A 142,845-nucleotide genomic window follows, 5' to 3' on the forward strand; every position below is an offset into this window, starting at 1 on the left:
CCTCTTCTTCTTCTTCTTCTTCTTCTTCTTCTTCTTCTTCTTCTTCTTCTTCTTCTTCTTCCTTTTTGAGACAGGCTCTCACATACCCCATGCTGGCCTTCATCTCACTGGGCAGCCAGGTATAATATTGATTATCTTTCCTTCACCCACCTTCCAAATACTTGACTGACATAGTCTGATTTCTTTAAAGTAAAATTTACATAAAGCAGATGTAATGCACAAATGCTAAGTGTAGATTTGCTGAGACAAAAGTATAGGTTGGTGTATCCTTGACTTTCATTCTTGTCTCCCCCTCCCCCCATGCTGTGTACTGAACCTAAGATGTGCTTAGTAAGCACACCATCCTGAAATATTTTCCAACGCCATGTCTATGTTTTTAAAAGTATTTCTTTTAGAGGTTGGAATGATGGCTTACTAGTTAAGCGCACTGGCTATTCTTCCAGAAGTCCTGGGTTCAATTCTCAGGACCAATATGAAAGCTCACAAGTGCTGTATCTCCAGTTCCAGGGAATCCAATACCCTCACTTAGATACAACTGCAATGCACAGGGGAAAAACATTAAAAAAACCAATCTCTTTTATTGTTTAATTATTGGCATGCACGGCGTCTGTGTATGAGTAAGTGCGTATGAGTGCCAGAGCTCATGGACATCAGCATTGGCTCCCCTGGAGCTGGAGTTACAGACAATTTCAAGCTTGCTGGCATGGGTGCTGGGAACCAAGCTTAGCTTTTCTGCAAGAGCGTCTGCATTTTAAACTGCCAAGTCATTTCTCCAGCTTCATGTGCATGCTTTCGGACAGCGAGTCAATACATCCTGGTACTCCTGAGAGTGAGCTACTTTATGTCCATCGTCTAGTTTAATTATCGACAACACATTTTTTTTTTTTGGTTCTTTTTTTCGGAGCTGGGGACCGAACCCAGGGCCTTGCGCTTCCTAGGTAAGCGCTCTACCACTGAGCTAAATCCCCAGCCCCTCGACAACACATTTTAATCTCAAAAGTGTTCCGATTTAGATCTCCAGTTAAACATCAACATGTTCACATGGGAGATGCTTTGAAGGGCAGCTAGCTGAGAAAGGGCAGAGATCACTCTGTCCAGGACAGTCCTGCCAGATGCCTGGCATAGGACTTGGAATGTTTAGTTGCACAATAAATAGGTCAAACAATAACAAAAGCAAACTACTCAATCCGTAAACTGGGTGATGAAATAAGCAAACCGTGCTAAAAGGCTGGAATATAAATGGTCAATAAACATGATAAAATAATATTCGACCTCACTTGTCGTCAGGAAAATCCAAATCAAAATGACATTGAGGATCTGAACAGATGGCTCAGCTATTAAGAGTACATACTGCTTTTCAACCCAAGATGATTCTTAGTACCCACCCTGGGCAACTCACAACAACTACTTGTAACTCTAGCTCGTAAATATTTTTTTAAAAAAAACAAAGACCCTACACCTTACATCAGTCAGAAAGGCAGTCATTAAAACAAAACAAAACAAACAAACAAACAAACAGAAACCAATCTGGCCTAGTGTGGCACCGTATGCCTTTAATTCTACCACTTGGGAAGCAGAGGCAGGTGAATCTCTGTGAGTTCAATGCTAGCCTGGTCCACATAGTAAGTTCTAGGACAGCCAGTCAAGGATACATAGGGAGATCCAAGAACCAAACCAAACCAAAAAACAAATAACCTGATACCTGACATACATGGTAAGTTCCTGACCAGCTAGGGCTACACAGCCAAACCTTGTTTAAAAAAGACAAAAGAAAGAAAACCGTAAAGACAGAAGAGAATCCATATACAGGGCTGGTGGGAATGTAAACTTGTCTAACCAGTATGGAAGTCATCATGAAAATTTCTCAAAATACTAAAAGTAGGGCTTGAGAAATGGGTCAGCGATTGGAATGCTTGCTATTCTTGCAGAGGACCCATGTTAGATGCTCTTTTACTTGGTGAGCCCTCTCATCAACCTCAAATGTGTTTTTGTGATATAGAACAATGTCCCTCCTCTTCCCTCATACCCTTCCGGTATGGTAAAAAATGTCAAGAATTTACTGAAAACCTTGTGTTAGTGTTTGCTACCAATCTGCTCCTGAGTATGTCAGTCACTGGCCAGTGGCTCGTGTGCAGTAAGTCTGTGTGTCATGGCTGGTCCAAACTGAGAAGTGCCAGATGCAGATAACACACACAAGCACCAGAATAACTTAGAAGAAATTAAACAATAGCATAGGAAAGGTGGGTCTAGCCTGTCACCGAAGTAGTCAGGAAGTGGAGGCAAGAGGATCAAGGCAAGCCTCAGCTACATACCGAGTTGGAAGCCAGCTTAGGCTATTGGAAACCTTGTCTCAAAATGCAAAAACTCTGTGAAATATTGATCACATGATGGAATAAGAATATTTTGAGATAATGGAGTCAATGAAAGGTGTATGAGTGTGTGTGTGAATGTGTGTGTGTGTGAGAGTGTGTGTGGTGTGTGTGTGTGTGTGTGTGTGTGTGTGTGTGTGTGTGTGTGTTTTGCTGGGGAATCAAATGCCTGGCCTCATACAGGCTAGGAATACACTGTACCACTTGTTCAGCTCCAAGTAAGAAATGGTTTTGTGGCACTGGAAAGATGGTCTAACAGATGAGGAAGGCTGTTGCCAAGTCTGGATTCCTGAGATACACATGAAGGATTGACTCCTGCAAGTTGTCCTCTGAACTTTGTACAAGCATCAAGGCAGAAGTTTGCCTGCACATACAAGCAAGCAAACAAACAATTTTTAAAAAGTTTTGTTTTTCCTAAGACAAGGTCTTACTATAATAGCCCAGGTTGGACTCAAACTCATGGTGATCCTGGTTCCCCTGCCTCAGCTTCCCTAGTGCTGAAATTACACGTATGGATTATGACATCAGGTTTAGAGATTTCTAAAATTAATTTCAACCCATCTTGCTTTTCTCTCTTCTTTTTCTTTGCTGTAGCCCAGGTTACCTCAGCTTCTAATCCTCATGCCTCCACCTCTCAAATAGAAGCATAACAGTATTATCTAGCACTATGCTTACTTACGCAGTGGTGCTGGGAAAGGAACCCAGGGTCTGTGTATGTCAGGTACGACCAACTGAGCTCCATCTGCAGCACCCCTCCCTGTTCCTGACACAGGGTCTTACTGTGTTGCCTAGCCTGGCTTAGAACTTGTAACGCTCCTGTCTCCACCTCCCAGGTGCTGGAGATATGCACGCACCACCCCTGGTGCTGATCAGAAAGACGTTTAATTGTCTCTATTACTTGCTTCCCTAATGACTGAGTCACATGAGTTATCAGATTTTTAACTTTTAAGAATTAAAAAAAAAACCCACCTAATTATTGTGTATATGATATCTTTTGAGTGACAGCCCAAGTGCCATGGCTTGTGTGTGGTGGTCAAAGAGCCACTTTGTGGAACCTCTTTTGTCCTTTCATCTTTATGTAAGTTTGGGTGCTTGAATTCAGGCATCAGGCTTAGACAGCAAGTGTCTTGAATCACTAAGGCACTTCCCTAGCTCTGTTTAAAAAAAAAATATTTACTTTTCTCTGCGCTTGCCTAAACATGTGCATGTGTATCACATACGTATAGGAGCCTGTGGAGGTCAGAGGAGGCACTGGGTCCCCTAGAACTAGGGTCACTAGAGGTAGAGGCTCTTGTTACCTGCTATGTGAAGGTTGGGAGCCAAACCCAGGCCCTCTGTAAGGAGGACAAGTGTCCCTAATCACTGAGCCATCTCTCCCGACCTGCTTGGAGATTTTGAAATAAAAACAAGAGAGGCTCTCAGCATGAAATACAAAAAGAAGGAAGCTGAAATCACTGGGAAGGAAGAGCCAATGAGTCCTGTCCTTAACAGGTCTGGGAATACAGTCTCCACCCGAGGAACATGTTTACTCCAACTTTGAAACTATTCACTTTGAAAGATCAAACGAGACAACAGAGAACAAAATGTTCTGAGGTTGTTTTTATTGTAAGAATGTTGTGAGCTGTGCCTTGGAACCACAGTTGGCACCTGTTCATCCACAGCACCCACAAGAGCACCATTGAGTGTATCCAGGGCTCCTGGGAACCCTATCTCCAGTCGGTCAATATGACCGAGTCCGCCATTAAGGGCCCAGCTAGTTGGACTGAAATGGTCCCTCTGCATCTCCAACTTCTCTGGTAGGCGAGAAGTGAGAGTCAATGCCCCTTGAGCCCACGTTTTCTGGGTCTGGGCCATTTGTTTCCTGTTGCTCTGACTGTTTCAGACAACAGTGCTTGCAGACCCCAACACGGAAAAGGGGTCCTCCAGTCACTCCAGTTATGGGCTTCTTCTCTGTCCACGAGACTCCAGATAGCCCTACTTAGAGCTCCTGCTCTCAGCAGAAAACAGCCATATCTTAAGGTCACAACCAAAGTCACTGTCTTCTTAGGCCTGGAACCAGGCTCCAGTGAGGAGGCTAGGAGGCTGCTGTAGCCTCCATGGGCTGGATCAACAGGGTGGTAGCCTGTAGTGGATAGTAGCGGCCCTTCCATGTTTTCCAGAAGATCCCCTTTTTACGCTGCTGCCGTTGCCGTGGAATAGAGTGGAAGTATTGTCCATTTAGATTGGAATGGCTGCAGGTGCCAAACCACCAGCCACCTACAGGGTTAGAGAACAGAAGACACGGTCAAGGTCTTGGGTTTCCATACTGAGAGCACAGCTGGAGACAAGGTGAACTTTGGATTTTACACCTTTAGAATTTATTGCGTTTATTTATTTTGTGTTCACGTGTATACGTGTGTGGGGTGTGAAGGTCAGAGGACAACCTGTGGGAGTCGGTGATCTCTTTCTACTATGTGGGTCTTGGAGATCAAACTTAGGTCTTCAGGCTTGTAGGCAATTACCTTTACCTGATGGCTGAGCCATCTCACAAGTCCTATTTTTGTTTTGTGACAGAGTCTCTTATCGGGCTGGCCTCAAACTCTCTATGTGGCCAAAGACAATTTTAAACTTCTGCTTTACCTGCCTCCACTTTCTGAGTGCTACGGTTAACATTGTACCACCGTGCTTGGTTTCTATTGTATGGCTAATGGAACCTAAGTCTTCACTCATGTTAGGTAGGTTCTCTGCAAAATGAGCTACACTATGAAGCAGAGCTTGTGGGTACAAACTTGTGGAAGTTTGAAGTCAGCCTGCTCTACATGGTTTGATCCTGTCTGAACGAATGAAGCAGGAAGGCTAGTACTGTAGCTCATTTGTTACAGTGCTTGCCTACCATGCATGGAATTGTGGGATTGATCCGCAGGAGCATAATGACACATGCCTGTTACGCCAGCACTCAGAGGTTAGAGGCTGACCCTTTAAGGTTATCTTAAACCTCATATAACAAGCTCAAGGCCAGCTGGAGCTATATGAGACCCTGTGTCAAACAGACAACAAAAACAAAAACACTGGGGGGTCAGGGTCTAGCAGAATGTTTGGCTAACAGGCACAAGACCCTATACCTCAGAATTGAAAAGAACAAGACAAGGGGTTGTCTTGGCTTTGCCCCATGCCAGCTACCCACGTACCACTGAAAGATAGGAAAACTGAAAACAGGAGAGATTAACTTAATAATTGGCCCATAGCACAAAGCAAGCAAGGAGAAAAGGGGGCAGGGCATGGATGCACACTTTAAGACTGAATGTAGGGTACAGTGAGAATAAAACCTGCTTACCAGAGAGGCTCTTGGCACAGTTAAGGTCCCCTCGGAGGTCGTGGTCTTGGTCCCAGGTAGAGAAGGGCAGGGAAAGGCCATTGGGGGAAACATTGGTGGCACCCAGCTCATTGGCCGTGGGCTCGGTGAGCTGCAGGCTGTAGGCTGTGTCCTCACCCCCCAAATGGATAGGAAATTGGAGCAATTTGGCATTGCCATCCCAGTCCTGGAGCTGCACAGCCAACTGGCTTCCTCGGTCCCCTGTGATGCTGTGCATCTTCTCTAGGCCCAGCCAGAACTCGCCTGAATCAAGAGAAATCATCCGTGAGGCGGGCTCAGCTCTTGTGCCCTTTGCTTCTTCCATGACTCTGGCCTCCTGAGAAACACCTACCTTGGGGATCTCCGAAGCCATCTTTGTAGGCTTCCCAAGACTGATTGAAGTCCACAGAGCCGTTCAGGCGTCTCTGAATCACCGTCCAGCCTCCATCTACCCAGAAAGACAAAAAGTCACTAGAAGTCCCTTCTCATAGGCCCTACCTAATTCCAAGCCTGATATCATATTCCCATGCAGTCCCAAGAAGGACAACACACTCATCATTCCTCTCAGCACTTGGGAGCAGAATAGACTTCTATCCCAAGAGCCTGCAGGAACCAACGGTTGATGTGTTATTTGAAACAGAGTCTCTACCTTCGACTGGCTTAGAACATGCTTTTGTAGCCAAGGATGACCTCAAATTTTTCCTATAGCCCTAGTTGTCCTTCAGTGTAACTGTGGATGACCTCAAACTCCTAATCATCCTGCTACCAGCTCCAGAGTTTTGGGATAGCAGACTTGCACCATCATACCCATTGTATGCAGTGTTGGAGATGGAACGCAGGGCTTCAAACATTCTAGGGAAGCACTTTACCAATTGAGCTTTATTTCCAGTCCATGAAGACTCTGCGTTCATTTATCTGAGATAAGGCTGGCCTTGCACTTCCAACAATCATCTTGTCTCAACCTCTCAAGTATTGGAAGTATAAATATAGGCACAAGTCACCATATCCAGCCGTGGTTCTATGTATTGAATTTTGCATCTTGTACATTGTAGGCAGGCACCCTCCCATTAAGGTATGCCCCCAGTTCACTTATATTTTGTTATTGTGTGACAGGGTTATACTAAGTTACCCAGGTTGGCCTTGAGCTTACTCTGCAGATGACTAGGCCTGGATCACCTTAACCACAGAAACCTATCACTGAATTTGAGATCCTGTCAATGGAGAAAAAGAGTATATATATGTGTGTGTGTATATATATCACTGTATCACTGAGCTATACATGGCATTATTTTATGACACCAGGGCTGTGTACATGGCAAGGAGGCTCCTTGGGAGGTCAATACATCCTACCTGAAGTCATCTCACAGTTGACCAAAAATGGTGGAGATCCCAGAGGCTGGATCTGGAAAAGTCCACTGTGCCGCTCCCCTTCTTGAAAGAGTTCCTGGCAGTCCCGGGGAGGCCCTGAAAATAGACAAAGGGAGAGAGTGAAGCAGGAGAGAAGCTCCCCAGTGATTTCAGGAGACCAGTGTGTGTGTGAGGGGTGGGTGGTAGAAGATTAGTTCCAGGGCCATTTGCCTAAACTTGTTCCTGGCTCATTATAACATTCTCCTACTGGTCCACAAGGCACACTGAGGACCAGCCCCTTGACCAATCTTCGCTCTTCCCACTCTGCTTGTCTACCCTCTCTGGTCACAAAGGCTTCTTTCCCTGAACCTTTCTTCCGTGTATCACACCTTCCTGCTATTGGGAATCAGCACTTGGTCCTGATGCCAGAGATTCCATTTTCCCATTCCTTTCCCCGGGCCCCAGCTTCTTCTAATAGGATGCCGTTCTACTCTCTGAAACCCTGTTAGACTTCCAAAAGTGAACAGAGGTCTCGTCCCTGATGAGAAGTCATCTGGAGGCGTGCCCCCACTCCTCCCCTTGAGTAGAGGCTTCTAAAGCCCAGGGACAAGGAGGAACTTGGTCCACAGTAGGGACCTGTATCCACCTAAAGCCTACCCCACAGCCAGTGTTTCAGTGAAGACTTAAAACAACAGACAGGGGTGGATCTGGGGTAAGACAAGGGCTAAGCTGACTGGGCAAAGGGGTACTCTGATTTAGTAGAAGATGCTGAGAGTGGGACAGGGGGAGACTAAGGCTGTGGGTGTGGATGGGATATGGCTGTCTCTGCTACCAGAAGAAGGGCGACAGGAAGAGAGAGAGTTGAAAAAGAGGAGAGGAGGAGAGAAGGAACTTGGCCTTGACAAGTCCTCTAAATTCAGGAAGAACCGCCCCCAGCCCAGCCAGGGAAAGTAGGAGAAAGGTCACTGGGGGAGGAGCATGCAGGGACTTTCTGCCAGCCAGCTCAGTCCACACTGCCAGGAGTGGGGGCAGACCCAGAAAGATGGGAAGTCTACTTTCCAATCCCTTGGGCAGCTCCCTTTCCCCTACTTTCCTCTCATCCAATCGGGACAGGCACACTGCCAAGCCACCCATGTGGTTTTCATTAGGGCCAGCTGTTTGTCTCCCCAGCTCTGAACTTTCCTCTACTTGGCTAGGCTGAGTCTGGGAGTCCCAAACCCACAAAACCACCCCCTCAGCTCTTCTCTTCCACCACATCACCTATCCAGAAGCTATGCCTGCCAACCCTGAGAAAGCTCATCCGTGACCCTCGACATGCCTAGGTACTTGCCTAGGTTAAAGCCAGGGGACGGATTAAGTCTAAAGACAATTGGGCTGACAGCCAGCAACCAGCCTTAGGGTGTGAAGGGGGATATCCAACCTTTCACCTAGTTGGCTGTGGGTAGCCACAGATGTCAAGCAGGGTGAGAGAATAGGCATGAACTCAGAGTTGGAACTGGGAGTCGTCTCTGTCTCTGTCTCTACCGCCCCCACCACACACACACACACACACACACACACACACACACTTCAATGAAAGAAAGTATTGGGGTTGGGCACCTACAATATAGGACCTGAAAACTGTAATCACAGTAACTGTTAGGTATATATGTGTATGTGACTGGACGGAGGCTTTCAGGACAAAGGATCTGTATTTATAAGACATAAGAGTATGTATCTAGTTTAGGAGCTGGGGTGGGGGTGTTCTTCTCTGGTTTTCCCTCTTATACCTATATAAAGAGACGTTGGAGGGTTCCAAACCTCAGGAACACACACACACACACACACACACACACACACACACACACACACACCCCTGAAACTTCAGCTCCTTATGGTCTGTCTTCCTCTACTTGCTCTGGTTAATGGCTAAGCAGATTTTGGGGGCGATTCTTGCTGGGAAAGTACAGTGGGGTGGTCTGGCCAAGCAGGATTATAAGTGAAGAGGGGCTATATGTAAAAAGCCCTTGACTTGAGCCTAGTGAGTGTACAGGAACCCAAGGCTAGAGTCTCTTTCTTTATTATTATGGTGGACCTGACAAAAGGAGTATTGGAATGGCAGGTGGAGGGGTTGGGGAGTTGTCAGATGACAGCAAAGACCAGAGATACTCACTGTGTAAGCGGGTGGCGTTGGGAGTCAAGCCAATGAGCTGGGCCATCTTGGGAAGCCTCTTTCCCCTCGAAGTCTTGTCTACCCCATTGTCTAGGTGTGTGGGGGTCAAGAGGTCAATCTGAGACAGGGCAGGAAAACGGTGGTTAGATCTCTTGCCTCATGCCAGAACAACTGCTTAGCCACATTTCACCCCTACTGGTTCCCCGTTTTGTGTTTCCTCTTTCGGACGTGGGTCAATTCCTGGGGTAATTACCTGGCTCTGAAGATTCTGTATTCTCAGATTCTGCTTTGATAGGTATCTCTGCTGCTGGGCTACCTTCTGGAACAGTTGCTGGATCTTGCTGTTCTGAGCCTTGAGTTGAGTCTGAAGATAGGAAAGAGTGGTGAAGACCTGTCTTTAAGTCTGCAACCACTTCTTATTCACCCTCCCTTCCACCCTCTCACAGTCGGCTCTTTGAGGCCCTTCGTTCGGTTTCTGGGGGGACACAAAAGGAGTCTAAATAGAGTCAAAGCCCTAGTAGATGCGCCTACCTGTAAACTCTGCAGAGTCTCAGGAGCCTGGCCTTCGGGGACTCTATCCTTCGGGTCTGTCCCCTTGGGCCCCTGGCAAGCGTTACCGCAGGCAGCCATGCGGCGTTCCAGCGCGCCCAGCTGTCCACGGGTGCGCTCCACGTGTTCCCGCAGCCCGTGACCGAGCTGCAGCAGCCCGTGAGCCAGCAAGTTCATTTCATCCCAGGATGCGAAGCGCGGCGGCTCCGGCTGTGCAGGGCGCCCTTGCGCGCTCAGCAGCCCCGCAGTAGCTGCGCATAGCACTAGAGCAGCGCCTGCGGTCGGAGCGCAGCGCATGATTCCGGGGATGGCCTTGGGTGCAGCAACGCTAGGACTTCGGGACGCAGGAGTTCAAGACCCAGTAGCTGGAGTTCTGGGGAAGCCGGCTCAGACTTAGACTTGCTCTGGTGCAGAAGAAAGCCTGTAGATCGCAGCTGATCAGCGTTTCACGGTTGTACCTAAGGCCCCATTTTATAAAGCCGGTGTGGGAGTGGGAGGGAGCGCCTCGGAGGCGGGGCACGGGGGCGGAGCGAGCGGTCAAGTTTTAGGGTGCAATGCCACAGGCCTCCTCGTGTTTTACGAGGGGGCATGTGTGTGTGTGGTTGTGTGTGTGAAGAGTCCTTGGGGATGCCTGCTTGGCCTTCCTCGCGACCCCATGAGCGACGTGACTGTCTCTGCACTGCATGGTTCACTCTAAGCCCGGAAATTCCCAGCCGTAGCCAGCATCCCGCTCCCAGGACGGTTCAATGGAGGAAAGGGCGTATAAGTCAATCAGGACGCGGATGCCTTCATGGCTGACCCCTTCTCAAGTCAGAAGCAAAGTAGGGCAGAGTTACATGGTGGAAAAGTTCTCTCCCTGGTCGGCTGAGTTCAAATGGCAAGTGGGAGATTACAGAACCTTGCTCCCTGCCTCTTGGGGGCTTCCTGAGATCTGCAAACCTCAGACTGAGCAGGAACCCCTGCCCCCACCGAGACCTTTCTGGCTCCCACGCTCTTTCCGGCTCAAGCATTCGTCACTGCAGATGTGTTTGTGAGGGTCACTAACGCCCTTGTTCAATTAGTCGCCTCTTCCTGGCCAAATAGTCAATAGCTGGGATTTCTGCCTGCCTGCCTTGTACAGTTTGGGACTCTAGGCCTCCTCCTGTTGCCTGTCCTCCAGAACCACGTCCTCACGTCCTGGAATTTACCTGCATTAAAGGAGAGTCCAAGTCAGAGGACAGGCCTCTCATCCCAGCTATGGGGCATGGAGCAGAAGAGTGTGGAACTCATCTTGAGCTACACAAGTGAGTTTAAGTGAGCCTGGGCTACTCTGAACCGGGTCTCCAAACAGCAACAACAGCAACAACAAAATTGGTGGCACCCACCTGTAAACCCAACAGGCAGGACACAGTCAGGAGAACAGTACAGACTACAAGCTAGCCTCCTCTACATAGTAAATTTCCGACCAGTCCAAGCTGAAAGGGCAGAACCTTGTTTCAAAAAAGCAAAACAAAAACAAGTCATAGTGGTACATACCTTTAATCTCAGCACCCCAGAGCCAGAAGCAATTGGAGGGAGCCCCAATGTTCCAGGCCATCCAGGAAGGAGACCTTGTCACAAAACAACAACAACAAACAAAACAAACAAAACAAAACACCCCAAGAAAACCAGGAGGAGCTTGCTAGGCAAGCGCTTTACCACTGAGCTAAATCCCCAACCCCTGACACTTTTCCTTTTTTATGCTGCATGGCTAAGCTTTTATTCAACAAGTTTGCATAGGTTTTACTTTTTCTGCCATTTCCCCTGTAGCCTGCTAGGAAGAGCAACTTGGCACAGAAAACCTGCCTGACAAGAAGACCCTTAGGGCAGATTGACTGAAAAACCCCTACGTTGAGTCAGCATGGCTAGGAGCCAGCAGCAAACCTCTGGAATCTGAAACTGCATGCCCCAAGGCTGACGTGCAGGCCACTGCTTGTACACTTGACCAGCTGGGCTTTTTGCCAGACTGATCCCAGCAGCAGTGACAGGCAGACAGGAAGAACAGGCGGGAAACCCTCAGCTAGGAATGAAATCATACACCCACTCTCTGTCCACCGTCCACCCCAAACATCAGCCTTTGGGCACAGGACATAGCCATTCCATGCTAGCCCATATGCCATCTCCTCTTCCAAATCTTCTTGCTGTCATAGAAAAACCACCAAGATGGGTGTGGTGGTGCATGCCTGTCATCTTAGCACTTAGAGCATGGTAGCAAGAAGGTCCACTTGGGCTATGAAAGAGAACATGTCTCAAGAAACAAAATTAGAGCTGCTCATAGGACTCAGTGGGGAAAGATGCTTGCTTTCAAGTCTGATGATCTGAGTTCAGTCCCTGAGCCCATATGTTGGAAGGAGAGAAAGGACTTCCAAAAGTTATCCTCTGACCTCAACAGTTTTCTGTGGCATGGGCATAAACCACATAAATAAATAGATGGAGGAGGGAGAGAGAAACAGGGATCAGAAAGATGCTTAGTGACTAAGAGCATTTATTGCCCTAACAAATGAGTTTGCTTCCCAGCACCCATCTGGGCTCATAACTGTCTGAGTCTTCAGCTTTGAAAGACCCAGTGCCTTCTTGGCCTTCTCAGGCACCTGCACACATGTACGCGCGCGCGCGCACACACACACACACACACACACACACACACACACACACACACACACACGCACGCACACATCTGTTTGGATCTGAGAACCCATGTGCAACTCCAGTTCTAGGTGATCCAGTTCTCTTCCAGGAGCTCCAGAGGGGAATACATAATACAAAATAAAATAAGTCTTAAAATTTTTTAAATAAAAATTTAAAAAATAGGGCTGGAGAGATGGCTCAGTGGTTAAGAGCACTGACTGCTCTTCCAGAGGTCCTGAGTTCAAATCCCAGCAACCACATGGTGGCTCACAACCATCTGTAAAGAGATCTGATGCCCTCTTCTGCTGTGTCTGAAGACATCGACAGTGTACTTATGTATAATAAATAAATAAATCTTTAAAAAAATTTAAAAATAAAGGAAACCACCAAGTACTTTGCCAACATGACAAGGATTTGTGTGTGTGTGTGTGTGTGATATGTATGTGTGTGCGTTTTAACATGTGTATAGGCAGGTGAGCAAGCTCTTATGTGTGCATGTGTATGGAAAAGTGAAGTGTCTTTTCTTTTTTTTTTTTTTTTTTTTTTTTGGTTCTTTTTTTCGGAGCTGGGGACCGAACCCAGGGCCTTGCGCTTCCTAGGTAAGCGCTCTACCACTGAGCTAAATCCCCAGCCCCGTGAAGTGTCTTTTCTGTTACTCTCTATTGATTGAGGCAGGGTATCTTCTTGGACCTGAAGCTCACCAGCTTGCCCTGGGGGCCCCCCATTATTGTTCTTGGAATACTGCGATTACAGGAAGTTACTATGCCTGTCCAGCTTTTTTGTGGGGTCTGGGAATCAGACCCTTTCATTCCTTGCCCTTGTGAGTCAAGGATTTTATCCACTGGGCTCCAGCCCCAAATCCCACACAGTCTTTTCTCCACATACTTTTCATGGACTTCTTCGGTGCCGTGCTTCAGAGAGTACAGAACAATCTGAAGATTCTTAGAGGCACCTGCTGGGTACAACCATTACAAAAGACTCCTGTCAGCTTGGGACCTGGAACTTGGCTCTGGCTTTTATCCTAAGAATTGCTTTCTGGAATGTGCCCTTTCACCCAGCTGTTGCAATAACTCTGGTAAGCACCTATTATGTGCTGGCATTATGCTTAGGACCATACCGTGTCTATGTTTGGTCTTTATACACTCCCAGCTTTGGTACAAAGTTTTGATCTGAGGATACAGCTCACTGTTAGAGCTCTTACCTAGCATGTGTGAGACCTGAAATAATGATCCTAGCACTGGAAAAAAGACACGGCACTATATATGGATTGGGAATTTAGCTTAGTGTTATAGCTTAGTGTGTACGAGACCCTAGGTTTACCTATATAGAACTGCAACCAACCAATCAGTCGCTATAGAAAGGTTGGCACGGGTTAGCTGTGATGGTTAGGATCAATTGTCAACTTGACAAAAGTTAGAATTACCTGTGAGGTGGTGGGTGTCATTATCTTGATCATGTTAAGTTACTCACTATGGGTGGCACCTATCCTTGACTGGGTAAGAGTGCGGAATGAGATTGAGGCTGGAGAGATGGCTCAGCAGGTAAGAAAATTTGTTGTTCTTGCAGAGGAACAGAGTTTGGTTCTTGGCGACAGCATGGCAGCTCACGACCATTTGTAATTCCAATTATAGGGGATCTGATGCCCTTTTCTGATTTCCCTGGGCACCGGGCACGCATAGGATGTATATACGTACATGGAAGCCAAACACTCATACATAAATAAAATGAAAACAAAACCAAACGAATAAAAGAGTGGAAAAGTAGGGTCATCCCTAGCATGTTTCATTTCTTGCTCTCTGCTTCTTTGATGAGGATGTGGTATGACTAGCTGCCTGGTATTGTGACTTCCCCAAAGATGATGTACCGTGAGCTGGGATAATCTCCCCCATTTAAATTTCTTTTGTCAGAAAAGAAACAATGACATCTGTAATCCCAGGATTTAGGAGGTTTAAGCAAGAGATTCAAAAATTCAAGGCTGGCCTCAATTACATTGGTTACATAGTAATTACATTGGTTACATAGTAGTTAAGGCCAATTTGGTTGAGATGTGACTTTAAAAAGAAAAGTCAGGCATCGAGGAGATGAGTCAGTGGGGCATGAATGAACTTGTTGCCCAAGTCTGAGGGTCAAAATTTGGAACCCCAGGACCCATGTAAACGCAGAGCTGATGTGGTGACCTGGCTGTCATGAGGTAGAGACAGAGGATTCCCAGAGCAAGCTAACTAGTTAGACTAACCTAATTGACTGACTCTGGGTTCAACTGAGAGACCCTGCCTCAGTATACAGAGTGACGAGTGATCTAGAAAGACATGCAATAACTTCCTTTGGCCTTAACAAGCATAAACTTACTCCTTACAAACACATGCAGTGACATACACGCAAACTTGTACACACAAAATCCAAACTGGGTGTGGTAGTGCAAACACAGCACTCGGAAGATGGAAGCAGGAAGATGAGGAATTCAAGGTTAGGCTGGTGAAAGTGCTTGCCTCACAGGTCTGGCAACCTGATTTTGATCCCCACTGTAGCCCATGTAAAGCTAAAAAGTGATAATTTATTTCACAAAATTATTTTCTTGCCTACACACATGGTTAGTGGCATGCAAACTCCCTACCCCCTATCACCACACACACACACACACACACACACACACACACACACACACACACTGGAGGTGGGGGAAGTGCGTTAGCTGAAGATGGAGCTCAGTTGGTAGAATGGTTGCTTAACATGCATGAATCTCTGAATTCCATTTCCTGTACTACATAAACTTGACATGCTAATGCATACCTGTCATCCTGACACTTGGGTTATGCAAACATGAGTATCAGGAGTTCAAAGTCATCTGTGGCCAGTTTGAGACCAATTTGGGTTATGTGAGACTCTGTCTCAAAACAAAAGCTGGGAATATAGTTCAAAGATATAACACTATTCTGACATGCACAAGACTCTAGATTTTATTTCCAACACTAACAGAATAGAAGGAAGGAAGGAAGGAAAGAAGGAAGAAAGGAAGGAAGGAACGAAGGAATGGAAAGCAAGCCCAGACTGGATTCTGTCATCAGGAAAGGAAGCAGACAGGGAAGTGTCTTGTTAGAATATAGCAGCAGGGGGTTGGGGATTTAGCTCAGTGGTAGAGCGCTTGCCTAGCAAGCGCAAGGTCCTGGGTTCGGTCCCCAGCTCCGAAAAAAAGAAAAGGAAAAAAAAAAAGAATATAGCAGCAGAATGAAGGAGAATAATTCCTCCCTTCAAAAGATGTCAGCTCAGGGAAGAACATGGTGTCACGAATTCGTTTTTTCCATTTCTGATCATGGAGACTTCTGGAGGATGGGTTAGGAAGAAAGAAACTGGTCTTCTGGTGCAAGAGATGCTTATAATAAACACAGCAGCCAAAACCTGCTGTGTACTTCATAGACTCAAGTGATTATATTGTCATTTTATCCTAGCAACGGCTCCATGGGAGGCAGCTGTTGTAATTATTCTACTTTACCAATGACATCAGGATGAAAGAGAGGTTGTGAATCTTTCCAACTTCACACAATTGTCTAGACAGAGCTGGGATTTGAAATCTGGCTGTCTGATCCACAGCTGTGTTGATAGTAGCCACCATAAGTTTCAAACTCTCCAGCCCCTATTATGCACAACACACACACACACACACACACACACACACACACACACACACACACACACAGAGGCAGAGAGAGAGAGAGAGAGAGAGAGAGAGAATAAAAATGGGGGTGGGGGAAATAGATTGGTTGAAGATGGATCTCAATTGGTAGAATATTTGCTTAGCATGCATGAAGCTCAAAGATACATATTTAAAGTTGGGATGGAGCTCAGGGGTAAGGTACTTGCCTAACACATGCAAGACCTAGGCTTTCATCTCTACCACTGCAAATTTAACAATTATAAAAAAATAAGTCTCGTTTCCTGATATTTATATCTTTATTGAATCCTTTCTACAGGATAAGCAATAGGACATTTCTGAAATGATAAGGTGTGTGGCTTTCTGAAGTTAATTTTCATTGTCAACTTGAAATAATCTAGAAACATCTGGGAAGATTTTCTAGATGTAGATCAGGTTGGTCTGTGAGCATGTCTATAGGAGATTGTCTTGATTATTTTAATTGCAGTGGGAAGAAACAGTCCACTATGGGTGGCATCAATCCCTAGGCAGGTAATCCAGGGCTATATAAGAGTAGAGAAAGTGAAGTAGGTTATAGTGCTGCTTGCTTTTAATCCCAGTATTTTGGAGGTAGAGGCAGGCAGATCTCAATGAGTTCAGGACCAGCCTGGTCTACATAGAGAGTTCCAGGCCAGTCAAGAATATACTGTAAGATTCTGTCTTAAAACAACAGAAATAATACAGTAGTGTGGAGGAAAAAAGTGACTGACTACTTTAAATCCCTATATTGATTTCCTCACAGCAATGAATCTGAATAAGACCTTTCTCCCTTAAAACTGATTTTGTTAGGGTATTTTTTCCACAGCCATCAGAAACAAAATGAGGAGTTGGTTATATGGTGAGCTGGAAATCTATCTTGATTGGTAGAATGCTTGTCCAAGCATACACAAAAAGATGTGTTCAATACATAGCACATCATAAAAAAGAAAACAAAAACAACTGGCTTTGGTGATGTATTCCTGGAATCCCAACACTCAAGAAGTAGAGGCTGGAGGACCAGGAGTTAAAGGTCATCCTTAGGTACATAGAGAATTTAGACTAACCAGGTCCCGTCTCAAACCCCTTACCCATTTTCACACATGAAATATTTTTTAGGGAATTATTTTTATTTTCATGCATATGAGTGTTTGCCTCTATAGATGTATGTACACCATGTGCTTGTCCAGTGTTTCCTTGAGAGCTTGTTTGGAGGTTCTAGCAGGGGAGCGCAGCTACTCGTATACCCTTGACCGAAGACCGGTCCTCCTCTATTCGGGGAAGGTCGTCCTCTTCGACCGAGCGTGCAGCTTCGGGAGAGATGCACATGGAGCGGTGAGGGAGGAAGGGGACACCCGCCTAGCCAGCCAGATCAGCCGAATCAACCCTGGTGATCAATGGGGTGACAGATGTCGCAGCCAGATCGCCCGCACATCCTGTCCAGTGTTTCCTGAGACCAGAAGAGAGTGTTATATCCTCTGGAACTAGAGCCACAAACAGTTGTGAGCTGCCATGTGAGTGCTGGGAACCAAACCCAGGTCCTCTGTAAGAACAGCCAATGATCTTAACCAATGGTTATCTCTTTTGCTCTCACAATGAACTCATAAGAGGCAAACAAGAAGTGATGGTTTAGGGTTTCTCTTCGGAGTTTTTTAAAAAATTGCACAACTAGTGAATGTATTTACTGTTGCTTAATTGTATACTAATGGTCTTCGGTTTATAATGGTCCAACTTAAAGGGTATTAAATTTTACTTTTACTTTTTGATGGATTTATTGGGACTATTACATTCATTTTGAGAATTTTATTGGTTTATTTTATGTATATGAGCGTTCAGCCTGCAGATGTCTGTACACATGCACATGGTGCCCTTGGGGGCCAGAAGAGAGCAACGAATCCCCTGAAATTGGAATTACAGGCTGTCTTGTGGACGTTGCGAAGTGAACTCGAGACATCTTGAAGAGTAGCCAGTGCTCATTATCTCTGAGCATTTCTCCAAACCTTTAACTGTATCTTTAAAAGATGTTATCATCCAAAAGCAAACTACGGATTCAATACAATCCCCATCAACATTCCAGCACAATTCTTCATATATATGGAAAGAGCAATTCTCAACTTCATATGGAAAAACGAAAAAACCCAGGATATCGAAAACAATTCTCAGTAATAAAAGAACTCCTGGGGACATCACCATCCATGACCTCTGGTTGTATTACAGAGCAATTGTGATAAAAACCGCATGGTATTGGTACAGAGACAGACAGATTGATCAATGGAATAGAATTGAGACCCAGAAACAAACCCACGTACCTATGGATACTTGATCTTTGACAAAGAAGCCAAAACCATGCAGTGGAAAAAGGAAAGCATCTTCAACAAATGGTACTGATCTAACTGGTGGTCTGCATGTTGAAGAATGCAAATTGGTCAATATTTATCACCTTGTACAAAGCTCAAGTCCAAGTAGATCAAGAATCTTAACATAAAGCCAGATACTAACCTGTCTAGTGCCTAATCTTGTAAAGACTTGATGCCTGAGGGAAGGAGGATGCTGGGGGTGGGGTGGGGTGGAGCACCCTCTCAAAGGCAAAGGGGATGGGGGATGGGATGAACAACTCTGGGAGGGAAGCCCTGGAAGGAGAGCAACATATGGAATGTAAATAAACAAATTTAATAATTTAAAAAAAGAAATGGGGGTGGTGGTGGTGGTGGTGGAGATGTTATCATGTAGTCTAGGCTGACCTTTGACCTGATTTATAGCCAAGGATGACCTTCAACTCCTGATCTTCCTGCCTGTACCTCTAGAGTGCAGGGATCACTAGCATATTATACTACACCTGGTTTTATGCAGTGCTGGCTTGCTAAGCATACATTCTGGTAATGCAGCCAAATCAGAAGACTCTTAGATTTCTAAAAGAATTTCATGTTTACTTACACTGTGAGTGGTGGCAATATTCGTGTACTTTGTTCTAAGAGTGGAGGTCAGAGAACAATATGTTGGTTCTCTGACCATGTAGGTCCCAGGATGGAATTCAGGTCTTGAGGCTTGGTGGAAATTACTTTTACCTGCTAAGTTATATTGAAACCCCCTCAGTGCATTTTTAAAAAAGTTATGTTTGATTCAATTTCTAGCACCCATGTGATGACTCACAACCCAACCACTTTGCTACAAACCCAGGGTGTCTAATGCCCTCTTCTGGCCTTTCAGGGGATCAGGTATATGGTGCACAGACATACACGCAGGTGGATCATCCGTACACATAAAATGAAAACATTACATTCATTCATTCATTCATTCATTCATTCGTTTGTTTTTGTGTGTGTGCCCTGTGAAGATTAGAATACCACCTATGGGAGTTGTTTTCCTCCATCTACTGTGTGGATCTTGGGGATCAAACTCAGGCTTGGTGCCAAACACCTTACCCACAGAGCTTTCCTTGCAGTCTTTCAGGTTCTGCTTAACTTCTTTTTTGGTTAATGATATATACATTTTACACTGCCATAAATTATGTGGGAGGCTGTATTTTTGTCTTTCATAAAGAAATTAAATCTACTTTTACCTGGGGAGTCTGATGCACAATGGAGGGCATATGTCTGACCTTGCCTGCCTCAAGGTATTGCAGAAGAGAATGGTGGCATGCATGGGAATACATATCCCTTGGTCTTACTTCTTCTCAGTCACAAGTCTCCAGCCTGGAGAAATTTACCTGATGGCTTTATCTAATCCTTTATCTAATCCCAATAGAGGCCTCATCTCTCAGGGTTGAAGTTGGATTATGTGTCTTATGGTCTGACACTCACCTACCTGCCCCACCCCTGCCAGAATTTTATTCCATGCCTGTAAGCTATCTATATCGTTGCTTTAACATGCCTGCCAGTCACTGACACAGAAAAATAACTTGACCCATGTTGATCACACACCATGCTCTGTTCTGTTCTGTACGTCCTGGGGTTTGTTCATCTTTTTTTTTTTTTTCTTTTTTTGGGAGCTGGGGACCGAACCCAGGGCCTTGCACTTGCTAGTCAAGCGCTCTACCGCTGAGCTAAATCCCCAACCCCGGGTTTGTTCATCTTAAGGAATTGCACAAAGCTTTGCATGGGGCCTGTCAAGTTAAAGGTCAGTATGAACTGTTATGTCTAAAACAATTATCTTGCTGTCTGTGGTTGTGCTTACTGTCTCTTTCTAAGAATCAAGGGGCTGGGGTCATGAGATGCTGATTCATGGGATAATCAGAAGAGAACCTGGGGTAAAGGTTAAATTGATATGTAAAATACATGACTGGGCTTTTGGTCTGCAAGAGTTGAGCTATTTAGAGAGATTTTAGAGTATCAAGAGAAAGCTGTCTCGAGCAGAACATAGAGAGAGTATCCTGGAAAGCTGTCTGGAGAAGAACACAGGCAGCCAGCTTGTAACTCACTCACAATTTGACACTGAGTCATTTGTTTCACTGCGTCCAGACACTTCTTTCCTCAGCAACACTTTTCCAAGCCAAGGCTTATCCTTTGCAGAAACACCAACACATTCAGGATGTGTGTATTGTTTTCATGTACTCCAGAGTGGCCTCCAGCTCTCTATGTAGCACAGAATGGCTCTGAACCCTTGATCCTCTTGCTTCTACCTTATACGTGTGTATTTACACATATATATGTAAAATATAATATATGCCAAGACACACATATATACAAATGCATATGCATGTACTATTCACATATATGTAGAGATATTGATATACATAGAGAAATCTGCACATAATACATACACATATGCATATAGAAAGAACCGCATTTAATCAACTGTGTGACCAAATGGTTAAGGTGATTGATTAGAAAGAACCACATACACAAAGGCATATATACATATGTAAATATGTAATATGCACACAGATACATAGGTATGGATAAAATAGAGCTGTGGATGCAGCTCAGTGGGTAGAGTTTAATCACCAGCCCTGCATAAACTGGGTACTTGCAACAGCACTCTGGAGGTAGAGGCATGAGGATCAGAAACTCAAGGTCATCATCCCTGTCTACACAACGATTTTGAGTCCAGTTTGTATCACATGAGACACTGAAGGGATGGCCGAGAGGTATGAATATGCACTGTTCTTGCAGAGAACCTGGTTCAATTTGCAGCACCCACATCAGTTGGCTCCTAACTGCTTGTAACTCCAACTCCAGGGGATCCCATTGCCTTTTTCTATCTTCTGAAGGCACCTGCACATACCTTCAATGGATACATACTCATAACTAAAAATAAGTCTTAAAGCCAGGTGCGGTAGTGCATGTCTTTAATCCCAGCATTTGGGAAGCGGAGGCAAGCAGATGTCTCTGAGTTTGAAGCCACTCTAATCTACATAGTTCCAAGAAGACCACAACTATGTAGTGATATTCTGCCTAATATGAAACAAAACAAAACACAAACAGAAATCTTAAAACAAATTACAAAACCAAACAATAAAATACTTAAATATACATATAAAAAACCTCTAATGTTCCTCTACATACATACATAGAGATACCTCTCTATAAATATAGATATATTACACATATACCCATATGTATAATGCATACATATTTATATAGGAAGAGCTATAGGTACAGAGAAATGCACATCATAGGCTGTACAAGTTTATATATGTACACACACAAAATACAAAGAGATATGAATACGGGCTGGGTGGTGTATGCTTTCCTAAACACAGGGCTTTATGTTCAATTCCTGTCCCCACCCTCTCAGACACACAGATAGACCACACAGGTGAAGACAATCAAAGTGCATTTTCACACATGCACATTCTATCCTGGAGGGCAGCTATGCTCATCATGATCCCATCGATGCGCCATTCACATTTTGTTCTAGACCCCTTGAAGTCGTGTTACACAGGGAATGCTTGCTTTCCACCCTTCGGCCTTTGCTAAGAACAGCATGGCTCTTGATATAATTGTCCTACTGTCAGCAGCTGCAGGAAATGTAACCCTGACCTAGTCCTGTTATCTAATCTACAGTCCATATTCCATTTTCACCCATCGGCCAGTCATATCCTTTGTAACTGTATGCTTCATCCCACGGGGAGCCCATCCCACAGAGCACACACTGAACTTTGCGTTCATGCCCTTTGCTCCCCTGTGGTCCTTTTAGTGTTGACAGTTTTGGCAGATACAGACCAGTTAGTTATTTGGAGAACATCTGTCATTGCACCTATTTTTGATGTTTTTTTCCCTTGCAGTTTTCTGTGATTAATCTTTGGAAGTTATATCATATCCTTCTAACGTGGCTGACGTTAGGACATGTATGATGGCCCTTTGCTGCTTATGGGCCCCGTTAATGGTGAGTCTTATTTTTAATATAAAATCTTTATGTCAGGGTTGGGGATTTAGCTCAGTGGCCTAGCAAGCGCAAGGCCCTGGGTTCGGTCTCCAGCTCCAAAGAAAAAGTAAAACAAAACAAACAAAAAAAATCTTTATGTCGCGCCTCTCTCTCTCTCTCTCTCTCTCTCTCTCTCTCTCTCTCTCTCTCTCTCTCTGTTACCTTGTGTTCCCACCTGTCTCTATCCCCCTTTCTGTCCTTCTCTGTGCCCCATCCTCTTCTCTACCCTCGTGGCTCTGCTCTGGGCTGTCTGCCTGTCTACATGTCTGTTCATCTGACTCTACCCCTTCTCCAGGCCCTCAAAAAAAAAAAAAACAAAAAACCAACTTTATGTCTTCGCTCATTTTGTGTATGAATGGGTACGTGTGTGTTTGTGTGTGTGTGTGTGTGTGTGTGTGTGTGTGTGTGTGTGTGTCTGCAATGTGGAGGCCACAGGTCAGCCTTGGGTGTTGCTTCCAGGAACTCTCTACCTTACTTTTTGAGACAGGGTCTCTCATTCAGTACTGGAGCTCACACTGATTTGGAACCTGGCCAGCTAGCCCCAGGGATCCTCTTGTTTCTGCTTCCCCAGCTCAGGTGGATGCCTGGGATTAGAACTCAGGACCTTATGCCTGTGTACCAAGTACTTTACTCCCTGGTCCCAACTAAGATTTTTTTCTAAGCACATAAATTGAATCCCAGATGAATAGGAACATCACAGAAGAAGTACACTAGAAAAAAGCAAGCCCCGCAGTGGCAGAACATGCATTTAATACCAGGACTCGAAAGGGAGAAGAGGGCCTATCTCTTGAGTTTGATGCCATCGTGGTGTCCAGGACAGCCAGGGCTACACAGACAGGGCAACACTGACTTGAAAAACAAACAAACAAACAAACAAACAAACCAACCAAGGAGGGGTGGGGGATCCACCCTACCAAGTAAGGTTTTCCAAAGAAGAGACCTCCAAGTCTGGGCACTCACTCCTGAGAGATTCCCAGAGGAAAGAACTAAGGAAAACAGATGAATCAGATGTTGTATAGTTACTTGCCATGAACTGAAAAAATCCCCTCTTGGAAAGAATCTTTCTAAAAATTCGCAAAGTAACCTAGTGTGATGGCTATTCCTGGTTGTCAATTTGACTCCATCTGTAATGAACTACAATCCAGAAATGGAGGGCCCAGCTATGATCCCGATCTAGAGGCTGGAAGATACAGGTTTCTGACCTGGATCTTGACATGGAGATCTTGAGGCATAGTGGCCATGAAAAAGCTTAGGCCCAGGCAAGGTAATACACACCTTTAATCCCAGGAGACCGAGCCAAGCAGATCTCTGAGTTCAAGGTCAACCTGGGACAAGGCAAATTCCAGATTCAGGTATTGTGGTACACACCTTTATTTTGGGCCACATCTTCTGCTGGAGGCCTACATAAGGACGTTGGAAGAAGGAAGACTCACGCTTCTTCACCTGCTTGCACTTACACATCTGTTGGGACCTACTTCTACAGAAGGCCAGCTGAAACAACTAGCCTTGTGGGACTGAGCAACTATTAGATTCTTGGACTTCTCACTCACAACTGCCCATTGTTGGGTTAGTTGGACTGCAGGCTTTGAGTCATTACAATAAATTTCCTTCATATATAGAGACATTCCATAATTTCTGTGCTAGAGAACCCTGACTAATACTACAAAGCTGTACCTGACAATATAAGGGGCTGAATTTAAAGAGATTCGTGATCATTTTGAAGCTGTTTTATTTCACGCGTATGGGTGATTCGATTTTTAATTTTTAAGATAGGGTCCCATTATGTAGCCCTGGCCCACCTGCAGCTTGCTATGTGGCCCCGGCTGGCCTCGAGTTCACAGAGATCTGCTGACTCTACCTCTGGAGTGCTGGGAATAAAATCATGCTTCATCATGACTGTTTTGTATGGGTGTTTTGGCATGTATATGGATCATGTTTATACCTTGTGCCACAGAATTGAGAATGAAAGACCCCAGCTTAACAGCAGTAACGCCATTTTGCAAGGCTGTACTTAAGATGACTGGTTCAGGGAAAGGTTAGAACACTGAGTACACAGCGGCTGCCAAGCAAGATATGTTTGGTTGAAGGCCTGGCAACAGGACGACTTCGGTTGAGCACCTGACAATGAAAAAAAGCCCCAGGAGAGGTCCCACACCCTGGTGGGGGGCCGAGTCAGTCGTTATGTTCCAAGAAGGTAGCTAAGAAACTTGCCCCCGGGCTGAACCCTTGGGGGGCCGAGTCAGCCGTTATGTTTCAGGAAGGTAGCTAGGAAACTTGCCCCCGGGCTAAACCCTTGCCATATTAGAATCCACCAATTATATCCCTGTAACCATGCATCTGCTTCTGTATGCTTGCTTCTGCTCCCCAAAATCCTATAAAAGCCCATCCTTGGTTCTGTGGGGCGCGCCAGTCCCCCGAGTGACTGAAGCGCCCGCAGGTGCCTGTGCCTGTGTATCCCGACAATAAACCAAATCCTCTTGCTGATTACATCCTGTGGTGTCTCCGTCTGGTCTTTGGAGTTAGAGGATCTCCATCCCGAGGGAAAGTTCTCCCTGAGAGCTTTTCATTTGGTGCATTGGCCGGGAAAGGAGATCCTCCACCCAGGGACCACCGACCACCCACTGGGAGGTAAGCCGGCCGGCGTCTGTCTGTCTGTCTGATTTTGTCTCGTTCTGCCTTATTCTGTCTGTTCTGTGAGCGCTCAGCCAGGTTCTGTGAGCGCTCAGCTAGGTCTGTTCTGTGAGCGCTCAGCCAGGTCTGTTCTGTGAGTGCTCAGCCAGGTCTGTTCTGTGAGCGCTCAGCCAGGCTGTTTGGAATTTGGGCGGGACGAAGAAGGAGCTGACGAGCTCGGACTTCTCGCCCCGCAGCCCTGGAAGACGTTCCAAGGGTGTTAGGGGCCCGACTTTTCGGGGCCCAATCTGGGAGAGGAGAAAGATCCGGACTAACGGCACTTCTGTCTGTAGTTTTGGCTTTCAGAGGGCCCCGGACCTTTGCCACCTCCATCTGACTTTTTGCTTTCAGTTTGGTACCAAAGCCGTGCAGCACGCCTGTCTGTTGTTTGTTTGACTGTTGGTGTTGTTTGTTTTCTCTGTGTTCTAATCTTCCTTAGAACTAACATGGGACAGTCCCTAACAATGCCCCTAAGTCTCACTCTTGATCATTGGGAAGACGTCCACGACCAGGCACACAACCAGTCCGTCGAGGTTAAAAAAAAAAGGAAAATGGCAGACTATCTGCACATCTGAGTGGCCCACTTTCGGAGCGGGATGGCCAGTGAATGACACATTTAATAAGATCATTATTTTACAGGTTAAAGATCGGGCCGTCCACGGACATCCTGACCAGGTTTCTTATATTATCACTTGAGAGAGTCTCGCCTTAAACCCCCCCCCGGGCGGAACCCTTCGTGGACCCGAATTGGCCTCCCCTCAACCCCCAGCCTGTCCCCTCGGCCCCGCCCGGTCCGCCGGCCACGTCTTTCTCTCTCTACTTTTGTGAACTAAGAAACCTGTCCTCCCGGCAGACCCAAACTCCCCTCTCATAAATCTTCTCTCTGACAGGCCCGGCTAAAACGGAGGAGGCAGAGCCGCCGGCCAGATCAGTTGCCGGGCCACAGTCTGATAAGGGTTTTTCCCATCGCAGGGAGATTGCACAATAAGCGCGAGGTGATGCCAGATTCAACCTCCCAGGCTTTAACCGGTGGCCAGACCCAATACTGGCCGTTTTCAGCAGCTGACATTTACAATTGGAAACAACACAACCCTTCTTTCTCCAAAGATCCGGTGACACTCACCGACCTAATAGAATCTGTTTTACTTACCCACCAGCCTACTTGGGATGACTGCCAACAGCTCTTACAGGCCCTCTTAACCTCAGAAAAAAAAAAAAAAAACAAAGAGTGTTCCTAGAGGCCAGAAAGCATGTTCTGGGAGATGATGGGCGTCCCACCCAGCTGCCTGAGGACCAAACTGGGATTTTAATACAGCTGAAGGTAAGGGACACCTACGCCTTTATCGCCAGTTGCTTCTAGCGGGTCTCTGAGGGGCTATACGATGCCCTACTAATTTGGCTCAGGTAAAACAGGTATTACAGGAAGCAGGGGAAACTCCCTCCGCCTTTCTAGAGAGACTTAAGGAGGCCTACCGAATGTACACTCCCTATGACCCAGATGACCCAGGACAAATGACGAGTGTCTCTATGTCCTTCATCTGGCAGGCTGCTCCAGATATCAGGACTAAGTTACAGAGGTTAGAAAATTTGCAGGGCTATACATTATAGGATTTACTTAAAGAAGCTAAAAAGATTTTTAATAAGAGAGAGAATTGAGTCAAATCTTGGCCGCCGTAGTTCAGGGCCAAGAAAGGAAGGGAGATAGGGGGGAGCTCGAAAGGGGCTGAAGCTGGATAAAGATCAATGTGCCTATTACAAAGAGAAAGGGCACTGGGCCAGAGAGTGCCCCAAGAAGCCTGGCGGACCCCGAAAGCCTCGACCACGAACCTCCCTCTTGGCTCTAGATAAAGATTAGGGAGGTCAGGGCCAGGAGCCCCCCCCTGAGCCCAGGGTAACGCTTAAAGTTGGGGGACAGCCGGTTACTTTCCTGGTAGACACAGGAGCCCAGCATTCAGTCCTCACCCAAGCTTCAGGACAACTCAGCGACCGGACGGCCTGGGTACAAAGAGCTACTGGTGAGAAACAATACCGATGGACTACGGACCGCCGGGTTCAGCTGGCTACTGGTAAGGTGACCCATTCCTTCTTACATGTTCCGGACTGCCCGTACCCTCTGCTGGGCCGTGACCTGCTCACCAAACTAAAAGCACAAATTCATTTTGAGGAAGGAGGGGCCCGAATAACTGGCCCCCACGGAACTCCCCTTCAAGTTCTATGAATATAGACTATATAAACTGGGACAGGACAAGCCATAATCCCTAGAAATAGACACTTGGGTCACGAATTTTCCACTGGCTTGGGCAGAGACTGGTGGGTTGGGGTTGGCGCTCCAACAGCCCCCCTTAATTATACAGTTAAAGGCCATTACAACTCCAGTCTCCATAAAACAATACCCCCTGTCACATAAAGCTTATCAAGGTATAAGGCCTCACATTACGAGGCTTCTGGATCAAGGCATCCCCTGCCGGTCGCCTTAGAATACGCCTCTTCTGCCTGTTAAGAAACCCGACACTGGAGATTATAGGCCAATACAAGACTTGAGAGAGGTCAACAAGAGGATAAAAGATATTCATCCGACTGTTCCAAACCCTTACAATTTGCTCAGTAACTGTTCATCGATGAGAAACAGGGGTATGCTAAAGGGGTCCTAACACAAAGGTTGGGACCCTGAAAACGCCCTGTGGCCTACCTGTCTAAGAAATTGGACCCTGTGGCCTCTGGCTGGCCACCGTGCCTAAAGATGGTGGCTGCTATTGCTGTCCTGATCAAGGATGCTGGAAAATTGACTTTGGGACAGCCACTCACCATCCTAGCACCCCATGCAGTGGAGGCCTTGGTAAAGCAGCCCCCAGACCGCTGGCTCTCTAATTCTCGCACCAAGCCTTGTTACTGGATGCAGAACGGGTTCAGTTTGGGCCCGTAGTCGCCCTCAATCCTGCCACCTTGCTTCCTCTACCAGAGGAGGCAGAACAGCATGACTGCCTAAGTACATGGAACCAGGCCGGACCTATCGGACCAGCCTCTTCAGAATGCTGACCACACATGGTACACGGATGACAACAGCTTCTTGGCAGAGGGAGAGCGAAAGGCTAGAGCTGCGGTCACTACGGAGGACAAAGTGATTTGAGCGAAAGCCCTGCCTGTTAGTACCTCCGCACAACGGGCTGAACTCATCGCCTTGACTCAGGCGCTCAAGATGACAAAAGGTAAGAGGCTAAATATATATATACAGACAGCCGTTATGCCTTTGCCACGGCACACATCCACGGGGAGATCTACCGGAGGCGGGGGCTGCTCACATCTGAGGGTAAAGATATGGCTAAAATTCTGGCCCTCTTAGAAGCCCTATTCTTGCCCAAAAGACTGAGTATTATACATTGTCCAGGACACCAGAAAGGGCACAACCCAGAGGCACGAAAAAACCGGCTGGCCGATGCCACGGCGCGAAAAGCGGCCATGAACAAACAAATCTTGCCCTTAAATAGCCCAGACCAACCCACGCCCCCACCAGTGGGACAAACCAGTTGGGTTTATGCCCATGAGGACATAGAGCTCCTAAAAAAAAATGGGGGCCATCTACCACCCTCAACTAAAACAGTGGGTCTACAAAGGACTTTTGAATTGATCTCCTTTTTACATAAATTAACCCATTTGGGGTTTAAGAAGATAAAAACCTTACTAGATCGGGAAGAGATAAATCTGTGGTTTTTTTTGAATTGGGACAAAGCGATACAAAAGGTGACTGAGAGTTACAAAGCTTGCGCTCAGGTTAACCCGGAAAGGACCATGATTGGACAAGGAGTTCGTCCTAGGGGACACCGTCCTGACATCCATTGAGAAATTGATTTTACTAAAATTAAACCAGATATATATGGATACAAGTATCTCCTAGTGTTTGTAGACACCTTCTCAGGATGGGTCAAAGCCTTCCCCACAAAACACGAGACTACAAAAATGGTCACCAAGAAGCTCCTCGAGGAAATCTTTCCCAGGTATGGCATGCCTCAAGCGTTGGGGTCGGACAACGGGCCCGCTTTCGTCTCCCAAGTAAGTCAGTTGGTGGCCAAATTGCTGGGGATTGATTGGAAATTACATTGTGCCTATAGACCCCAGAGTTCAGGTCAGGTAGAACACATAAATAGAACAATTAAGGAGACTTTATCCAAACTTACGCTTGCAACTGGCTCAAAGGATTGGGTGGCCCTCCTTCCCCTAGTTCTATATCGGGCCCAGAATACCCCGGGCCCCCATGGTCTAACTCCTTTTGAAATAATATATGAAGCACCACCCCCATTTGTCCATTTCTTTGATTCAAACATTGCTGATTTTGCTGACAGCCCTTCTCTGAGGGCCCATTTACAGGCCCTACAGATTGTGCAGAGAGACGTCTGGAGACCTTTGGCCGCTGCTTACCAGGACAAGCTTGAGCATCCGGTGGTGCCACACCCGTTCCAGATTGGAGACACCGTGTGGGTGCACAGACACCAGACCAAGAATCTCGAGCCACGGTGAAAAGGACCCTACACCGTCCTCCTGACTACCCCGACCGCCCTAAAGGTAGACGGAGTCTCGGCTTAGATCCACACACCACACGTCAAGGCAGTCCGGTCTGAGGAATTGACTAATCACAACACTACACCCCAGACATGGAGAGTTCAGCGCACTCCAAACCCCTTAAAGTTAAAACTCCTACGTGGCTCCTCCTAGCCCTTTTGTGGCCTAGAGTCAGTGAGGGAATAAGCCCCCACCAGACAGAAATTTCTTGACCAAGTCGAGTGAAAGATTTCACTCAAAGTTAGCAAAAAAAAATGGGGGAATGAAAGACCCCAGCTTAACAGCAGTAACGCCATTTTGCAAGGCTGTACTTAAGATGACTGGTTCAGGGAAAGGTTAGAACACTGAGTACACAGCGGCTGCCAAGCAAGATATGTTTGGTTGAAGGCCTGGCAACAGGACGACTTCGGTTGAGCACCTGACAATGAAAAAAAGCCCCAGGAGAGGTCCCACACCCTGGTGGGGGGCCGAGTCAGTCGTTATGTTCCAAGAAGGTAGCTAAGAAACTTGCCCCCGGGCTGAACCCTTGGGGGGCCGAGTCAGCCGTTATGTTTCAGGAAGGTAGCTAGGAAACTTGCCCCCGGGCTAAACCCTTGCCATATTAGAATCCACCAATTATATCCCTGTAACCATGCATCTGCTTCTGTATGCTTGCTTCTGCTCCCCAAAATCCTATAAAAGCCCATCCTTGGTTCTGTGGGGCGCGCCAGTCCCCCGAGTGACTGAAGCGCCTGCAGGTGCCTGTGCCTGTGTATCCCGACAATAAACCAAATCCTCTTGCTGATTACATCCTGTGGTGTCTCCGTCTGGTCTTTGGAGTTAGAGGATCTCCATCCCGAGGGAAAGTTCTCCCTGAGAGCTTTTCAAGAAGACAGGGTCAGATCCCCTGATCCGGAATTATAAATGGTTGTGAGCAGCCATGTATGTGATGAGAACTGAACCCAGTTCCCCTGGAAGGGCAGCTAGTGTTCTTAACCACCAACCATCCCTCCAGAGCCTGCTTCAAAATATTATTTATGTGTAAACATGTTCATTTTACAGATAGGGAGAAAATTTTCTGGACGACTTTATTGAAGCATAATGTACATGCTATAACTTGTAGGTATTTCTAAGTTAGAACTTAATAAGCATTGACACGCGTATTCCTTGTGAACTTATTGTCATAATTAACGGATAAATCAACCACACCCAAAAGTTTATTCTTGTTGCTTAGGAACCTCTGCCACTGACTCCTCCCTCCCTGTACTTCAAACGACTGTATGCTCTCTATCTCTTTTGATTGGTTTGCATTCTCTAGAATGTTCTAGAAATAAAAGCACACATATTCAGGATATATTCTGTTTTTGACTGATTTCTTTCACTCAGCATAATTACTCTGTAGTTCATTCTGTTTTTGGTTTTTCCAGACAAGATTTCTCTGTGTAGCCCTTGCTGTTCTGGAACTTACTCTGTAAACCAGATTGGCCTCAGACTCAGACATTTGCCTGCCTCTGCCTCTTGAATTCTGGAATTAAAGGCTTGTGCCCCCGCTGCCTAGGGAAAACCAGTTTCTTAGTCTATTTCTATGTTGAAGGACATTTAGATTACCAGTTGTCTTTGGCTTTTACAAATAAAGTAGCATTGTACATATATCTTAAAAATGTTTTACATTATTCCTTAACAACTTCATAATAAATATAATGTATTTTGTCCATATTCACTCCTCTCCCCTCCCCTGTTACTCTCTTTTATCTCTCCTCTGCCCCTTTGCATCTTTCTCCCAAATCCCTCTTACATTTTTGGGTTTTTTTTTTCATTTGTTCTGTGACCCACACTAAGTTTAATTAGGGTTGCTTGAATGAGCATGGGTAAGGTGAGTGAGGGGGTTATTTATAAGAGTGTGGGCAGCTGACCACTGGAGAAAATGACTCCCTCTCCTCTAGCATCCATTAACTGACAGTAACTCCTTAGGCTAGGGCTGGGGCCCCATGAGCCTGTCCCCCTCTTCTGCTTATTCTTGTGCAAGTCTTTGGATAACTTCTTATATTTCTTGGAGGGGAGATTTTTTGTTTTTGTTTTCGTTTTTTGAGATAGCCCACAATGGCCTTAGACTCACCATGGTTCTTCTGTTTTATTATTCTGAGTTCTGGGATTACAGTGTGAGATAGTGCACACTGCTTTTTTAATGGAGGAGAAAGACTGAAAATTAAGCTAAGTTAAAACTAATCTAAACGCCACACAGTGTTGATGCACGCCTTTAATCCCAGCACTCAGGCAGACAGAGGCAGATGGATCTCTGTGAGTTCGAGGCTACCCTGGTTGACAGAGTGAGGTCCAGGAAAGCCAATATTACATGTGGCACTGGTGTTAGAGTCAAGAATAGGAGTTACTGGGACGGTTGATGTTAGTCAGCTGGAGTTAAGATATTGGCAGTGATTAAGAAGAGACCGGCATCACTGAGGTGAAATCTTCCAGGAAGTGTTTCTTTAGAATACAAAAAAAAAAAGCTGTATTCCAGAGATCACCAAGGTTGTCCAGCCTTATGCTGCAGCTGGACCTGGTAATGTATAATTATCACGAGGCAGTACTGGTTTTGAAGGCATGAAAGGGTCATGGAGAGCAACTAAGGGTTGGCACAGTGAGAGGCCAGGAAAGGTTACTGGTAAGTGCAGCCTTAGTTGCAGTTGACATCTCAGGACTAAAAAGGTCAGGCAAAAATGTTGAACCTTAGCACATGAAGGGAACCGATGAGAGGTTATTGGTGAAGCTGCACTGAAAAACCACAGCACATTGAGAACAGCAGCAGCAGAGGAATGGAGTCATCCAAACACTGGAGTGCTGCAGAGGGCAGAGTTGGAGATGTGACCCAAGCCCTTTGGAGGAGCCCAGAAGATCATGTGTGGATCCCAGACATTGGAACAAGAAGCAGTAATGTGGACGTTGCCTTGGAGACACCAAGGTGTTCTAGATGCCAGAGCCATGGGACTACTGAGGAGGAAAGCTGTTAGCAGGTAGTGGAATCAGCCCAAGAGAAAGAATTGTGTGGCAGTCAGCAAATCTGAAAGAAGTTGGACATCATACATGGAGATGCAGAGTTTGGAGTTTGCCCAGCTGGCTTTTGGTCTTGCTTTGATGTGGTATTTCCTCACTATGATGTTTTGGAATGGTAACATTTATCCTTTGCTTTTGGGAGTATATGATCTGCTTTTTGATTTTGATTTTATAGGGAGTTATAATTAAGAGATTGCAAGAATCTCAGAAGAGATTTTGGACTTTTAAACCTTCTTAAGACTGCGATAGATTATGAGGACTTTTCAAGTTAGACTGTATTCTGCATTATGCTATGGCTAGGTATGGCCATCATAAACTTAGGTGTTTGAACAAGCCTATGAGGGCCAGGGAATGTGGTGATTTGAATATGCTTGGCTCATGGGAAGTGTGGCATATTAGGAGGTACAACATTGTTGGAGTAGGTGTAGCCTTGTTCGAGGAAGTGCATCACTGTGGGGGTGGGCTTTGAAGTTCCACCCAGTGCAGAAAAGACAGTCTCTCCTGGCTGTCTTCTGATCAAGATGTAGAACTCTCAGCTCCTTCTCTAACACCATGCCTGCCTGGATGCTGCTATGCTTTCTGCCATGATGATAATGGACTGAACCTCTGAACCTGTAAGCCAGCCCCAATTAAATGTTATCCTTATAAGGGTTGCCTTGGTCATGGTGTCTGCTCACAGCAGTGGAAAGCCTAAATATGACAGTAAACTAAGATTCCCTCTGAACCATCTTGCTGGCCACAATTTTCATTTTGTTTTTTTGATACATACTCTCACTATGTAGTCTAGGCTAACCTCAAATTCCAGCTCTACCTGCCTCTGACTCCCATATGCTGCAATCTTAAGCAAAGAATGAATAATTTTTCAGGTTATTAACTTGTACATATACAATTATACCTATTCTCCCTGTAGGGAAAATTCTTCAAGCTTGAAAACTGGGTCAAAGGGCACGCATGCTTATGGCTCGGGGAGATGTTACCACATCATCATCCATGGGAACTAGGCTATCATATACCAACATTGTATAACTGTTCACTTTTCCCCCTTGCTATTGTCCACAAATTATTTCATTAACTTTTTGGTCATTTGCCAATCTGATAGGCAGAAAATGACATCTCACACAGTTTTCATTTTCATCTGAGTGCAAAGTATCTTTCCAATTATTTAATAGCTGTTTGAATGTCTTTCATACAGTTTCTTCCGTACCCCCAAAAATAAGGTTAATGGGACTGGCAAGATAGCTCAGTAGATAAAGGCTCTTGCTGCCAAGTGTGATAAGCTGAATTTGATAATGTGATTCACGGGGTTGGGGATTTAGCTCAGTGGCACAGCGCTTGCCTAGGAAGCGCAAGGCCCTGGGTTCGGTCCCCAGCTCCAAAAAAAAAAAAAGAACCAAAAAAAAAAGAACCAAAAAAAAAAGAACCAAAAAAAAAAAAAAAAGTTAAAAATATTACTGGCTAAGCCAGGCATGGTGGCTCACGCCTTTGTCCCAGCACTCTGAAGGCAGAGGCAGGAGGATCTCTAAGAGTTCGAGGTCAGCCTGGTCTATGGAGTACATTCCAGGCCAGCCAGGGCTATAGGTTATACAGAGAAACCCTGTGTTGAAAAACAAAAACAAAAAACAAACAAAAATGATCACTAGCTCTATGACATTATGGCTAGCATGTTGAACATCTATACAAAAACTACTTAATAGTAGTCACTTGGAAAATATAAATAATACAGAAAGTCAAATAATTGTCCACACTTTTTTTTTTTTTTTTTTTTTTTTTGGAGCTGGGGACCGAACCCAGGGCCTTGCGTTTGCTCGGCAAGCGCTCTACCACTGAGCTAAATCCCCAACCCCGCGTTAGCATTTCTTGATCCTCTGTGTTATTTCAGAAGTCCAGAAATTGTTTTTATGTCAGGAAGACTGAGCTGCTGCCAGACATTTTTGTTGTGTTTCTCCTAGGAGGAAAAACAGCTTCCTTCAGATGTTAAGCGGGTCTAAGTCTCTCGAGGTTGTAACGCAGGTTCTAGCGCCCCCTGTTGGCTTACCAGTGAGCAGCCTTTACATATGCCAGGAGGAAGGACTGCCAAGCTGTCCTGGGCAGTCAATGATGCCCAATGTAGCCTGGGCAAGATGCATGATTAACCTGTCCCTAGAACCTGTCAAATAGTCAAGGGGTGTATGTAAGTGATGAACAATAAGTTTTCCCTCCCTTTCCTTTTTTCCCCTTTCTGCAGTATTTCATTGATTAACAAATTGTGTATGCACATGTGTGAGGTGTATGTGTAGTTGGAGGACAATTGGTGGTGAGTCAGTTCCCACTTCTTACCTCGTGAGCCCTGTGGATTGAACTCAGTGCCTTTACCCACTGAGCCCTCTCACCAGTTCCCACCTTGTTTCACTATTAATACATCAAACACCTGCTCTGAGCTACATTTTGTTCCCATCCGTTGGGTCAAAAATCTTTTTTTTTTTCTCAAAGATCTTTAATATAGCAACCATCATAATGACTGTTCAGGAAAGACATAATCAGCAAGGCAAGTTAGAAGAAGAGAAAGTTTACAGATCTAGGGAGGAAAAGTAAGCAAAGAAGAACAGACAGAATGTGGGAGGGATGTCACCAATTTTAAATGGAGTGGCCAGAAATGGACTCGGTGAGAAAAGCAGGGAAGTTAGGAAGTGAAAGAGCTGGCCAAGTGGATCATCTGGTGTAATAATATTCCAGAAGGAGGAAGTCACCAGTGCAAAGGTCCTGGGGCAGACGTGATTACATACGATCACCGAGTAAACAGGAAGGTGGGCCATGTACTTGGAGCAGAGGAGTGAACGGTGCAGAGAGAAAAAGTCACTGGCCAGGCTGGCTCACTGGGTAAAGGCACTTACCACCGAGCCTGTGGACCTGAGTTTAATCCTTGGGACCTGCATGATGGAGGGAGAGAACTGACTTTTGTTAATTCTCCGTCTTCCATTCCTGTTATAGCACTTGAATCCACATGCATGCACCCCCCCCCACACACACACACACTAAAGAAATAAAATAAGTAACTTTTTAAAAATAGGGGTGGGGGAAAGTCAAGGCAGGAAGACACAAGGGCAGATCCTTAAAGGTACTAGGAAAGGACTTGATATTTTTGTTTTTTTGTTTTTTCCAAACAGGGTTTCTGTGTGTAGAGCTTCTTCTGGAACTTCGTAGACCAGGATGGCCTCAAACTCCTTGCCTCTGACTCCCAAGTGCTGGGATTAAAGGTGTTTGCCACCACACCGGGCTATAGGACTTCATCTTTTGTTAATATGTAAGTCAAGTATAGTCTAAGCAAAGAGTGGACAAGACTTAGACGTTAAGAGCTGCCCTCTAGCTGGTTTGTGGGCTAACACATAGAATGGTGAGAGGAAAGGGTGACTTCCTTAGCCCAGGCTGGACAAGGAAGGAACCACATGGTGGTGAGATATGGCTGGATACTGGATAGATTTTCAGAAAATGAAGGACTTGCTGATCCTTCGAATATGGATTAGGGCTCTAACTCAGTTGATAGGGCACTTGCTTAGCATACATGGAGCCCATGGTTCCATCTCCAGCACCAAATATATAAACACACACACACACACACACACACACACACACACACACACACACAAACACGCATCTTTGGCTCCACAGAATGTTCCAGGCTAGTTTGGGATACATAAAACCTTCTCTCAAAACCCAACATCTTTGGAAGGGTGAGAAGAGAGAAAGAGACGACTCCTAGTGATCTTGATGCTGATGGAATGGATATCAAAGATGACAGGGTTATCATTAATTGAGACACTGCCAGTTTTAATATTTTATTTATTTTGAGATAGGGGGTCTCTCTATATAGCCCTGCCAATCCTGGATCACGCTGGTTTTGAAAACAGAGAGCTCTGCCTACCAATGCCTCCTGAGTGCTAGGTCTAAAGGCAAGCACCACTATGCCTGCCAGCTGCTTTAATATTTTATAAGTTGCAAAGCAACAGGTTCTCTGTCCCTTAAAGCATTATAATTATTTTTTTCTAGCTGGATGTAGTGAAACACACCTTTAATCCTTAATTGAAGTACCAGGGAGGAATAGGCAGGCAAATCTCTGTGAGTTCAAGGCTAGCACGGTCTCCATAGTATGTTCCAGGACTGTTAGAGCTACATATTGAGACTCTGGTTCAATCCAGGGTCATTTATGACATTTTTATGGGCTAACCCTCAGTCTCTTTAGTTCAGAACATTCTTTCTTCCTCCAATTCCTCTCCTTCCTCCTCTATGAAGAGTAGAACCTAGAGTCTGACACACACTTGGTGAACACTCTACCACTGACCTGTACCTCCTGCTGTCTTTATCTTTTAGCACACAGACATGTTTTTTCTTACTTTTTATTATATTAGTTAACTGTGTATGTGTGTGATGGTTTGAATAAGTTTGGCACTGTTAGAAGGTGTGGCCTTGTTGGAGGAAGTGTGTCACTGTGGGAGTGGGCTTGGAGACCCTCCTCCTAGCTACCTGAGGATGCCCAGTCTATTCCTGGCTTCTTTAGGATGAAGATGTAGAACTCTCTGCTCCTCCTGCACCATGCTGCCATGCTCCCACCTTGGTGATAATGGACCGAACCTCTGAACCTGTAAGCCAACCCCAATTAAATGTTGTTCTTTATAAGAGTTGCCTTGGTCATGGTGTCTGTTCATAGCAGTAAAACTGTAACTAAGACAGAAGTTAGCAATTTGTTACCAATTCCTGCACAAACATTATGACCAAGAAGCAAGTTGGGGAGGAAAGGGTTTGTTCAGCTTACACATTCACATTGCTGTTCATCACCAAAGGAAGTCAGGACTGGAGTTCAAGCAGGCCAGGAAGCAGGAGCTGATGCAGAGGCCATGGAGGAATGTGACTTACTGGCTTGCTTCCTCTGGCATGCTCAGTTTGCTCTCTTATAAAACCCAAGACCACCAGCCCAGGGATGGCACCACCCACAGTCGACTGGGCCCTCCTCCCTTGATCACTAATTGAGAAAATGCCTTACAGCTTGATCTCATGGAGGCATTTCCTCAACTGAGGCACCTTTCTCTGTAATAATTCCAGCTTGTGTCAAATTGACACACAAAACCAGCCAGTACAATTGACCCCTTGTCAACTTGACACACAAACATATCACTATTAAGCTTCAACCCTTACTTTCTTATTCATCCCTAAGGTCTAAAAGTTTAAAAATCCCACAGTCTTTACAAATTCTTATATATTCTTTCAATCCCTTTAAAATAGCCAATCGCTTTTTAAAATTCAAAGTCTTTTTTCAATTCAAAGTCTCTTAACTGTGGGTTTCATTAAAAATACTTTCTTCCTGCAAGAGGGAAAAGTATCAGGGCATAGTCACAATCAAAATCAAAATCAAACTCTTAACTGTCCAATGTCTGGGGTCCACCCATGATCTTCTGGGCTCCTCCAAGAGCTTGGATCACTTCTTCAACTCTTCACACACCTTGTCTTCTAGACTCCAGCTGCCTCTACTTCACTGCTGCTGCTGCTCTTGGTGGTCATCTCATGGTACTGGCATCTCCAAAACGCTGCTGTCTTCTGCTGCAACTAGGCTTGCCCAATAGCCTCTCACAGGCTCTCTTCATGGTGCCAAACCTCAACTCCTTTGCATAACCCCTTCAGTCCTGGGTCATCAGTTGCAACTGAGGCTGCACCTTCACCAGTGCACCTTCCACGGCTTCTCACAGTGCCGAGCTTCAGCTGCTTTCATGACCCCTTCATGCTTCAAAATCAGTACCTCCCAGGTGATTCTTACACACTAGCAAGTTCAGCCACAGCACGAGATACAACCTTGGCTATCTCTGGAACACAGCCTCTTTGTTTCCTCAGAAAACACTTCCTAGAAGATTTCAACTCAGTGATGCTGGTCTCTTCTTAATCACCACTAATTTCTTAGCTGCAGCTGAGCAGCATCAATAGTCACAGCAATGCAAAGGTTTTGCTTTAGTAGCTCTGGTATTTTGTTAATCACAGCCGATTCTTCAGTTCCAGCTAACCAAACCACAGAATCGTCACAATCAAAATAGCAATGGCCCTGATAAGAGTCTGTAATCTTCACAAGCCAGGCCTCCATCTTCTGCACTGTTCTCAACATTATCTTCCAAGCCTCTACAGAACATCCCACGAAGCTCTTAACATCCCAATGGCTCAAAGTTCCAAAGTCCTTCTACAGTCCTCCCCAAAACATGGTCAGGTTGTCACAGGAATGCCCCACTATGCCGGTACCAATTTCTGCCTTAGTTCTGGTTTTACTGCTGTGAACAAACACTATGACCAAGGCAACTCTTATAACGAACAACATTTAATTGGGACAGGCTTACAGGTTCAGAGGTTCCGTCTAGTATCATCAAGGTGGGTGGGAGCGTGGCAGCATTCAGGCAGGCATAGTGCAGGAGGAGCTGAGAGCTCTACATCACCTGAAGGAAGCCAGGAACAGACTGGGCATCCCCAGGCAGCTAGAGGAGGGTCTCCAAGCCCACCCCAGAGATGTCAGAGAACATCCTTCTAGATTAGGCTCTCTCCTTCCATCATGTGGGCCCTAGAAATCTAGGTCTTTAGGTTTGCGCAGGAAGCCTCTGTGCACTTGCCTGTGCTCACCGAGTCACAGTTGCTGGCTTCTTTCATTTTTGAGAGAGGATATCCTACAGCCCAGGCTGACCTCAAAGCTCGATACGTAACTGAGCATGACATCGAACTGATCCATTTTTTAAAAATTACATTTTACTGTGGCTGGAGAAATGGCTCAGCAGTTAGGAGAACTGGCCACTTTTCAGAAGATGTGTGTTTAGTTCCCAGCGTCCACATGGTGGCTCGCAACCATCTTTAACTCCAGTTTGAGGGGATCCTTTTCTGGCATGCTTGGGTAGTATGTACACACTTGCATGGTACATGTATACATGCAGGCAGAATCTGTACTCATGAGAAATTTTTATATTACATATATATTGATTTGGGGGGGGGGGCGTATGTGCGTGCAAGTGTTTGAGTGTGGGCCTGCCTCTGCATGCCACAGTGTGAGAACCACTTGTGGAAGTTGTTTTTTTTTCCCTCTCTTTGACTCCTGGAGTTTGAACTCAGCCTGCTTCTCCTTGGTGAGGCATTTCTCCAGCCCTTCCCCTGTCCCTAATCCCCAACTCCCTAACTCTAGAGCCTGAAGTTTAAGTGAAATTTTAAATAAGGAACTCTCACCACCTAGTGGTCATATGGGGAATAGCCTCCCTCTCTCTCTCTCTCTCTCTCTCTCTCTCTCTCTCTCTCTCTCTCTCTCTCTCTCTCTTTCTCTCTCTCTCTCTCTTACCTCCTTACCCCACTGCCCCCTAGACAGGGTCAAACTTATTATGTAACGGGGGAGGCTGTGACTTCTGGACCTCTGACTCCATCAGTCAAGTGCTGTTGGGATGAGGAATGATAGGGTGTGGACTACCAGAAGCGCATATATTTGAAAGTAGTAGGTTTTTTAATTTGTGATTAGGAGCATGTGATATTTCTTCACAAATACCATAATAGTGTGGTTAGTGTTTTTTTTAAACCCCTTAAATACCCCAATGAGTATTGATGTTTTGCCTGCATGTATGTGTACCATATGCTTGCACAGTGCCCAAGCAGTCTGGAAAAGGGCACTGGGTCCCTTGGATCTAGCAATACAATTATGATCCACCACATGGGTGTTGGGAAGTGAATCCTGGTCCCTTGGTAGAGCACCCAGTACCACTGAGCTAGCTCTCTAGCTCTCCAGCCCTACTATAACCACTTGGTGAAAGGAGACTTCTATGAAAGGAGTACGGTGGCAGCTGTTCTCTTTTGTAATTACTGTCTATCTTTAAGGGCACATACATAGAAGCCATATTACTGTTCCATTTCTTCAGGAACTTTCATCCGCTTGCTTCACTATGGAGCCTTACCTGAATCAATTACTTAACTGGCTTTGTTGGTTGGTTGATTGGTTGGTTGATAGCTAAAGAGAATCTTTTACTCCAAAACCCCTCAATGGTTTGGAGCTCACTATGTAACCCAGGCTTGCTTCAAACTCCCGGAGATCCTTCTGCCTCAGCATCCTAACTACTGGACTTACAGGCACAAACAACTGCACTGGCTGATTGGTTGCCTTTAATAGTTTGCTCATTTCTTTATTTTTCTTATTTTGTGTGTATGTGTGTGTTTACATAGGCACAGGTGTGTTGTGCATGTATATGTATGTGGAGGTCAGAGGACAACCTTGGGCATTGTTACTCAAACTCCTGCCTGAGCCCATCCTGTTGTATGTGAATGCCATTTTTTGGATTCATGAAACAAAACACTGGCTGTCACCAACTCAGTGAAAATTTTGTGTGACCGTGAAAGTTCACCATCCTAACTCTGATTTAAAGCCCATCTGGGGCTAGGAAGCTTCTATCAAACTCAAGGGTATCCCACTTTTCCAAATCATTAAGCTGTGAGAAACCTTTCTGTCCTAGTTTGGGTCTTATGGCTGTGAACAGACACCATGACCAAGGCAATTCTTATAAAGGACAACATTTAATTGGGGATGATTAACAGGTTCTGAGGTTCAGTCTGTTGTCACCATGGGGGGGAAGCATGGCAGCATTCAGGCAGGCATGGTGCTGGAAGAGCTGAGAGGTCTACATCTTCATCCAAAGGAAGCCAGGAGCAGATTGTGTCCCAAGTGGCTAGAAGTGTCTCAAAGCCCATCCCCACAGTGACAGACTTCCTCCACAAGGCAACACCTGATAGTGCCAAGCACATTCAAATTACCGCATCTTCTGTGCGCTAACCAAACTTGCTCAAAGCTAGGGAAGGTAACAGGAGGGCAGTGGGAATGATGCGTTCCTTTATTCCCACAGGTAGGAGAGGGATAAATTCCAGAACTCTCTGGAGAGGGAGACAATTGGATGTGGGCACCTTCTTTGCCCAGGGAGATGAGGGGGTACAGGTTAACCTGGAAGCCGAATTGGTGGTCTGTGTCCTTTGAAAGCCCCATCTGTGTCCTCAGCCCAGATGCTGGGAGATCTGAGTATTGAGAGCCAACCACAGCCTCCTTGGGGTAGCTGCATTCCAGACAGGGGTGGAGGGTAGTCTGGCATATATATATGAGGTCCTTGAATTGGTGAAAGAGCCCAAAGTGCTTCCAAGGGCTTCATGTACTTTCTGGAGTGGCTGACGTTGGCTTCTCCCTCCCACTTCCCTCTGGAGACTCCAGAGAAAAGGGTCCCCCCCCCTTTTTTTATGATGACCACGAAGGGTGTGAGCAATGCTGTGTGTGAGAGGGGTCATTAATGAGCTCTAAGATTACTGCAGCTTTCTAACAGGCTTCTTTTTTTCAAAAATTTTCAAGAATAATTTATTCATTTTATGTATATGAATACACTGTATTTGTCTTCAGACACAACACAAGAGGGTACCAGATCCCATTACAGACGGCTGTGAGGCACCATGTGGTTACTGGGAATTGAACTCAGGACCTCTGGAAGAGCAGCCAGTGCTCTTAACCGCTGAGCCATCTCTCGAGCCCTTCTTTTAATTTTTTAAATTAGACTTACTCATTTTATTTTATATAATTTTTACGCATGTATGCACGGGCAGCACCTGCATGTTTGGTAGCTGAAGAGGTCAGAAGAGGGTATGGGATCCCCTGGAACTGGAGTTACAGATGGTAATGAACTATCATGTGGGTACTGGGAATGGGAACTCAGTCCTCTACAAGAGCAGCAAGTGCTTTTAACTGTGGCACCATCTCTCTTGCCCCCTTCTTTTTTTTTTTTTTTATTAACTTGAGTATTTCTTATTTACATTTTGAGTGTTATTCCCTTTCCCGGTTTCCGGGCAAACATCCCCCTAATCCCTCCCCCTCTCCTCCTTTATGGGTGTTCCCCTCCCCACCCTCCCCCCATTGCCACCCTCCCCCCCAACAATCTAGTTCACTGGGGGTTCAGTCTTAGCAGGACCCAGGGCTTCCCCTTCCACTGGTGCTCTTACTAGGATATTCATTGCTACTTATGAGGTCAGAGTCCAGGGTCAGTCCTTGTATAGTCTTTGGGTAGTGGCTTAGTCCCTGGAAGCTCTGGTTGCTTGGCATTGTTGTACATATAGGGTCTTGAGCCCCTTCAAGCTCTTCCAGTTCTTTCTCTGATTCCTTCAACGGGGGTCCTAATCTCAGTTCAGTGGTTTGCTGCTGGCATTCGCCTCTGTATTTGCTGTATTCTGGCTGTGTCTTTCAGGAGCGATCTACATTCGGCTCCTGTCGGCCTACACTTCTTTGCTTCATCCATCTTGTCTAATTGGATGGCTGTATATGTATGGGCCACATGTGGGGCAGGCTCTGAATGGGTGTTCCTTCTGTCTCTGTTTTAATCTTTGCCTCTCTATTCCCTGCCAAGGGTATTCTTGTTCCCCTTTTAAAGAAGGAGTGAAACATTCACATTTTGATCATCTGTCTTGAGTTTCATTTGTTCTAGGCATCTAGGGTAATTCAAGCATTTGGGTTAATAGCCACTTATCAATGAGTGCATACCATGTGTGTTTTTCTGTGATTGGGTTAGCTCACTCAGGATAATATTTTCCAGTTCCAACCATTTGCCTACGAATTTCATAAAGTCATTGTTTTTGATAGCTGAGTAATATTCCATTGTGTAGATGTACCACATTTTCTGTATCCATTCCTCTGTTGAAGGGCATCTGGGTTCTTTCCAGCTTCTGGCTATTATAAATAAGGCTGTGACGAACATAGTGGAGCACGTGTCTTTTTTATATGTTGGGGCATCTTTTGGGTATATGCCCAAGAGAGGTATAGCTGGATCCTCAGGCAGTTCAATGTCCAATTTTCTGAGGAACCTCCAGACTGATTTCCAGAATGGTTGTACCAGTCTGCAATCCCACCAACAATGGAGGAGTGTTCCTCTTTCTCCACATCCTCGCCAGCATCTGCTGTCACCTGAGTTTTTGATCTTAGCCATTCTCACTGGTGTGAGGTGAAATCTCAGGGTTGTTTTGATTTGCATTTCCCTTATGACTAAAGATGTTGAACATTTCTTTAGGTGCTTCTCAGCCATTCGGCATTCCTCAGCTGTGAATTCTTTGTTTAGCTCTGAACCCCACTTTTAATAGGGTTATTTGTCTCCCTGCGGTCTAACTTCTTGAGTTCTTTGTATATTTTGGATATAAGGCCTCTATCTGTTGTAGGATTGGTAAAGATCTTTTCCCAATCTGTTGGATGCCGTTTTGTCCTAACCACAGTGTCCTTTGCCTTACAGAAGCTTTGCAGTTTTATGAGATCCCATTTGTCGATTCTTGATCTTAGAGCATAAGCCATTAGTGTTTTGTTCAGGAAATTTTTTTCCAGTGCCCATGTGTTCCAGATTCTTGCCCCCTTCTTTATCTTATTTTTATTTAAGTTTTTTTTTTTTTTTGGTTCTTTTTTTTTGAGCTGGGTTTGCTGGGCTTTCCAATCACATTCTTCCCCTCCCCCGTCTCTCTCCTGCCTGTGGATATGAATACAAAGCTCTCAGCTTCTGTTCTAGCACCATGCCTATCTGCTTTCCACCATGACAATCACTGACTAGCCCTCTAAAACAGTAAGCAAGCCCCCAAATTAAGTGCTTTTTAAAAATAAGAGTTGCCTTGGTCATGGTCTAAGTGACTAAGACATATACTCTTCCCCAAGTCACAACAATTAAAGACGCTTCTAGGAAGCCAGGCTTGGGCTACACAGAGAAACCCTGTCTTGAGAAATAAAAATGAAAACAAAACCAAAAAGACTCTTAGGCAGGAGAATCGCACATTTTAAATCATCCTGTACTGCACAATGAGGCTGTGTCTCTAAAACAACCACAAATTGCTTATTGGACTGGGTATTGGCTCAGTGATCTACTATTTGTTTTTCCTTCCTACCACAGAAAGAAGTAAAAGTTCTGCTGAGCGGGGGTGGTTTAATTCCAGCACTAGGAGGCAGAGACAGGTGGATCTCTCTGAGTTTGAGGCCAGCCTGCTTTACAGAATGAATTTTAGGACAAAAGCTTCAGAGAAACTTGTCTTGAAAAACAAAACAAAACAAAAGTCTTTAGATATTTTAAAGTGTTCCTGTTTGGCTTAGGACTTCCAGACAAGGGGCTGAGGTGCATATTTTACCTACCAAAGCAGACCTGGCCCCCAGGTTCTTCCAGCATCCCTCAGTCCTTACTTGGCATACTCTGCCCCCAACCCTTAACTCCATCCCAGGGCTGCCCTCCCCCCCACCCAGAGGCTCTTCCCTATGTACTCCAGATATCTCCTTATACTTGCTTTCTCTCTCTTTCTTCCTCCCTCTCTGTCTGCCTCCCCTTCCCTCTTTCTCTTTCTTTGTCTCCCTACTCCCTCCTTCTGTTCTCTTTCTGTGTGTGCACACCCTTTCTCTCTTTCTCTTCCTCCTCTCCCTGTCCCAAGGTGACTTCCCTAGCCTCAGTCCTTGGGGCCAGTGAACTTGCCTGAGAGCAGCTTTCCAATAAACCTGCCTTTTTATATGTTCAAATCTGGCTTTAATTGTCTCATTTCACCCAGTGGTGGAGAAATAACCTATCAGTTTCTAAGTAGCAAATTGTTAAAACCTCCTCCTTAGTTATACATTTATCTTCCTGATCTAGTTCTCTCTCTCCCTCTCACTCTCCTTCCCCTCCCTCTTTCTCTCCCCCTCCCTTTCCCTCTCCCCCTCCCACTCTCTCCTTCCCTCATCTCCCTCCCTCTCCCTCTCCTTCTCCACAACCCCCCCCCCCGTGCAATACTTCATTTTTTCAGTTAAACATTTTTGGTTTTGATCTTGGAGTCAGGAATCAGGCTTTGTACATATTAGACACGCACTCTACTTATTATTCAGTAAAAATATTTTTACAACTTATAAGGCAAATTGGACATAGTTCTTCAGCTTATCAACCAATGAAAATAGATCGAGCTTTTTGTAAATAGAGAAAACCAGGGGTTGGGAATATAGCCAGGCATGGAGGTATGTGGTTGTAACTCCAGCCTAGGGGTAAGTAATAGGGTGAATAGACACCCTAAGAGGATTCTTGAAAATTACTAACCAGCAGGCTAGCAAAACTGGTGATCTTCAGAGAGAGACCTTGGCACAAAAACAAAAATGGAGAGCCCTTAAAGGTAAAAGACCTGACACTATCCCCACTTTTCATGTGGACTATCACCTCCTTGCATATAGTCACATTATACTCATAGAAAACACCACGTGCGCATGTGTGCACGCACACACGCACACACACATTGTAGAAATGTATTAGTGTAGTATCTGATAGTAGCACTGTTATGGCTACTGTAATGAAACAATAAATGAGACTGGGAAAGACAGATGAATCTCATAGATTAGGCTGCCTTTGAACGCATGATCTCCCCCTTCCAACCTCCTCTGGAACGCTGGGATTAGAGGCTTGCATCACTGCAGACTCAGATAGATGGCAAGGCTGGTTTTAATCTGTCCAACTGTAATGAGATCTTGTTTCAACACATTACTTGGAATGTGGAGGCTGAAGGAGCAGAAGTTCACGGTCATCTCTCAGTTCAACAAAGTCAAAGTACAAAACAAAACAAAAACACAGGAAAGCAAAACAATGACAAAAAATTTAAAAAACAAAAACAAAAACAAAAAACCTAACCTCTTGCCCAAAACTGGGAGCAAACAAACCCCCTGCTATCTCACCAACTCATTTCTTGCTGTCATACCCAGTTCAAGGTCCCTGTGGGGGGAGTTTTATACTTTTTATCCTTGCCTGGAGTATCCTTCTTTAAGGGTCACCTTGAAAGCTGCCTTCCAGACCGTCCCCCCAAATCCTAAATTCTCCACTCACTACAGAGGAGGGTCTTGCATCCCATGTTCTCTTTCTGAGAGTACTCATTACTCCTTCACATGAACCTAGGCTTGAAAGGCACAAAACCCAGAGATTTTGCCCTGTAAATGACTCATTAGCCTGACATGCAATCAATCAAACTATGTTTAAGAGGAAAAAAACCCAAACAAGCAAAATAAACAAGTCAACAAACTGTAATAGCTTTTGATCAGAACACACTCCAGAGGGGTTAAAGTTAAATGTACTTTAAAAAGTTTTATTGATATAATGTATGTATATATGTGTATGGGTTGATGTATATAGCACAATATGGAGGTCTGAAGACAACTTGTGTGAGTCGGATCTCCCTTTGCTTTACATGGTCCCAGGGATCAAACACTGATATTCAAATTTGGCAGCAAGTACCTTTATGTGCTAAGCCATCTCACTGACCTTAATATAATTTTAAGCCATTCCTGTGACAAATTTTTGATCTATCATCTCTGTAAGTTTTTATGTACACATGGTACGTGTCTGTTATCTATACATTACCTATCTGTTGCTCATCTGTCTGTCTGTCTACCTATCTACTGTGCTAGGTATGCTAGACAAGTTCTGTACCACTGAGTTACATATGTCCAGCAGAACAGACATTTATTAAGTAACTAGTGTATGCCTGAGGCAGTGGATAAAAAACTCCCCAATCCTAAAATGTCTAGTAGGGGTGATGGCAGTAACTTCGCCTTTCTATTAATGAAAATTGCTATTTAGTTAATAAACCATTGCTATGGCAATGATAATGACTAGGAAAAGGCTATGCTAAGGTTTTTTTTTTCCGGTTTTTGTTGTTGTTGTTGTTTTCTTGCGGGGCACAGGGGCACATAGATTGAACACTTGGAAATATAGTAAAGTATCACATATAGAGAATATTTCTTTTCTTTTCTTTTTTTTTTCGGAGCTGGGGACTGAACCCAGGGCCTTGCGCTTGCTAGGCAAGCTCTCTACCACTGAGCTAAATCCCCAACCCCGAGAATATTTCTTTGTTTGTTTGTTTTGTTTTTGTTTTTTTTTTGGTTCTTTTTTTTTTCCGGAGCTGGGGACCGAACCCAGGGCCTTGAGCTTCCTAGGCAAGCGCTCTGCCACTGAGCCAAATCCCCAACCCATCCGAGAATATTTCTTAAAGTGGCACAATATATGCAAAGTTCCTGCGGTGGGCAAGATCCAGGCTTTTAGGACTACAAGACAGTAGGAATTAAATTCGTTACATAAATCTCATTAGAATACTTTGGTTAGATTTCTCCTGTAGCCCCCTACTGTCCTGTGAATGTAACCTCAACTTCTTACCCCTGGACCCGCCAGATTCTAGCGGTAGTTGGCTGGGCAGCATCCCACTCCAAGGTTCTCTTAAGTCCCAGATCCCTACTGTAGGCTCCGCCCTCAGGCGTGTCCCCACCCCCTGTCCCCGCCCAGATGGCTCATTCTGTCTTACAATTGGATAATTCGGTTAGATTCGAGTTCTGGTTGGCTAAAAAAGCCGTCAGTTAGGGGTGAAAGCCTTGATAACCCGTCCCGAGCATCGAAGGGGCGGGCTCGGGTGCGGTGCGGGCGCGGCCGGGGCTTCGCTTTCAGGTAAAGTCACCCACGCGGGTCCTAGAGAGGAAACTGAGGATACAAGTGTCCGGGAGGGGTGTGGCGCTTTTAGCCCCCTTCTATGGGTTCTGTGTGTTGCGACGGGGTGGGCGCCGTGTCCTGTAATGGTGACCGTTCGGACATTGGGAACCTCAGGTGGTTTAAAGTGGGTAGGGGAGGGGGACCCTAGATTGAGCAGATCACCACCACATGGCCATCCAGCACCTAATCGGAGGATCTTGTTTGTGCCGTAGTCTCCCAGATGCCTTATGGGACCCTCCCTCAGAGTTGGCTTGGAGACCTGGGAATGGGTTTCTTTTAGTGGGGTGGAGTGGGCGGATGGCACGGAAACGGTGTTGGAGGGAGGGACGGATGGCCCCCCGGACCTACAGACAATAGTAGCGGATGGAACCGCCCAGCGGCTTTTCCTGTAGGAAACTGCCCTGTCTTTTCGAAGCTGACCTGGTTGTGTATGTTTGGGGAGGGGTGTGTGTGAGTGTGTACGTGTGTGTGATGGCTCAAGGACCCCCTGTCCTGCCATCATCTAGCTCCCTTCACCATGCTGTTTCTGAGAATTCCGTCCCAACTTTAAGGGGCTTCCACCACGTAGAGCCTTGTATCAGTAAGACGTAACTTTTCAGGACCCCAGGTATGCACTGCATGCTCTGTGCCCTATCCTTTAGGTTTCACAGCTCTGTGTCCTGAAATAGTCCCAGGGCAGGGTGTGGGGGCGTGCGGCTTCAGCTCTGACTGCCTAATGAGGGGCTCTCAAGCAGGGGATCCGGATTTAGCTTTGACAGCCAGGCAGTGTGGGAGAGATGAGGGCAGCAACACGCCCCACTCCCCCCTCCCGCACTCCGGGAGGCATTGGCTTGTGTAGCAGTCTAGGTGTTGGCTTGCCCCACCACACTCCTTACTCCCAAGGCGGGAACTGCTGCGAGCTGGGAGGCTGATAAGTGGCCCAGGTTCCCTGCGGTTCTAGGGGAGGGAAAAAGAAATCTTTCCAAAAGTGCCTAAAATCCTAGTTACCTGAGAGGTCCAGGTTGGAGGATTGAAAGTTGAGGGCCTGCCTGAGAGCTAAGAGAGTTCAAGGCCTGCCTTAGGCTACAGAGTGAGTTCAACGCCTGTTTGAGCAATTTAGTAAAGGGGATTAGCGGTCAACGAGACGAGACGGATTGGCCAGTAAAGGTTCTTGATGCAATGACGTCCTGAGTTGGATCCCTGGGATCTACGTGGTGTAAGGAGAGAGCTGTCGCCACAGAGCTGCCCTCTGACCTCCACTCTCACCCCATGGCATCCTTGCACCCACCCACGCACCCACCTACCTCCAACATAAAATAAAATGTAAAAATAATTTTAAAAGGGGGGCTAGTGATATAGCTCAGAACTCACCCAGTCACTTGTCAGTGGGGCTGAGGGCAAATGAAACAAAAAGGCATTCATTTGGGCGTAGTGGTACATGCCTGAAATCCCAGCATTCCAGAAGCAGAGGCAGGGGAATCTCTCTGTTAGAGGCCATCCTGATTTGCAGAAGCAAATTCCAGGCCAGCTAGCTCTGTGTAGTGAGACCCTGTCTTAAACAAATACATAAAATAAAACAAACAAACAAACAAAAAAAGCAAACAGGGCAGCACTCAGGAGGGAGAGACAGAACAAGTTCTGGGAGTTCAAGGCCAGCCTGTTCTAGATGCATAGGGAGGTCGTCTCAAACACAGACAAAGCAGAAGGAAAAGAAGCTGACCTGTAGGGCTGGAGAGATGGCTCAGTGGTTAAGAGCATTGACTGCTCTTCCAGAGGTCCTGAGTTCAAATCCCAGCAACCACATGGTGGCTCATAACCATCTGTAATGAGATCTGATGCCCTCTTCTGGTGTGTCTGAAGACAGCTACAGTGTACTTCTATATAATAAATATAATAAATAAATCTTTAAAAAAAAAAAAAAGAAGCTGACCTGTATGTAAAAGGGAGAAAAAAAGATGAGGTCGTGGTGGTGGCTCAGTTATTACAGTGTTTGCTTAGCGTGCATGAAGCCTCGTGTTCCATCTTCGGTATTGCACAAACAAGGTATGGTCACCCACTGGGGTCATCTCGGCACTCAGGAGCTGGAGTTAGGGGAGTTCACTGTCAAGGAGTTGGAGTCCAGCCTAGGTTTCCTGAGACCCTGTCTCAAAACAAAACAAAACAAAACAAAACAAAACAAAACAAAACAAAACTAATGGGCTGGAAGATGACTTAATGGTTAAGATTGAGTACTGCTCTTGTCCTTTGAGCTGTCTTGGTCGCTCACACCTGTAGACTGCAGCTCCAGGGTATCTATTGTTTTTGGCATCCATGGGCAAACACCCACACAGAAACACCAAACTTAAAAAGCCCCCAAAACACCCAAATTAAAAGCAAACAGTAATCTTTTTATTTACCACTCTAGTAATCTCTGCCCTATGTCTCAGTTCAGTCTTTGGGCCTGGAGATGTTCCAGTCTTAGAAATACCCTGGGGCTGCTTTCCCTGTCTGATGCTTTGGATTTGGATATGACCAGGTTACTGGACCAGGGGGCAGACTGCACAGAATCGCACTCCAGCTGTGCGAAAGGCGGTTTCAGACCCTGAGCCATGGTCCAGGCTTTTTCCAAAGCTCAGTTCTTCCTTGGCAGTTTCCTGAAAACAAGCCCTGAGAGGCACTGGCTGTCCTCCATGGTGACCTGCTGTCCTGCCCCTTGTAGCCGGTGTGAGGGGACAGGAAACAGCTGCTTGGGATGGGGAGGAAGACTTCAGAGCCTTAGGTTGGACAGGAGGAGGAGGGTTGGAGGATGGGGCTCAGAGAGTACAAGGGGATTCTCCCAGCCATTGAGAGGGTGATGTTGATGTGTTAGTCATGCTGATGGGTTCTGAATAGCTAGTCATGTCTGGTACTTAGATGGCCATACAGAATGCAAGAAGCTGGAAAGAGTGGCTGGGTTTTTATTTGTTTGGAGCAGAGGGTTGGTTAGCAAGAACATGGGTTAGGTCTGCTTGGTGTAAAGCTACATAGGCAAGGGCTTGGGTGGGCACTACAAACAAGGGGTCCACAGAAGGTGGACAGAACCTAACCTGAAAGGTTTTTCACATAGGCAACAGACTTAATCGCTCTGTAAATTGTTAACAATAATCCACGGTGCAGAATTCTATGGGAGCTACTCAGGGCAAGTATACAGTAGTTAATCAACTTGAGCCACTTTCTGCTCCCTGAAGGCTTTTCATGTGGGCTCCAAAGTCCCAGCCTCTCAGCATTCCCTTTTTGTCCATTTTTGCATGTATAATGGGGATTCTGGGTATTGAGAACCGAGCACAGGTCCTTATGTATGCTTCATCAACGCAGTGCCTGGAATTACGTCCCTATCCCCATCCTATACTGCTTTTATCTTTTTGAGACGTGGTCTCTCTAGGTACCTCTGGTTGTCCTAGAACTCACAGATATCCTCAGGCTTCTGCTGGGATTGAAGTTCTGGATTTAAAGCTTGATCTTAACTCTCCTATTAAATATGACTTTGTTCATATTGTGGGAAGCCACTCTACCTGCTCTTTCTCTTTCCAAAATCGTTTTTCAGTATGCAACTTAGCCTCCCTTGTAGCCCAGACTGATATGTCTTCCTATCTTGGTCTCCTGAGTGGAAGGCTTACAGTGTGTACCATCACACCTGGCTTTCTTTCTTCTTTCTTCCTCCCTTCTTTAAAAATGTTATTTTGTGCATATGAGTGTTTTGCCTGCATTGATTTATGCACTCCATGTGTGTGGCTGGTGGCTGAGACCAGAAGAGGACGTTGGATCCCCTGGAACTAGAATTACAGGTGGTTGTGAGTTGTCCAGTGTGGGTGCTGTGAACTGAACTTGGGTTCTTAGCAGTAGTAGCAAGCGCTCTCAACTGCTGAGCCTTCTCTCCAACCTACTTTTCTAAGATAGGGTCTTAGATAGGGTCTTATGTATCCCAGCCTGGCTTCAAACTTTATGTAACTGAAGCCAGTCTTGAACTCCTGATCCTCCTGCTCTTACCTCTTTTTTTTAGGTTTTATGAATCTTATATTCTTTTTTTAAAATTTTTTTATTAACTTGAGTATTTCTTATTTACATTTCGAATGTTATTCCCTTTCCCGGTTTCCGGGCCAACATCCCCCTAATCCCTCTCCCTCCCCTTCTATATGGGTGTTCCCCTCCCCCTCCCCCCCATTACCACCCTCCCCCCAACAATCACGTTCATTGGGGGTTCAGTCTTGGCAGGACCAAGGGCTTCCCCTTCCACTGGTGCTCTTACTAGGCTATTTATTGCTACCTATGAGGTTGGAGCCCAGGGTCAGTCCATGTATAGTCTTTGAGTAGTGCCTTAGTCCCTGGAAGCTCTGGTTGGTTGGCATTGTTGTTCATATGAGGTCTCAAGCCCCTTCAAGCTCTTCCAGTCCTTTCTCTGATTCCTTCAATGGGGGTCCCGTTCTCAGTTCAGTGGTTTGCTGCTGGCATTCACCTATGTATTTGCTGTATTCTGGGTATGTCTCTCAGGAGAGATCTACATCCAGTTCCTGTCTGCCTGCACTTCTTTGCTTCATCCATCTTGTCTAATTGGGTGGCTGTATATGTATGGGCCACATGTGGGGCAGGCTCTGAATGGGTGTTCCTTCTGCCTCTGTTTTAATCTTTGCCACCCTATTCCCTGCCAAGGGTATTCTTGTTCCCCTTTTAAAGAAGGAGTGAAGCATTCGCATTTTGATTATCCATCTTGAGTTTCATGTGTTCTGTGCATCTAGGGTAATTCAAGCATTTGGGCTAATAGCCACTTATGAGTGTTGGATAGGCACACACCACTAGTCAGTAACCAAGGGCTTCATGCGTTCTACCAAGTGAACTACATCTCTAGCCCAGGATTTGTTTGCTTTTGCGGTGCTGCTCCAGATCAAATTCCTGTCCTTGTGTATGCTAGTCAAGTGCTATACCAATGAACCATGTCCCCAGTTCTAGATTCTCATTTTCTTAGCCTCCATTATGTCATCTGAGGAGTCGTACTCATTGAACCCCTCAGGTATGGTTACAGCTTTGCCTCCTTTGCTGTTTTCACTTTTTGAGACAGGATCTGTCTAAGTTGCTTATCTTGTACTTTTTTAAAAATTTTATTTATATAAGCACACTGTCCCTGTGTTCAGACACATCAGAAGAGGGCATCGGATCCCATTACAGATGGTTATGAGCCACCATGTGGTTGCTAGGAATTGAACTCAGGACCTCTGGAATAGCAGTCAGTGCTCTTAACTTTTGAGCCATCTCTCCAGCAACCCCCCCTTTTGTTGTTGTTTTTTGTTTTTTGTTTTCTTGTATATGAGTACACTGTCACTGTCTTCAGACACACACCAGAAGAGGCCATCGGATCCCATTACAGATGATTGTAAGCCACCATGTGGTCCTGGGAATTGGATTCAGGACCTCTGCAAGAACAGTCAGTACTTTTTTTTCTTTTCTTTCTTTTTTTTTTTTCCGGAGCTGAGGACTGAACCCAGGGCCTTGTGTTTGCTAGGCCCTGTTTTTTGTTTTTTTAAGACAGTGTCTTAAGACATTGGGGATTTAGCTCAGTGGTAGAGCGCTTGCCTAGCAAGCGCAAGGCCCTAGGTTCAGTCCTCAGCTCCGGAAAAAAAAAAAAAAAAAAAAAAGACAGTGTCTTACTATGTAGTTCTGAATGTCCTGGAACTCACTATGTAGACCAGACTGGCCTTAAACTCAGATTTGAGTTTACTTCAACTTCGAAGTGCTGGTAGTAAAGGATTGCACTGTTGTGCCTGGCTCTTAATTGTGTCTCAGTTTCCAAAGTCTGGAGTACTTCCCGCTTTCTTGTTTTTCTCTGCTTGATGTCTTTCTTGCTTCCTGCTTCCCAGCTTTGCAACTTGGGTGTTTATACTTCATAAACTTCAAATTTCGGCTAAATATGGTCGCACATACTCGTCATCCCAGAACTTGGGGAGGCTCAGGCAGGATTGTGATTTGGAGACCAGTGTTAGCCACGTAGCAATATTTTGTGTCAAAAGCAAAAGTGGTAGAGCACTTGGGACCTGTCTGCTGCAGAGTAGTTCCAAGGTAAAGGGAGTAGGAGAGTCTGGGGGTGGCGGGTGGGCGAGGTGGAAAAATGTTCTTGTATCTGTTTGCTCGAAGTTTCAATGGTGGTGTTCAGGTTCAAGCCAAGGGGCAGGACTGGATTTACACCCTTACTTTTCTGGATGACATTTTTCAGGCTCTCTGGTGGCTACTCCAGGAAGCATGGCCAAGTTTGTCCTGAATCAGAACCTTCCCGGTGAGTGTACAAAGTGAGGTAAATGTATTCACAGGGATGCACATTGGGTGCTTGTATATAATCGATAGAGCTCAACGATTCCCTTTTGTTTTTTATTAACACAGTAGCCACGTGGCTTTTTCCAAAAGCATTATTAGCCAACGTAATGAATGGTTCTGTTTAAAACCCACTCATGACAGCCCCCATAAATAATGCTGCAACTCCCCATGGTTGCCTAGGAGACCTCCGCAGTGTGCCCTCTGCTCATCCTTTAGTTCTTCCCTCCTCCCTCCGTTCACCGTTCTGTAGACACCTGACTTCCATCCATCTATGACTCTTTAGCACTCTCTCCCCTCTACTGTCTTCTATGGGCCGTTTTTCTTCTTGGAACCTTCTGCTCTTGCAGCTGCTTCCGCCTTATTACGAAGGGCTCAATCTTTTAAGTTCCTGCCACAGGAAATTTTTTTCCTGTGAAGCTGTGACGCGAGAGCCAAAGTTGGTTTTGTAATTCACCATGTATTAGTGCCTTGAAAATCGTTTGGAATGACAGTGTCTATTTATGGCTAACAAGCGGCCCGGATATTGCCTTATTATAATGTCCCAAGTTTATAAGTATTTGTCACTTAGTGGGTGCTTAAACATCGTGTGCAGGTATGCCTCGGGTGTGGTCTTGAGCCCTGGCAGCGGTACAGGTGCATTGCAGGGGCAAGGGAGCAGGAAACACATTTGTTCAGTCTCTTTGGGAGATTCTTGGTTTGACCCCTCTTCCCTCTTCACGCCCGTTATACCACAGACCTGGGCGGTCCTTCCCTGTACCCAGGCCCCACTGGGAGTGCCCGCAGCCCTAGCTCTCCCTACTCTGTGGAGACGCCCTATGGCTTCCACCTGGACCTGGACTTCCTCAAGTACGTGGAGGAAATCGAGCGTGGCCCTGCCTCTCGCCGAGCTCCAGGACCCCCGCACGCACGCCGCCCGCGGGCGTCCGGAAAGGGCCTCGCGGGAGCGCGGAGCCCAGGAGCTTGGACCTCCAGCGAGTCCCTGGCCAGTGACGACGGCGGAGCTTCTGGTGCACTCTCTCCCGGGGCGTTCCCAGGGCTCTCGCTACCTCCGCTGTCGCCCCGCTCCTTCTCGCGCAATCCGCGCGTCGAGCACACGCTCTTGGAGACCAGCCGACGACTGGAGCAGGCACAGGCTCAAGAGCGCGCGCTCAGCCCCGCCCGTGCGGCCACGCGCAGTCCGCGCGGGTCGGGCCGCAGCAGCCCCGCCCCCAACCCCGCCCTTGCTTCACCCAGCCCTGTCCTTGCTTCGCCGGGTCCTGCCCAACTGCAGCTCGTGAGGGAGCAGATGGCCGTGGCGCTGCGGCGCCTGCGTGAGCTCGAGGACCAGGCGCGCGCTCTGCCGGAGCTGCAGGAGCAGGTGCGCGCGCTTCGCGCTGAGAAGGCGCGGCTACTGGCCGGGCGCGTGCAGCCAGAGCAAGATGTAGAGATCGAGGTGCGCCCAGACAAGCTCTCCCAGCTTCGGCGCCTCACCGAGCGTCTGGCCACCTCCGATCGCGGAGTCCGCTCCAGGGCTAGCCCCCGGGCTGAAGATCCTGACGGGTTGGCTGCCAGGCGCAGCGAAGGAGCGCTGCAGGTGCTCGACCCGGCGTCTAGGACACCCGATGGGGAACCCCAGACTCGGGAGGCGGGCACCGAAGTCGTGCCTGAGACCCGAGAGGTGGATGCCCAGGCAGTACCCGAGACAAGGGAGGCTGGGGTGGAGGTGGTCCCTGAGACCGTTGAGGTGGACACGTGGGTGACCGAGGCGCTGCTGGGGTTGCCCGAGGCTGCAGAGCGTGAGCTGGAACTGCTCCGCACGAGCTTGGAGCATCAGCGAGGGGTGAGCGAACTCTTGCGGGGCCGATTGAGGGAGCTGGAGGAAGCCCACGAGGCTATAGTGACCAGGTCTCAGTCTCGCGAGGTTGCTACTCAAACTACATTGGGTTACACTGAGAAGACCACACAGACCGAGCTCCCAGTAGAGAGCCAGCCCAGACCCACTGCTGGAGACGAGATGGCCCCTGCTGGTGAGTCTCCTCCACTACTGGTTGAACCTTGGCCTGCCAGGCCGATGAAGTCAAACTCAGTGCCCTCGTGTGATTCCCTGCCAGGTATCCTCAAATCCATCATGAAGAAGAAAGATGGTACTCCAGGTGCACAATCCAGTCAGGGACCCAAGAGCCTGCAGTTCGTTGGGGTCCTCAACGGAGAGTGAGCGCTTTCTTCCCTTTCTTATCATAGCAGCCACAGGGACACATGCTATTAATCCCAGCTCTGCCTCTCTGCTCATAAAGTTGCTTTGATAGCCCTTAATTTCCTCATCTTAAAATGTCACTCTTACCTCAACACACTTGAATGAGCCCACAGGGCCTCCCATCCTATTCTTAGGTATGAGAGCTCCTCCAGTGAGGATGCCAGCAACAGTGATGATGAAGATGATGTTGCTGAACTCCCCAGGAGTAGCTCTTCTGGGTCAGGAGATGATAGCAGTGGGGGATCTGACGCTGGAACTCCTGGCCCCCACAATGACCAAGATGCGGGGGACTGTGAGCTTGAGATGCATCCAGAGCAGAAGACAGGGAGAGAAGGGAGGTGAGCTTTCTCTAAAGGTTTGGAGTGTGGATACCCTCCTTCCTCTTGGTCATCGTTGCCGAGGATCCTGAGTCTGGACTGGCCTTCCTGGCAGGTGTGAACTGAACCCCCGTTTGAGGGAGGCTTGCATTGCTCTGAATCAGCAGCTGATGCGGCCCCGTGGAGTCACCAGCAGAGATGGTGTGAGTGTGGGTCCGACTTCTACTCCCTGACAAAGTTCAGGGTTTCCTAGAGCAGGAGTACTAAGTTTGGTCCCCTCTCACTAGAAAGACCTTCCTTGATCTAACCTCTCCAAAGTGATACCCCACCCCAAGGAGAGCTGTGACCTTTTTTTGGACTGCCCAACCACAGCCTCAAGTAAACAGCCCCAGACCCACCCATGATGCTTCAAGAGCAAGTGGATACTCAAGTGGGTACTCACTCCTATTTTCCAGAGCATGTGAACCTTACTGACTTCTCTTTTGAAGAGGATAAGGTCCCAGCTCTCCACTTGGTTTCTTGACATCATACTTAGAAAGCATTGGCCTTCCTTGCTTATTAGGGTCACTAAAAGGGTCTTTTACACACACGCACCCACCCACCCACACACACATTTTTTTGGCCCCTTCCATCTTTTCTCAGCATTGATGCCTACTTTGTCCTGGTCCTGCCAGAATGCAGCACGTCTTGTGGCCCAGGAGTGGTTTCGAGTGTCCAGCCAAAAACGCTGTCAGGCTGAACCTGTGGCTGGGGTGCTTCGAGGGGTGAAGAGCCTGGGGCCTGAGCTGCTGGCTCATGTGGTGAACCTGGCTGATGGCAACGGAAACACAGCTTTGCATTACAGCGTGTCTCATGGGAATCTGGCCATTTCCAGCCTGCTACTGGATACAGGTCAGAGTTGTGGAGAAGAGGGCCAAGGCAGGTGAAGGTTGGGGTCACTGAGGCACACAGATGAGTGGCAGAGGGTCCCATTGAGGTTTTCTCAAGTTTTTATTGGTGGGTGGATCACTGTTCACTTGGCCAGAAGTCAGCATTGGGTATTCTCTTCTATGACTCCCTACTTTGTTTTCTGAACTTCCTATTGAACCTGGAGCTGCTTGGCCAGCAAGTCTCACCTGTTTCCATCTCCCCATCCTTGGAGTTACAGATATGTGCTATGGTGTTCAGTTTCTTTGTGGGTGCTGGGGATCCAAGTCTGGTCCTCAGGCCTGCAGTAGTTCTAACCCCTCCATGCACCCAGACATATCTTGATATCTAGTCCTTTCCTGGCCTCAAATTTGTGATCTTGTTGCTTCTGCCTTCCAAATACTGAAATTACAGGGGTGTAAAGGCCTTTTGATATTACTATATTTTTAGCTGTTCTGAGTTAGCTCCCCAGCCCCCACAATAACACCCAGCTTTGAGATCAGAGACCTCAATTTAGCACCTTCCTTCCTGGGTATATTATATTCTTCAATCTCTAGGCCATGGCATTTTTCTTTTTTCCTCTGAGACAGAGTCTATGTAGCTCTGGCTAGCCTGGAACTCGGAAAAGATCCACCTGTCTCTGCTGAGATTAAAGGCATATACCTATGCCTCACTGTTTCCTGAGTTTTTGGGCTCCACTCCCTATCCCCTGGGGTGTGTGTGTTGCTCACTGGTTAGGTTAGGTTTCTGACTATCATCAAGCTCTGGAGTACTGCTCCCCTGTCTCCTGCCTGAAAACTCTGCCTCATCTTATTCCTCCACTGAGGCAAATACACTCAGGTGGCTATTCATAACTGTCAAATCTAGTGTGTACTAGCACTGTCCTAGAGTGACCACTCAATTGTTTTGCTTATGAAACGGGGTACCAACCACTATCCTGTTACTGATTTCGTTATTCTCTTTGTTGGGACCTTCAACCCTTTAGTTGCTCAGTTGCTAGCCCCATTTTGCCTTCACATCACACTTTTTTTTTTTCCCTTCCAGAGACAGTCTCACTGGCTGTTCAGCCTGGCTGCTCTGGAATGTGCTCTGTAGACTAGGATAGATTTGATCTGCCTGTCTCTTCCTCCTAAATGCTGGGCTTAAAGGTGTGTGCTGGGACACACTCACACACCATGTATGCACAGGGATGCAACTGGCTAAGGGACAAGGGATGTAGTCCCACCAACTGGTAGAGTTCTTGCCCAGCCATCTTGGGGGAGCTGGAAACAGTACTACAAGTTCATGGCCTGTCCTTGTCTATGGTCACCTGGCCAAGTTAAAAAAAAACATTTAAATTTTACTTATTTTTTTTTTTTTTTTTGAGACAAGGCACTGTGTAGGCCTAGAACTATGTAGCTCAGGCTGGCTTTGAACTTGTGGCCAAGCCTCAATCTTTTAAGTGCTGGGATTACACATCTGGCAAATTCTCCAGTGTTTTAAGTCTGTGTCCTTGTTCTTGTAAAGCATTCATGAATGGAACTGAGGAGAGATAATTAGCAAATAAAAATAAGAGAGATGGATAAGGAAAGAACACTTGCATTGCAAGAGTACATGTAAGCCAGTGGTGTATTTCAGGGGCTATGGATGGTAGAGGCTGCAGGATCTTATTGGCAGCCAACCTAGCTGATAGGTAGGGAACCCTAGGGTCTCTCCAATCTCTGTATTTACAGATCTTACACACACACACACACACACACACAAAATATGTATACACAGGGATGCAACTGGCTAAGGGACAAGGGATGTAGTCCCATCAACTGGTAGAGTTCTTGCCCAGCCATCTTGGGGGAGCTGGAAACAGTACTACAAGTTCATGGCCTCTCCTTGTGGTCAGTCTAGGATAAGAGATGCTTACCCACAACCTTTAAGGGGAGACCCAGCACCGTTCCCCTTAAAATCTGCATCTGAGGCTTACATAAAGTGACTGACCTCTTTTCTCCCCTCAGGGGTCTGCGATGTCAATCACCAGAATAGAGCTGGCTACTCTGCACTCATGTTGGCTGCACTCACTTCCGTAGGAAAGGAGGAAGAAGATATGGCTGTGGTCCAGAGACTTTTCAGCATGGGTGATGTCAATGCCAAGGCTAGCCAGGTGCATAGACATTTCCAGTCCTGATGGGTGGGTAAGGTGGTGTCACTTTTGACTTTGAAAATACTTCTGACCTCTTTTCCTCATTTTAGACTGGACAGACAGCCCTCATGCTGGCCATCAGCCATGGTCACCAGGACATGGTAGCTGCCTTGCTGGAATGTGGGGCTGATGTCAATGTACAGGATGCTGATGGGGCTACAGCACTCATGTGTGCCAGCGAGTATGGACGCCTTGATACAGTTCAGTTGTTGTTGGCCCAGCCAGGTTGTGACCTAACCATCTTAGACAATGTGAGCCACTAGTTAGGGCCTGGAATTAGTGGTGGTATGTGCCTTTGTAGCCCAGGGACCAAATGTCCTGTTATTTCTCAGGAGGGCACAAGTGCCTTGGCCATTGCACTGGAGGCTGAACAGGATGAGGTGGCTGCATTGCTCCATGCCCACCTGACATCAAACCACCATGACTCCCAGGTAAGTGTGGTCCCCAAGAAACAAAGATATTAAGCACCTTCAGAAGCCTCTTAAAGACCAAAGATGGAGAAACTGTCAAATAGGTCAGTCACTTCATGCAAACCTCAAATACTATTTGGTGGGGCAGGGGGGAGGAACAGTGTGGGGTCTCCTGCATCACGGATGGTTGGCAAGCATTACTTATCCTAGTTATTTGATGTTTAACTAGCAAAACTGGAGGTAAATACACCTTCAGGTTAGGAAACAAACCAAGCTAGGATAAAACACATAAAAAGCACACCATAAGTAACTGGTAAAGTTTTCTTGTTAAGAGAGGAAAGTGGTCATTCAATCCCAGAGATACAAGCCTGGAGGCTTAGTTTGCTCCACCAGCTGGGCATGCTTGGGAGAGCACACCTTGTGTGTAGGACACTGGACAGCCAAGTACTGGGCTCATCCTATACTTCTAAAACCTGGGAAGCTTGAAATGCACTGCCTCCTGCCCCCCCATGGTGCCTGAAACTAGTCTTCTGCCTATAGGACTCCTTTCTTTGTTCTAGGAACAGTCGACTCCAGGGTCTCCCACAGCCACACTGCAAAGGGATACAGGACCTCAACCTCTGTGAGCTGCTACCTACACATCTGGAGTGTAGGAGACTCTTCCCTCTGCTGCCTGAGCTTCTGAATCACAGCAGGGTACCCTGTGAAGGTGCTCCCTCTAGCTTGTTAGGAATGCTGAGGGGAAGGATGAGGCAAAGCCTGGGGAATGCCAGATCCCTCGACCCATTCACTTCATAAAACATCCTTCCTAATAAAAGTCTTTCTAATAAATTTGCATCTTGCATGAATGGAAGCAGTAGGGACACACATCCCACCACATAGCTAACACACTATGGAAGGGCTTTCAAAGAGTGCATGGTCACTGGAGCTTTTAGAAAGCTGAGACGCTGCTGGAGAAACCAATTTCTAGACAAGAATGAATACAAATGCTTTATTTAACAGTTGCAGGTCATTCCATGGGCTAAGGAGTGGATATCCAGAACCCTGTAAACAGATCCAAGCATTAGATAGAGTGCCTCTCCCCATCTCCCAGCAAGTGGCCCATCCCAAGGGTTGCCATTTACCCACCAGCAGCAAGGTCAGCGCAACCTCCGAGCTTCTCTTTCTGACTCCAACAGGGTGAGCACATCACCCTCTCGAACAGGGCCTTTGACGTTTCGGATGATAGAGCGGCTGGTGTCATCCATAAATTCCACTCGCACCTAAAGCCCATTAGAAGAATTAAATGCTGCTACTTACAGTCACTGGCATTTGTTACTTACATAGGCTTCATTTCCCAGCACCCACACAGCTGGCTAGCTACCTACAATTTCAGTTTAGGGGATCTGACCACTCCTTATCTTTGGACACACTCAAGCAGTGCAAACATACAACATGGAAGGGCCAGAGCCTCCTAAGACGAACTGCACACCCACATTACTGAAGGTATTGTGGAGGACCGGGAGAATCCAAGGAACACAAAAAGGGTATCTCACTACAACACCACCTACGACACTCCTTCCCAACCTTCCTCCTTTTGATCTGTAAGCTTCCGAATTAGTAAGTAGCTGTGACAGGAAACCTGGGTATAAACCAGGCAAGTGGTAAGGGCACCTTTAGCCCAGGCTTGTCTCCTGGAGCAGTTGAAATGTAAGGCATATCCTACCATTCTTGATTTATGTGGTGCGGTGGGCCGGGTCCTTTAATGCTAGTCAAACACACTACAAACCGTGCCCCACTCATTCCGTAGTCTAAGCCTGCCTGGAACTCTCAGTGAACTTCCTTAACCGCCTGAAATTACTACCTTTAGTGTGAGTGACTTCAGAACTGAGTTTTTAGGTTCTTTGTATGGTAAGCAAGTCCACTACTGACACATTAACTCCAGCAACTCCACCTTCTAAAAACCAAAGCTTTCAAAGACAGACATTGTAAATTATCCAGGTTTGTGACAAAGTTATATCCTTCTTCCTAAACCTAGCAGTTAGGATTAAACATCACCAAACCCAGCTAATAAGCCTGGTATTTAGGAGGACCCGCTCCGACCGGACCCCAGGAAGTGGTCGGAAAGTTCCCATCCGCTCACCTGCGTGCACTGTCCCTGCGATCCGGTCCTGCCCAGCACTTTAGTTACCTACAGGAAAGAAGAGACAGTTAAACCCGACAGGTCCAGCTTTCTTCTTTCTTTATTCAGGCTTCTAAACACCCGTAGTCACCTCACCCTAGCCAGCTTGATGGGCTGCACGCGACTCGTGTCCATGATGGCGGAGATCTAGCGGAGAGGAGTCACGTGAGCAGGGGATGCCATTTATAGTCGGCTCGGACCACGCCTCACTTCCGCTCTCGCGAGACCGCACGCAGTACCCAGGAACCCTCGGGGCAGAATCGTCACCGGCGTCCTTCGGAGCGGAAGGAATATGGCGTCCGCTACTCGCGTTATCCAAAAGCTTCGGAACTGGGCGTCTGGGGTGCGTGTACTGTCCGACCCCGGCCGGGAAGGCTTTGGGTTCTGTAAGCCCTCGAAACCTATCCCTCTTAACATCTGCTTAGTTCGGTGCGGAGTCCAGGATCCCTGAATTTGTGACTTCCAATAGACAGAGACTCAATGTCCTAAATGTTTTTTGACCGGATTCTTGGAATTCCCTTGGCTTTAGATTGTCCGGTTTTAGCTTCCTCCCTCCCCTCCTCCTTTCCTATCTCTCTCTCCTTGCCTCATTTGTCTTCCACGTTCCACTCAGAACTGGTGTTTCTTTCTCCCTGTATCAGCTTTGAATCTTGTGCCCCTATTTTCGGAAGGTCGAAGGCCAGTTTTTAGATTTTGGAAGAAAACAGAGGCCGGGGAAGCTGTAAATTTCTGTATCTTAATTTAGGGTCTAAGAAAGGAAGTATATCTAGAGCTCAGCAAGCAACTGTTTGGATTGGTGAATCTTCAGAGAAAGTGAGAGTTTCCATAATGTTAGGGTAAGCATGTTTAGTATACTGACCCATATCCAAAGAAGATAAAAAAGGGAGACGTTTTAGGTTAGAACTTAGGAAGGCTGGAAAACTTACTAGTAAAGTTCTGTAAGCCGTAGCCCTAGGTCAGGGCCAGCCTGAAATAATCTTAAGTCGGAGGCACATATCCCCTTCATATGCAGGACTTGTATCCTTATTCTGACTGGCTAATTCTGTTCTCTAACCCTATCCTGGGGTTTCCTAGAGTCTGACCTCTCTCTTCTCCTCCCACAGCAAGACCTGCAGGCGAAGCTGCAGCTGCGCTACCAGGAGATCGCCAAGCGGTGAGCAGGCCCTGCTTGCTGCCCTCATCCTGTCATTCTTCCACCTAACCCAGATTCAAGGCTGGTCATAGTGGTACAACCCTTAATCCCAGCACTCAGGAAACAGGCAGGCAGATTTCTGTGAGTTCAAGGCCTACTTGATCTACATGGTGAGTTCTAGGCAAGCCCCTGCCTGAAAAGCAAACATGAAAAAACAACCCTAAATTAGTTGTTCTCTTGAACTTTCCTTGGAGAATTGAGCAGAGAGCTTTCTTGTCAGGCTGTGAGAGCAGAAATCTACTTTTAACTTCATTGGGCTGTCTTGGAATAGTTAGGAGATAGATTGCATTATTTGTTGGTATCTTGGCTAGATTTGCAGTCTTCATTGTGACCACACACATGAAATGTTATGTTCTCAAGCTACTGACAGAGAAAATGAGGCCTGTATAGGCCAGGTCATTGCTTAAGATCATTTAGAGGCCATTTTTATTTTTGAACAAATTTATATGTTGTTGAATCTTTGCCACGCCCTTAGACTTTTGGATGTCAACAAACAAGAACGTTCTTGGTTTGTGGGGTTGGTGGCTTTAGCACTCAAGAGGCCCCAGCCCACTTTGCTGGGTTGAGAATGAGCCCCTATGTCAAAGCCCAGCATATGCCAAGGGGGAGCGTCTGAAACAGCACCCAATCTGGCCTCAGAACTGTTGTGTAGCTGGAGTATATGGCCTTACACTCGTGATCCTGCTTCTTTCAAGTGCTGGGATTCCAGGAGTATACCACTATAGTAGGTTTATTTGGTGCTGGGGACACCTTCATACATGCTCAACACTTTTATCAACTGAACTACATCCCCAGCCCTTGGCTTAAATTCTTATCCTCATTTTTTTTTCTTAAAACATTTTTAGATTTATTTATATTTATATATGTGTAAGTGTTTTGCCTGCATGACTTTATGTATATGTGCCTGATGCCTGTGAGTTCAGGAGACAACGTGAGATTCCCCTGGAACTAGAGTTATAGATAATTATGAGCCACTATGTAGGAATCAGATTTTGGTTCTTTGCAAGTGTAACAAGTGCTCTATCCAGTAAGGCATCTTAGCAGCCATAATTTTCCATAATTTTCTTTATTCCTTCCGTGGATGTTGTCAGGAAGGGATAAATACAGCCTGCATTTAAAAAAGTATTTATTTATTTATTTGAGGCAGGTCTTACTCTGATCTCCTGCCTTTCACATGCTGAATTGACTGGGCATGTGTTACTAAGCCTGTTCAGAGGCAGGATCTTACATTGTAGTCCTGATTGGCATGGAACTTACTAATATATATAGCCAGGTAGGCTTGAACTTCTGTAGGGAAAGGAGTTGCACTGATTTACTGGGAATACAGGCAGGAGCCAGCTTCTTCAGGATAAAGGCGCCCTCTAGTGGTTCATTTGGGTCTTGGCATTGGACATGTGTTTTTTTTTTTTTTTTTTTTAAAGATTTATTTATTTATATACATGAGTACACTGTAGCTGTCTTCAGACACACCAGAAGAGGGCATCAGATCCCATTACAGATGGTTGTGAGCCACCATGTGGTTGCTGGGAATTGAACTCAGGACCTCTGGAAGAGCAGTCAGTGCTCTTAACCTCTGAGCCATTTCTCCAGCCCATATGTTCTTTTTTTTTTACTTTGCTGTGAACAGATGAACATATGTGAACCTAGCATATATGTTCTTCAGGCAAATTCTAACTTTCACATATTGTTTGTCATTTTAGAACTTTATAACTCCTTTTTAATATTACTAGATTTATTGTTTATGCCTTGTGTGTGTTTATGTATAGGTCAGAGGAAAACTTGTTGTAATAGTTCTTTTGGGTCCTAGAGGTTGAATTTAGGTCATCAGGCTTGGTGGCGAGCACCTTTATCTGCTGAACCATCTGGCTGGCCATCACTTTTTTTTTAATTTTTATTTTGTTTTGTGTGGGGGTGTTTTATGTGCATATGTAGCTGTGCACTACTTGCATACAGTATCCTGGAGGCCAGAAGGTGTTGGATCCCCTGAAACTGGAGTTACGGATGGTTCTGAGCCTATGGGTGCTGGGAATTGAACTTGGGTGGGCTTTCTGCAAGAAGTGGTACCTATTATACCACCTCTCCAGTCTCCAATCTTTTCTTCAAAAGACAGGGTATCGTGGTGTAGCTCAGGTTGTCCTGAAACTCAGCTCTCCTGCTTCAGTCTTTTAATTTTAAGAGTTTTTTTTTTTTTTTTTTTCTTTTTAAGGACAGGGTTTCTCATGTAGCCCTTGGTATCCTGAAACTTGCTTACAAGGATAGTCTTGTACTCAGAGATCTGCCTTCTTCTGCTTTCTGAGTACTATGATTAAAAGGCATGTAATGTACTCCAGCTAATTTTAAGATCTTTTTTTCTTTTTTTTTAAGGTTTTGGAGACAGGGTCTTTTTATGTAGCCTTGGCTGCTGTGGAATTCAATTTGTAGACCAGGCTGGCCTAGAACTCAGATCCTCTTGTCCCTGCCTGTTCTCCCTTGAGTGCTGGGATTAAAGGCATGCTTTACCACTGCCTGGCAATCTTAGGACATTTTAAGCTAGGCATAGTACAGGCCTTTAACTCCTAGGACTGGGATACAGGGGCTAGTGAACTCTGAAATTGAGGCCAGCAACCTGTTCTATATAGAATTCTAGGACAGCCAGAGATCTAATCTCAGAACTAAGCAAAGCAAAGCAAAACAAAACAAACCCAAACACCTCCCCCAAATTATTAAATATATGTTATATAAATTATTTATTTATATATTATGTGTTTGAAGATGTCCTGTTTGCATACAGAAGCCAAGAGAAGGCATTGGATCCCATGGGACTGGAGTTACAGGCATTTGTGGGATGCTCTGCTTGTTATGTGAGCGCTGGGATCTTAACTCTGTTCCTTATGTTTGTATAGCAGTTAATCTTAATGGCTGAGCCACTCTCTAACCTTCTTGTTTTATTTTTGAGACAGTTTCATGTAGTTCATGCTGACTTGGAACTTGTGTTGCTGAGAATGACCTTAAACTGACTCTCTTGCCTCTACTTCATGTGTCTTGGTGTATGTCAGGGTGAGGGTATCAGATTCCCTAGAACTGGAGTGACAGTGGTGAGGTACCATGTGGGTGCTGGGAATAGAACCCCTGTCTTATGGAAGAGTAGCCAGTGTAAACTGCTAAGCCATTTCTCTAACCCTGCCATATTTCTTATTTAAAAAAATAAATGGCTTTTACATTTTTAAGGAGTACTTAAAATTGCCTGGTAAAAATGACTGGCCAAATTTGAAATGTGGCCAAATAAACAAATAAAAGCCAACTGTTTATGATCATCCACCTTTGTCCCTGGGAATTTTCCATTTTTGTTTGTAGCTCAGTGTTCACTTTTAAGGCTTTAGGTTTCTTGGTAAACTCAGGATTAACCCAAGGCCAGACTGGGCTTTGTTCCACATAACCCCTCCACTTCCTCTACTGGGAATTTTGGCAGTAGACCACACAGTGGCAGGAAGGGCAGAAACTTGGACAAGCTCCCAGGGCAAGGTGTTCTTTGAGTAGTAAGCCTTTATACCAGTAGGGTGGTTCAAAGGGTTCCTGAGATAACAGGGAACTCAAAAGTTCTATTACCTGCCTTTGGGGGTGGGGTTGGGGTGGGGAGAAAGGCACTTCAATTGGGGAATCTGGGGCTCTGCAGTTGTTGGATAAGGGGTGGTCACAGCTTGGCACTCTGACCTGATTTTCCTGAGCATATTTAGGTAGAAGGAAGGCTGTTGTTAAGCTTAGCTTTGTGTTGGGGGTAGGAGAATGTCTAGGTCTCTTCCTTATCTTGGGAACTTCAGTAAGGATCTCCATACCTAACTATATTTGAGACTTAAGAGGGACTGGGGTGGAGCATGTTTCTGCAACCTGGCTTGAAGAGTTTTTACATGTAGATTAGTGTCTGCTGCTTGGTTTCTGGTCCCAGATCCAGGTATATAATGTGATAATGTAGCAAGGCATGACTCTGGTTTGCAGCCTTCATTGTAGCTCCAGATCCTCAGTCTTATTTATAAATGAGTTGTGGCAGTGAGAGGGGCTGTCACTTTGTTTCAGTGCCAATATTTTTCACCCCCTTCAGGACCCAGCCACCTCCGAAGCTCCCTGTGGGCCCCAGTCACAAGCTGTCCAACAATTACTACTGTACTCGTGATGGCCGCCGGGAAGTTGTGCCTCCCTCAATCATCATGTCCTCACAAAAGGCCCTGGTGTCGGGCAAGACAGCTGAGAGGTAAGGGTCCTCAATGTTTCCTGCCCAGAACCCTGCAACAGTCGCTACTGCTACTGGCTTTTCTTCCCTAGCAAGCAGAAACATGCTTTCTGAATCCTGTTTTATTGGCTGGGCATAGTGGACAGGCTTGCGATCCCCTGGACTCAGGAGGCTGAGGCTGAGAACAATCAAGAGTTCAAGCCAGGGCTGAGAATAAAACTTACTTCATGAGCTACTTGTCTTGTAAGCATTGAGACCCAAGTTTATCCCCAGAGCCCACGTTAAAAAATGCCAGGGGCCTAGTAGTGTGTTTGTAATCCCAGTGTTGGGGAGGTGAGGACAGGCTGAGGTAAGAAGTTTGTAGGTTCTGGGTCAGCCTGTGTGATATAGTTAGGGGTAGTCTCAAAACAAGTTGGGGAAGGTAAGATGGCTTAGTGGGGCATGGCACTTGCTGCCAAACTAGATGACCTGAGATTAAGCTCATGGATCCATGTGGGGGGAAGCAGATATTCAGGGCCTGCAAGTTGATTTCTGATGTCATGGCATACCCTCAGGTCCAGTAAATTAATCCAAAAATGATGATCATGATAAAAGAATGCCAAAGAACTCAAGAGAAAACCTACTTGGTTCACAACCTACTTGATTCACATTCTCAGGTGCCTTTTCTTAATTGGGGATAACAATAATATTCTGTGAGGTTCATAGGAGGCCATAGTCTGGAATAAGTTTCTTTACTAGATCCAGCAGATCAAGACAGAATAGGCATTTACATAGAAGTCTGAACCACCGAGTGAAGCTTAGTTGTATATCTAGCCTTTTAAGAAACCAGGTGAAAGATCACAGTCAGTTTCCTGGCAGACCAGTTTTTGACTGGCATGATAAAGAAGTTCCTTCTGGTTTAGCCTTTGTGAGCCACCATGTGATTGCTGGGAATTGAACTCAGGACCTCTGGAAGAGCAGTCAGCGCTCTTAATCACTGAGCCATCTCTCCAGCTCTGGTTTAGCCTTTGTAAGGAAGGTAACTATGAACTGACCAGTCTCTTCTTTCAGTCCTTTGCTATCTATAAGACCAACCTCCTCTGCTCTGATTTAACAGTGCTCTCATTATGGTTTATAGAATGAGGTTCAAGGGCTGGCAGTATGTAGCATTTAAGAGCACTTGTTGATCTTGCAGAGGACATGGTAGGGTTCCCAGCACCTATGTGGCGGTTCATAACTTTCCTTAACTCCAGTTCCAGAGGATCTGATGCTCTGTTCTGGCTGTATAGGTACCAAACATGCAAACGGTACCGGTTTACATATACCTCACATAGACATACACAGAGACTTACCATACATTTAGAAAAAAAGAAAAAGAATGAGGTCCCAGCACAAGGAATGGCCACAAAGTTAGAGGCCAGCCTGGTTTACATACTGAGGTCCAGACCTACTGGGGCTACATAGTAACACCCTGTTTCAAAACACCCCCCACCCCACAGAGACAGACAGACAGACAGGCACCAAGACCCTGTCTCAAACAAATGAGCTGGTGAGATGGCCTAGTGATTAAGATTGTTTAATGCTCTTGGAGAGGAACAGAGTTCTGTTCCCAGCACCTATGTAGATTGGCTTACCATCTGTAACTCCAGCTTCCAGGGGTCCTGTGCCCTCTTTCCTCAAGTATGTGTATGCACGCACGCGCGCACCCAACCATCCACGCACCTACCCATCCACGCACCCACCCATCCATGCACCCACCCATCCACGCACCCACCCATCCACGCACCCATGCACGCACGCACGCACCCACCCATCCACGCACCCACCCATCCACGCACCCACCCACGCACGCACCCACCCACGCACGCACCCACCCATCCACGCACCCACCCACCCATCTTCCCACCTCTTATTACTCTTCATTCATTCATTTATTCATGAATGACAGGATTTCTCTGTATAACAGCTTTGGTTTCTGTAGACTGTGTGCTCACACACACACAGGGGATCTCTCCACCTTCTTGACACTTCTGTTTAAAACAGGATTTCTCTGTGTAATAGTCTGTTAATTCTGGAACTCACTCTGTATATCAGGCTGGCATCAAAACTCACAGAGATCTACCCGCTCCTGCTTTTTGAGTGCTGGGAAAAAGGCATGCACCACCACATGAGGCTTATGTTATTATTATTATTTTTTTAAAGATGCTGAGTGGGACTAGAGTGATGGCTCAGTGGTTAAGAGCACTTACTTCTCCTCTAGGGTCCTGAGTTCAATTCCTAGCAACGTGGTGGCTCACAACCATCTATAATGGGATCCGATGCCCTATTTGGTGTGTCTAAAGACAGTGAGTGTGTACTCACATACATAAAATAAATAAATCTTTAAAAAAAAAGATGCTGAGGTAATTGCTCAGTTGGTGAGTTCTTGGCTTACAATTCGTAACTCCAGCTTAGCCTGCTAGTACACACTTGTCTCAGCATTGTGGTGGCAGGGTTAGGCAGATTCTTGGACCTGATAGCCATCCAACCTAGGAGAATTCCAGACCTAACAAAGACTCTGCAAGTATGCACATTCACGTGCACACACACACACCTGTACACAGAAACATGTACACAGAATGAGATACTGACCAATTCTGGAGTCACAAAGAAAAGCCAAGTAAAGTTAGAGTAAGTGCATTGTGCTTTTGTCTCTTGATCATAGCTCTCTCTTAATGAGCTGATGAATACAGTATGTGTTGTACTTGATTCCTGATAATTCTTGCAAAATTGATGCCCAGAGAGGCTAACATAGGACATACAACTAATTTACCTGGAGGTTTTGGGGTACTCCTCAGCCTTGTCATTCAAGTTTTTTTTTTTTTTTTTTTTTTTCTGGTTGTGGTGGCACAGTTCTTTAATCCCAATGCTTGGAAGGCAGGGGCAGGCAGGCCTACATAGAAAAACCTTATCTAGAAGAACAAACAAAAGCATTTACTTTTATTTTACGTATATGGATGTTTTGCCTGCAAGTCTATCTTTGTACCACAGGCATGCCTGGCATTTGCAAAGGCCAAAAGAGGTCTTCTGGTCCTCTGAAACTACAGTGAAATAACATAGTTGTGTGGGCTGCCATGTGAGTGCTGAAAATATAACTTGGGTCTTCTGAAGAGCAGCCCATGCTGAGCCATTTCCCCAGTCCCAAAACTTACTTTTATTATTTTTAATTACACGTTTGTAGGTCTGTGCATGCGAATGCATGTGCCCTTGGAGGCTAGAGGCCTTAGATCCCCCTGGAGTTATAGACTCTTGAGAGCCCTGATGTGTATGTTGGGACCTGAAGTTAGGTCTTTTAAGGGTAGTAAGCTTGCTTATTGCCCAGCCATTTCTCTAGCCCTCAGCCTTTTGTATATATAAAGAGGTTTGTGTGCGGAGTGTGCATGTGTATGAGGAGGGAGGAGGAGAGAAGAGACCGTGACTGGGATAGAAAGAGAATGGGTGCGGCTGTTACAGCACATGTGGAGGTCAGAGGAAGTTTTTGGGCGTTGGTTTTCTCCTTGTTTAGGCAGGTTTTGTTCGTTTCTCCTCTTGTGCTGTGTACTAAAAGTGGTTGGCCCATGAGCTGTCTCTTTGCCTCTCAACTGCTTGTGGGATTACAAATGTGCACTACCATGTGCAGCTTTTTATTTGGGTTCTAGGGCTCAAATTTAGTTTGTCAGGCTGGCACAGTAAGTATTTTTACCTACTAAACTATCTCCTAGCCATCAGCCTATTTATTTTATTTTTGGGGGGCAGCATTGCATGTAGCCCAGGTTGGCTTCCTATTTACTATGTAGCTGAGAACTAGAACACGTAATCCCCCTGCCTCCAACTCCCGAATATTGACAGGGATGTACTTATACTCTTGGTTTATGTGATGCTGGAGGTTGAACCTAGGGTTTTTGGCACATTACCGAGTTATATTTCTAGTTTTACCTTTTCTTTTTTTTTTTTTAAAGTAGCCCAGGTTGGCCTTGAACTTCTAGTTCTCATGCCTTTACTTTGCACTCAAGTAGTAGGATTACATGTGTATGCCAGTGCCACAGCTTCTTTTTTGGCTTTTTTGGCTTTCTCACTATCTGGTTGATAATGTAGACCATACTGGCCTTGAACTCCCAGAGACCCATTTGCCTCTTTGGAGTACTAGGATTAAAGGGGTGTTGCCATAGTGCCTGGCTGTTCCAGTTTCTTTGGCCTTTTTAAGCCTCAGTTTCTTTTATCTGTAAAACAGTGACATTAGACTTGTATTGTGGCACCTGTGAGGTGATGAGGCCAGGACCCATTAGACAATAAGGTAGAACATGCTGATTGTCCCTTTCACCTTTTGCTTTTCTGGAATCCAGCACCAGAGTGTGCACAGCTTGTCAAGCTACCTCACTCTTTCAAGTTCTACACTGTGGTCCTGAGGATGTTTTCACTTTCTAGGGAGGCAGCTTTTTGTTTTTTAGGGGATGGTGGGAGCTCTGGCTCTCCCCTCCCCTGGGGACTCTTCCACAGTGACATGTTCTTACCTTCTTTCCACTCGGACTTACTGTGCTTCTAAACCTCTGTAGTTCTCTCTTTCTCTGCAGCCATGACAGTTTGGGAATCAGATGGTGCTTGTTTGAACTTGCTGATTGAATTGTTTTTTTTTTTTTTTAATTTTGAGGACCCCCCCCCCCCCCTTTTTTTGTTTCTAGCAAGTCTCCTATGTGGCTACATATGGCTTTTGCTGGCTTAGAACTTACTAAGTAGATGAAGCTGACCTTCTAATTTACAGATTAGCAGAAGATTCTCTTCTGCCAGGATTAAAGGCATGTACATTAATTAGGTTTTCTACAGGAACAGAATTATAGAATTAATTTCTCTATGTATAGAAAGGGGATTGTAATAAATTACAATGGCTTGCAGGCTGTGGTCCAGCTAATCCACCAGTGGCTACCTATGAATGGAGGTCTAAGAATCCAGTAGTAATCAGTTCATGGGGCTGGATGTCTTCCACATAGCATCTTGAAGAGATCTAATGCCAGTATAGGAATGGACTTTGAAATGAGAGCACAAGCAGGCAGAGATAACTTCCTTCCATGTCTTTTATATAGGCTGCCAGCAGAGGTGTGGTTCAAATTCGTACCTTAAAATATCTGTATTAAAGGTTTATCTTCCCAACTCAAAGATTCAGATTAGAAGTAGACCTTCCTACTTCAAATGATTTAATTAAGAAAAATCCCTCACAGGTGTGCCCAGCCATTATGGTTTTTGTTAATTCCAGATGTCAAGTTGACAACCAAGAATAGCCACGACATAGTGATGATTAGTGATGATACCCATTACTATTTTGTCTTGGCTGTCCTGAAACACTTGAACTCAGGTAATGTAGTTGTTTGCTTTAGGCTGTTTTAAGTAGTTGGGATTATAGGTACATGCACTTAAGTATACACACCCTACTTCCTCTGCCCTCAACCCCATCCCCCAGCCCCTAGTATTTTTAGATAAAGTTTCTCTATGTAGCTCAGTCTGGCCATAAACTCAGAATTCTGCATTAACCTTCCAAATGCTGGGATTGCCTGTTTACATTCCATACTCTGCTTCAGCACAATGGCTAGCTTGTGTCACCAGTCCTGTACCTCTGTGCACCAGCCATGCAGTGTTTGTGTGGCACCCAACTACCTGAGGAAGAACAGTGGATACCCATTAACCAGTAAATGAACATGAGATCCTAGGTATGCTCCTAGGTATGGTTAAGGAGAAGGTCTTTATTGTAGATTTGGGGGAGAATTTAGCCAGAGGCATCTGGACAGGTCCAGACAGGAAGAATAAATGGCCATGAGAGGAAATGGGGGGAGAGTGAGAGAGAAAGAGAAAAGAGAGGGACAAGAGTGGGGAGCAGGAGAGAACCTAGAACATGGAGCTAAAAGAATGTGTGGCTGAAATGGCTGGGTTATATAGGAAAGAGAAGCTAGGAGAAGGGAAGTGAAGCTTCAGGGGCTGGAGAGGTTTAGGTTAGGGGTTGATGAGAAGTTCTGAGAGGAGCCAGGACTCTTGGAGTTAAGGGAGCTTGGCAGCATCATTGGCTCTGATATGGTAATAAGTATTTCAGTTAGCTATTTGCCCCAGGTTTCTTTGGGATCTAACACCCAGCACTGTGCTCAGGAGACTATCCACATTGGGTACAAGTAGGAAGGGAGAATTCCAGGTATTCAAGGCTGGGTTCTGCACCTGGGAACCAGGGTAGGATGACTGAGGCTTTTCCTGAGCTCTGCCAGCTCTCAGTAGGCACCATATAACCCTCTGAGGGACTTCATTGGGGAGGCTTTGGGCATTCTGAGATAACTGCCTTCTGCCCTCCATATCCAGAAAGGTTGGCATTTGATCTAGGGTGGGCACAGCTACTTTTACAAACTAGGGAAATTTGGATTAGAAAGGTCAAATTACTACAGCAATTAAGGTCCTGCCCTACTGCTAATACAGAGAACCACAGAAACTTTAATACTGAGTACAGAGAGTGAGAGACCTTGGAATGGTCAGTCCTATATGGGATGTTTTCATCCAACTTCTTCTCTCAGGGTTCAGGGAATTTTGCAGAATAGGCTGAAAGATTTGAGAGAGCCAGTGGGCACAGAGCAGGACTGATATATGACCTCACAGAGACTGTGGAAGAACATGCATAGGGTGTGCACATGCTCAAGCCAGTGGGACATGAACCCCTATTCTTTTCGTTCGCCTTTTTTTACAGCTCCATATGGGAGAGGTTTATTGTGGGGGAAGGGAACAAAAGGGGCCACAGAGACAAAGGGGGAAAGAGAAGGAGAAGAGATGAAGGTCAGGAAGGGTCTGCTTTTATTTAGACTGTGACATAAATGGCTCGCAGGTAAAGGTGGGAAATAAACCAAATGGACACTGGGAATGTATGGCCGTTGTCATGGCAACAGATACACAGGGTGAGCCCCTGTTCTTAACCTAGAACTTGACAACTGCTTGCAAAGGAAAAGTCAGTTTTCTCCAGTGGAGTCTCATTGGGCATACAAACTACACTTAAGGACCGTCTCCATGTAGATGGCCAACACAAAACAAACAGTATTTTTGGAGGTGTTTGTCTCAAATGCTTTATTTGGCATTTTTTATTTATAGGTCTTTTGCTTATATATTATAGTTTCTGCCTTTTTACTTTTATGGGTTTTGTGTATGCTTGTGTGTATGTGTACAGATTTTTCTTTATATTTTGATTTTTGTTCTTTTTTTTTTTAATTTGCCAGGAAATTTTTTTTTTTACATAGAGAAAGAAGGCATGGAGTTTGGAGTTGGGAAGTAGGGAGGATCTGGAAGGAAATGAGAGAGGAAACTCATCAAAGAATATATTGTATGAAAAATTTATTTTCAATAAAAATTAAAAACAAACGCAACAAATAAACCCAAAGATCCTTCCCCACTGTTCTTCGGAGGCCTGGCTCTAACTGGAGTTTGTCTTTTTTCTTGTAGTTCTGCTGTGGCAGCCACTAAGAGGGCAGTGACACCTGCTCCTCCCATGAAGAGGTGGGAGCTGTCAAGGGACCAGCCGTACCTGTGACCCTGAGTTGGCTACCTTGCTATGTTTCCAGGGCCACATGACTGCTTTTCCTCCTTGGATTCCTTCTGGGGAGAGTGTGACCTAATTTATAACAAATACATTAAGTACCACATTATTTCCAATCTGTCTTTTCTTGGTATTTATTGATTGGATTTGATCTGTTATTACTGTATGTGTTGGGGGTGTGAGTACATGCTACAGCATGTGTGGATGTGAGAAGATAACTTTGGGAATTGGTTTTCCCCTTCCACTTGTTGAGGCAGGGTCTTTTGTTTTTGGTATCCTGTGTACTCCAGGTTAGTTGGCCCAAGAATGTCTACATGAGGCTGCTGTCTTTGCCTCCCAGCCTGCTGTAGGATTAGATTTGAGCCACTGTGTGTCATTTTGGGCTCTGAGGATGGAATTTAGGTCTCAGCCTTTTGAGGCTAGCACTTTTACATGTGAGCCATCTTGTCAACCCACTTTTTTTTTTTTTTTTTAAATGGGGTTTTGGTGGGTATTGTTGGTATATGCCTATAATCTCTGTATTAATAAGTTAGTAGGTGAATATCATTTTTGTCCTGTGGAATGACTCTGTAGCCCTTAAGTAGGTCATTGTATTCTGAAGGTAGAACTGTGGAAAACAAATAAAACACTAAATTGAGTGTGGTGGTACATGACTAACCCCAGAATTTAGGAGGTTGAGGCACGAGGATTGCCAGTTTGAGGCCAGATTTTAGGTTACAGATTGAGAACCTATCTCACTAACAAACAGAACACTGGCATCAAAAGAAAGGTGGAGATAAGAGTGGAGCTGGTGGGCAGCTGAGAGCAAGGGCAGAAAGGTCACAGCCCTGACTGGAAGGTGTCCGTGTCTCAGAGTTGCTACAGCTGCAGGATTTACTAAGGCGGTTGGATTCTGGCTGGGGAAAAGGACAAGCTAGATTGAGAAAGTCAAAAGGGAGAGGAATAGTGGTCATTGTGTGCAGAGGCTGTTGCCAGAGGATTCCTAGAGGCCTCAGGCAATATGTGGGATTGAAAATTGTGTAGTTTTATTGCTGAGGAAACTGCACGAGTGGTGTGGGAAAGGGGTTCCTCCCTCCCTCCCTCCCTCCCTCCCTCCCTCCCTCCCTCCCTCCCTCCCTCCTTCCCTCCCTCCCTCTCCCTCTGTCCCTCCGTCCCTCCCTTCCTTTGCTTTTTTGAGACAGTGTTTCTCTGTCTAGCCCTGGCTGTCCTGGAACTTACGTAGACAATTAGCTCCCAATTCAGAGATACTTCTGCCTCTGCTTGCTGGGATTAAAGGTGTGTGCCACCAAGCCTGGCTGGTTTTTCTTTTCTTCTTTTCTCTTTTCTTGTTTTTTATTTGAGACAGGGTCTCATGTAGCCCAAGCTGGCCTCAAGTTCTTTGTGTATTTGAGGGTGACCTTGGAACTTAATATCCTCTTGCCTCTGCTCCCATAATACCAGGATTACTAGTGTGTGCCCCCAGCCCTTGTTTATAGGATGCTGGGAATTGAACACAGGGCTTGGTGCATGCTAGGCAAGCAAGCACTCTATCAACTGAGCTCCATCTCCAGTCCTTTTGTTTTCTGAGGCAGGTCCTTACTCTAGCTTAGGCTAATTTGGAATTAAATAACCCAGGCTGACCTTGAGGTTAACGAAGTCCTTCAGCCTCAGCCTTTCAAGTTATGAGATTATAGAAGTTAGCTTCCATGTTTGGGCTCACCTCTTTATCTATTTTGGCTGTTCCTTGAGCAATTCTGGGAGGTCATCTTGGACAGATAATGCACTCTCTTAGGCTCATTGAGAACTGGTGAATTCTAGGCAGTTGGGAAGTTGCTGTCTATAAATCCATGGTATGCCCACTGCTCTGGATAAGGACCAGCCTCACCTTGGAGAGGGGCTCTGAGAGAAGGGGTGTCTGGGAGGTGAGAACCAATCGTGGGTCTAAGCTGACAACCTATGTTCTGCTCAAGGCAGCTTTCTAGAGAGTTCTGCAATCTGGAGGTCTCTAGACAGCTCTCGAGTTCTCTCTCTCTCTCTCTCTCTGTCTCTCTCTCTCTGTCTCTCTCTCTCTCTCTCTCTCTCTCTGTCTCTCTCTGTCTCTCTCTCTGTTCTGCTTATGCCAGTTCTCCAAACAGTTCTCTTTTGCTATTCTAAAAAATTCTGAGTAGCTCATGCAGATCATAGACCCAGTCTTTTATTTTACATATCAATCCAGTCATTCCAGGTTCCCTTTTGATTTTCCTAAGAATCAGCATCCTTGACCCCAGCCCCTTAATTAGGAGACAGCAAGCACACTTTTTTTTTTTTTTCCTTTTTTCTTTTTTTTTTTTTTAAATAACACTGCAAAAGAATTCAGAGATCTGCCTGCCTGTTAAGCATAGGCCATAAGCTAGGGATTTCTACCACACCTGGGCCTAACCTTACTCTGTCCCAGGCCAACACTGAACTCAGGGATATGTCTGCTTTTGTAAGTATTAAAAACAAAAACAAATTTAGCTGGGTGGGATCTCTTTCTATCACCACTCTCTAAATCTCTATCTTCTTAGTATCTTTCTGATGAGTTAGCTCACAGCACAACTGTTTGTGTTTCTTTAGATTAGTAAAGCACCTCAAATAGTTCATATTGTATTCTTATTTTTTTTTTGAGAGATTATATATTTTTAAACCCATGTTTTTTAGAATTCTTTCCCATAGGCTTAAGGGCTGTTCCCAAGAAACTAGTGATTACCATTTTGTTGAGACAGCCACACCTTTGCCTCCTGGACTTAATTCTTGCTGTGTCTGATTATCATGGAGTCATTAACTTTAACATGGAGGACATTCCTTGAAGGAGGAATGTAAAAATATGCACATTATTATACAAGCAAGCCCTAAGCTCTACACTGGTGGAGGTCCATGCCTGCTGGCCTTGTCCCTACTAAGGCCATGCTTGACATGGGACCCTACCAAGATTCTGATCCTCAAAAGTAGGATGTTCCCCACCCTTCCCTGGACAATCCTATTTACTTCTGTTTGCATCCCTCTCTGTTCCTGAGTATCATTGCTTTCTCCAGAAATTGGTGAGACTTACACAGTATAGTCCAAAACCTCTAGTTATAACCTCTAACATTTTACAGTGGTAGACAGGCCATCCATCTACAAGCAGCACCCTTTGTGTGAAAGCCTGGACTTCAGTGTAATCTTTTGGTCTACATTCTGGGAAACGACCATTTGAAGGTTAGTGACTTGTCTCTAGTCTGGTTGGGAGGTAGTGTCGCAGACTCTTAAGGTAGAACTATGGAAAACTTAATGTGAAGATTAGAGCACTAAGCTGGTACATGACTATATCCCCAGTACTTAGGAGGCCAAAGCAAGAGGATCCCCAGCTCCAGGCCACTTCCGGTTACCTCAGATTAGCAGAACACTACCACCACAAAATCACTAGCCACATTGAAGCAGACTTAATGCACTCAGCTGTACAAGTGGGATGAGAAAACCTAAGGCTGCAATCCTGTGTCAATCTACTAGCCCCATGTTAGAATAAATGTCTCTCAAGTCTGAGAACTAGAAGTTAATGAGGTTGGGATAGAATCTAAGAGGATGGTCAGTCCAGGTTAGAAGCCAGTACTGTTCCCTCATTGGTTCGTTCCATCATTCCCTCACTGCATGCACCATTCATCAAAGGGCAGAGCAGTCAGCAAATCAACATCCTGGCTCGCCTGCGCTGGTATTCTAGGGGGCAATCAAGACAATAAAGCTAAAGTAAGTAAATTATAAAATCCTTTGGTGGCACCAGAGGAGGGACCTGCTAGGGAGTGTCCATGGGGTGTGGCTGCCATATTCATTAGGGCCATTGGGCAGCGATACTTGCAGTAGGCTGCATATGAAGTTTAGGTCAAAATTGCTCAGTTCATTTATAGCCCTGGAAGTTTATTATTTCAAGTTGATGTGGTTATTATTTTCATGGTACTGGGGAGTAAACCTAGGGCCTCCTGATTACTAGGCAAGTGCTCTACTAAACTGTTCCACGAATTCCTGACCTGTTTTGGTGATTTTTATTCTGATGTAGGGTCTCCTTAATAGTCTAGGTTGGGTTTGTTCTTGTTATCCTAGTCCTCAGCTTGTAGAATATCTGGGAGTTACAGGCCTAGGTCACCAAACCCATTAGATTTTGCTGCTAGGAAAAAAAAGCCAGGAGGAGCCCTAAATTCTGAGTGCCCTTGTATTCTGGTACTTACGGTCCCAGGCTTGCTTGCGCCACTCCCCCTGCCTTTGTGTGCGCGTGCGCGAGAATCAGCGCACCTCTGTGCAGTCGCGGCTGGAGCGGAGCCGAGCGGTTCAGCCAGCGGTTGGATGGCGCGGTGCGGAGCTGGGCGGGCAGCCGCCCTGGGCCTGGTGCTGCGGCTGCTCTTGGGTCTTAGAACAGGTCCCGAGGCCGCTCCGGCTCCAACCTCGGCTCCGGCCCATACCCTAGTCCAAGTCTCGGGTGAGTGAACCCCCGTTCCTACACCGCTTTTGTCCCACCCTCATGCGCTGACATCGTCTCACTATTGGCTGTGCCTCCCGTCTGTCGTTGACACTCCCCCAGCACGCGCTTTTGGATTTAGCGTGGGGAGGGAGAGTGGAGGGAATTTACTCCTCTGTTCTTGTTGGGGGACCGCTACGTGGTTGCTTTCTCCTATGTTCTGCCTAGCTTCCTCCCTTATTCCTGCGCTGTCCCTAAGTCACCTCCAAACTGTCCTTCAGCCCAACGTGGGCTGGAAGGCTTATGTTTCAGATTTCGTTTGACCTCTCACCTGGCACCTTCTTGCAGCAGGTATGCCTTCTGGAAACCCTCAGCCCTGAGCCTGAAGTTCTGTGGCTGTTCTTTCAGCACCCAGAGCTTCTGTTTCTTCTTGGATTCCTGCCTCAGAGAATGGAAGGAAGAGCCCTGGAGTGTATTTCCCTTGTGAACCCCAAACTTGGTCAGGCACCTGTCCTTGTCAGGAATAGGAGGTCCCGATCGTGACCACTGGCCACCAGTGACCATCCACTCTATAAGAGAATAGGTCTTAACTGTTTCAAGGTTTTGGTTTTTTTTTTAATGTTATGAATTTTTTGAGACAGAGTCTCATTTTGTATCTCTGGCTGGCCAGCAACTTGCCATGTAGACCAGGCTGGGCTTGAACTCCCAGAGATCCACCTGGATCTGCCTCCCAAATACTGGGATTAAAGGCAGGCACTGGTTCCCATTTTTTTGAGACAGGGACTCACTGTGTAACACAGGCTGGATGGGAGTTTTCAACTTCTGCCTTAGGCTCCCCAGCACAGGGTTTACAGTCATGGACCACTCTATTTGGCTGTTTTATGGATCTGTAGAGTACTGCCCCTCCTCCCACTTTTGGCTGCTCTGTAGCTCCAATCAGTCCAGTCCTCTTTTCCCAGCTTTCCAGGAGCTGGGGTTACAATTGAGCAACATTATGTTTGGCTTTAGTATTCCTCTTTTACAGATGAGGAAATAGATTGGGAGGAGAAATAATGGTCATCCTGACTTCTGTCAGATTAATTGTCCCCACGAGGTAGAGTCTGCTCTGCTCTGGACACATTCCAAGAAAATCCAGAGAGTCTGGGAGAGGAGGTTAGGCCTGGAGGCAGGGATGGTAGCCAGGGCTTGTTCTCTCAGTTCCTCAGCTCCCCCGAGCTCCTGGCCTGTGTGGTATGCAAGTATAATTGCATTTGACTAAAGGAAAGGGAGGGAGGGGTCTTGGAGGTTCTGGCTCTGTGTGCGTGGTGGGAAGCTCTAAAGGCTCCTTCCTGACTTTGTTCCTTCCTTCCTGCTGGTTCAAGTACAAGGTATTTTCAATGCCTGCCCCTCTTGATCAGCACACAGTCCTAGCTTCCCTGTTCAGAGTCCAGGAAAGGCTTATTTTTTATCTGGGCTCAATGTGGAGTCCCACATGACTTCTTGTCCACACACGTCAGGCACTGGACAGGGTCATGAGGCCATGTACCTGACCTTCACTGAGGGTGTTCAGTCAATAGATGGATGTTAATAGTTAGGGACTGTGGGAGAGAGAGATTCCTGGGGTACATGAGACACTGCCCAAGATATAAACTGAAATCTGAAAGTTATAGAAGAATTACAGCTGCAGAGTGGAAGGACAAGGTGGGCTGGGGCTAGGGTATATAGCTCAGTGGTAGAATGTTTGCCTGATGTGCAAAAGGGTCTGATTCCTCCTTCCTATGAATATAGGGGAGTACTTTGGGTTGTGGAAGGCACATGGAAAGGCCCTGTGGTGAAAGTGAGTCAAGTCTCTTAGATAAACTACCAGGAGGAGGCTAGGATAGAGGGGGTTTGATGGAGAAGGGAGGGATTTAGATTTGGATGTGAGAGGACCTGGGATCAGAGTGAGTAAGTTGAGAGGACTGTGATATTCTGTCCTGGTGGTGATTAGGTGCTAGGGGTCTAGTTGGTGACATGTTTAGTCATGCAGAGTGCTTTTTTATTTTTTTTATTGGATATTTTATGTATTTACATTTCACATGTTATCTCTTTCCCCCAATACCCTCTCCCCACTCCCTCTGCTTCTATGAGGATGTGCCCATCCCCACCCACCCCTCCCACCTCAATGCCCTGGCATTCCGCTACACTGGGGAAACGAGCCTTCACAGGACCAAGGGCTTTTCCCTCTATTGATGCTGGACAATGCCATCCTCATGCAGAGGGTTTTAACCTGGGAAGAACTCAGGAGATGAGGCAATTGGTCTTGTTGACTATGTGTGGTCACCATGCTTTAAATTAGGGCCTTCCTATGTAGCCCTACCTGGCCTGCAACTCAGGGTCCTTCTGCCTCCGACCTCCTGCATACATACACTACCATGCCTGACTTTGGAGCTGATTGACTGCCCAGGCTCTTCAGTTTCCCCTTCTAAGCAGGTGGGTTAGAGTAGATCTCACTGACCTTGATCACCAACCTTTTGCAGAGCATGTTGGGGAACGATTCCTCTCCCAGCCTGTTTAAACCATGGAGCTTGGTGGTCTTCAATGTAGACTTTCTGGCCATTTGGAGCCTTATAGTCTCAAGGGTCAGTGAGACCTGGCTTTTTTTTTTTTTTCTTTTTTTTTTTTTTTTTTTTCCAGAGCTGGGGACCGAACCCAGGGCCTTGCGCTTGCTAGGCAAGGGCTCTACCACTGAGCTAAATCCCCAACCCCTGAGACCTGGCTTTTGAGTCCCGATTCTGGTCACCAAATCTGTGTGGTCATAGTGTTTCAGGAGACTGGAGACTAGCCCTGTCTACTAGCGGCATTCATGAACTTCAGGGCCCCAAACACAGGGCTCTGCAGAGGGTGGCTACCAGTATAGTTTCTGCACCCTGGAACATGGCTTCATTCTAGCTGATTGCAGCTCATAACTATCCTCCTAGAAGGTATCCTAGGTTTGGACCCCCCACCCACCCAAGGCCTCATTTATGTTCATTTCTCAGGCCCTAGAGCTGGCTCCTGCCCAACAGACACCTTCAAGTGTCTTACCAGTGGCTACTGTGTGCCCCTCTCCTGGCGCTGCGATGGGGACCGGGATTGCTCTGATGGCAGTGACGAGGAAGAGTGTAGTAAGTGGCCATTCCTGGAGAGGGGACTGAGATTGGACGTTTTCACGGGTGCCAGTTACGGAGATTAGGGCATTAGGAAAAGGCTGTGGTTATAGGGCTGGGTGAGTAGGGCTGGGTAAGTAGGGCAAGGTGGAGTCTATGGGTCTAGACTCTTCAGATTGCTTTAATCCCAGCACTCTAGAGACATAGGCAGGTAAATATGAGGCTAGCAGTTGTATATAGTGAGTTCCAGGCCAACCAGAGCTACATAGTGAGACTTTGTCTCAAATGGAAAATAAAAAGAGCTGGGGGTCTAAGGCAGACTTGTAAGGGGGTTGAGCAGGTAAAGGAAGAACCTGATGGGAAGACTAGGTATTGGAAGGTGGAATTGTCAGGAATAGCAGGTTGAGACTTTACATAGGGCAAGCCTTTACACACACAGTTATTTTATTTAGTGTGTGTCTGGGTACAAGTGTGTGCAGGAGTGTTGTCAATGTGTGTGTGTGCGCGCGCGCGCACGTTTGTAGGTCAGAGCTTGACACTGGTGTTATCCTCTGTGGCTCTCTTCCTTACCTTTTTGAGACCATGTTCACTAAAATTGGAGTGTCCAATTTCAGCTAGACTGGCTGACCCAGGAGCCCCCAGGGGCCACCCATCTGTACTCGTAGCCTTGTAGTTAGGGATGTGCCCTGATGCACCTGGTGTTTACTGGGTACTGAGGATCAAACTCAGTCCACATGCTTGTACAACAAGCACTTTACCCACTGAGTTATCTCCTCAGCCCTGAGGAGGCTTTTTTAAAAAATTTTATCGTATATGTCTCTGGATGGCCTAAAACTCTCTATGTAGATCAGACTGACTTCAAACTCACAAGAGATCTACCTGTCTCTGCCTCCTGAGTGCTAGGGTTAATGTAGCTAAGGTAATGAGACACCATTTTCAGTTTTGTTAGCAGCTTGTAGAGGTTAGGATTTAGAGGGGATTGGGCAATAAGAGCACTGGGCTTTCCTCCTTTAGTTTTTGTTTTTGGTGACAGGGTTTCTTCACATACTGATAGCTGCCTTAGAACTCACTATGTAGACTAGGCTGGCCTCAAACTCAGAGATTTGCTTTTCTCTGTCTCCTAAGTGCTGGGATTAAAGGTGTGCACCACCATGCCTGGTATACTGCGTTTTCTTGCATGGCTGTTTAGAACCTGATTGACTCTGTGTTTCAGGAATTGAGCCATGTGCTCAGAATAGGCAGTGCCAGCCACAGCCTGCCCTTCCTTGCTCCTGTGACAACATCAGTGGTTGCTCCGCTGGCTCAGACAAGAACCTCAACTGTAGCCGCTCACCCTGTCAGGAGGGCGAGCTGCGTTGCATACTGGATGATGTCTGTATCCCACACACGTGGCGCTGTGATGGCCACCCAGACTGTCCTGACTCCAGTGATGAGCTCAGCTGTGGTTTGTGCCCTGGCATCTTGGTATACCTGTGTGGGTGGGGAGGGCTGGCAGTTACTTAAGGACATTTGTTATCTTCCCATGGGTGACTAGTTTGAGGATGTGAACACATGCGTCTTCTCAGGCCTTCGTCCCTGTGGTGGTAAATAAGACATCATCAAGATTAGTGATTTCCCACCAACTCTACTCTGTTTTAGATCAGGATGAATTCTAAGAGTTGGGCACTGGAAACCTTGTGTACTGTACTGCTAAGCCTTGAGCGCCCCTCAACTACTCATGCCTGGGCTTATTGCAGACACCGACACAGAAACTGACAAGATATTCCAGGAGGAGAATGCCACAACCTCAATGTCTTCTATGATTGTGGAGAAAGAGACCTCTTTCAGAAATGTCACAGTTGCTTCTGCTGGGCACCCATCCCGAAACCCAAATGCCTATGGGGTTATCGCAGCTGCTGGTAAGATAGGCTTTCCCATGTGAGGAGCTTGGGGTTATTGGAGGGAGTACTCAATAGACTCTCCACTTACTAGTCTGTGATAGATTTTATTCTCCTTGTCCCACTCCTGACCCATCTGTCTGTCCCCTACAGGGGTGTTGAGTGCCATCCTGGTTTCAGCTACCATTCTCATATTGCTACGACTCAGAGGTCAGGGTTATCTACCCCCAACAGGGCTGTTGGTGGCTGTGAAGGAGTCGCTGCTGCTGTCAGAAAGGAAAACCTCTTTGATCTGAGGACATGGTTCCCACCTGGCCCTGAGTACAGTCAGACTGGAACAAAGCTGCAGTGGAACATGCAGGTAGCAACTGGCTTCTCAGCTCCGAGACCTGGGCTCTTTTGGCCACAGAGAACTTTGATTTTTAAACTTCTTCAGATGTGGTCCTGGAGACTGGAGGTCGTCAGACACTCCCTTTGTATGTGGTGAGCTTTGCTGGAAAATCGCCATAGCCAGGACTGAGGGGCCAGTCCCAGGATGCTCCCAAGAAATGGGGCCACCCTGATCTAAACACTCCTTCTGCTCACATTGATGGGCAGCTATTAAAGTTTCTTCACCCCCTCTGTCTGCCTCTAGCCTCTGTTTCACTTGGCCTGGGCAGTCTACGGTCTCTTCTGGATCATTTTCTACCTTTTAAAAGGGAGCATCCCTTTTAAAAGCCGAGAGAATATGAGTCTGTGTCCTGGACATTTCCCTGTACACTGCTTCCCTTATAAAGTGAGGCTGGGTGTTAAGTCCACGCTCAACATTAACACTGGGTTTTAATAGGAGAAGAGGAGACCTGAGGTAGTGTTTCCTTATTGGGCATTCCTTTGCATGGCTTCTTCTGTGACATGGGAACTAGGCAATCCTGATTTGAACTTGACTATCCTCTTGTTTTTGCAGGGCTATAATCCCAGCACTTGGGAAGGGGAGGTAGAAGAATTAGAAGTAATAGGCTAGCATACCGGTAATTCTAGCACTGGGGAGGTTGAGGCATGAAGATCATGAGTTCAAGGAATGTCTGGGCTATACAGGGAGACCTTGTCTCTTTTCTTCCCCAGATGTAGTTGGTTGATATTTTATGAGACAGTTCTGCTCTAGGCGGACAGGTTGTTTACTTTCTAGCAATGAGTTAGCCTTGGGAGGGAGGGAGGGGCTGCCCCCATGAGGGAACTGATGCCTGAGTGAGGACATACAGAAAATGAGAAAATATGAAGTCTGAGTAACAAGACAGAGCTCCTCTCAGATTCTCATATTCCTAATATTCCCCCTCCCCCCAGCTCTCGGCAGGCAGAGAGACCTGCCTGGCGTTTCTATGGCTTCTATTAACCTTGAATCCTATGATGAGTATTGGAGCTCTGAGGCCATGTAACTAGGAGGACCTGAGTTCAGATTCCCAGAAGTTGAATTTTCCTATAATCTTATTGAGGATGGATATGAAGACAGGAGGATCCCAGAGACTTGCTGGCCAGATAGTCTAGCCCGAGAGCTTAAGATTCAGTGAGAAACCTTGTTTCAAAAAATAAAGGGTAGGGACTGGGGGTATGTCTCAGTGATTAAAGCACCTGTTGTACAAGCATGCGGACATAATTTGTATCCCCACAGCCCATGTAAAAGCCAGGTGAGTGTGGAGGCCTGCCTGTAGTTCCAGCCTCAGGAAGCTGAGGCAGGATACTGACTGATGGAAGAGTAATCCAGAATGATTCCTCTCATTAACCTGAGGTATCCACATGCACATACATGCATAAACATGCATATGGACCCTCAAATATATGTCTACACTCAGGTGTACACACACACACACACACACACACACACACACACACACACACACACACAAGCTTTCACCCACCTTAGCACACACAAATCTCAACAAGAAGAATTATTCCTGGAGCTCTGATGTCTGTTTGTTAGGCAGTGACTTGGTCACTGATAATGTGATACTGGGTGCAAAAGGAGGGAGTGTACACCAGGAGGGCTTCCTGAAGGCGGGAACTGCTTAGGTTTTGCGACCCTACTCCTGCCCAATCCTTTGCAAGGGAAGGTGGATGAACAGTCTGGATTAGAGCAGTGTGTTGTGGCTGGGTTTTCGAAATAGCAGTTGATGCTTCAGCCAGGGTGGTGAGCATTGCCTGCTGGTAGTGCCTCTTGGAGATGGGTTGGGAACAAGGCTTTCCTCGGCCCCGTAGACTGACACTTGGGTCCTCATCTTGACCAACAGAGTGTTGCAGAGGGTGGGTTGGAGGAAGGTGAGAGGGAAGGAGAGGAGGATGAGAGGGGAGAAGAGAGGGAAGAGCCACAGTAGTCCGTTTCCAGTAGGGAGAAAAGCTCTTTTGTAACCTCAGCTTTAAGACAGGAAGATTTCTTAACTGCAAGCCAACTTGGACTATATTGAGACCCCATCCATCCATCCATCCATCCATCCATCCATCCATTCAATTTGCTTTTAGGCTAGTTAGGGGCAAATGGTTTTTACTTTTAACTATGAACTATGTCTGTCTGCCACAGGCCACAGTGGGGCAGCATTGTGCCAGGGTCCATGCCGGGCTATAAATGCAGCCATCTGGGATCTGGAATTACCTGGAGTGCTTGGGTTCTTATTAGAGGACTACCTAATACTTGGTAGTTCCGAACAATCCGCTGTCATGTTCTTTTTCTTTTTTCTTTCTTTTTTTTTATTAACTTGAGTATTTCTTTTTTTTTTTTTTGGTTCTTTTTTTTGGAGCTGGGGACCGAACCCAGGGCCTTGCGCTTCCTAGGTAAGCGCTCTACCACTGAGCTAAATCCCCAGCCCCAACTTGAGTATTTCTTATATACATTTCAAGTGTTATTCCCTTTCCCGGTTTCCGGGCAAACATCCCCCTCCCCCCTCCCCTTATGGGTGTTCCCCTCCCAACCCTCCACCCATTGCCGCCCTACCCCCTTAGTCTAGTTCACTGGGGGTTCAGTCTTAGCAGGACCCAGGGCTTCCCCTTCCACTGGTGCTCTTACTAGGATATTCATTGCTACCTATGGGGTCAGAGTCCAGGGTCAGTCCATGTATAGTCTTTAGGTAGTGGCTTAGTCCTGGAAGCTCTGGTTGCTTGGCATTGTTGTACATATGGGGTCTCGAGCCCCTTCAAGCTCTTTCAGTTCTTTCTCTGATTCCTTCAACGGGGGTCCTATTCTCAGTTCAGTGGTTTGATGCTGGCATTTGCCTCTGTATTTGCTGTATTCTGGCTGTGTCTTTCAGGAGCAATCTACATTCGGCTCCTGTCGGTCTGCACTTCTTTGCTTCATCCATCTTGTCTAATTGGGTGGCTCTATATGTATGGGCCACATGTGGGGCAGGCTCTGAATGGGTGTTCCTTCAGTCTCTGTTTTAATCTTTGCCTCTCCCTTCCCTGCCAAGGGTATTCTTTTTCCTCATTTAAAGAAGGAGTGAAGCATTCACCTTTTGATCATCCGTCTTGAGTTTCGTTTGTTCTAGGGATCTAGGGTAATTCAAGCATTTGGGCTAATAGCCACTTATCAACGAGTGCATACCATGTATGTCTTTCTGTGATTGGGTTAGCTCACTCAGGATGATATTTTCCAGTTCCAACCATTTGCCTACGAATTTCATAAACTCGTTGTTTTTGATAGCTGAGTAATATTCCATTGTGTAGATGTACCACATTTTCTGTATCCATTCCTCTGTTGAAGGGCATCTGGGTTCTTTCCAGTTTCTGGCTATTATAAATAAGGCTGCAATGAACATAGTGGAGCACGTGTCTCTTTTATATGTTGAGGCATCTTTTGGGTATATGCCCAAGAGAGGTATAGCTGGATCCTCAGGCAGTTCAATGTCCAATTTTCTGAGGAACCTCCAGACTGATTTCCAGAATGGTTTTACCAGTCTGCAATCCCACCAACAATGGAGGAGTGTTCCTCTTTCTCCACATCCTCGCCAGCATCTGCTGTCACCTGAGTTTTTGATCTTAGCCATTCTCACTGGTGTGAGGTGAAATCTCAGGGTTGTTTTGATTTGCATTTCCCTTATGACTAAAGATGTTGAACATTTCTTTAGGTGTTTCTCTGCCATTCGGCATTCCTCAGCTGTGAATTCTTTGTTTAGCTCTGAACCCCATTTTTTAATAGGGTTATTTGTCTCCATGCGGTCTAACTTCTTGAGTTCTTTGTATATTTTGGATATAAGGCCTCTATCTGTTGTAGGATTGGTAAAGATCTTTTCCCAATCTGTTGGATGCCGTTTTGTCCTAACCACAGTGTCCTTTGCCTTACAGAAGCTTTGCAGTTTTATGAGATCCCATTTGTCGATTCTTGATCTTAGAGCATAAGCCATTGGTGTTTTGTTCAGGAAATTTTTTCCAGTGCCTATGTGTTCCAGATGCTTCCCTAGTTTTCCTTCTATTAGTTTGAGTGTGTCTGGTTTGATGTGGAGTTCCTTGATCCACTTGGACTTAAGCTTTGTACAGGGTGATAAGGATGGATCGATCTGCATTCTTCTACATGTTGCCCTCCAGTTGAACAGCACCATTTGCTGAAAATGCTATCTTTTTTCCATTGGATGGTTTTGGCTCCTTTGTCAAAAATCAAGTGACCATAGGTGTGTGGGTTCATTTCTGGGTCTTCAATTCTATTCCATTGGTCTATCTGTCTGTCTCTGTACCAATACCATGCAGTTTTTATCACTATTGCTCTGTAATACTGCTTGAGTTCAGGGATAGTGATTCCCCCTGAAGTCCTTTTATTGTTGAGGATAGCTTTAGCTATCCTGGGTTTTTTGTTATTCCAGATGAATTTGCAAATTGTTCTGTCTAACTCTTTGAAGAATTGGATTGGTATTTTGATGGGGATTGCATTGAATCTGTAGATTGCTTTTGGTAAAATGGCCATTTTTACTATATTAATCCTGCCAATCCATGAGCATGGGAGATCTTTCCATCTTCTGAGGTCTTCTTCAATTTCTTTCCTCAGTGTCTTGAAGTTCTTATTGTACAGATCTTTTACTTGCTTGGTTAAAGTCACACCGAGGTACTTTATATTATTTGGGTCTATTATGAAGGGTGTCGTTTCCCTAATTTCTTTCTCGGCTTGTTTCTCTTTTGTATAGAGGAAGGCAACTGATTTATTTGAGTTAATTTTATACCCAGCCACTTTGCTGAAGTTGTTTATCAGCTTTAGTAGTTCTCTGGTGGAACTTTTGGGATCACTTAAATATACTATCATGTCATCTGCAAATAGTGATATTTTGACCTCTTCTTTTCCGATCTGTATCCCCTTGATCTCCTTTTGTTGTCTGATTGCTCTGGCTAGAACTTCAAGAACTATATTGAATAAGTAGGGAGAGAGTGGGCAGCCTTGTCTAGTCCCTGATTTTAGTGGGATTGCTTCAAGTTTCTCTCCATTTAGTTTAATGTTAGCAACTGGTTTGCTGTATATGGCTTTTACTATGTTTAGGTATGGGCCTTGAATTCCTATTCTTTCCAGGACTTTTATCATGAAGGGGTGTTGAATTTTGTCAAATGCTTTCTCAGCATCTAATGAAATGATCATGTGGTTCTGTTCTTTCAGTTTGTTTATATAATGGATCACGTTGATGGTTTTCCGTATATTAAACCATCCCTGCATGCCTGGGATGAAGCCTACTTGATCATGGTGGATGATTGTTTTGATGTGCTGTTGAATTCGGTTTGCCAGAATTTTATTGAGTATTTTTGCGTCGATATTCATAAGGGAAATTGGTCTGAAGTTCTCTTTCTTTGTTGTGTCTTTGTGTGGTTTAGGTATAAGAGTAATTGTGGCTTCATAGAAGGAATTCGGGAGTGCTCCATCTGTTTCAATTTTGTGGAATAGTTTGGATAGTATTGGTATGAAATCTTCTATGAATGTTTGATAGAATTCTGCACTAAACCCGTCTGGACCTGGGCTCTTTTTGGTTGGGAGACCTTTAATGACTGCTTCTATTTCCTTAGGAGTTATGGGGTTGTTTAACTGGTTTATCTGTTCCTGATTTAACTTCGATACCTGGTATCTGTCTAGGAAATTGTCCATTTCCTGAAGATTTTCAAGTTTTGTTGAATATAGGTTTTTATAGTAAGATCTGATGATTTTTTGAATTTCCTCTGAATCTGTAGTTATGTCTCCCTTTTCATTTCTGATTTTGTTAATTTGGACGCACTCTCTGTGTCCTCTCGTTAGTCTGGCTAAGGGTTTATGTATCTTGTTGATTTTCTCAAAGAACCAACTTTTGGTTCTGTTGATTCTTTCTATGGTCCTTTTTGTTTCTACTTGGTTGATTTCAGCTCTGAGTTTGATTATTTCCTGCCTTCTACTCCTCCTGGGTGTATTTGCTTCTTTTTGTTCTAGAGCTTTTAGGTGTGCTGTCAAGCTGCTGACATATGCTCTTTCCTGTTTCTTTCTGCAGGCACTCAGCGCTATGAGTTTTCCTCTTAGCACAGCTTTCATTGTGTCCCATAAGTTTGGGTATGTTGTACCTTCATTTTCATTAAATTCTAAAAAGTTTTTAATTTCTTTCTTTATTTCTTCCTTGACCAGGTTATCATTGAGTAGAGCATTGTTCAATTTCCACGTATATGTGGGCATTCTTCCCTTATTGTTATTGAAGACCAGTTTTAGGCCGTGGTGGTCCGATAGCACGCATGGGATTATTTCTATCTTTCTGTACCTGTTGAGGCCCGTTTTTTGACCAATTATATGGTCAATTTTGGAGAAAGTACCATGAGGAGCTGAGAAGAATGTATATCCTTTTGCTTTAGGATAGAATGTTCTATAAATATCCGTTAAGTCCATTTGGCTCATGACTTCTCTTAGTCTGTCTACATCACTGTTTAATTTCTGTTTCCATGATCTGTCCATTGATGAGAGTGGGGTGTTGAAATCTCCCACTATTATTGTGTGAGGTGCAATGTGTGTTTTGAGCTTTAGTAAGGTTTCTTTTACGTACGTAGGTGCCCTTGTATTTGGGGCATAGATATTTAGGATTGAGAGTTCATCCTGGTGGATTTTTCCTTTGATGAATATGAAGTGTCCTTCCTTATCTTTTTTGATGACTTTTAGTTGGAAATTGATTTTATTTGATATTAGAATGGCTACTCCAGCTTGCTTCTTCTGACCATTTGCTTGGAAAGTTGTTTTCCAGCCTTTCACTCTGAGGTAGTGTCTGTCTTTGTCTCTGAGGTGTGTTTCCTGTAGGCAGCAGAATGCAGGGTCCTCGTTGCGTATCCAGTTTGTTAATCTATGTCTTTTTATTGGGGAGTTGAGGCCATTGATATTGAGAGATATTAAGGAATAGTGATTATTGCTTCCCGTTATATTCATATTTGGATGTGAGGTTACGTTTGTGTGCTTTCATTCTCTTTGTTTTGTTGCCAAGACGATTAGTTTCTTGCTTCTTCTAGGGTATAGCTTGCCTCCTTATGTTGGGCTTTACCATTTATTATCCTTTGTAGTGCTGGGTTTGTAGAAAGATATTGTGTAAATTTGGTTTTGTCATGGAATATCTTGGTTTCTCCATCAATGTTAATTGAGAGTTTTGCTGGATACAGTAACCTGGGCTGGCATTTGTGTTCTCTTAGGGTCTGTATGACATCAGTCCAGGATCTTCTGGCCTTCATAGTTTCTGGCGAGAAGTCTGGTGTGATTCTGATAGGTCTGCCTTTATATGTTACTTGACCTTTTTCCCTTACTGCTTTTAATATTCTTTCTTTATTTTGTGCGTTTGGTGTTTTGACAATTATGTGACGGGAGGTGTTTCTTTTCTGGTCCAATCTATTTGGAGTTCTGTAGGCTTCTTGTATGCCTATGGGTATCTCTTTTTTTAGGTTAGGGAAGTTTTCTTCTATGATTTTGTTGAAGATATTTACTGGTCCTTTGAGCTGGGAGTCTTCACTCTCTTCTATACCTATTATCCTTAGGTTTGATCTTCTCATTGAGTCCTGGATTTCCTGTATGTTTTGGACCAGTAGCTTTTTCTGCTTTACATTATCTTTGACAGTTGAGTCGATGATTTCTATGGAATCTTCTGCTCCTGAGATTCTCTCTTCCATCTCTTGTATTCTGTTGGTGAAGCTTGTATCTACAGCTCCTTGTCTCTTCTCTTGGTTTTCTATATCCAGGGTTGTTTCCATGTGTTCTTTCTTGATTGCTTCTATTTCCATTTTTAATTCCTTCAACTGTTTGATTGTGTTTTCCTGGAATTCTTTCAGGGATTTTTGTGTCTCCTCTCTATGGGCTTCTACTTGTTTATTTATGTTTTCCTGGAATTCTTTCAGGGATTTTTGTGTCTCCTCTCTATGGGCTTCTACTTGTTTATTTATGTTTTCCTGAATTCTTTCAGGGATTTTTGTGTCTCCTCTCTATGGGCTTCTACTTGTTTATTTATGTTTTCCTGGAATTCTTTCAGGCATTTTTGCGATTCCTCTCTGTAGGCTTCTACTTGTTCTCTAAGGGAGTTCTTCACGTCTTTCTTGAAGTCCTCCAGCATCATGATCAAAAATGATTTTGAAACTAGATCTTGCTTTTCTGGTGTGTTTGGACATTCCATGTTTGTTTTGATGGGAGAATTGGGCTCCGATGGTGCCATGTAGTCTTGGTTTCTGTTGCTTGGGTTCCTGCGCTTGCCTCTTGCCATCAGATTATCTCTAGTGTTACTTTGTTCTGCTATTTCTGACAGTGGCTAGACTGTCCTATAAGCCTGTGTGTCAGGAGTGCTGTAGACCTGTTTTCCTCTCTTTCAGTCAGTTATGGGGACAGAGTGTTCTGCTTTCGGGCTTGTAGTTTTTCCCCTCTACAGGTCTTCAGCTGTTCCTGTGGGCCTGTGTCTTGAGTTCACCAGGCAGCTTTCTTGCAGCAGAAAATTTGGTCTTACCTGTGGTCCCGAGGCTCAAGTTCGCTCGTGGGGTGCTGCCCACGGGCTCTCTGCAGCGGCAGCAACCAGGAAGACCTGTGCCGCCCCTTCCGGGAGCTTCAGTGCACCAGGGTTCCAGATGGTCTTTGGCTTTTTCCTCTGGCGTCCGAGATGTGTGTGCAGAGAGCAGTCTCTTCTGGTTTCCCAGGCTTGTCTGCCTCTCTGAAGGTTTAGCTCTCCCTCCCACGGGATTTGGGTGCAGAGAACTGTTTATCCGGTCTGTTTCCTTCAGGTTCAGGCGGTGTCTCAGGCAGGGGTCCTGCCGCTCCTGGGCCCTCCCCCACGGGAGCCCAGAGGCCTTATACAGTTTCCTCTTGGGCCAGGGATATGGGCAGGGGTGAGCAGTGTTGGTGGTCTCTTCCGCTCTGCAGCCTCAGGAGTGCCCACCTGACCAGGCGGTGAGGTCTCTCTCTCTCTCGGGGTCTGGGAGCAGAGAGCTTCTGCGGGCCGGGATCCGCGGGTGTGGGGTTCTTTTTCTTTTTAACAGAGTGTCACTGTGTATAATAAGGCTAGCCTCAAACGCCTTATCTCTCTGGCTCAGTTTCCCCAGTGTTGGGGTTATTGAGTTCCACCCCATCTGGGCCGCTGTGGCTCTGCAATGTGTGGTTGTCCCAGCTGGTTTCATCTTTTACCTGAGAGTTGGCTTCTTTCATGTGCTTACTGGACTTAAATAGTTGTGTGTTTTCTTAACATTGGAAGTCCCAAGGTGCAAAGCAGAGGCCACCCAGTTAGGATCTCTTACTTGGAAGCAGTTCTCATGTAACCAAGGGTGGTCTTGAATTCCCTATATGGCTGAGGATGACTTTGTACTCTAGTTTCTGGTTGCCCCCCCTTCCCCAGTGCTAGAATTATAGATATGTACCACCATGCCTGGTTTTATGGTGTGCTGGGGATGGAGCCCAAGGCTTTGTGTATGCAAATGTATACATACAGCCAGGTGTGCTTGCTCATTCTTGTAATTCCATGTATTACAAGTGGCGAGATTTAAAAAAAACAAGTGGTCAGATTTAAAAAAAAAATTTAAAAAAGAGTGGTAAGAGTAAAAGAGTAAGTTGAGGCAGGAGGATTACTTTAAGTTCCAATACAGATTACACTTCGTGTATGCAGACTCTCTACCAGCTGAGCTACATTCCTAGCCAGATCTTTTTCTCCTTTATTTTTACTGTTCATACTTAGGGTAAAGGGTAGCCTACTTTGGTAAACAGGAAGGATTCCTTGGCAACTGGAGTGCCATTCCCACCCTAGTGATGGATTTCAGACGTTCAGCTCTGTTGTGCTATCCATGTGGGTTCAGGTTTGGGCATGTGGTGAGTGAAGGCTGTAAGTGGTATTAAGGTAGCCAGGAATGGGTGTGCCAGGGTCATGCATGGGAAGATGGAGAGGGCAGGGAGGGCTGTTGAGTATCCTTGTCCTGTTTTGACCATTATTTCCTTTTTTTTGTTGAAGAGGAAAATTCATGTAACTTAAAATTAACCATTAACTGTTTGAAACCTCACAGTCTTGTGGTATTTAGCATATTCACAGTTTTGTGCGGTCACAACCTCATACCTCAGAATCGTTTTGAGAGGTTTTTATCACCCTAAAGAAACCCCAATCCTGTGGGACTTGGTGGTGCACTCCTATAATCCCAGCACTTTGCAGGAAGACGCTGGAGAATGGTAAGTTTAGCCTGGACTGTATACATCCTGTTTCTTTAACACAACAACAGCTGTCACTACCACCACCAAAAAAAGCAAGTTAAGAAACCCTATTTCCATTAGCAGTTACTTTCAATCCCCTTTCTTCTTCAGTCCAACCCCCTGCCCCTCCTCCACTCCAAAGCAGTTAATCCACCTTCTGTCTCTAGGGATCTTCCTGATCCGGAGTTTTCATACAAATAGATGTACAAGTCTCTTCTCTTCTTCCCCTCTTTCCTCTTTCCTCTTTCCTCTTTCTTCTTCCCTCTCTCTCTCTCTCTCTCTCTCTCTCTCTCTCTCTCTCTCTCTCACACACACACACACACACATTTCTCTGCATATGCATTATTTATACATTTATATTTTGTGTGTGTGAATGTGTGTGCTTGCATGCCATGGTGGCTATGTGTAGGTCAAAGGACAACTTGCAGGAGTTGGTTCTCCTTTTTCAAATCTGTATCCCCAGAGTCAAATTCAGGCTGCCAGGCTTGGAAGCAAGCATCTTTACCTGATGCACTGTCTATCCCTGGTCCTATCTCCCCCGCACCCCCGTCAGGATTTCATATCACAGGGTGCATTTGAATCACTGTAGCTGAGGACGGCTTGGATTCCTGATGCCTCTTGCCTCTCTCTTTTGAGTGCTGGGGTTAAAGTCATGCAGAACCACACCTGAAGTGGTTTTTTTGCGTTTGCAAAAAATTTTTTTTATTTCGATTCACTGTAATCTGTGCTTGCAACCTGGAGTAATCCTCCTGCCTCAGCTTTCCAAGAGTGAGGGACACATGTGGCTGTATATGTGATATTTGTGTTGGTATTTTCATGAACACACTGTTTTCCTGACTGTACTGTGTGCCAGTGTTTTGTTTTACAGTTCAGCAGTTCCCATCATGAAGGCTAACCACCTCGTGTTTATTTTACAGTTGCTAGGAAATAGGAAGGGCTACTTCCATTCCCTGTGTTCACTTGTACAGGTGGAGGAATTAAATTACATGGACCACATAGTATCTGAGTTGAGATCTATACACCTGTATGTATACATCTATTTTTTCTAGTCCATGTGGGCCTAGAATTCACTGTGTAGCCAGCCTGTGCAGTCTGTCCTCCTTACCTTTTCAGGTTCAGGCCTTAAATTGCATGTCATGGGTTTTCACTAGTTTGCGTGTGCAATGGATGTGTATGCACGTGTGTGTGGAAGTCAGAAGACAACTCTAGGTGGGTGTCATTCCTCAGGTGCATTCTACCTTGTATTTGAGATAGTGTCTCTCATAGGCTTGAACTCAAGTTGCTGGGATTACAAGTGTGCTGTCATGCATGGCTTTTTCACGTGAGTTCTAGTGGGTCTGTAGGCTTATAAGGTAAACACTTGAACTGAGCCATCTTCCAGCCTTCCTTTAGAAACATTTACATGTGTTTTCTGCCTACATATCTGTGTACCAGACGTGTGCCTGGTGCTCATGCTCTTCATAAGACAGCATTAGATCTCCTAGGACTGGAATTGCAAATGGCTGTGAGCTGCTACATGAGTGCTGGGAATCAAACTTGGGTCTTCTGGAGGAACAGCCAGTGCTCTTAACTTTGAAACCATTTCCCTAGCTCCATTCTTCCTTCTTTTTTTTTTTCTTTCTTTTTTTCTAATTCTTTTGCTATAACCTACACTGACCTAAAACTTTTGATTTTCCTGCCTCAACTTCCCAAGTGATAGAGTAAAGGCATTTGCCATTACACCCAGCTCTAAACTGGGATTTGAACCTGAAGAGTCCACTCATGGCAATCTGGACAACTGCACCCCTTTGAGCCTGGGTGGAACCCTCAAAACCCAGGATACACATGGCCCTGTAGCCCTTGTGTCTCAGCAGTGGTCAGGTTGACACAGGATGTCCTCTTGACCTTGTTGATACATTGTCTTAAAAGATTATTTTATTTATGAGCACACTGTAGCTGTCTCCAGACACACCACAAGAGGGCATCAGATCCCATTACAGATGGTTGTGGGGCTGGAGAGATGGCTCAGCAGTTAAGACCACTGACTGCTGCTCGTTCAGAGGTCCTGAGTTCAATTCCCAGCAACCACATGGTGGCTCACAACCATCTGTAATGGGATCCGGTGCCCTTTTCTGGTGTGTGTGAAAACAGCTATAGTATATTCATATAAATAAAATAAATTAATCTTAAAAAAAAAAAAAAAACCAAAAAGATGGTTGTGAGCCACCATGTGGTTGCTGGGAATTGAACTCAGGATTTTTTGAAGAGCAGTCAGTGCTCTCAACTGCTGTCTCTCCAGTTCCAATGCGTAGTCCTACAGCTGAGTATAATCTTGAACTCTTGATCCTCCTCTTTTCATTTCCTCATTCTTGAGATTGTAGTGTGTACACTCAATATATGTGGTGCTGGAGATGGAGCGCAGGACTGTACATTGCTGGGCAGCTCTACTAACAGCTACACCCCAGCTTGCTTTGCTAAGTTTTAAGTTTTTAATTTATTTGTTTGGTTTAACAATTTTGATTACCATAATTTAAATTAACATAGTTTCATTATGACACTTCAAACCAAATTTGTTTTATTGATTCTGCTCACCTGTCTTCTCTCATGTCCCAAATCCTGAATGTACCTTCAGTCCCTCATAACCATCTTTTTTATTTCATGGTACAGGTGGCCAGTTGCCCTACCTCCCTGATTCCTTAATGGTTCTTTCCTCCTGTTGGGTTCTCCTGTCTAGTTTCAAAGCTTCTACCAACACTAAGCCATATACATATGTATATGTGTATACATACATATATGTATATGTTATAAGATGGTTTTGCATCTTATATATGCATTTAAAACATTCAGAATGTATACATGTATAAAGACATATACATATGTGTATGTCTGGTTCTGTACATGAGGCAGGTGATTTTTGTCTGAGTTTGAGTTACTTTGCTTAATTTTGTTGAGAGCAATAGTGAGTTCTCTTGTGCATTTCATGGTTTCCTTTTTTTTTATAGCTGAGTAAAATCCATTGTGTTTTACACTCCCAGTTTTTGCTTGCTTGTTGAATGATTGATTGACTGATGCTGTGTTTTACTATATAGCCCAGGCTATACTGGAATTTGCTATGTAGACTAGACTTAAACTCACCGAGATTTGCATGTTTCAGCCTCAAGTGCTAGAATTAAAAGCTGTTGCCACCAGGCTCCATCTAATTTTGATTGTTCACTTCTTTATTAATGGACATCTATGCCAGTCCATTTCTTTGCAGTCATGAATAAAGTCTTTTGTTAAATTTTAAGCATAGCTTGTATTAACTACATTGTGTGAATTTCACATTTGAAATCCAGAGCGAGGACTGAAGGTTGCATTGTCACATTTGTCTGTTGGTGGCACCATCTAGAAGAGAGGGAAGAATTGTTTTTCCTTGCCTCAGTAAGATGGTGGAAACTGGGGAAGGGTTAGTTTTGAAGGACATCCTTGAAATTGTGAATAGTATTGCTTTGTTTTAAGTGTATATTTAAGCACAACAAAGTGTAGATATCCATCAACAGTGGACAATGGATAATCAAGAGGAGTATGCATATCCAATGGTGTAAAGAACAATGAAATTATGAGAATTTATGTAACTGACACTAAAAGTCCCAACTAGCATGACACACAGTTAAGAAATAATTGGTTCCCATAGTAGCAGGAAGATAGTCACCTGTGAGCCATGCCTGTGCAAGTTACACTGTTGATAATGGCTGTAACTTCATGCTTTTTCACCCTCACCCCAGCTCTTAGAAATAACAACTCTGAGACTTCATTATTTATGAATAAATAATTAGGCCATAAGCTTTGGCTTGTTCCCTGACTTGCTCGTATCTTCTATATCCCATTTATTCTATTCTATGAGTACCACGTGGGTGGTTACCTCTCCTAAGTATCATGGATCGAACTTCGTCTCAGAGTTCCAGGTGAAGCTCCTCCTACACCTGACTGTATCTCAGAATTTGTTTCTCTCTTTGCCAGATCATTCCCCTTCTGTTTCCTGCCTCAGCTAACAGGCCATCAGCTTTTAATTGAGATATGATTTGTCTCTACAGTTCACAAGAGATTCTCTCTATAGGTAGCAGTTGCAAAAACTGTCTTTTCTTCCTTTTTTTTTTTTTTTTCCAGAGCTGAGGACCGAACCCAGGGCCTTGCTCTTGCTAGGCAAGTGCTCTACCACTGAGCTAAATCCCCAACCCCAAAAACTGTCTTTTGTAGTGTCTTATTTACTTTACAATGCTGCCTATCATGCCACAGGCATGGTAGGCAAAGGGGGATGCTGTCAGTATTATCAGGAGAGAGAAGTGAATAGTAGTCACTCCCCCAGCCCTTTAGAACACAGTGGGATGCAGCAGGAAGAAGCTAGATGGCACTCTTTCCCTTGTCTAACTTTTAGGGTGTTAGTTGCCTTTGGGCTTAGTTTGCCCACTTGGTCTCTTTGGCTACACACCCCAGCTTTATGCATTTGCTGATTTAACCCTTTTCCACCTGTTTCTGACAGTTCTCAGCTTTGTGCTCTTTTGTTGTAGGATATATGTGTGTGTGTCTGCAGTCACGTACCACATAAGGATATTGCTTTCAGTGGGCGACTGCATATGTGTGGGGTCACTTATGTGTAATGGGGCCGAGGATATTGTTCAGTTGATGACTACTCACTATCTTCCTGGTAATATTGACAGCATCCCTCTTTGCCTACCATGCCTGTGGCAGGACAGGCAGTATTGTCAAGTAAATAGACAGCAGAGAAGACAGTTTTTGCAGCTGCTACCTATAGAGAGACTGTCTTGTGGACTGCATGGATATTGCTCAGTTGACCAAGTACTTGCTTGGCATGCTGAAACATGCCCCACATACAGTTCTCAGCATTGCATAAAACCATGAACATCGACTCACATGTATGATTCCAGCGCTGGGGGCAGGGAGGCGGCAGGATCGGGGGGCTCAGGATCATTCTGAGGCTATCCTGCAAGTTTGAGGCCAGTGTAGGATACGGGACCCTGTTTCCAAAACAAATGCAGCCGCCGCCGCCGCCACCACCACCACCACCACCACCAAAAGGCTAACAAAACCAAACAGAAAACAGAAAAAAAGAGGGTATAGTAGAAGGCAAATCATTCAGTGTTCTCTAGATGGACAGGATTGATACAGTGAATATATAGGGGTTATTAAGGGTCTTACAGGGTGTGATCTGGATAGTCAAACAATCCTGCAGTTGCTCAGTCCCCAAGGCTGAATGTCTGAATCTACACTGAAAGTCTGGAAAATTCAAGGAAAGCTGAGGAATGTATTCTACTTTGAAATCCATAGAAATTTGTTCTCATATTGTTGAAGTAATGCCTTAGCAACAAGGTAGATGGACTTGGCAGTAAGACTGACAGCAAGCAGGCAAAAAGCAGTTTTTCTTCCATGCCCTTTTGTCTGGGTTAGTATCTGAAAGTGGGTCTTTCTACTTCATATAATCTAATCAAGAAAATCCCTTACAGGAGCACTCAGCAGCTTCGATTCCAGTTTTATTATAGTTAGGCTGACAACCAAGATTAGCCCTTAAAAGGGCTAGCTGGTGGTTCAATCATATAGCACAGTGTCATGCAGGAGGGCCTGAGTGCTATTCCTAGCACTAAAGGAGTTTTCTATTGCCCAGTGACACCAGAGATTCCATGGTCTCACAAAGCAGTGCTTACTTATGTACTCATAGTGATTCTGGGGTAGGCAAGTTTATTATGTGTAGCTTTATGAATATCTCAACAGGCATCTCCTTGTGCACTCATGACTTCAGTCTTTTTATCCCATTCAGAAACATAGTAGAGAGTCTGGCATGGTGGTGTACATGTGTAATTAGACTGAGGCAGAAGGATTTGGAATTCAAATTCTCTCTGCCATATAATGAATTAGAGGCTAGCCTGGGATATAAAATGAGACTCCACTACAAACCAATACAACATGAAAATGACAAACAAGAACTTGGGATGTGGCCCAGTTGTAAAGTGTTTGCTATCATGCATCGAAGCCTAGCACTGTCTAAACTGGGTTTTGTGGCTCATGCTTATCTACCAGTACTCAGGAAATGGACAGGGGATCAGGAGTTCAAAGTTATCCTTAGTGAGTTTGAGACTAGCCTGGGCTATATGAACTCTGTCTCAAAACAAATAATGGGAAATCAAAGTAATATGAAATATACAAAACCCAAAATTTAGCAATGCAAGTATTTTTGAATGTATAGTTCTTTGGTATTAAGCATATCACATTGTTGTGAAACCACTACCTCCATATCTACAGGTCTATTTTTGTGCATATGTGCTATGTATGTATATGTGGAGGACAAAGGATAGCATTTGTTATCATCCTCAGCAATGCTATCCACCTCCTTTGAATTGTTAGTGGTAGAAGAAAATAACTGACTTCCATGAGTTGTCCTCTGTCCTCCATAAGTGTGCTATGACATGTGTGCATACATGTGCATGCATAGAAATAAATGTAATACCCTCCCAAGTCCTATATATCTAAAATACACATAGAAACCAATAGAGGGAAACACACACACACACACACACACACACACACACACACACACACACACACCTATAAAAATAGAATCTATATGTCTAAAGTTTTTCCTTTAGTAAGATATCATGATTCCGCCTGTGCTTACCAGTTTGAGGGAAGAGGAATGGTAGGCTCAGTAGACGGGTCAAATTCAGCTTGTGTCCTTTCAGCTGAGGACTTCCATAGGCATAATCTTCCTATTAGAGTTTCCAGGTCAGGGTACCCTTGCTCTCTTGTTCAGATATCAATAGGCCACATGCTGCCTTTGAGAAAGGGAGTCAGTTTCCCAAGGGGCAGCTTTAAAGAGATGTGGCAGACCCACCCACCAGAAAACCTTTCAGTGTTACTGGCAGAGTGCTGATTTTGGCAGAACTGTACCTCTTTGTAGTGCCTTATACTGGCAGGGTAAGTTGTTTTTCTGTCTGGTAGATTCACACCCAGATATCCTAGTCTCAGTTCTTTCATTATTTTATTTTGTGTTTATGTGTATGTGTGAATGCCTGCCATGTATGTATACATGTCCTCAGAGGCCAGAAGAGGGTATTAGATTCCTTTAGCTAGAGTTATGAGTTTGTAAGTCACCCGAGATGGGTGCTGGGAACCAAACTTGGATCCTTTAGAGAAACAAAGTATTCTTTGCCCCTTAACTCATTATCCAGCCCTCTAGTTGTAGTTGTTCAGCTCCATTCTTGGCATTTACCCTGCTGCTGACTTTAGTCAGTGTTTGCTTTTCAATAGTGCAGTGTTTACTGTAAGATTATAAGGGCTACACCAGTCATGGAGACAGATGCTGGTGGTTGGGCTCTGTGGAGGCTTATACAATAATGGCTCCTGTCAGCCTGATATAGCTGTCTCTTGAGAGGCTCTGCCAGAGCATGACAAATACAGAGAGGCGAATGTTAGCAGCCAACCGCTGAACTAAGAGTGGGATCCCCATTGGAGGAATTAGAGAAAGGATTGAAAGAGCTGAAGGGACTTACAATGTCATAAGAAAAATACCAACCAACCAGAGCTCCCAGGGACTAAACCACTACCCAAAGAGTACACATGGACAGACCCATGGCTCCAACTGCATATGTAGCAGAAGATGGCCTTGTTGGGTACCAATGGAAGGAGAAGCCCTTGGTCTTGCCAAGGCTGGACCCCACCCAGTATAGGGGAATGTCAGGGCGGGGAGGTGGGAAGGGGTTGGTGGTTGGGGAAGGAGGAACACCCTCATAGAAGAAGGGGGAGGAGGGATGGGATAGGGGGTTTACGGACAGGAAACCAGGAAAGAAGATAACATTTGAAATGTAAATAAAAAAAATCCAATAAAAAAATGATTCCAGTTGGCTAATATGTTTAGATACTTGGTATCCAGCTGGAACTGTTTGGGAAGGATTAGGAGATGTCATCTTGTTAGAGGAAGTGTGTCACAGAGAGCAGGCATTGAGGCTTCAAAAGACTTGAGTTTTTCCTATGTCTTCTACTTGTTTTTGGAGATGTAAACTGTCAGCTCTTCCTACTACCATGCCTTCACTTTACCATCATGAACTCCAATCCTCTGGGACTACAAGCCCAAAACGTTTATAATTTTCACCAGTTGTGGTGTATGTCACGGTTAGGATTTCCATTGCCGTGAAGAGACACCGTGACCAAGGCAACTCTTATCAAGGCAAACATTTAATTGGGGCTGGCTTACACTTTCAGAGATTCAGTAATCATCATGGTAGGAAGCATGGCATTGTGCAGGCAGACTCGATGCTGGAGGAACTTGTGTGTAGCTTTGCTACCCTGCCTAAGCTCTGGAAATGGACTGCACTACCAGCCCCCATCCAGGTTCCCTAGAATCCACAGATAAAAGACAAACATATAATTGTTCATTTTCAACTTGCCTTCTTGGCACAATTGTTGGGCGCTACTATTTCCTGCCTGGAAAAGCGTGCCCTTATTAATAATCTTATCTCTGGACCCCCGCGGAGAGCTCAAAGGCAGCACCCCACGAGCAAACTTGAGCCTCGGGACCACAGGTAAGACAAACCTTCCTGCTCCAAGCGACCTGCCTGGTGAACTCAGGACACACTGAGGCAAAATACCTCTAGGACACTTCCGGTTTCTAGCGGGAGTCCCAAACCCACGGATCCCTGCCCGCAGCAGCTCGCTGCTCCCAAACCCCGTGGGAGAGAGACCTCACTGCCTGGTCAGGTGGGCACTCCTGAGACTGCAGAGCGGAAGAGACCACCAACACTGCCCACCCCTGCCCACATCCCTGGCCCAAGAGGAAACTGTATACGGCCTCTGGGTTCCCTTGGATAAGGGCACAGCAGCAGCAGGTCCCCTGCGTCTGAGACACCTCCAGAACCTGAAGGGACCTACCAGATAAACAGTTCTCTGCACCCAAATCCCATGGGAGGGAGAGCTAAACCTTCAGAGAGGCAGACACGCCTGGGAAACCAGAAGAGACTGCACTCTGCACACATTACTGATTCCAGAGGAAAACACCAAATGCCATCTGGAACCCTGGTGCACTGAAGCTCCCGGAAAGGGTGGCGCAGATCATCCTGGTTGCTGCCCCTGCGGAGAGCTCGTAAGCAACACCCCACGAGCAAACTTGAGCCTCGGGACCATAGGTAAGGACACAGGCCCACGGGAACAGCTGAAGACCTGTAGATAGGAAAAACTACAGGGCTGAAAGCAGAACACTCTGTTCCCATAACTGGCTGAAAGAAAACAGGAAAACAGGTCTACAGCACCCCTGACACACAGGCTTATAGGACAGTCTAGCCACTGTTGCGAGAGGCAAACGCAGGAATCCAAGCAACAGAAACCAAGACTACATGGCATCATTGGAGCCCAATTCTCCCACCAAAGCAAACACGGAATATCCAAACACACCAGACAAGCAAGATCTAGTTTCAAAATCATATTTGATCATGATGCTGGAGGACTTCAAGAAAGATGTGAAGAACTCCCATAGAGAAACACAGGAAAACATAAATAAACAAGTAGAAGCCTACAGAGAGGAACCACAAAAATCCCTGAAAGAATTCCAGGAAAACACAATCAAACAGTTGAAGGAATTAAAAATGGAAATAGAAGCAATCAAGAAAGAACACATGGAAACAACCCTGGATATTGAAAACCAAAAGAAGAGACAAGGAGCTGTAGATACGAGCTTCACCAACAGAATACAAGAGATGGAAGAGAGAATCTCAGGAGCAGAAGATTCCATAGAAATCATCGACTCAACTGTCAAAGATAATGTAAAGCAGAAAAAGCTACTGGTCCAAAACATACAGGAAATCCAGGACTCAATGAGAAGATCAAACCTAAGGATAATAGGTATAGAAGAGAGTGAAGACTCCCAGCTCAAAGGACCAGTAAATATCTTCAACAAAATCATAGAAAACTTCCCTAACCTAAAGAAAGAGATACCCATAAGCATACAAGAAGCCTACAGAACTCCAAATAGATTGGACCAGAAAAGAAACACCTCCCGTCACATAATAGTCAAAACACCAAACGCACAAAATAAAGAAAGAATATTAAAAGCAGTAAGCGAAAAATGTCAAGTAACATATAAAGACAGACCTATCAGAATCACACCAGATTTTTCGCCAGAGACTATAAAAGCCAGAGAAGATCCTGGACAGATGTCATACAGACCCTAAGAGAACACAAATGCCAGCCCAGGTTACTGTATCCAGCAAAACTCTCAATTAACATAGATGGAGAAACCAAGATATTCCATGACAAAACCAAATTTACACAATATCTTTCTACAAATCCAGCACTACAAAGGATAATAAATGGTAAAGCCCAACATAAGGAGGCAAGCTATACCCTAGAAGAAGCAAGAAACTAATTGGCAACAAAACAAAGAGAAGAAAAGAACACAAACATAACCTCACCTCCAAATATGAATATAACAGGAAGCAATAATCACTATTCCTTAATATCTCTCAACATCAATGGCCTCAACTCCCCAATAAAAAGGCATAGATTAACAAACTGGATACGCAATGAGGACCCTGCATTCTGCTGCCTACAGGAAACACACCTCAGAGACAAAGACAGACACTACCTCAGAGTGAAAGGCTGGAAAACAACATTCCAAGCAAATGGTCGGAAGAAGCAAGCTAGAGTAGCCATTCTAATATCAAATAAAATCAATTTTCAACTAAAAGTCATCAAAAAAGATAAGGAAGGACACTTCATATTCATCAAAGGAAAAATCCACCAAGATGAACTCTCAATCCTAAATACCTATGCCCCAAATACAAGGGCACCTACATACGTAAAAGAAACCTTACTAAAGCTCAAAGCACACATTGCACCTCACACAATAATAGTAGGAGATTTCAACACCCCACTCTCATCAATGGACAGATCATGGAAACAGAAATTAAACAGAGATGTAGACAGACTAAGAGAAGTCATTAGCCAAATGGACTTAACAGATATTTATAGAACATTCTATCCTAAAGCAAAAGGATATACCTTCTTCTCAGCTCCTCATGGTACTTTCTCCAAAATTGACCATATAATTGGTCAAAAAACGGGCCTCAACAGGTACAGAAAGATAGAAATAATCCCATGCGTGGTATCAGACCACCACGGCCTAAAGCTGGTCTTCAATAACAACAAGGGAAAAACGCCCACATATATGTGGAAGTTGAACAATGCTCTACTCAATGATAACCTGGTTAAGGAATAAGTGAAGAAAGAAATTAAAGACTTCTTAGAATTTAATGAAAATGAAGGTACAACATACCCAAACTTATGGAACACAATGAAATCTGTGCTAAGAAAAAAACTCATAGCTCTGAGTACCTGCAGAAAGAAACAGGAGAGAGCATATGTCAGCAGCTTGACAGCACACCTAAAAGCTCTAGAACAAAAAGAAGCAAATACACCCAGGAGGAGTAGAAGGCAGGAAATAATCAAACTCAGAGCTGAAATCAACCAAGTAGAAACAAAAAGGACCATAGAAAGAATCAACAGAACCAAAAGTTGGTTCTCTGAGAAAATCAACAAGATAGATAAACCCTTAGCCAGACTAAGGAGAGGACACAGAGTGTGTCCAAATTAACAAAATCAGAAATGAAAAGGGAGACATAACTACAGATTCAGAGGAAATTCAAAAAATCATCAGATCTTACTATAAAAATAAAATTCTGGCAAACCAAATCCAAGAGCACATCAAAACAGTCATCCACCATGATCAAGTAGGCTTCATCCCAGGCATGCAGGGATGGTTTAATATACGGAAAACCATCAACGTGATCCATTATATAAACAAACTGAAAGAACAAAACCACATGATCATTTCATTAGATGCTGAGAAAGCATTTGACAAAATTCAACACCCCTTCATGATAAAAGTCCTGGAAAGAATAGGAATTCAAGGCCCATACCTAAACATAGTAAAAGCCATATACAGCAAACCAGTTGCTAACATTAAACTAAGTGGAGAGAAACTTGAAGCAATCCCATGAAAATCAGGGACTGGACAAGGCTGCCCACTCTCTCCCTACTTATTCAATATAGTTCTTGAAGTTCTAGCCAGAGCAATCAGACAACAAAAGGAGGTCAAAGGGATACAGATTGGAAAAGAAGAAGTCAAAATATCACTATTTGCAGACGATATGATAGTATATTTAAGTGATCCCAAAAGTTCCACCAGAGAACTACTAAAGCTGATCAACAACTTCAGCAAAGTGGCTGGGTATAAAATTAACTCAAATAAATCAGTAGCCTTCCTCTACACAAAAGAGAAACAAGCCGAGAAAGAAATTAGGGAAACGACACCCTTCATAATAGTCACAAATAATATAAAATACCTCGGTGTGACTTTAACCAAGCAAGTAAAAGATCTGTACAATAAGAACTTCAAGACTCTGAAGAAAGAAATTGAGGAAGACCATAGAAGATGGAAAGATCTCCCATGCTCATTGATTGGCAGGATTATTATAGTAAAAATGCCCATTTTACCAAGAGCGATCTATAGATTAAATGGAATCCCCATCAAAATACCAATCCAATTCTTCAGAGAGTTAGACAGAACAATTTGCAAATTCATCTGGAATAACAAAAAACCCAGGATAGCTAAAACTATCCTCAACAATAAAAGGACTTCAGGGGGAATCACTATCCCTGAACTCAAGCAGTATTACAGAGCAATAGTGACAAAAACTGCATGGAATTGTTACAGAGACAGACAGATAGACCAATGGAACAGAAATGAAGACCCAGAAATGAACCCACACACCTATGGGCACTTGATTTTTGACAAAGGAGCCAAAACCATCCAATGGAAAAAAGATAGCATTTTCAGCAAATGGTGCTGGTTCAACTGGAGGTCAACATGTAGAAGAATGCAAATCAATCCATGCTTATCACCCTGTACAAAGCTTAAGTCCAAGTGGATCAAGGACATCCACATCAAACCAGATACACTCAAACTAATAGAAGAAAAACTAGGGAAGCATCTGGAACACATGGGCACTGGAAAAAATTTCCTGAACAAAACACCAATAGCTTATGCTCTAAGATCAAGAATCGACAAATGGGATCTCATAAAACTGTAAAGCTTCTGTAAGGCAAAGGACACTGTGGTTAGGACAAAACGGCAACCAACAGATTGGGAAAAGATCTTTACCAATCCTACAGATAGAGGCGTTATATCCAAAATATACAAAGAACTCAAGAAGTTAGACCGCAGGGAGACAAATAACCCTATTAAAAAGTGGGGTTCAGAGTGAAACAAAGAATTCACAGCTGAGGAATGCCGAATGGCTGAGAAATACCTAAAGAAATGTTCAACATCTTTAGTCATAAGGGAAATGCAAATGAAAACAACCCTGAGATTTCACCTCATACCAGTGAGATTGGCTAAGATCAAAAACTCAGGGTACAGCAAATGCTGGCGAGGATGTGGAGAATGAGGAACACTCCTCCATTTTTGGTGGGATTGCAGACTGGTACAACCATTCTGGAAATCAGTCTGGAGGTTCCTCAGAAAATTGGACATTGAAGTACCTGAGGATCCAGCTATACCTCTCTTGGGCATATATCCAAAAGATGCCCAACATATAAAAAAGACACGTGCTCCACTATGTTCATAGCAGCCTTATTTATAATAGCCAGAAGCTGGAAAGAACCCAGATGCCCTTCAACAGAGGAATGGATACAGAAAATGTGGTACATCTACACAATGGAATATTACTCAGCTATGAAAAACAATGACTCTATGAAATTCATAGGCAAATGGTTGGAACTGGAAAATATCATCCTGAGTGAGGTAACCCAAACACAGAAAAACACACATGGTATGCACTCATTGATAAGTGTCTATTAACCCAAATGCTTGAATTATCCTAGATGCCTAGAACACATGAAACTCAAGACGGATGATCAAAATGTGAATGCTTCACTCCTTCTTTAAAAGGGGGAACAAGAATACCCTTGGCAGGGAATAGAGAGGCAAAGATTAAAACAGAGACAGAAGGAACACCCATTCAGAGCCTGCCCCACATGTGGCCCATACATATACAGCCACCCAATTAGACAAGATGGATGAAGCAAAGAAGTGCAGGCCGACAGGAGCCGGATGTAGATCTCTCCTGAGAGACACAGCCAGAATACAGCAAATACAGAGGCGAATGCCAGCATCAAACCACTGAAGTGAGAATAGGACCCCCTTGAAGGAATCAGAGAAAGAACTAGAAGAGCTTGAAGGGGCTTGAGACCCCATATGAACAACAATGCCAGGCAACCAGAGCTTCCAGGGACTAAGCCACTACCTAAAGACTATACATGGACTGACCCTGGACACTGACCTCATAGGTAGCAATGAATATCCTAGTAAGATCTCCAGTGTAAGGGGAAGCCCTGGGTCCTGCTATGTCTGAACCCCCAGTGAACGTGATTGTTGGGGGGAGGGTGGCAATGGGGGGAGGATGGCGAGGGGAACACCCATAAAGAAGGGGAGGCAGAGGGGTTAGGGGGATGTTGGCCGGAAAAAGAATAACACTCGAAATGTAAATAAGAAATACTCAAGTTAATAAAAAAATAAATAAAAACAAATGAATAAAGCAAAAAAAAATAATCTTATCTCTGTACCTCCCACCTAAACTTTAGTTGCCCAGTTACATCCCCAATGGCCTGCCTCTAAGGACTGCTGTTCCCTTCAGGATCTCACATGACTGGTCATCTTTTCTCCTTCAGAAGCATGCCAACTCTGTCTCTCCCTTTGGGGCTCCCTGCTTCCCTCTAGGTACCTGGAAGTCCTCCTTATTCCTTCCTCCCAGCAATTGGCCCATGGCCCATGGCTCTTTTTTTTTTTTCCTTATAAAGGACAACATTTAATTGGGGCTGGCTTAAAGGCTCAGAGGTTCAGTCCATTATCATCAAGGCAGGATCATGGCAGCATCCAGGTAGGCATGGTGCAGGAGGAGCTGAGAGTTCTACATCTTCATCTGAAGTCTGCTAGCAGAATACTGACTTCCAGGCAGGTAGGATGAGGGTCTTAAAGCCCACACCCATAGTGACATATCTAGTCCAACAAGACCACCCGTACTCCCAACAGGGCCATACCTTCTAATAGTGCCACTTCCTGCGCCAAGTAAATACAAACTATCACATTCCACTCCCTTGCCTCCGTAGGCTTGTCCAAACATGGGGGCAATACCTAAACCTAGCATAATACAGAATACATTTAGTCCAACTTCCAAAGTCCCCATAGTCCATAGCAGTCTCAACAATGTTAAAATACAATATTCATGGTCTCTTCTGAGCTTTATCCATTTAATTGTAACCCTTAAGGCAAGACAGGAAACCAGCTGGTTAAACTCCAAACTCTGCGTCTCCATGTCTGATGTCAAAGCAGTCTTCAGGTCTCCACCTCTTTTCCAACTTTGTTGATTGCAACAAACTTTCTCTTGGGCTGGTTCCACTCCCTGTTAGCAGCATTTTTCAGCAGATAGCCCACAGCTTTGGCATCTCAAACATTTTGGGGTCTCCAAAGCAGCCTCAACGTTATGTTATAGCTTCTTGTTTCAATGCCTGAGATCCACACATGATTTCGGTGCCTCCAAAGGGCTGGCCTCACTTCTCCAGCTCTGCCCTCTGCAGCACTCTAAGTTCAGGTTGATCCACTCCACTGCTGCTGCTCTTTTTGGTGGTCATCCCATTGTAGTGTCATCTCCAATATGCTGGGGTCTTCTGCTGCAACTAGTCTTCATCAATAGCCTCTCATAGGCTCTCTTCATGGTACCAACCCTCAACTCCTTTGCATGACCTCCTCAGTCCTGGGCATCAGCTGCAACTGAGACTGTACCTTCACCAATGTCCTTCCACGGCCTCTCGCAGTGCCAAGCCTCAGCTACTCTTCAAGACCCCTTTATGCCTTCAAAACCAGTACCACTTGGGTAACTCTTAAACATTACCAAGTACAGCTGCAACATGGGTTACAACCTTGGCTATCTCTGGAACACAGCTTCTTTGTGCTCTCAGAAAACACTTTCCAGAACATTTCACCTCAGTGATGCTGATCTCTTTTTAATCACTTTGAATTTCTTAGCTCCAGCTAACCAGCGTCAATTGTCCCAGTAATCACTTTTATTTTTCACTCTAAGCCAGAGCCACATGGCTGAAGCTGCTGAGTTTTGCGGCTTGCAGGAGCTGGGATATGGCTCCTTGTTTTATTATATTATCATGAGCTTTCTGTTTTTCAACTCTTTCACTCCCTAAGCTTGCCTGTCCTAGAACTTTCTCTGTAGACTGACTTTGAACCCAGAGATCTGCATTCCTGTCTCTTAAACACTGGGATTAAAGGTGTGCACCACCAAACCTAGATTCAGTTTTTCTTTACCCAGAACTTGCTCTAGGCTGGCTTTGAATTCAGAGTTCTTGTCTTTATCTCCTGGGATTACCATGCCTAAATCTAAAATTAACTGGGTGGAATCTTGCTAGAAGGCCATTATTCCCATGATCTGCTATCTTCTAGAACACAGGATTCGGATACATTTCACTTCCTGGCGTACATGTTCAGAGGTTCAGTCTTGTATCATCAAAGCAGGAACATGGCAGCATTCAGGCAGGCATGGTCTAGGAGGAGCTGAGAGTTCTACATCATCTGAAGACTGCTAGCAAAATACTCAGCACATGGCTTTTTTACTGACAGATCAAGAGCCAATTGGGGAACAGGACCTCCCCTACAGGAGCTGAGAATTCTATATCTTGATCTAAAGGCATCAAGGAGGAGGCTGTATTCTGAAGGTAGCCAGAAAGAGCTTCTCTTCTGCCCTGGGCAGAGCCTGAGCAGAGCCCGAGCATAGAAGGCCTTAAAGCCTACCTACAGAGTGATACACTGCCTCCAACAAGGTCACACCTAATAGTGCTACTCTTAATGGCCAAGCATTCAAACACATGAATCAGTGGTGGGTGGGAGGGAAACCTATTCAAACTACCTCAGGGTGTTTTCTCACAGTATCAGAAAAGTACTGTAGCAGCAGTTAAGAGGGGTGAGTAGTGGTAAATATAATTCCAGCTCTAGCTGTGAACTAGATGTGGTTGGAGCATCAGTGAGTGGCTGTGATGGATGCAGAGGGGCAGTGGGAGACAACCCCCTGGATGATGGTTACTGAGATTTGTTTTGAGGCATAATTCACTCACACTACAGCACTGTAGGCATTTGGAGAAGGAGCCAGTTGGACTGAAGATTGCCTCTTCCAGCCAGCACCCTCAAACTGGCTTCTATTTGCTGAGATGGCAGTAGTGGGTACTGTTCATACTTTATTTTCTTTACAGTTGAATAAACTTCCATTGTGTACAGTTGAATAAAATTCCACTGCATTTTTATTATCTATTCATCTACTAATGAATATTGAGACTATGTGAATAAGCAGTAGTGAACACAGTTGTACAAGTTTCTCTATGCAGAGTGCTCTCACAGGAAAGGGTCATGTGGAAGTTTTCTTTTTCTTTTAAAGTTTTTAAGTTTATTTTTTTTTACGCATTCATTTTATAATCTGCCCCCTTTTGGTCACTCCCTCCCACAATCCTTTCCCCATTCCCTCCTCCCCTTCTCCTCTAAGCAGGTCGGGACCCCCAACCCCCTTAGGTATATCTCCCTACCCTGACACACCAAGTCCCTGTGAGGATAGGCACTTTCTCTCCCACTGAGGCCACACAAGGCAGCCCAGCTAGAAGATCATATGCCATGTACAGGCAACAGCTTTTGTGATAGCCCCTGCATTAGTTGTTCAGGACCCACATGAAGACCAAGCTGTGCATCTGCTACATATATGCAGAGAGGCCTAGGTCCAGCTGTGTACATTCTTTGGATGGTGGTTCAGATGCTGAGAGCCCCAAGGGTCCAGTTTAGTTGACTGTTGGTCTTTCTGTGGAGTTCCTATCCCCTTCAAGACCCACAATTCTTCCTCTTATTCTTCCATAAGAGTCCCCAAACTCCATCTACTGTTTGGCTGTGGGTGTTGTATCTGTCTGAGTCAGCTGCTGGGTAGAACCTCTCAGAGGACAATATACTCCTGTCTGCAAGCATAACAGTATCATTAACAGTGTTAGGGGTTGGGGATTTAGCTCAGTGGTAGAGCGCTTGCCTAGCAAGCACAAGGCCCTGGGTTCGGTCCCCAGCTCCGGGAAAAAAAAAGACAACCCCCCCCAAAAAAAAACCAAAAAAACAGTGTTAGGGATTGGTGCTTGCCCACGGATGAGTCAAGTTATTGGTTGGCCATTTCCTCAGTTTCTGCTCCTTTCCCCATGCCTGCATTTCTTGAAGACAGGATAAATTTTGGGTAGCGAGTTTTGTGAGTGGGTTGGTGTCTTTCTTGCTCCACTGGGGTTCCTGCCTGGCTGCAGGAGTTGGCTTCTTTGAAAGTATCATCCTGAGTGAGGTAACCCAGTCCCAAAAGGACATGCATGGTATGTACTCTCTTATAAGTGGATATTAGCCATAAAATACAGGATACACATGCTATATGCCACAGATTCAAAGAAGCTAAACAAGAAAGGACCAAGGGAGGAAGCTTGAATCTTACTTAGAAGTGGGGATAAAATAGACATAAGAGGCAGATGGGGAGAGGGAACTGAGAGGAAGGGGGATGGAAAGTGGAATGGGGGGTTCAGGATCAGGTGTAGGGAAGGACAGGAGAAATGGCTACACAGCCATGAGAATGAATGGAAATCTCCAACTGACAGGGGTGAGGAGATGGGGTATCTCCAGGAAGTGACAGAGACCTGAGATAAGGGAGGTACCCAAGAATCAATGGGGGTGACCTTAGCTGTGATTCACAACATTGTGGATATATAATCTTTTTAAATTTCTTGAGAAAACTCCATACTAATTTTTATAATGGTTATATTAGTTTATACTACCACTAATAGCAAATAGGTTCTTTTTTCTTCTTGCCAAAAGTTATTGCCATTTTTAAAAGATTTACTTATTATATATAAGTACACTGTAGCCATCTTCAGACACACCAGAAGAGGGCATCAGATTCCATTACAGATGGTTGTGAGCCACCATGTATTGAACTCAGGACCTCTGGAAGAGCAGTCAGTGCTCTTAACTGCTGAGCCATCTCTCCAGCCACCACTTGTTTTGTTTTGTTTTATTTTATTTTGTTTTACTTTTTTTATTTTTTGAGACAGGGTATCATTATGTAACTCTAGCTGTCCTGGATAGTAGACCTGGTGTTGACCTCACAGAAATTTGCCTGTTTTCTGCCTCCCAAATGCTGAGATATGCATAAAGGTATGCACCACTCCACCTGGCTTCCTTACTGGTTCTGTCTTTGCTTTCTTAGTTTACTGTCTTCATTAATTATTTTTTGACAGTTTTATTCATGTATTTAATGAATTTTGGTAATCTTCACTCTATTACCATTTCTCATTCCCTCACACCTCCATTGAATCCTTTCTTTTTAGTACAAGTCTTCGTTTTTTTTTTAAAAACTATTTTTAAATAGATTACATTTCACTTATTTTGTGAAATGTGGGTATAGACATGAGTGCATAGCACTCATAAGAAGGTCAAAGGATAACTTGTTGGCATCAGTTCTCTTGAAAATAGGTAACAGGGATTGAACTCAGATTGTTAGAAATGGCAATGAGTTCCTTTACAGCTGAACAATTTCACCAGAGTATCTTCTGTGTGTGAGATCCACTCCCCCCCCCCCTTAAACACAGGACCTTTTTATATAGCCCTGGCTGTTCTGAAACTCACTATATAGACCAGGCTAGCCATTTATGTGTGGCAACTTAACAGTTCTGCACCACTGAAGAAAATGACTTTTCCCTTCTAGAAGCCATCTCATAAACTCCTTTCCTTACCCATGGTGAAACATTTATAGGCTCCATGTTGTTCAGGTCTTGCTCCCATGACTACCACTGCTGTGAGTTCATGTTATAATGATGATGTCATAACCAGAAGACATCATTAAAAACAGATTTATTCTATGTATATGAGTGTTCACTTGCATGTATGTGTGCGCCATGTGCATTAAGTGCCTTGGAGGTCAGAAAGGGGCTTTTAATACCCTGGAACTAGAGTTGTAGATGGTTGTAAGCTGCCATGTGGGTATTGGCAATTGAACCTAGGTCCTTAGCAGGAGCAGCAGGTGCTCTTAAACACTGAACCATCTTTCCAGTCCCCAGAAGATAGCATTTTATACCACACATCATATCTGGGCTATTATATTCTTCCTACCCCCTCTTCTATGATGTTTCCAGAGTCTGAGAAAGGCAGATATAGATGCCTGATTTAGGCTAAATGTTCAACAGTCATGTATTTTCAACACACTGAACACTTGTGAGCCTCTGTATTAACCGTTTCCACTTCTAAAAGAAGCTTTCCTGACCAAGGTTGATAGCAGCATGAATCTGCATAAAAATAAATATTCAGAAGACATTTTGACACTATTTTCATGTAGCAAACAAAACAAAGCAAAAAGCCACCATAATAATATGACCTTCCTAATCATAGGCTTAAGAAAAAAGATTTTTTTTTTCTTTTCCTTTTTTCGGAGCTGGGGATGGAACCCAGGGCCTTGCGCTTGCTAAACCACTGAGCTAAATTCCCCAACCCCGAAAAAAGATTTTTTTAAAATTTATTTTATGTACATGAGTACACTGTTGCTGTTTTCAGACACACCAGTAGAGGTCATCAGATTGCATTTCTGATGGTTGTGATCTACCATGTGGTTGCTGGGAGTTGAACTCAGGACCTTTGGAAGAACAGTCACAGTCAGTACTCTTTTTTTTTTTTCTCCTTTTTTTTTTTTTAAATTAACTTGAGTATTTCTTATTTACATTTCGAATGTTATTCCCTATCCCAGTTTCTGGGCAAACATCCCCCTATTGCCTCCCCCACCCCTTCTTTATGGGTGTTCCCCTCCCCAACCTCCCCCCATTGCCGCCCTCCCCCCAACAATCACGTTCACTGGGGGTTCTGTCTTAGCAGGACCAAGGGCTTCCCCTTCCACTGGTGATCTAACTAGGATATTCATTGCTACCTATGAGGTCAGAGTCCAGGGTCAGTCCATGTATAGTCATTAGGTAGTGGCTTAGTCCCTGGAAGCTCTGGTTGCTTGGCATAGTTGTTCATAAGGTGTCTTGAGCTCCTTCAAGCTCTTTGAGTTCTTTCTCTGATTCCTTCAATGGGGTCCCATTCTCAGTTCAGTGGTTTGCTGCTGGCATTCGCCTCTGTATTTGTGTCTCTCAGGAGAGATCTACATCCGGCTCCTGTCGGCCTGCACTTTTTTGCTTCATCCATCTTGTCTAATTGGATGGCTGTGTATGTATGGGCCACATGTGGGTCAGGCTCTGAATGGGTGTTCCTTCTGTCTCTGTTTTAATCTTTGCCTCTCTATTCCCTGCCAAGGGTATTCTTGTTTCCCTTTTAAAGAGGGAGTGAAGCATTCACATTTTGATCATCCGTCTTGAGTTTCATTTGTTCTAGGCATCTAGGGTAATTCAAGCATTTGGGCTAATAGCCACTTATCAATGAGTGCATACCATGTGTGTTTCTCTGTGATTGGGTTACCTCACTCAGGATGATATTTTCCAGTTCCAACCATTTGTCTATGAATTTCATAAAGTCATTGTTTTTGATAGCTGAGTAATATTCCATTGTGTAGAATGGATACACATTTTCTGTATCCATTCCTCTGTTGAAGGGCATCTGGGTTCTTTCCAGCTTCTGGCTATTATAAATAAGGCTGCTATGAACATAGTGGAGCACGTGTCTTTTTTATATGTTGGAGTATCTTTTGGGTATATGCCCAAGAGAGGTATAGCTGGATCCTCAGGTAGTTCAATGTCCAATTTTCTGAGGAACCTCCAGACTGATGTCCAGAATGGTTTTACCAGTCTGTGATCCCACCAACAATGGAGGAGTGTTCCTCATTCTCCACATCTTGCCAGCATTTGCTGTCCCCTGAATTTTTTTTTTCATCAATTATTTTTTTTTATTGACTTGAGTATTTCTTATATACATTTCGAGTGTTATTCCCTTTCCCGGTTTCCGGGCAAACATCCCCCTCCCCCCTCCCCTTCCTTATGGGTGTTCCCCTCAACCCTCCCCCCATTGCCGCCCTCCCCCCCACAGTCTAGTTCACTGGGGGTTCAGTCTTAGCAGGACCCAGGGCTTCCCCTTTCATTGGTGCTCTTACTAGGATATTCATTGCTACCTATGAGGTCAGAGTCCAGGGTCAGTCCATGTATAGTCTTTAGGTAGTGGCTTAGTCCCTGGAAGCTCTGGTTGCTTGGCATTGTTGTACATATGGGGTCTCGAGCCCCTTCAAGCTCTTCCAGTTCTTTCTCTGATTCCTTCAACGGGGGTCCTATTCTCAGTTCAGTGGTTTGCTGCTGGCATTTGCCTCTGTATTTGCTGTATTCTGGCTGTGTCTCTCAGGAGCGATCTACATCCGGCTCCTGTCGGTCTGCACTTCTTTGCTTCATCCATCTTGTCTAATTGGGTGGCTATATATGTATGGGCCACATGTGTGTCCCCTGAGTTTTTGATCTTAGCCAATCTCACTGGTGTGAGGTGAAATCTCAGGGTTGTTTTGATTTGCATTTCCCTTATGACTAAAGATGTTGAACGTTTCTTTAGGTGTTTCTCAGCCATTCAGCATTCCTCAGCTGTGAATTCTTTGTTTAGTTATGAACCCCATTTTTTAATAGGGTTATTTGTCTCCCTGCGGTCTAACTTCTTGAGTTCTTTGTATATTTTGGATATAAGGCCTCTATCTGTTGTAGGATTGGTAAAGATCTTTTCCCAATCTGTTGGTTGCCGTTTTGTCCTAACCACAGTGTCCTTTGCCTTACAGAAGCGTTGCAGTTTTATGAGATCCCATTTGTCGATTCTTGATCTTAGAGTAGAAGCTATTGGTGTTTTGTTCAGGAAATTTTTTCCAGTGCCCATGTGTTCAAGATACTGCCCTAGTTTTTCTTCTATTAGTTTGAGTGTATCTGGTTTGATGTGGATGTCCTTGATCCACTTGGACTTAAGCTTTGTACAGGGTGATAAGCATGGATTGATTTGCATGAAGTGTCCTTCCTTATCTTTTTTGATGAATTTTAGTTGGAAATTGATTTTATTTGATATTAGAATGGCTACTCCAGCTTGCTTCATCCGACCATTTGCTTGGAATGTTGATTTCCAGACTTTCACTCTGAGGTAGTGTCTGTCTTTGTCTCTGAGGTGTGTTTCCTGTAGGCAGCAGAATGCAGGGTCCTCATTGCGTATCCAGTTTGTTAATCTATGCCTTTTTATTGGGGAGTTGAGGCCATTGATATTGAGAGATATTAAGGAATAGTGATTATTGCTTCCTGTTATATTCATATTTGGAGGTGAGGTTATGTTTGTGTGCTTTACTTCTCTTTGTTTTGTTGGCAAGGTGATTAGTTTCTTGCTTTTTCTATGGTGTAGCTTGCCTCCTTATGTTGGGCTATACCATTTATTATCCTTTGTAGTGCTGGATTTGTAGAAAGATATTGTGTAAATTTGGTTTTGTCATGGAATATCTTGGTTTCTCCATCTATGTTAATTGAGAGTTTTGCTGGATACAGTAACCTGGGCTGGCATTTGTTTTCTCTTAGGGTCTGTATGACATCTGTCCAGGATCTTATGGCTTTCATTGTCTCTGGCGAAAAGTCTGGTTTGATTCTTATAGGTCTCCCTTTATATGTTACTTGACCTTTTTCCCTTACTGGTTTTAATATTCTTTCTTTATTTTGTGCATTTGGTGTTTTGACTATTATGTTTCGGCAGGTGTTTCTTTTCTGGTCCAATCTATTTGGAGTTCCGTAGGCTTCTTGTATGCCTCTGTTGGTGAAGCTTGTATCTACGGCTCCTTGTCTCTTCCTTTGGTTTTCAATATCCAGGGTTGTTTCCATGTGTTCTTTCTTGATTGCTTCTATTTCCATTTTTAATTCCTTCAATTATTTGGTTGTTTTTTCCTGGAATTCTTTCAGGGATTTTTGTGATTCCTCTTTGTAGACTTCTACTTGTTTATTTATGTTTTCCTGTGTTTCTCTAAGGGAGTTCTTCACACCTTTCTTGAAGTCCTCCAGTATCATGATCAAATATGATTTTGAAACTAGATCTTGCTTTTCTGGTGTGTTTGGATATTCTGTGTTTGCTTTGGTGGGAGAATTGGTCTCCCATAATGCCATGTAGTGTTGGTTTCTGTTGCTTGGATTCCTGCGCTTGCCTCTCGCCATCAGATTATCTCTAGTGTTACTTTGTTCTGCTATTTCTGACAGAGGCTAGACTGTCCTATAAGCCTGTGTGTCAGGAGTGCTGTAGACCTGTTTTCCTGTTTTCTTTCAGCCAGTTATGAGGACAGAGTGTTCTGCTTTCAGTCGTGTAGTTTTTCCTATCTACAGGTCTTCAGCTGTTCCTGTGGGCCTGTGTCTTGAGTTCACCAGGCAGGTCGCTTGGAGCTGGAAGGTTTGTCTTACCTGTGGTCCCGAGGCTCAAGTTTGCTCGTGGGGTGTTGCCTATGAGCTCTCCGAGGCGGCAGCAACCAGGAAGATCAACAGTCAGTACTCTTAACCACTGAGCCATCTCTCCAGCCCCAAAGACTTTTTTTTTCTCTCATAGGATCTTATTTTGCTACTGTGTAGCTCTTAGTTGTTCTGGAACTCAGTATGTAGATCAGGCTGGCCTTGTACTCAAAGGGATTTGTCTACCTCTGCCTTCTAAGTCCTGATATTAAAGACGTTTACCACAATGCCCAACTATTTGTTTTATGTTTAATTATGAGTATATATTTGTGAACATGTTTCTGCATGTGAGTGCAAATGTATGTAGGCCTTGCAGCTGGAGTAATAACTGTTGTGAGTCTCCTGATGCTGCTGGAAACTGAACTTGTGTAATTTTGTTTTTGCTTCTTCTCCTCTTCTTCCTCCTCTTTCTTCTATATCACCCCTTCTCTTCTTCCTCCTCTTTCCTCTTTTCCTCCTCCTGCTCCTCCTCTTCCCAATTCTTTCTTCCTCCTTCTCAACTGGTCTCACTGTGTAACCCTGGGTTAGCCTGGAACTTGTTATGTAGACAAGGCTGCCCTGGAATTCACAGAGATCCACCTACTTTTGCCTTCTGAGTGCCAGGATTAAAAATGTGTGCCACAACCTACAGCTGAACTTGATTTATTTGTAAGAACTGAATGTTCTCTGTACTACTGAGCCATCTCTCCAACTCTTTCCCACCACCCAGGGATGTACTTCCGACTAGGTTTACAAAATTCCCTGGGGAGCAGGAGGAAATCAGAAAGCAGTTGATTACCCCACAGCAGTAATGCCATTACTGCACTTGTGGGCACATCTTTCCTGGAAGGTTGATTTTGAAGCTCACAAGGTTCATAGTTGGGTAGATTGTGGATGACTTTCTTCCTCAGTAGCCTTTGTAACACCTTCACCTCTATGAAAGCCATCTAGCAGGGAAGAAACTTCTTACTCATGTCCAGCTTAATTTTTCCCTCCTGACCCCATTTATTGAAAGTATTTTTTCTTATATATAATATCTGATAGTAGTTCCTCTCATTCTACTCATCCTAGTTTCTCTCACCTCCCATTTGATCTCCCTTTCTGTCTCATTAGGAAATGGACTGCTAAAGGATAATAATAAAATAAAACATTGTAAGATAAAAATCCCAGCCAACAGCTTCCTGCTCCCAAACCCCTTGGGAGAGAGAGCTCATCACCCAGACAGGTGGACACTCCTGAGATTGCAGGGCAGGAGAGACCGCCAGTGCTGCCCACTCTTGCCAACATCCTCGGCCCAAGAGGAAACTATATAGGGCCTCTGGGAACAGGAAGATAGGGGCACTCAAGCTGCAGGAGTGCTGCAGTCCAGACCTCGCCCGGATCTGAAGGGACCCAGTCAAACAGCTCCCTGCACCCAAATTCCGTGGGAGGGAGAGCTAGAACCTCAGAGGGGTCGACACGCCTGAGAAGCCAGAGAAGACTCAAATGGTCAGAAGAAGCAAGCTGGAGTAGCCATTCTAATATCAAATAAAATCAATTTCCAACTAAAAGTCATCAAAAAAGATAAGGAAGGACACTTCATATTCATCAAAGGAAAAATCCACCAAGATGAACTCTCAATCCTAAATATCTATGCCCCAAATACAAGGGCACCTACATACGTAAAAGAAACCTTACTAAAGCTCAAAACACACATTGCACCTCACACAATAATAGTGGGAGACTTCAACACCCCACTCTCATCAATGGACAGATCATGGAAACAGAAATTAAACAGTGATGTCGACAGACTAAGAGAAGTCATGAGCCAAATGGACTTAACGATATTTATAGAACATTCTATCCTAAAGCAAAAGGATATACCTTCTTCTCAGCTCCTCATGGTACTTTCTCCAAAATTGACCATATAATTGGTCAAAAAACGGGCCTCAACAGGTACAGAAAGATAGAGATAATCCCATGCATGCTATCCGACCACCACGGCCTAAAACTGGTCTTCAATAACAATAAGGGAAGAATGCCCACATATACGTGGAAATTGAACAATGCTCTACTCAATGATAACCTGGTCAAGGAAGAAATAAAGAAAGAAATTAAAAACTTTTTAGAATTTAATGAAAATGAAGATACAACATACCCAAACTTATGGGACACAATGAAAGCTGTGCTAAGAGGAAAACACATTTCTGACTCTAGAGGAAAATGTCTAGCGCCATCTGTGCCCCCAGTGCACAGTGACCCTGGAGAAGGTGGCCCAGGCCATTCTGGTTGCTGCCCTCACGAAGAACTGAAACGCAGCCCCTGAGGAGCGACTTCAGGCCCCAGACCAGAGATAAGACCAACTTTTCTGCTCTAAATGACCTGCCTGGTGGACTCATGATACATCCCCACCGGAACAGCTGTAGGCCAGTAGACAGGAACAACTACACGCCTGAAAGCAGAACACTCTATCCCCATAACTGGCTGAAAGAAAACAGGAAAACAGGTCTACAGCACTCCTGACACACAGGCCTATAGGCCTGTCTAGCCACTGTGAGAAATGGCAGAACAAGGTAACACCAGAGACAACCTATGGCAAGAGGCAAACGCAGGAACCCAAGCAACAGAAACCAAGACTGCATTGCATCATCGGAGCCCAATTCTCCCATCAAAGCAAACACTGAATATCCAAACACACCAGAAAAGCAAGATCTAGATTTAAAATCACATTTGATTATGATGGAGGACTTCAAGAAAGACATATATAACTCCCTTAGAGAAATGCAGGAAAACACAAAGAAGCAAAAGCCTATAGAGAGGAAACACAAAAATACCTGAAAGAATTCAAGGAAAACACAAACAGTTGAAGGAATTAAAAATGGAAATAGAAGCAATAAAGAAAGCACAAATGGAGACAACCGTGGATATAGAAAACCAAAGGAAGAGATAAGGAGCTGTAGATACAAGCATAACTAACAGAATGCAAGAGATAGAAGAGAGAATCTCAGGAGCAGAATATTCCATAGAAATCATCGACACAACTGTCAAAGATGATGTAAAGTGGAAAAAGCTATGACCAAAAACATACAGGAAATGCAGGACACAATGAGAAGATCAAACCTAAGGATAATTGGTATAGAAGAGAGTGAAGATTCCCAACTCAAAGAACCAGTAAATATCTTCAACAAAATCATAGAAGAAAACTTCCCTAACCTAAAGAAAGAGAAGCCCATAAACATACAAGAAGCCTATAGAACTCCAAATAGATTGGATCAGAAAAGAAACTTCTCCCGTCACATAATAGTCAAAACACCAAATGCACAAAACAAAGAAAGAATATTAAAACCAGTAAGGGAAAAAGGTCAAGTAACATATAAAGGCAGACCTATCAGAATTATACCAGACTTCTCACCAGAGACTATGAAAGCCAGAAGATCCTGGACAAATGTCATATAGACCCTAAAAGAACAAAAATGCCAGCCCAGGTTACTGTATCCAGCAAAAGTCAATTAACATAGATGGAGAAACCAAGATATTCCATGACAAAACCAAATTTACACAATATCTTTCTACAAATCCAGCACTACAAAGGATAATAAGTGGTAAAGCACAACACAAGGAGGGAAGCTACACCCTAGAAAAATAAAGAAACTAATAATTTTTCAACAAAGCAAAGAGAAGACTAGAAAACAAATATAATCTCACCTCCAAATACGAATATAACAGGGAGCAATAATCACTATTCCTTAATATCTCCTAACATCAATGGACTCAATTCCCCCCAAAAAAGACACAGATTAACAAACTGGTTACGTAATGAGGACCCTGCATTCTGCTGCCTACAGGAAACACACCTCAGAGACAAAGACAGACACTACCTCAGAGTGAAAGTCTGGAAATCAACTTTCCAAGCAAATGGTTGGAAGAAGCAAGCTGGAGTAGCCATTCTAATATCAAATAAAATTGATTTTCAACCAAAAGTCATCAAAAAAGATAAGGAAGGACACTTCATATTCATCAAAGGAAAAATTCACCAAGATGAACTCTCAATCCTAAATATCTATGCTTCAAGTACAAGGGCACCTACATACATAAAGGAAACCTTATTAAAGGTCAAAGCACACATTGCACCTCACACAATAACAGTAGGAGATTTCAACACCCCACTGTCATCAATGGACAGGTCATGGAAACAAATTAAACAGAGACATAGACAGACTAACAGAAATTATGAACCAAATGGACTTAACAGATATTTATAGAACATTCTATCCTAAAACAAAAGGATATACCTTCTCACCACCTCATGGTACTTTCTCCAAAATTGACCATATGATTGGTCATAAAACAGGCCTCAACTGATGCATAAAGATAGAAATAATCCCATGCATGCTATCAGACCACCACGGCCTAAAGGTGGTCTTCAATAACAATAAGGGAAGAACGCACACATATACATGGAAGTTGAACAATGCTCTACTGAATGATAACCTGGTCAAGGAAGAAATAAAGAAAGAAATTAAAGATTTCTTAGAATTTAATGAAAATGAAGGTACAACATACCCAAACTTATGGGACACAATGAAAGCTGTGTTAAGAGGAAAACTCATAGCTCTGAGTGTCTGCAGAAAGAAACAGGAGAGAGCATATATCAGCAGCTTGACAGCAACCTGGAAAGCTCTGGAACAAAAAGAAGTAAATACACCCAGGAGGAGTAGAAGGCAGGAAATAATCAAGTAAGAACTGAAATCAACCAAATAGAAACAAAAATGTTTATACAAAGAATCAACGGAACCAAAAGCTGGTTCTTCGAGAAAATCAACAAGATAGATATACCCTTAGCCAGAGTAACCAGAGGACACAGAGAGTGTATCCAAATTAAGAAAATCAGAAATGAAAAGGGAGACATAACAAGAGATTCAGGGGAAATTCAGAAAAATCATCAGATCCTGCTACAAAAGCCTATATTCAAGAAAACGTGAAAATCTGCAGGAAATGGACAATTTCCTAGACAGATACCAGGTATCGAAGTTAAATCAGGAACAGATAAACCATTTAAACAACCCCATAACTCATAAAGATATAGTAGCAGTCATTAAAAGTATGCCAACCCAAAAGAGCCCAGGTCCAGATGGGTTCAGTGCCGAATTCTATCAGACCTTCATAGAAGACCTCATACCAAAACTATCCAAACTATTCCACAAAACTGAAACAGATGGAGCACTACCGAATTCCTTCTATGAAGCCACAATTATTATTATACCTAAACCACAGAAAGACCCAACAAAGAAAGAGAACTTTAGACCAATTTCCCTTATGAATATTGACTCAAAAATACTCAATAAAATTCTTGCAAACCAAATCCAAGAGCACATCAAAACAATCATCCATCATGATCAAGTAGGCTTCATCCCAGTCATGCAGGGATGGTTTAATATACGGAAAACAGTCAATGTAATCTACTATATAAACAAACTGAAAAGTAAAAACCCCATGATCATTTCATTAGATGCTGAGAAAGGATTTGTGAAAATTCAACACCCTTTCATGATAAAAATCCTGGAAAGAACAGGAATTCAATGCCCATACCAAACAGTTAAAGCCATATACAGCAAACCAGTAGCTAATATTAAACTAAGTGGAGAGAAACTTGAAGCAATACCGCTAAAATCAGGGAGTAGACAAGGCTGCCCACTCCCTCCCTACTTATTCAATATAGTTCTTGAAGTCTTAGCCAGAGCAACCAGACAACAAAGGAGATCAAGGGGATACAGATTGGAAAAGAAGAAGTCAAAATACCACTACTTGCAGATGATATTATAGTATATTTCAGTGAACCCAAATGTTCCATCAGATAACTACTAAACCTGATAAAACCTTCAGCAAAGTGGCAGGGTATAAAATTAACTCAAAATAAGAACTACAAGACACTGAAGAAGGAAATTGAAGAAGACCTCAGAAGATGGAAAGATCTCCCATGCTCATTGATTGGCAGGATTAATATAGTAAAAATGGCCATTTTACCAAAAGCAATCTACAGATTCAATGCAATCCCCATCAAAATACCAATCCAATTCTTCAAAGAGTTAGACAGAACAATTTGCAAATTCATCTGGAATAACAAAAAACCCAGGATAGCTAAAGCTATCCTCAACTATAAAAGGACTTCAGGGGGAATCACTATCCCTGAACTCAAGCAGTATTACAGAGCAATAGTGATAAAAACTGCATGGTATTGGTACAGAGACAAACAGATAGACCAATGGAATAGAATTGAAGACCCAGAAATGAACCCACACACCTATGGTCACTTGATTTTTGACAAAGGAGCCAAAACCATCCAATGGAAAAAAGATAGCATTTTCAGCAAATGGTGCTGGTTCAACTGGAGGTCAACATGTAGAAGAATGCAGATCGATCCATGCTTATCACCCTGTACAAAGCTTAAGTCCAAGTGGATCAAGGACCTCCACATCAAACCAGACACACTCAAACTAATAGAAGAAAAACTAGGGAAGCATCTGGAACACATGGGCACTGGAAAAAATTTCCTAAACAAAACACCAATGGCTTACGCTCTAAGATCAAGAATCGACAAATGGGATCTCATAAAACTACAAAGCTTCTGTAAGGCAAAGGACACGGTGGTTAGGACAAAACGGCAACCAACAGATTGGGAAAAGATCTTTACCAATCCTACAACAGATAGAGGCCTTATATCCAAAATATACAAAGAACTCAAGAAGTTAGACCGCAGGGAAACAAATAACCCTATTAAAAATGGGGTTCAGAGCTAAACAAAGAATTCACAGCTGAGGAATGCCGAATGGCTGAGAAACACCTAAAGAAATGTTCAACATCTTTAGTCATAAGGGAAATGCAAATCAAAACAACCCTGAGATTTCACCTCACACCAGTGAGAATGGCTAAGATCAAAAACTCAGGGGACAACAGATGCTGGCGAGGATGTGGAGGAAGAGGAACACTCCTCCATTGTTGGTGGGATTGCAAACTGGTACAACCATTCTGGAAATCAGTCTGGAGAATCCTCAGAAAATTGGACATTGAACTGCCTGAGGATCCAGCTATACCTCTCTTGGGCATATACCCAAAAGATGCCCCAACATATAAAAAAGACACGTGCTCCACTATGTTCATTGCAGCCTTATTTATAATAGCCAGAAGCTGGAAAGAACCCAGATGCCCTTCAACAGAGGAATGGATACAGAAAATGTGGTACATCTACACAATGGAATATTACTCAGCTATCAAAAACAACGACTTTATGAAATTCGTAGGCAAATGGTTGGAACTGGAAAACATCATCCTGAGTGAGCTAACCCAATCACAGAAAGACATACATGGTATGCACTCATTGATAAGTGGCTATTAGCCCAAATGCTTGAATTACCCTAGATGCCTAGAGCAAATGAAACTCAAGACGGATGATCAAAATGTGAATGCTTCACTCCTTCTTTAAAAGGGGAACAAGAATACCCTTGGCAGGGAAGAGAGAGGCAAAGATTAAAACAGAGACTGAAGGAACACCCATTCAGAGTCTGCCCCACATGTGGCCCATACATATATAGCCACCCAATTAGACAAGATGGATGAAGCAAAGAAGTGCAGACCGACAGGAGCCGGATGTAGATCGCTCCTAAGAGACACAGCCAGAATACAGCAAATACAGAGGCGAATGCCAGCAGCAAACCACTGAACTGAGAATAGGACCCCCGTTGAAGGAATCAGAGAAAGAACTGGAAGAGCTTGAAGGGGCTCCAGACTCCATATGTACAACAATGCCAAGCAACCAGAGCTTCCAGGGACTAAGCCCCTACCCAAAGACTATACATGGACTCACCCTGGACTCTGACCTCATAGGTAGCAATGAATATCCTAGTAAGAGCACCAGTGGAAGGGGAAGCCCTGGGTCCTGCTAAGACTGAACCCCCAGTGAACTAGACTGTTGGGGGGAGGGGGACAATGGGGGAGGGTGGGGAGGGGAACACCGATAAGAAAGGGGAGGGGGGAGGGGGATGTTTGCCCGGAAACTGGGAAAGGGAATAACACTCGAAATGTATATAAGAAATACTCAAGTTAATAAAAAAAAAAGAAATACTCAAGTTAATAAAAAAAATATAAAAAAAATAAAGACTAAGAACATCATAAAAAAAAATTAACTCAAATAAATCAGTAGCTTTCCCCTGCACAAAAGAGAAACAAGCTGAGAAAGAAATTAGGAAAATGAGATCCTTCATAATAGTCCCAAATAATATAAAATACCTCGTTGTGACTTTAACCAAGCAAGTGAAAGATCTGTATGATAAGAACTTCAAGCCTCTGAAGAAAGAAAATGAAGAAGATCTCAGAAGATGGAAAGGTCTCCCATGCTCATGGATTGGCAGGCTTAATATAGTAAAAATGGCCATTTTACCAAAAGCGATCTACAGATTCAATGCAATCCCCATCAAAATACCAATCCAATTCTTCAAAGAGTTAGACAGAACAATTTGCAAATTCATCTGGAATAACAAAAAATCCAGGATAGCTAAAACTATCCTCAACAGTAAAAGGACGTCTGGAGGAATCACTATCTCTGAACTCAAGCAGTATTACAGAGCAGTAGTGATAAAAACTACATGGTATTGGTACAGAGATAGACAGACAGACTAGTGCAATAGAATTGAAGAACCATAAATGAACCGAAACACTTGATTTTTGACAAAGAAGCCAAAACCATCCAATGGAAAAAAGATAGCATTTTCAGCAAATGGTGCTGGTTCAACTGGAGATCAGCACATAGAAGAATGCAGATCGATCCATGCTTATCACCCCATACAAAGCTTAAGTACAAGTTGATCAAGGACCTCCACATCAAACCAGATACACTCAAACTAATAGAAGAAAAAGTGGGGAAGCATCTCGAACACATGGGCACTGGAGAAAATATCCTGAACAAAACACCAATGGCTTATGCTCTAAGGTCAAGAATTGATAAATGGGATCTCATAAAATTGCAAAGCTTCTTTAAGGTAAGGAGACTGTGGTTAGGACAAAACGGCAACCAACAGATTGGCAAAAGATCTTTACCAATCCTACAACAGATAGAGGCGTTATATCCAAAATATACAAAGAACTCAAGAAGTTAGACCGCAGGGAGACAAATAACCCTATTAAAAATGGGGTTCACACTACCTAAAGACTATACATGGACTGACCCTGGACTCTGACCCCGTAGGTAGCAATGAATATCCTAGTAAGAGCACCAGTGGAAGGGGAAGCCCTGGGTCCTGCTAAGACTGAACCCCCAGTGAACTAGTCTATGGGGGGAGGGCGGCAATGGGGGGAGGGTTGGGAGGGGAACAACCATAAGGAAGGGGAGGGGGGAGGGGGATGTTTGCCCGGAAACCGGGAAAGGGAATAACACTCGAAATGTATATAAGAAATACTCAAGTTAATAAAAAAAATGGGGTTCACCCAGGTGAACATGATTGCATGGGGAAGGTGGTAATGGGGGGAGGATGGGGAGGGTAACACCCATATAGAAGGGGAGGGGGAGGGGTTATGGGGATGTTGACCGGGAAACCAGGAATGGGAATAACAATTGAAATGTAAATAAGAAATACTCAAGTTAAGAAAGAAAAAAAATCGGAAAAAAATGTGGTTCAGAGCTAAACAAAAAATTCACAGCTGAGCAATGCCGAATGGCTGAGAAACACATAAAGAAATATTCAATATCTTTAGTCATAAGGGAAATGCAACTCAAAACAACCCTGAGATTTCACCTCGCACCAGTGAGAAGGGCTAAGATCAAAAACTTAGGTGACAGCAAATGCTGGCAAGGATGTGGAGAAAGAGGAACACTCCTCCATTGTTGGTGGGATTGCAGACTGGTACAAACATTCTGGACATCAGTCTGGAGGTTCCTCAGAAAATTGGACATTGAACTACCTGAGGACCCAGCTATACCTCTCTTGGGCATATACCCAAAAGATGCCCCAACATTTAACAAAGACACATGCTCCACTATATTTACAGGAGCCTTATTTATAGGAGCCAGAAGCTGGAAAGAACCCAGATGCCATTCAACAGAGGAATGGATACAGAAAATGTCATACATCTACACAATGGAATATTATTTAGCTATCAAAACAATGACTTTAGGAAATTCATAGGGAAATGGATGGAACTGGAAAATATCATCCTGAGTGAGGTAACCCAATAACAGAAAAACACACATGGTATGCACTCATTGATAAGTGACTATTAGCCCAAATGCATGAATTAACGTAGATGCACAGAACACATGAAAGTCAAGAAGAATGACCAAAATGTGAATGCTTCACTCCTTCTTTAAAAGGGGAACAAGAATACTTTTGGCAGGGATTAGCAAGGCAAAGTTTAGAACAGAGGCAGAAGGAAGACCCATTCACAGCCTGCCCCACATGTGGCACATACATATAAAGCCACCCAATTAGATAAGATGGATGAAGCAAAGAAGTGAAGGCCTACCGGAACTGGATGTAGATTTCTGCAGAGAGACACAGCCAGAATACAGCAAATATATAGTTGAATGCCAGCAGCAAATCACTGAAATGTGATTGGGACCCCCATTGAAGGAATCAGAGAAAGGACTGGAAGAGCTTGAAGGGGCTCGAGACCTTATATGAACAACAAAGCCAACCAACCAGAGCTTTCAGGGACTAAGCCAGTACCCAAAGACTATACATGGACTGACCCTGGGCTCCAACCTCATAGGAAGCAATGAATAAGAGCACCAGTAGAAGGGGAAGGCCTTGGTCATGCCAAGACTGAACCAATAGTGAACATGATTTTTGGGGGGAGGGCGGTAGTGGAGGGAGGATGGGGAATGGAACACCCATATAGACAGGGAGTGGGAGGGGCTACGGGGATGTCGGCCAGGAAACCGGGAAGGGGGATAACAATCGAAATGTAAATCAGAAATACCCAAGTTAATAAAGGTGGAAAAAATTAATAGAAAAAATAAAAAAAATCTTTACCAATCCTACAACTGATAGAGGGCTCATATACAAAATCTACAAAGATATCATGAATTTAGACTGCAGGGAGACAAATAACCCTATTAAAAATGGTGTTCAAAGAATACCCTTGGCAGGGAATAGAGAGGCAAAGATTAAAACAGACACAGAAGGAACACCCATTCAGAGCCTGCCCCACATGTGGCCCATGCATATACAGCCATCCAATTAGACAAGATGGATGAAGCAAAGAAGTGCAGGCCGACAGGAGCCGGATGTAGATCTCTCCTGAGAGACACAGCCAGAATACAGCAAACACAGAGGCATATGCCAGCAGCAAACCACTGAATTGAGAATAGGACCCCCGTTGAAGGAATCAGAGAAAGAACTGGAAGAGCTTGAAGGGGCTCGAGACCCCATATGTACAACAATGCCAAGCAACCAGAGCTTCCAGGGACTAAGCCACTACCTAAAGACTATACATGGACTGACCCTGGACTCTGACCTCATAGGTAGCAATGAATATCCTAGTAAGAGCACCAGTGGAAGGGGAAGCCCTGGGTCCTGCTAAGACTGAAACCCCAGTGAACTAGATTGTTGGGGGGAGGGCGGCAATGGGGGGAGGATGGGGAGGGGAACACCCATAAAGAAAGGGAGGGGGGAGGGGGATATTTGCCCGGAAACTGGGAAAGGGAATAACACTCGAAATGTAAATAAGAAATACTCAAGTTAATAAAAAAAAAATATAAAAATGGTGTTCAGAGCTAAACAAAGAATTCCAAGCTGAGGAATGCTGAATGACTGAGAAGCACCTAAAGAAATGTTCAACATCTTGAGCCATAAGGAAAATGCAAATCAAAACAACCCTGAAATTCCACCTCATACCAGTCAGAATGACTAAGATAAAAAGTTCAGGTGACAGATTTTAGCTGGAGCCTCAACCTCCCTGATCCCATCCCGCAGCTCACTGCTCCCAAACCCCTTGGGAGAGAGTGCTCACTATCTGGGCAGGTGGGCACTCCTGAGACTGCAGAACAGGAGAGACCACCAATACTGCCCACCCTTGCCCACATCCCTGGCCCAAGAGGAATCTGTATACGGCCTCTGGGAACCAGAAGATAGGGGCACTGGAGCTGCAGGTCCCCCATGCTCCAGACACCGCCCGGACCTGTAGGGACCAGATTAACAGTTCTCTGCACCCAAATCCCGGGGCAGGGAGAGCTAAACCTTCAGAGGGGCAGACATGCCTGGGAAGCCAGAAGAGACTACACTATGCCCACATTTCTGACTCCAGAGGAAAACACCTAACGCCATCTGGGACCCTGGTGCGTGGGGGCTCCAGGAAAGGCCACGAAGGCCCTCCTGGTCGCCGGCCTCAAGGAGAGCTCAAAAGCAGTCCCCCACGAGAAACTTGAGCTGCAGGACCACAGGTAAGACCAACTTTTCTGCTCCAAGCAACCTGCCTGGTAGACTCCGAACACAGGCCCATAGGAACAGCTGAAGACCAGCAGACAGAAAAGACTACGCGCCCAAAAGCAGAACACTCTGTTCCCACAACTGGCTGAAAGAAAACAGGAAAACAGGTCTACAGCACTCCTGACACACAGGCCGATAGGAATGTCTAGCCACTGTGAGAAATGGCAGAACAAGGTAACACCGGAGACAGCGTGATGGCGAGAGTTAAGCGCAGGAACCCAAGCAACAGAAACCAAGACTACATGGCATCATTGGAGCCCAATTCTCCCACCAAAGCAAACACGGAATATCCAAACACACCAGAAAAGCAAGATCTAGATTTAAAATCATATTTGATCATGATGCTGGAGGACTTCAAGAAAGACATGAAGAACTCCCTTAGAGAAACACAGGAAAACATAAATAAACAAGTAGAAGCCTATAGAGAGGAATCACAAAAATCCCTGAAAGAATTCCAGGAATACACAAACAAACAGTTGAAGGAATTAAAAATGGAAATAGAAGCAATGAAGAAAGAACACATGGAAACAACCCTGGATATAGAAAACCAAAGGAAGAGACAAGGAGCCGTAGATACAAGCATCACCAACAGAATACAAGAGATAGAAGAGAGAATCTCAGGAGCAGAAGATTCCATAGAAATCATCGACACAACTGTCAAAGATAATGTAAAACCGAAAAAGCTACTGGTCCAAAACACACAGGAAACCCAGGACTCAATGAGAAGATCAAACCTAAGTATAATAATTATAGAAGGGAGTGAAGACTCCCAGCTCAAAGGATCAGTAAATATCTTCAACAAAATCATAGAAGAAAACTTTCCTAACCTAAAGAAAGAGATGCCCATAAACATACAAGAAGCCTATAGAACTCCAAATAGATTGGACTAGAAAAGAAACTCCTCCCATCACATAATAGCCAAAACACCAAATGCACAAAATAAAGAAAGAATATTAAAACCAGTAAGGGAAAAATGTCAAGTAACATATGAAGGCAGACCTATTAGAATCACACTAGACTTCTCACCAGAGACTATGAAAGCCAGAAGATCCTGGACAGATGTCATACAGACCCTAAGAGAACACAAATGCCAGCCGAGGTTACTATATCCAGCAAAAGTCTCAATTAACATAGATGGAGAAACCAAGATATTCCATGACAAAACCAAATTTACACAATATCTTTCTACAAATCCAGCGCTACAAAAGACAATAAATGGTAAAGCCCAACACAAAGAGGCAAGCTACACCCTAGAAAAAGCAAGAAACTAATCGTCTTGGCAACAAAACAAATATAAGAAAAGCACACAAACATAACCTCACCTCCAAATATGAATATAACAGGAAGCAATAATCACTATTCCTGGGTCGGGGATTTAACTCAGAGGTAGAGTGCTTGCCTAGCAAGCACAAGGCCCTGGGTTCAGTCCCCAGCTCCGAAAAAAAAGAAAAAAAAATAATCACTATTCCTTAATATCTCTTAACATCAATGGTCTAACTCCCCAATAAAAAGACATAGATTAAGAAACTGGATATGCTATGAGGACCCCGCATTCTGCTGCCTACAGGAAACACACCTCAGAGACAAAGACAGACACTACCTCAGAGTGAAAGGCTGGAAAACACCTTTTCAAGCAAATGGTCTGAAGAAGCAAGCTGGAGTAGCCATTCTAATATCAAATAAAATCGATTTTCAACTATAAGTCATCAAAAATAAAAGGAAGGACACTTCATATTCATGAAAGGAAAAATCCATCACGATGAACTCTCAATACTAAATATCTATGCTCCAAATACAAGGGCACCTACATACCTAAAAGAAACCTTACTAAAGCTCAAAACACACATTGCACCTCACACAATAATAGTAGGAGAATTCAACACCCCACTCTCATCAATGGACTGGTCATGGAAACAAATTAAACAGAGACATAGACAGACTAAGAGAAGACATGAACCAAATGGACTTAACAGATATTTATAGAACATTCTATCCTAAAGCAAAAGGATATACATTCTTCTCTGCACCTCATGGTACTTTCTCCAAAATTGCCCATATAATTGCTCATAAAACAGGCCTCAACAGATACAGAAAGATAGAAATAATCCCATGCGTGCTATCAGACCACCACGGCCTAAAGCTGGTCTTCAATAACAATAAGGGAAAAATGCCCACTTATACATGGAAGTTGAAAAATGCTCTACTCAATGATAACCTGGTCAAGGAAGAAATGAAGAAAGAAATTAAAGACTTCTTAGAATTTAATGAAAATGAAGGTACAACATACCCAAACTTATGGGACACAATGAAAGCTGTGCTAAGAGGAAAACTCATAGCGCTGTGTGCCTGCAGAAAGAAACAGGAAAGAGCATATGTCAGCAGCTTGACAGCACACCTAAAAGCTCTAGAACAAAAAGAAGCAAATACACCCAGGAGGAGTAGAAGGCAGGAAATAATCAAACTCAGAGCAGAAATCAACCAAGTAGAAAGAAAAAGGACCATAGAAAGTATCAAGAGAACCAAAAGTTGGTTCTTTGAGAAAATCAACAAGATAGATAAACCCTTAGCCAGAGTAACGAGAGGACAAAGAGAGTGTGTCCAAATTAACAAAATCAGAAATGAAAAGGGACACATAACTACAGATTCAGAGGAAATTAAAAAACCATCAGATCCTACTACAAAAGCCTATATTGAACAAAACTTGAAAATCTGCAGGAAATGGACAATTTCCTAGACAGATACTAGGTACCAAAGTTAAATCAGGAACAGATAAACCAGTTAAACAACCCCATAACTCCTAAGGAAATAGAGGCAGTCATTAAAGGTCTCCCAATCAAAAAGAGCCCAGGTCCAGACGGGTTTAGTGCAGAATTCTATCAGACATTCATAGACGACCTCATACCAATACTATCCAAACTATTCCACAAAATTGAAACAGATGGAGGACTACTGAATTCCTTCTATGAAGCCACAATTACTCTTATACCTAAACCACACAAAGACCCAACAAAGAAAGAGAACTTGAGACCAATTTCCCTTATGAATATCGACTCAAAAATACACAATATTATTCTGGCAAACCGAATCCAAGAGCACATCAAAACAATCATCCACCATCATCAAGTAGGCTTCATCCCAGGCATGCATAGATGGTTTAATATACAGAAAACCAACAGCATGATCCATTATATAAACAAACTGAAAGAACAAAACCACATGATCATTTCATTAGATGCTGAGAAAGTATTTGACAAAATTCAACACCCCTTCTTGATAAAAGTCCTGGAAAGAATAGGAATTCAAGGCCCATACATAAACATAGTAAAAGCCATATACAGCAAACCAGTGGCTAACATTAAAGTACATGGAGAGAAACTTGAAGCAATCCCACTAAAATCAGGGACTAGACAAGGCTGCCCACTCTCTCCCTACTTATTCAATATAGTTCTTGAAGTTCTAGCCAGAGCAATCAGACAACAAAAGGAGATCAAGGGGATACAGATCGGAAAAGAAGTCAAAATATCACTATTTGCAGATGATATGATAGTATATTTAAGTGATTCCAAAAGTTCCACCAGAGAACTACTAAAGCTGATCAACAACTTCAGCAAAGTGGCTGGGTATAAAATTAACTCAAATAAATCAGTAGCCTTCCTCTACACAAAAGAGAAACAAGCCGAGAAAGAAATTAGGACCCTTCATAATAGACCCAAACAATATAAAGTACCTCGGTGTGACTTTAACCAAGCAAGTAAAAGATCTGTACAATAAGAACTTCAAGCCTCTGAAGAATGAAATCGAAGAAGACCTCAGAAGATGGAAAGATCTCCCATGCTCATGGATTGGCAGGATTAATATTGTAAAAATGGCCATTTTGCCAAAAACGATCTACAGATTAAATGGAATCCCCATCAAAATACCAATCCAATTCTTCAGAGAGTTAGACAGAACAATTTGCAAATTCATCTGGAATAACAAAAAACCCAGGATAGCTAAAGCTATCCTCAACAATAAAAGGACTTCAGGGGGTATCACTATACCCCACCTCAAGCAATATTACAGAGCAATAGTGATAAAAACTTCATGGTATTGGTGCAGAGACAGACAGATAGAGCAGTAGAATAGAATTGAAGACCCAGAAATGAACCCACACACCTATGGTCACTTGACTTTTGACAAAGGAGCCAAAACCATCCAATGGAAAAAAGATAGCATTTTCAGCGAATGGTGCTGGTTCAACTGGAGGTCACCATGTAGAAGAATGCAGATTGATCCATGCTTATCACCCTGTACAAAATTTAATTCCAAGTGGGTCAAGGAACTCCACATCAAACCAGATACACTCAAACTAATAGAAGAAAAAGTGGGGAAGCATCTCGAACACATGGGCACTGGAAAAAATTTCCTGAACAAAACACCAATGGCTTATGCTCTAAGATCAAGAAATGACAAATCGGATCTCATAAAACTGCAAAGCTTGTGTAAGGCAAAGGACACTGTTGTTAGGACAAAACAGCAACCAACAGATTGGCAAAAGATCTTTACCAATCCTACAACAGATAGAGGCGTTATATCCAAAATATACAAAGAACTCAAGAAGTTAGACCGCAGGGAGACAAATAACCCTATTAAAAATGGGGTTCATAGCTAAACAAAGAATTCACAGCTGAAGAATGCCGAATGGCTGAGAAACACCTAAAGAAATGTTCAACATCTTTAGTCATAAGGGAAATGCAAATCAAAACAACCCTGAGATTTCACCTCACATTAGTGAGAATGGCTAAGGTAATAAACTCAGGTGACAACGAATGCTGGTGAGGATGTGTATAAAGAGGAACACTCTTCCATTTTTGGTGGGATTGCAGACTGGTACAACCATTCTGGAAATCAGTCTGGTGGTTCCTCAGAAAATTGGATATTGAACTTCCTGGGGATCCAGCTATACCTCTCTTGGGCATATACCCAAAAGATGCCCCAACATATAAAAAAGACACGTGCTCCACTATGTTCATAGCAGCCTCATTTACAATAGCCCGAAGCTGGAATGAACCCAGATGCCCTTCAACAGAGGAATGGATATAGAAAATGTGGTATCTACCTAAAGACTATACATGGACTCACCCTTGACTCTGACCTCATAGGAATCAATGAATATCCTAGTAAGAGCACCAGTGGAAGGGGAAGCCCTGGGTCCTGCTAAGACTGAACCCCCAGTGAACTAGATTATTGGGGGGAGGGCGGCAATGGGGGGAGGATGGGGAGGGGAACACCCATAAAGAAGGGGAGGGGGAGGGATTAGGGGGATGTTTGCCCGGAAACTGGGCAACGGAATAACACTCGAAATGTAAATAAGAAATACTCAAGTTAATAAAAAAAAATTAAAAAAAAGAAAATGTGGTACATCTACACAATGGAATATTATTCAGCAAGCAAAACCATGACTTTAGGAAATTCATAGGGAAATGAATTGAACTGGAAAACATCATCCTGAGTGAGGTAATCCAATCACAGAAAAAAAAAAACACATGGTTTGCACTCATTGATTAGTGGCTCTTAGCCCAAATGCTTGAATTAACCTAGATGCACAGAACACATGAAACTCAAGAGGGATGATCGAAATGCAAATGCTTCACTCCTTCTGTAAAAGGAGAACAAGAATACCCTTGGCAGGGAATAGGGAGGCAAAGACTAAAACAGAGGCAGAGGGAACACCCATTCAGAGTCTGACCCACATGTGGCCCATACATATACAGCCACCCAATTAGACAAGATGTGTGTAGCAAAGAAGTGCAGGCCAACAGGAGCCGGATGTAAATCTCTCCTGAGAGATACAGCCAGAATAAAGCAAACACAGAGGCGTATGCCAGCAGCAAACCACTGAATTGAGAATAGGACTCCAGTTGAAGGAATCAGAGAAAGAACTGGAAGAGCTTGAAGGGGCTCGAGACCCCATATGAACAACAATGTCAACTTACGAGAGCATCCAGGGACTAAGTCACTACCCAAAGAGTATACATGGACTGATCATGGGCTCCAACCTAATGGGTAGCAATGAATAGCCTAATAAGAGCACCAGTGGAAGGGGAAGCCCTTGGTCCTGCCACGACTGAACCCCCAATGAACGTGATTGTTGGGATAGGGTGGTAATGGGGGGAGGATGGGGAGTGGAACACCCAATGGAAGGGGAGAGGGAGGGGCTCGGGGGATGTTGGCCTGGAAACCAGAAAGGAAATAACAACCGAAATATAAATAAGAAATACTCAAGTCAATAAAGAAAAAAAGAAAAAAATTAATTAAAAGAAGAAATTTTGATTGCATAGAGATTAACGTTGGAAAGTAGAAAGCATGGATACTATATCAGAATATAAACATATAGAGCATACATGATGGAAAGAACTATATATTGTAGTAATGTTATAATCAGAGAGATATTTTACATTTCAAAACTTAAGATATAAAAGTACAAAAACTGTAACAAAGCTGTATGTAGAAACCAAAATCTAAAAGCAGGGATCAGATGTACAGAAATTGTGATTTGAGTTATAACATAAAAATAAGGAAAGTTTTCTGCACCATAAGTTGACCCTGTGCCACAGCTCTGTATACCTAGATCCTGTGGGTAGAGAGCTGGATTCTCAGATGTGCAGACAATCAAAGAGCACAGGTGAGACGACCTCTTCTACTCATATTCCTGGCTCAAGAGGAATTCCCTTGGAGCCCTCAGGACACAAGAACTGAGGAGCAATCTTGGACAGGATCATTCAGGTTTCTGCCTGTGCCCGGAGCTGATCCTGTGCCCGGAGCTGATCCTGTGCCACAACTCTCTGTACCCACATCCCCCTGGGAGAGAGCTGGTTTCCCAATAGTGCTGACACATAGCCTTACAAGAGGGTCAAGCCACAGAGCTAACAGAGACAGCAAGACCAGCTAATACCAGAGACAACTAGTTGGCAAGAGGCAAATGTAAGAACCTAAGCAACAGAAACCATGACCACTTGGCATCATCAGAACGCAGTTCACCCGCCACAGCAAGCCCTGGATACTTCAAACACACTGGTAAAGCAAGATTTTGATTTAAAATTACAATGCATGATGATGTTAGTGGACTTTAAGAAGGACATAAATAACTCCCTGAAAGAAATACACTACAACACAGGTACACAGGTAGGAGCCCTGAAAGAGAAAACACAAAAATCACTTAAAGAATTTCAGGAAAACACAAACAAGTGAAGGAATTGATCAAAACTATCCAGGTTCTAAAAATAGAAATAGAAACAGATACAGATAGAAAACCTAGGAAAAAGATCAGTAATCATAGATGCAAATATTACCAATGGAATACAAGAGATAGAAGAGAGAACCTCAGAGGCAGAAGATACCATAGAAAACATTGATGCAACCATCAAAGAAAATGTGAAACACACAAAGCTCCTAACCCAAAACATCCAGAAAATTCAGACACAGCGAGAAGATCAAACCTAATGATAATAGGTATACAGAAGACTCTCAACTTAAAGGGCCAGTAAATATCTTCAACAAAATTATAGAAGAAAACTTCACTATCCTAAAGAAAGAGATGCCCATAAACATCCAAGAAGCCTACAGAATTCCAAAGAGATTGGACTAGAGAAGAAATTCCTCACATCACAAAATAGTAAAAACACAAAATGCACAAAACAAAGAAAGGATATTAAAAGCAGTAAGGGAAAAAGGTCAAGTAACATATAAAGGCAGACCTATCAGTGTTACACCACACTTTTCACCAGAGACTATGAAAGTGAGAAGATCCTGGGCAGATGTCATACAGACCCTATGAGAACACAAATGCCAGCCGAGGTTACTATATCCAACAAAACTCTCAATTAACATAGATGGAGAAACCGAGATATTTCATGACAAAACTAAATTTACAGAATATCTTTCCAGGAATCCAGCTCGACAATGGATAATAAATGGGAAACTCTAACACAAGAAGGGAAACTACACCCTCGACTAACTGCCTGGATACATCAAGAGGACCCAGCATTTTGCTGCATACTGGAAACATACCTCAGTGACAAAGACAGACACTACCTCGAAGGCTGGAAAATAATTTTCCAAGCAAATGGTCTGAAGAAACAAGCTGGAGTAGCCATTCTAATATTGAATGGAATCAGCTTTCAACCAAAAGTTATCAAAAAAAATAAGGATACTTCATATTCATCAAAAGTCCATGAAAATGAACTCTCAATGCTGAAAATCTATGCAAGGGCACCTCCATTCATGAAAGAAACATTACTAAAGCTCAAAGCACACATTGCATCTCACACAATAATATTTGGAAATTTCAACACCCTACTCTCATCAATGGACAGATCATGGAAACAAGAATTTAAACAGAGACATAGAGAAACAGAAGTTATGAACAAAAAGGTTTTAACAGATATTTATAGAATGTTTTGTCCTAAAATAAAAGAATTTACTTTCTTCTCAGCAACTCATAGTACCTTCTCCAAAACTGACCATATAATCGGTCAGAAAACAGGCCTCAACAGATACAAGAAGATTGAAATCATCCCATGCATCCCTATCAGATCACCACCGACTAAGGCTGGTTTTCAGTAACAAAATAAATGGTAGAAAACCCACATATACATGGAAGTTGAACAATGCTCTACTCAATGATAAATTGGTCAAGGAAGACATAAAGAATGAAAGTAAAGACTTTTTAGAGTTTAAAGAAAATGAAGGCACAGCATACGTAAACTTGTGGGACACAATGAAAGCAGTGCTAAGAGGAAAACCCATAGCTCTGAGTCCCACCAAAAAGAAACAGGAGAAAGTATACATTAGCAGCTTGGCAGCACAACTAAAAGCTCTAGAACAAAAAGGAAACAAATATACCCAAGAGGAATAGAAGGCAGGAAATAATCAAACTCTGCTGAAATCAATCAAGTAGAAAGAAAAGGACTATACAAAGAATAATCAAATCCAGGAGCTGGTTCTTTGAGAAAATCAACAAGATAGATAAACCCTTAGCCAGATTAACCAGAGGGCACAGAGAGTGTATCCAAATTAGCAAAATCAGAAATGAAAAGGGAAAGATAACAACAGAATCTGAAGAAATTAAAAAATCATCAGATCCTACTACAAAGATCTATATTCAACAAAACTTGGAAATCTGGAGGAAATGGACAGTTTTCTAGACACCGGGAACCAAAGTTAAATCAGGAACAAATAAACCATCTAAACAACCCCATAACCCCTAAAGAAATAGAAGCAGTTATTAAAAGTCTCCCAACCAAAAAGAACCCAGAACCAGATATGTTTACTGTAGAATTCTATCAGATCCTCATAGAAAACATCATACAAACACTGTCCAAACTCTTCCACAAAATAGAAACAGAAGGAGCACTACCCAATTGCTTCTATGAAGCCACTATTACCCTTATACCTAAAAGAAACTTATACATACAAAGACCCAACAAAGAAAGAGAACTTCAGACCAATTTCCATTATGAATATTGACACAAAAATACTCAATAAAATTCTCACAATCAGAATCCAAGGACACATTAAAACGGTCATCCATCATGATCAAGTAGGTTACATCTCAGGGATGCAGGGATGGTTCAATGTACAGAAATCCATCAATGCAATTCACTATGTAAACAAACTAAAAAACCCCCACATGATCATTTTATTAGATGATGAGAAAGCATTTAATAAAATTCAATACCCCTTCATTAGAAAAGTCCTGGAAAGACCAGGAATTCAAGGTCCACACCTAAACATAGTAAAAGCAATATACAGCCATCAAGCAGCCAACATTAAACTAAATGGAGAGAAACTTGAATCAATCCCAGTAAAACCAGTGACTAGACAAGGCTGCCCACTTTCTCCTTACTTATTCAATATAGTACTTCAAGCCCTAGCCAGAGCAATCAGAGAACAAAAGGAGGTCAATAGGATACAACTTCGAAGTGAAGAATTCAACATATCACTATTTGCAGATGATATGATAGTATACTTAAATGATCCCAAAAGTTCCACCAGAGAACTAAGCCTGATAAACTTCAGCCAAATGGCTAGGTATAAAATTAACTCAAACAAATCAGTAGCTCTCCTCTACTCAAAGGATAAACAGACTGAGAAAGAAATTAGGGAAATGACACCCTTCACAATAGTCCCAAATAACATAAAATATCTTGGTGTGACTCTAACCA

General features: G+C 44.3%; 5 protein-coding genes and 1 long non-coding RNA gene across 13 annotated transcripts; 4 read left to right on the top strand and 2 right to left on the bottom strand.

Moving 5' to 3' along the window:
- Positions 1 to 3,953: 3,953 nt before the first annotated feature.
- On the bottom strand, positions 3,954 to 11,475 carry Angptl4 (angiopoietin-like 4). Of its 3 annotated transcripts, none has more exons than XM_039079419.2 (8): positions 11,264 to 11,475; positions 9,731 to 10,169; positions 9,453 to 9,563; positions 9,200 to 9,317; positions 7,051 to 7,164; positions 6,053 to 6,148; positions 5,683 to 5,964; positions 3,954 to 4,625 (listed from the first exon to the last, which is right to left on the bottom strand). In XM_039079419.2, the coding sequence occupies exons 2-8, from the start codon at positions 10,043 to 10,045 to the stop codon at positions 4,444 to 4,446; spliced, it is 1,218 nt and encodes a 405-aa protein (XP_038935347.1). In that variant the 5' UTR covers positions 10,046 to 10,169; positions 11,264 to 11,475; the 3' UTR covers positions 3,954 to 4,443. The 3 variants fall into 3 exon arrangements, with proteins under 3 accessions (XP_038935347.1, XP_038935346.1, NP_954546.1); XM_039079418.2 differs by having other exon boundaries at positions 9,731 to 10,935; NM_199115.2 differs by lacking the exon at positions 11,264 to 11,475 and having other exon boundaries at positions 3,956 to 4,625; positions 9,731 to 10,185.
- Positions 11,476 to 22,666: 11,191 nt separating this feature from the next.
- LOC134479827 (uncharacterized) lies at positions 22,667 to 30,437 on the top strand. Its single transcript, XR_010053585.1, has 2 exons — positions 22,667 to 26,415; positions 29,432 to 30,437. It is a non-coding gene; the product is annotated as an uncharacterized LOC134479827 (long non-coding RNA).
- A 17,604-nt stretch (positions 30,438 to 48,041) lies between these two features.
- Positions 48,042 to 61,342, top strand: Kank3 (KN motif and ankyrin repeat domains 3). 4 transcript variants are annotated; one of them, XM_008765202.3, is made up of 11 exons: positions 48,043 to 48,133; positions 54,375 to 54,434; positions 55,207 to 56,478; positions 56,563 to 56,662; positions 56,840 to 57,043; positions 57,138 to 57,223; positions 57,665 to 57,913; positions 59,917 to 60,062; positions 60,152 to 60,352; positions 60,434 to 60,532; positions 61,072 to 61,342. In XM_008765202.3, the coding sequence occupies exons 2-11, from the start codon at positions 54,401 to 54,403 to the stop codon at positions 61,135 to 61,137; spliced, it is 2,457 nt and encodes an 818-aa protein (XP_008763424.1). In that variant the 5' UTR covers positions 48,043 to 48,133; positions 54,375 to 54,400; the 3' UTR covers positions 61,138 to 61,342. The 4 variants fall into 4 exon arrangements, with proteins under 4 accessions (XP_038935598.1, XP_038935599.1, XP_008763424.1 ...); NM_001108989.1 differs by having other exon boundaries at positions 48,089 to 48,133; positions 57,138 to 57,225; positions 57,697 to 57,913; XM_039079670.2 differs by lacking the exons at positions 59,917 to 60,062; positions 60,152 to 60,352; positions 60,434 to 60,532; positions 61,072 to 61,342 and having other exon boundaries at positions 48,042 to 48,133; positions 57,697 to 57,907.
- Positions 61,343 to 61,467: 125 nt separating this feature from the next.
- On the bottom strand, positions 61,468 to 62,837 carry Rps28 (ribosomal protein S28). The gene is made up of 4 exons (NM_001105730.1): positions 62,769 to 62,837; positions 62,634 to 62,681; positions 61,640 to 61,773; positions 61,468 to 61,555 (listed from the first exon to the last, which is right to left on the bottom strand). The coding sequence occupies exons 1-3, from the start codon at positions 62,805 to 62,807 to the stop codon at positions 61,651 to 61,653; spliced, it is 210 nt and encodes a 69-aa protein (NP_001099200.1). The 5' UTR covers positions 62,808 to 62,837; the 3' UTR covers positions 61,468 to 61,555; positions 61,640 to 61,650.
- A 112-nt stretch (positions 62,838 to 62,949) lies between these two features.
- Positions 62,950 to 75,730, top strand: Ndufa7 (NADH:ubiquinone oxidoreductase subunit A7). Its single transcript, NM_001106772.2, has 4 exons — positions 62,950 to 63,015; positions 63,776 to 63,825; positions 67,940 to 68,089; positions 75,521 to 75,730. The coding sequence occupies exons 1-4, from the start codon at positions 62,965 to 62,967 to the stop codon at positions 75,606 to 75,608; spliced, it is 339 nt and encodes a 112-aa protein (NP_001100242.2). The 5' UTR covers positions 62,950 to 62,964; the 3' UTR covers positions 75,609 to 75,730.
- A 4,093-nt stretch (positions 75,731 to 79,823) lies between these two features.
- Positions 79,824 to 85,642, top strand: Cd320 (CD320 molecule). Of its 3 annotated transcripts, none has more exons than XM_006241128.5 (5): positions 79,824 to 80,058; positions 83,037 to 83,162; positions 84,358 to 84,588; positions 84,881 to 85,042; positions 85,256 to 85,642. In XM_006241128.5, exons 1-5 carry the CDS (start codon positions 79,926 to 79,928, stop codon positions 85,315 to 85,317), a joined length of 714 nt encoding a protein of 237 aa, XP_006241190.1. In that variant the 5' UTR covers positions 79,824 to 79,925; the 3' UTR covers positions 85,318 to 85,642. The 3 variants fall into 3 exon arrangements, with proteins under 3 accessions (XP_006241190.1, NP_001014223.1, NP_001380776.1); NM_001014201.2 differs by having other exon boundaries at positions 79,847 to 80,058; positions 85,175 to 85,642; NM_001393847.1 differs by having other exon boundaries at positions 79,847 to 80,058; positions 84,358 to 84,585; positions 85,175 to 85,642.
- Positions 85,643 to 142,845: the final 57,203 nt, after the last annotated feature.

Source organism: Rattus norvegicus, chromosome 7 (assembly GCF_036323735.1).
Source record: "Rattus norvegicus strain BN/NHsdMcwi chromosome 7, GRCr8, whole genome shotgun sequence".
NCBI classification, from domain to species: Eukaryota; Metazoa; Chordata; class Mammalia; order Rodentia; family Muridae; genus Rattus; species Rattus norvegicus.

Coding starts and splice junctions, on each gene's coding strand:
- Cd320 (NM_001014201.2), top strand. CDS start 79,926: ATGGCGCGGTGCGGAGCTGGGCGGGCAGCCGCCCTGGGCCTGGTGCTG. Junction 80,059..83,036: donor TACCCTAGTCCAAGTCTCGG/GTGAGTGAACCC, acceptor TTCATTTCTCAG/GCCCTAGAGCTGGCTCCTGC. Junction 85,043..85,174: donor TGGGGTTATCGCAGCTGCTG/GTAAGATAGGCT, acceptor TGTCCCCTACAG/GGGTGTTGAGTGCCATCCTG.
- Kank3 (XM_008765202.3), top strand. CDS start 54,401: ATGGCCAAGTTTGTCCTGAATCAGAACCTTCCCG. Junction 57,914..59,916: donor CAGCCTGCTACTGGATACAG/GTCAGAGTTGTG, acceptor TTCTCCCCTCAG/GGGTCTGCGATGTCAATCAC. Junction 60,533..61,071: donor CAAACCACCATGACTCCCAG/GTAAGTGTGGTC, acceptor TCTTTGTTCTAG/GAACAGTCGACTCCAGGGTC.
- Angptl4 (XM_039079419.2), bottom strand. CDS start 10,045: ATGCGCTGCGCTCCGACCGCAGGCGCTGCTCTAGTGCTATGCGCAGCT. Junction 9,564..9,730: donor AGACTCTGCAGAGTTTACAG/GTAGGCGCATCT, acceptor TCCTATCTTCAG/ACTCAACTCAAGGCTCAGAA. Junction 9,318..9,452: donor TACAGAATCTTCAGAGCCAG/GTAATTACCCCA, acceptor GCCCTGTCTCAG/ATTGACCTCTTGACCCCCAC.
- Ndufa7 (NM_001106772.2), top strand. CDS start 62,965: ATGGCGTCCGCTACTCGCGTTATCCAAAAGCTTCGGAACTGGGCGTCT. Junction 63,826..67,939: donor TACCAGGAGATCGCCAAGCG/GTGAGCAGGCCC, acceptor CACCCCCTTCAG/GACCCAGCCACCTCCGAAGC. Junction 68,090..75,520: donor TCGGGCAAGACAGCTGAGAG/GTAAGGGTCCTC, acceptor TTTTTCTTGTAG/TTCTGCTGTGGCAGCCACTA.
- Rps28 (NM_001105730.1), bottom strand. CDS start 62,807: ATGGACACGAGTCGCGTGCAGCCCATCAAGCTGGCTAGG. Junction 62,682..62,768: donor AGCCCATCAAGCTGGCTAGG/GTGAGGTGACTA, acceptor TCTTTCCTGTAG/GTAACTAAAGTGCTGGGCAG. Junction 61,774..62,633: donor CGCAGGGACAGTGCACGCAG/GTGAGCGGATGG, acceptor AATGGGCTTTAG/GTGCGAGTGGAATTTATGGA.